This window comes from Clarias gariepinus, chromosome 18 (genome assembly GCF_024256425.1).
Source record: "Clarias gariepinus isolate MV-2021 ecotype Netherlands chromosome 18, CGAR_prim_01v2, whole genome shotgun sequence".
NCBI classification, from domain to species: Eukaryota; Metazoa; Chordata; class Actinopteri; order Siluriformes; family Clariidae; genus Clarias; species Clarias gariepinus.
The window spans coordinates 6,445,752-6,589,930 of NC_071117.1; the positions used below are offsets into that span (position 1 = coordinate 6,445,752).

Sequence of the window (144,179 nt, forward strand, 5' to 3'; positions counted from 1 at the left end):
GTGAAATCAAACCATTAAAATGTACAACTAAAGGCTATGTTAATTGGTGAAATTAAGAGCATTTCCACAATCACAATGTGAAGAAAACTCACAGTAGATTTAAACAGCTGTTTTACTTATCAGTGAGACTAATCTGTAGAAAGGCTTCAGTTTGGCAGGAAGCATAAAGTGGAGCTTTGGCAAAAGGTCATGTGGTCTGATGAATCCAAATTGACCCTGTACCAGAGTTATGGTTACATCAGAGTAAGAATAGAGGTGGATGAAGTGATATACCCATCATGCATAGTGCCTACTATAAAAACCTGTGGCGGCACTGTTATTATCTGAGGTTGCTTTTGTTGCTCAGGTCTAGGTTCAGCAATGTTATGTGCTAAAAAAAATGCGGTCACCCAGTGACCTGAATGAACTGAATGACCAGGTTTTTCCATCAGTTTTTTTCCCTAATGGTCTGGGCAAATTCCAAGATGCCAAAGCTAGGATTCATCTGGCTCAAGTTGTGAAAAAGCTTTTCAGGAAGCATGAGACATAATTTTCACACATGTATTGACCACCACAGATCCAGATCTTAACCCCACTGAGAATCTTCGGGAAGGGCTGGAAGAGCCTTTATGCAGTGATCTGACTGGTATAATAAATACAAGATCCTGGAGAGAAATTTACGCCACTCTGGACACAATTGAATGTTGCAATAACTTACTGAAAGGATTTTTTAATTATTATTATTATAGGACAGGCAGTGTATTATCTAGATAAAATTGCATGCAATATGTATTGTAAACAACAAATGTTTTAGTTTTCTGCATGCATTTAGTAACTAGGCAATTAGCAATAGATGATTAAGCTTGGTATGTTTTTTTTTTAAAGAAAAATAATTTGAGCTTAATAATCTGCTTAATAATGTTTTCTCATAACAATTGCTCTTAACATTTTCTTTTTGTATTTGAAAAATTTTAGCTTCTGTGGTCTTTATGAGCTATTCTAATATGTCGGACATTCTCAAACCTACCTTCTCCAAAACAATAATCAACACAAATAAAATTATGATCTCCACTGTGGTATCAGTCTATTTAAATCAAACTGAAGACAACATGCAACTTACCCCACCAGTCAATGTAACTTTTAAGCACACTGATGTAAGTTATTTATCATTTTGTGGAGCTTCTTTTTAGGACAATTTAAATAATAATTTTCAAGTATCTCCGTTTATCTCTGCATTTTCTAGATAGCACCTATATCCGCTCTTTTGTGTGTGTCCTGGAAGAAGACAGAATGGGTTCAGGATGTCTGTGACATCATAGATACTAACATCAGTCATTCTGTGTGCTCATGTAATCAGCTGGGTGTGTTTGCTCTCTTCAGGGAGAGTGACCTATGCATGGTAAGACACCAGCGGGTGGTACATAGTAAGGCATGCACAGTAAGCATCACAAACCATGAAATTATTTTTTACAGTAAATTACAGGGTAAATATTTGTGATCAAAGTAAAAGCTGGTACTGTGGCAGCTTTAGCTGGGCAGTGGTGTTGAAATAGTTAAACCTTTAATTAAATTAGGGTTTTAACTAAAAGTCCCTCGTAATTTCCTAGTATCCTAAGAAGGGCGTCTATCTGATGCTTGTTGCTAAGTATACTTTTTATAGAAGCATTTGTTTCTGGGCATCTTGAGACATTTGTGGGACTAATGGTGGCCCTGGTGGAGGCAAATAAGGGTGTTCATCTGGATCCATTTTTTTTTTTATTAAATCCAATGTTAATATAAATACCCCATTTTGCATCACATAACTGTTATCCTTCATCTGGGAGTCTTCAATCTTCACTTTTCTTTTCTTTATGATTCTGATATTTATATTGAAAGAGTTGGGCTTTTATTTCTCTCTTGCACGAATAAACAACTGCATAAGACATTCCATTGTAAACCAATAACACATTTCTTTTATGTAAACAAACTTAATAAAACCGTTTTAAAAATGTTTTATTCTGAAATCTAGATTATCATGATATAATGTATAATTATTTATTAATTATTTTTAAACAAATTATTTTTTCCATAGAATACCTCGACAGTCCCTTGCGTGGAGAATTTACTGAAAAAAGATCAGAACAGCACGACTCTATTATTACAGCAGAAGGTGAGACATATGAGGTTCTGTTGTTTCCCTGTTTATAACAAGATTATAATTGGGGCTTTTTGTAACTGGATGGTCATTTTCTTTAAAAAATGTAGTCACTTTGTATCTCTCTGACTGTTGTTTAGGTCGTGAAACGTTATTTGAACATGACAATGAACCTTATGACTTATGTGACGAGCACCACAACTGACCAAAGTAATCTGATATACTATGCAAATGCTGTGTTAAATTTAACAAAGAATCTGGTGTCTACACTCGTCAATAAAACAGACAACAACACCATCAGTTTATCTCTCCCAAATTTAGGTATGGAACCTGTTTATATATGAGGTGTTCAAGTCAAAGCAGGACTTTTGATTATGCAAAATAATAGAACACAGTTATAAACTCAGCTATGAAACTCTCTTAATTTCTCTACAAAATGCACTTATCCCAGCGTTTCACTATATGCCGGAGCCTTCATGTCTGAAACGCTAGCCTCCCAGGAGCTCCTTAAATGGCTTAAACATGTGAAAATGACTTGAAGTGAGGTCAGGACAGTACGGGGTATGAGGCAATAACTCCCAGCCGAGTTCCTGCAATGTGCAAGTGCAGCAATGGCAGAGAAAAAAATGGTGAAATATTGTGTGCACAGTTCTCGCAGACAGATCCGTCTCACCCATTAATGCGAATTTTCAAGGAACAGGCGTTCTACTCACTGAATGTTCACAGGAACAACTGCAGTGGGCTCAGAGCCACCTGTAATGATTATTATTCACACACATACAGCCTTCTTTAAAATGGTTGTCCTATTCAAACGTTTTACTGCAGCTAAGAGTCCCATCACCATACTGTGATTGAAGTCTTCTGGCAATCACTTTTACTCTAGAAATTTAATGACAAGTCCTGGTTTGACTTGAACACCCCACATGCTAAAATTATAACTTCACAAATTTGTTTAATCTAAGAGATATTAATTTATACCCTGATGCCTATAAACTCATTGTCACTTCTTTGTAAAAAGAACTTAAATCAATTCTAAGTAGAATTTTAATTTTATTATTGTTTTTTTATATATACTTTTCTTAGCCTTTCTTGTTCCTAAATGTACTCTACTAAAGGGTTAGTAACTAACTCACACTTATATCTTTGCAGAAGTTTTTGTTTCTGTGGTGGTTAAACCTAATCCTTCTTCAAACAACGCTTCCCAACTTGCAACAACAAACGCTTCCTTAGATATTGATCTTATTGGAATTTCAAAGAATAATAGAGGTATGGTAGTAACACTGGCATAAGTAATATCGTCTACTTAATGTTTCTTCTTCTGAGGTGAAGTAAGTGCATTTTAGTAATTGCTTAATCATAAGTGTGCAAACAGATGCAAAACATATACAGAATGGCATAACAACAAATACAATGTTAATCAAGTATAATCAAACATAAACCAACAAATGCATAACACCCTCAGCACCTACTCCAACAAAAGTAATTATGCAGCTTAGCTTATTGTGTTGCCCTGTTTACAATTTAACTTCTGCTGTTTGTCAAGCGTGGTGGTGGTGGTAAGTAGGCCTGCCTGAGTTTCTTCAGCAATAACCTCTGCTAGGCTCTTTTCACTAGGTGAGAAGTAACTGGCAGGCAGGCAGATGATACTGTAGCTAGCTAGCTAGCTAGCTAGATAGATAGATAGATAGATAGATAGATAGATAGATAGATAGATAGATAGATAGATAGATAGACTGACTATTAATTCTATTCTGACTATTAAAGAGAAATTTTATGGATAAAATTGTGTTTGAGAGATCATGTCAGATCTTGTGTAATGCCAATTATTGTTTCCCATTAGCAAATGTTTTTTTCCAGTTGTGTTGGACTAATGGCAATTAGTTATTACCCTAGTTTTTCCAGTGTAAGTATGTATCCAATGATGTAAACTTTAAAGCACTTTTTGTAAGTCGCTCTGGATAAGAGCGTCTGCCAAATGCCTAAATGTAAATGTAAATGTAAATCACTTCAGGCAATAAATATGAAATTAAAGAAGCCTAATACTATACTTTTTAAGCTAAATGGCTTTTCAACTGATTTTTAAACCTTGATCATCATAACATCACAACATAAATTATACACATAATTAAAACAATAAATCTGCATGACTAATAATATTTAGTCATGAAGCAATTTGGTCAAAGGTACACATGGTTTCTAATCTGTTTTGAAGGTTTTACACAGGGAGTTTAAAAGAAAAACTTAATGCAGGCCATTATATAACCACTGACCAAGAGTCATGAAATTTAAATATCCGGGTAGCTTAAAACTGCAGCTGTATTCAAACTTTAATTCAATATAAATATGTTTTATTTGTATAGTGCTTTTAACAATAAACATTGTCTCAAAGCAGCTTTACAAAACATAAAAAACAAAAAGAACATAGTGCAAAAAGTCCTAGATGGTAAACAAACCCGTCCCTAATGAGCAAGCCTGAAGCAACTGAAGCAAGGAAACCTCCCTTAGACAGTATGAGGAAGAAACCCTGGGAGGAACCAGACTCAAAAGGGAACCCATCCTCATTAGAGTGACACTGGAGAGTGCTATTTTTCTAAACAACTTAATTGTTACTTTAGGATCGGCTGCTGTGGCTTTTATGAACTACGGTAACATGGCAGACATCCTGAAACATAGCGACACAAGGAAAACTATAATATCCAGTGTGGTGTCAGCAACACTTCCTAAAACCCCCAACACATGGTTCACCCAACCAGTCAACATCACCTTTAAACACAGAGTAAGTTTTGCAGTCCCTGGCAGACACAATAATTGCATTTCTTCTATCGCTCCCCTTCAATGTATTTGTGTATTAATTTTTTTACATCAAATAAAAATATTTTTTGTAATCATGTAATATCTTTTTGCATATTCTCTATTGGTTAGGAGTTAGACACTCACGGTCAACTTTCATGTGTGTACTGGAATAAAAATAAATGGGTTGAAATTGGCTCTACTGCTATACGACATAATTCCACCCACACTATATGCTCCTATGATGACCTGTCAGTGTTTGCTCTCATCATAGAGGTTGTTCCATGTATGGTAAGAAACCAGTACCTATGTCTCTGTTTAGTTGGTGAAAATGTTGGCTACATGTAGGTAAAGACATCAGTAATTAAACATCAGGTTTAGAAATTAAGTAAGAAACTGAAACTAATTGTACAATAGGGCACAGGGGGGACCCTGAACCAGTCAGGGGGAGGCCCATGGAAATCAGATTCAATTAGAAATACATAATGGCTTTAAAAACATTAAGTCTTGAGCAATGGTCAGTGCGCTAATATGGGTAGTGTTGTTAAATGTAGCACTGCCACAAGAGCCTGAAAATCATTTACTATTTTCGAGAAAAGATTTTTGACCATTTATTCATAAAACCAACTAATAAAGTAAAATTTACAAATTTTACAAATAAAATTTTAAATATACCTTAAAAAGATGAGAGAAGCATGTAATTTTCATCGTAGGTATACCTCAACTATGATAGACAAAATGAAAAATAAAAATTACATTGCAGGATTTTTAAAGAATTTATTTGCAAATTATGGTGGAAAATAAGTATTTGGTCAATAATAAAATTTCATCTCAATACTTTGTTAATTACCCTTTGTTGACAATGACAGAGGTCAAATGTTTTCTGTAAGTCTTCACAGGTTTTTCACACACTGTTGCTGGTATTTTAGCCCATTCCTTCATGCAGATCTCCTCTAGAGCAGTGATGTTTTAGGGCTGTCGCTGGGCAACACGGACTTTTAACTCCCTCCAAAGATTTTCTATTTACAAGCTGGAATGGAAGTTGCTAATAAAATGAGTTTTTCACTCAAAATCTCATGATACATGGCCTGATACAGGTCATTTACTAGATCCCCCCTGTGGTTGTGGGATTTTTGCTCACAGTTCTTGTGATCTTATTGACCCCACGTGGTGAGATCTTGCATGGAGCCCCAGATCGAGGGAGATTATCCGTGGTCTTGTATGCCTTCCATTTTTTAAATAATTGCTCCTACAGTTGATTTCTTCACACCAAACTGCTTACCTACTGCAGATTCAGTCTTCCTAGCCTGGTGCAGCTCTACAATTTTGTTTCTGGTGTCCTTTGACAGCTCTTTGGTCATGGCCATAGTGGAGTTTGGAGTGTGACTGTTTAAGGTTGTGGACAGGTATCTCTTATACTGATAACAGATGCCATTAATACATGTAATGAGTGGAGGACAGAGGAGCCTCTGAATTTACAGGTCTGTGAAGCCAGAAACCTTGCTTCTTTGTAGGTGACCGAATTCTTATTTTCCAGCATAATGTGCAAATAAATTCTTTAAAAATCATACAATGTTATTTTCTGTATTTTCTTTTTCTTATTTTGTCTCTCATAGTTGAGGTATACCTATGATGAAACTTACAGGTCTCTCTCATCTTTTTAAGTGGAAGAACTTGCTGTCTAAACACTTTTCTGCCCTATTATATCTGTTTACTATTTATGTGGTAGTGAGCACTGCTGCCAAATCATCTCTTTTAAATAGTCTGCCGGTTAGTCCTGATCAGTGATGTAAAAATCATCAAACAAACATGCTATCAGGGTGAAATAAATTGACGGCACTCTGGTTCAATGATGTTGGCATTGTCAGGTTGACAGTACATTTGCCAATTGATATTGGGTGGGCACCAGGGGGGCAATTATGTTTTATGGAGGGCCGGTGCCACCCCGTGCCCCTGCTCTAAAACCGCCCCAGGCTTGCATGCCAGCTGGGACCACCAGACCTATACATGCACACATCCACGTCCTTTGTTTACTTTTTTCCTTCCTCCCTCCTTTTAATCCTTTTCTACCCTATTTTTCCTAAACAAAATTTTACTTTTTTTCCCGTAAGACCTCGCCTTGTGTCCGTGTGTCTGTGGTGCCACCCGTGCACAAGGGTCGACCCGTTACACAGAAATACACTAATCAGCCGTAACATCATGACCACTGTGAGGTGAAGAGAATAATACAGAATCTTGGGCTGACTATGTATCTATGGAATGCACCGGACAAACAAGTCCAATCCACCAAGGCCCCACCCTAAGGCCCACAGCACCCAAAGGATCCGCTGCTAACGTTCTGGTGCAAAACACCACTGAACACCGCAAGAGGTCCTGTTGCCAATTTGGTCATTTTTAAGGATCTGGAGCTGCTCTGGTGGCACCAGGAGACCAACAAAATACTGGGCATAATATTTTGCACTGTAATATTATGGTTAATTGGTGTAGAAACAATACAGTACATGCAGTAGGGGTGTTTGGGATGTAACACTGGGAGCTATGTTAAATTCTATTATGTGACTGGTTGAGAACGTAAGGCAGTTTTTAATGTAAATGCTATTCAAATAATTATTTCTTGCAATTGAAGTGAACAAATTAATAACCAAATTAATTAACTAATTTTTAGCCGAATGCATAATGTAAATACATAATTTGAAAACACCTGTCCTGCAGAAAACATTTCTGACCCTCTCTTGCTCTGCATGTTTTTATTTGTTTGCTTTAGACACTATTTGGAGTCACTGTGTCCCTGCACTGTGATTCAGTCTTAAACATGACCGTTGCTCAGGGATTTGGAGTTGTCTTCCTAGCCTTGTGTCTGTTGACATTTGCTTTTTGCTGTCAGACAAGAAACAACAACAACAACAACACAGCTTTGATAAACCTATGTTTAAACCTCCTGCTCTTTCACCTTCTTGACCTGCTCAAACCTCTTTTCCAGCTTCATCTCCAGTCCCCGGTAAGTGTTGCTGCCCCCTGTACACACCGTTAGCAAAATCGGTGCTTCTTTATTTCCTAACCATTTTGTCCCATCTTTTCAGCAAGCCTGTGCAGTCACGATAGGGGTGCGATGGTTCTTCTTTATTTCTACATTTGTGTGGATGTTCATTGAGACTGTGCAGCTCTTCCTGCTTGTGAAAAATTTATCGAAGGTCAGATCAAACCTACAACATGGGCTAAGCTGGAAATGGTTGAATATGATCGGATACATAGTTCCCGTAGGAGTGCTGATTGTGTGTTCTGTATTTACACCGTTAAAATCTGTTAATGAAGAGTAAGTGTGATGGAAGATTAGTTATTTTAGGTTTTATATCAATGTCAGTTTAAAGTGACCTATATGTCTTTCGTTCGTCAGATGCTGGGACATTCAGAGTATGGACATGAACTTTAACATTCCTATACTTTTTTTTGTCGCAGTACGTACTATAGACGTTAATTAACAAACCAAAACCATTTAAACTATTTGAAATAAATAAATAAATAAATAAATAAATAAGCTTCTTCATGGTTGCTAAGAAAGATCTGATGGAGCTTTTTAATTGATCCAATTTATTTTTGTTTCTTACTATTATGTGCAGTCAAATATTCTTCTTTTCATCACCATCATCATCATGATGATCATTACAATGAAACGACTGAGAAATGAGAATCTGCAGAGGAGTAACACAAATAACTCTACATTCATAATGCGTGTGATGTTTAAAAGCCTGGCCCAGTTTATCATCCTCGGTTGCTACTGGATATTCCCCCTCATCCCCAGTGAAAATGAGGTTTTGTACAACATCTTCCTGTTCCTGAACTCTCAACAGGGCACATTTATCTTTATCGTCCACTGTCTCCTCAACCAAGAGGTCAGCGCTTAAGCTGCTATACACATTTAATGATTTTAAAACTGCCTTCCCTATTTAAATTGCAGACAATTTATTTTTTCTTTTTCAGGTCAGGCAACAGTACAGGAAGTTTCTAGGTGAGATGTTCCACTTTCAAAACCCTGGGACTACTTCGGAATTCAGGGAGACTCAGGAGACACAAAACTGAAATCACAATAATAATGATGAATAAATGTATGTATTTTTCTCTAAAAACTCTAAAAAGCTTTAACTTTATACAGAAATGCAACATGTAAGACCAAGCACACAATAAAGCACTAGCAAATAAACCACAGCTCATTTATAATATTGTGAATATATAATGTACTATACAGGCACATTTTATTCTTCTGTTTTGTGTGAAATTGTTAAGAATAATAAAACCAGTCTAAGCACCCCTATGGTAAAATGGTTTAGTCCTGACTCTTAACTGGGGCTGGGTAAATACGGTCAAAACCATTAGGTGCCCACTTAAGAGAAAGTTAAATTAGAAAAAACTATGTCATCTATTTATGGGTGTAATATTATGTCTGTAATAATATATCGCTGTAATGTTAAGTTGCTTGCTTATATATAATCATTTATACATGTTGTTCTCAATAATAAGATGTAATAATTGCATAATAATAATGTCTGAATAAAATAATAGAGCACAGTAAATGGGGCATTTTTTGTGTGGTGGGGGGGAGGGGGGGTGCTGTGAGTTGTGAGCTTTTGAGGGGGGTTTGCCCAGGAACCACTACTGGACAAGATGTTACTAAAACGATTAGCAAATATAAAGAAAAAATTCCAGACTGTTGGTGCAATGTTGCCTTATTTATTTATTGGTGACTCAGTCAACAAACTTGTTTTTAAATTATGGACTTAACATCATTAACAAAAGTTAAGAAACATTTTTTTTCTTTTTTTAAACAGATCTTAAAATTCTGTAATTAAAAATTATTACAATCTGACAAAATTTGTGAGAGAAATTTGAAATATAAGACAAGGTTTTCTTATGAACTTCAGCACCGTTTTAACAGATAACAAATTCCTAAGATTGTGAAAGATTGTCAAAAGGAATGTAGAATCAAGTTCAAACGTTATCTGCTGTTTTACTAATTTATGAATTGATACTGCACTCTAGAGGTGATTTAGCCAAACTGTCTTAGTCCCTTAGGACAATATTGGTCAAGTCAAACTCCATATGCCATCACTCCTGTTTAAAAGTCTTCTGTTTCAGGCTTCTAATTTTATAGAAAAACCATTTATATTAAATAATTTAAAAATAGATTTTTTTTTCTTTCTCCAGTTGTTTTCTAGACGTTCACTTTCAAATACCATGGTAATTTGGCAAAAAAATTTTAAAAGAAGTGAAAGTTTTTGCTTGAACTGAAAACCATAAATACAATACATTAGGTGTCGAGTTATCTGGGAATTTGCACATCAGCTTCTGCTTCAAACTCGAAAAAAGCCATTAGCCAACTACAGGGGACATGAGGATCAACTCTAGAATCATTTTTTAATTCTTGTGTCTGACAGCTTTGCACATTACACAACAATCATTCAAAGTGGATTCAACTAAGTGGTCAATAGCCTTAAATGAAAAAAAAAGGTACATCACTATTTCTGATAAATAATAGGTAAATCACTACTTCTAATAAATATTAGTTCACTCACTACTTCTAATAAATAATAATTAAATAAAATGTTAAGAATACAACACATTTTTTTAACTAAGCTTAACACATACTATTCCATAAACCGTTTAGCAAAGATGTAATACACATCATAGTACATTCTTTGTGAATACATGGAAACACTTAAATAACAATCATAACATAACATAAGTTACTCTTTCTCTCTTGTATTGAGCACAATAGCAATTAAATAAAATGATGTTATACTCTGATTGTGTCACAGTTGTTCCTTGTCAAATGACTTCAGATCCATCAGTTCACTTATTTTAGCTTTACATTAGGAATACTCCAAGAAATTCCTATAGTAGGGGAATTTGGGAAATTTGTGCATTATAGTGCTAAAGGTAAATTTAGACAAATCCTTATATATTTTTTTTTCTTTTAATTAATCAATACAATTTGATGACCTGAATTTGATACCTACCTTGTATCAAAAACCGTAATTAATTTTACTGTTTTATTTCCTTTTAGTCCTTTCTTTAGTTAAAGGCCTTAGCCAAACTGAAAAAAAATCAATCAATTAATTGCAAATAATAATAAGAAGAAGAAGAAGAAAAAGAAGAAGAAGAACTATCTCTGGGTCACTGATTTGATACTGAGCTTGTGTTTGTGTTTATTTATTTTGACATTTCTGTAAATGTCTACTTCAATACTAGCACAATATCTATCAAACCACTTCCTGGGTGTCAATTTTGAAGAAAGTCTGTTAAGAAGAATGTAGGTAGTTATAGCTGTTCAGGTGTGGGGTTGGCCACTTAGTCACAGATGGTCGGTTGTCTCCCCACAGATGGGTCTAGTTAACCCAGTGTAAGTATGTATTCAATTATGTAAACATTAAAGCACTTTTTGTAAGTCGCTCTGGATAAGAGCGTCTGCCAAATGCCTAAATGTAAATGTAAATGTCTACCACTGAGTCTAGCAGTGCTTAGCATGTGCTCAGTGGAAACCTATTATCAGCAATGGCTCAAGCACTAACTCTTAATTCCTCTGGATGATACAGCTCCTAGTTTATGATTTGCACGTTGGTTTGTCAAATTCAAACTTTAATTAGGTATACTGGTTCACCATAAATTTTGAGACAGGAACTGGCTCAGTTTAGCAGCAGTTTTACTACTTTATGCACGTAGGTTTAAATTTACATTTTTAAATATATATTCTTTGTTGCATTGTAATGCAACTTGGTTTTATTTTTTTCTCTTTGTTATCTTAGCCATTTGCATTAACTAGCATTTTCACTTAAATGTTTTAGCATTAGCTAGCACCTGGTATGAGAGTGAGTCACTCCAGTAATAGGGCACAAATACAAAGTCCAAGCTCGAGACAAAGGCAAGGACAAAGAGTATTAAAAAGAAAAGCTGAAGTTAGCACACTTAAGATAAAGTGTGCCCAGATTCTTGTAAAGAGAGTCTTGTTAAAAAAATTGCTGCAATCATCTAGCGTGCACCTCTTAACACTATGCATTTACCCTTTTATTTTTTTTACCCTTTTAGCAGCACCTTCCAGCATAAATTTAACATAAAACGTAAATAAAACAGCCTTAATATTAGTATACTTTTGTTGTTGTTACATACTTTGAGTTTAATAACCATTCCCAAGCTCATGCTACGTAGTGTATACATGTGGATTTGCCCAGTAAATCCAGCACTGTGGACACAAAAAGCAATATAATTGGGAGAGTAAATAGGTATGTGATGTGAAACACTTGTTTATATTCTTTTTCTTGTGCAGCTCTAATGTAAATACATAAGCAAATGTGTTATTTGTTAACAAAGATGCACACACATTTAGGTGCCACATGCAAATGATCATAGTTCGCACAAAGAAGAACTTTAATATCCAGTTCCATTTGTATAGTCACACTCATATTCACTCTCTCTTTCAACAAGAATATGTTCATGGACTACTAAGCAGACTTCACCTAAATCAATTGCAAAAATGATTGTGCTATTAAAAAGTGAGTATTTTACATGTTGTTACATAATAGTAGGAGGTGGGAATGGGAATGGGAAATAAAATGGGAATTATATTGAAAGTAAAAAAAAGGATATTTTTTAATGGGGCGATGAACCCCGTTTGGCAACTTACAAGTGTATTTCAAGTGAGTTGAACTTTGGTTTAATGTAAGCAGTGGATCTTACATATTCTAACTTATTTCATGATGCCATAGTTTTCTCTCTTATGTTTACTGTAGTATTATGATGCAATAAAAAATAGGGAAACTATGTAAAAAATATTTTTTAAATATTTTCATTTATTATTATTATTATTATATATATTTATTTTATTTTTTTATTATAATGTGCAGTAGTATCACAGTGAATTACTAACACATTAAAAACTTGGAAGCTGAGTGAGAAGTGTACAGTATAGCAGATATACATTATGTCAATAGTGTTAATATGTCATTCGTGTGTCTCTCCTCTAGAAGTTAGTGTTCTGTTACTAACAGCTTTTACAGTTTATGCTGCATCTTCCAGTAAGTAACTTCCAAACTAAAGCTCAAACACTTTTTAATGGGTCAAAAGTATTTGACACACCTGAACAATACATGCACATGTGATTCTTCCCTGAAACTGTGACCTGTATGAAAATTTATGTAGTGTGAAAGATCACTTATTATTCAAAACATGTAAACTTCTGGGTTTTACTTGAAAACGCCAAAAAAATAAATAAATAAAAATGTATATATATATTATTTTGCAGGCAGACAGCTGAGTCACTTTTAACCCAATAGAATGATTTTGTTCATTAATCACACATTTTTGCATTGTGGCCCACAGAGCTACTGCTTTCTTGATGTTTTCATTTTTTCAAATTTTGTGCAAAAATATTATTGCATGTGAAAATCTTAAAAATCGCAGATCAACATTTTTTAAACATCTAAGCAAATTAAAAGACATACTTTGACAAAGTACATGATCAGCCAGTGCAGTAGTTGTTTATAATTCTGATCACTTGACTAAGGTTACAGAACTGCATTAGATCAGATGTTGTGATAACAGTAGCACCACACCACCTTATCACTGGATGTTTTACTGCAACCGCACCACACAATGTTATTTTCTTCCAAGTATTCTCTTTGTTGATTGTGGTTTTAGTATGTAGGATTCCAGACGATGGAGATGAACATGTCCACATGTTAGCTCTCCTCAATATTTTATCAAATCTATCTGCTTGTTCAGTTATGAAGTCAAGTTAAGTCAAGTCAAGTAGGCTTTTACTGTCTTTTCAACCATATACCGTTATTACAAAGTGAAACGAAACAATGTTCCTCCCGGACCAAGGTATTACATACAGCATAAATTAGCAAAAAAAAAAAAAAAAACTAACTAACTAGCTAGCTAAGAAACCTAATTAGCTGACTAGCTGAGACAAGACAGTTTGATATTTACTGTATAAGTTAACAGAAAACTATTTAAGCTCTATAAAAAACAGACAACATAAAATACTAAAGCTCGCCCCTTTACATACCTGGAGAAGGAGAGACTGCATGCCAAGTGAACCTTTGGAGTGAGTGAGGGGCGAAAAAAGATATGGGCACATGCCTATCACTGATCTATCCCTGACAATATACATTAATATATAAAAAAACAGCACAAATTGACTTTAGTTTAGATAAAAGCACAAATATATATATATATATATATGTATGTGTGTGTGTGTGTGTGTGTGTGTGTGTGTGTGTTTGTGTGTGTGTATTATTATTGTAATTTTATTATTATTATTATTATTATTTTATTTTAGGTGACAGTTTGGCATGGCTTGAAAATTGCCCGGTAAGTTTGAGTCCTACAGATAAACTATCTAAGGAAAAATAGCTCAACAGTAATATCAACTAAAAATAATTAAGTTGTTTAGTTAGTTAAATTAACCAATTAATGTGATATCAATTAATCAATCAATCAATAATAATAATAATAATAATAATAATAATAACTTAATTCATATATTAAATAATTCAAAACTTTTTAAAATATTTTTATTATAATTACTGAATTAATAATATTAACTAATCATGTTAGAAATCGTTAATGCAAAAACATTGTAGTAGCTGGAAATTTTTTCCCCCCTACAGTTTAATCTGACAGGACAGTGTGTGTTTGAGTTGCAAAACCAAACCCTGTGTAACACAAGCGGAAACATGCAGGTGAGAAGTGGTTGGACAGAAACATTTTGCACAGACTTTATGACCATTTCATTTAATATACTGAATGGATTCTGAATATATTGAATAAAAAGTCTGAATATATTGATTGAAAAATGACATCATCGAAACACAGCGCCATCTTTAGGAAGGATGAGTGAGTCAGCGAGAAACTTGGTTGCTGCGATTCTGAGAAATAAAGAGATGATCAACACGTTAGTGAGTGTGTGTACGACCCAAAGTGGTGCCGTAAGCCTCACTCAATATCAGATTTCCACATTCAAATACGTTTAAACCCACCACAGGTTGTTATTACTTTTTGCTCCCTAATGTGTCACAGCTGCGTTTGGTTTTCCCAGTTAATTTGCGTTGTATTTAAGCCCAGCGTTTTGTTGTGAACTAGGCTATTACGGTCAGTTTCTTTGTGGCTTGCTCTAATTAATTTCGCCCTCTGTGAATGTTCTTGGCTACGAGCTCGCCTTATGCCTAATTCTGTTGTTTGCACATCAACTGGACTCTTAACAGCTTTGGTTTGATTGCCTTTGTTTTTGGCTTGAATACGAATCAGTGAGTGTAACCGTCTTCACTCTCGCTAACAAACATCACTTATACAACACTAGTGTAAGTACTCGGGCGGGAAAAAGAGGAGGAAATGGACTTTGGACAGTACGCACACCCACTAACGTGTTGACCATCTTTTCATTTCTCAGAATCGCAGCAACCAAGTTTCTCGTGGACTCTTTATTCCTCCTAAAGATGGCGCTGTGTTTCAATGACGTCATGTTTCATTCAATATATTCAGACTTTCATTCAATATATATAGAGTTTTCATTCGATTCTCTCATGAATATTTTCCTAAACGGCTTGCCATAATATATATATATATATATATATATATATATATATATATATATATATATATATATATATTTATTTTTTTTCCCTAGTTTAATCTTCCTGCAGGGTGTGTAACAAACTACCTGGATTACTACCTGAATAAATCCTGCACACCAAGTGTTTTACCTCAGGAAGTGAGATCTGTTTGGCCTTATTATTTCTTTACTGTTAATATCAAAACGATTAATCTAAATACAGTATGATTTGAGTCTGTAATAGAATGTAACTATGTAACTATTATTGTCTCTGTTGCTGTTTGACAGACTGTGGAGAGTTTGCTGAAAATAATAATGAATTTTACAACTTGTGTGATGAATGATGCTTCTGCCCAAAATAATCTAACATCCTTTGGAAAAGCTGTGTTGGATGAGAATAAGAAACTGATGTCTACATTGGCAAATAAAACAAACTCCATTAACTATATCACAGTCTCTGTTCAAAATCTAGGCATGTCATATTTGTAACAATGCATCTGAACTTCTAGAATTTTCAAAGGTTTTGTGTGTGTGTGCGTGTGGTAAAAATGCTTTATTAGTATAGATCTTAAACATCTAACACTGATTCATGTTTTTCCAGATGTTCTAGTTGTAGTGTTTGGGCCTAAACCTGATCAGTACTTTTATGGCTCATCCTTCACTGTATCCATGAATGTATCCGTCAATATCAATCCTGTTGACCTTCCAAAGACAGACAATGGTAAATTATTATTTATCCCTTTATATTTAATCTTTTCTGTTTTAAGTTTTTTTTTTTTTTTTTTTTATCAGAATACTACAGTATTTGTAGTACCGTAGCGATTAATTAATTAATTTATTTATTGTCATGTAAGGGTGTTAGAGGTACAGCAAAATTGCAGATGCAGATGTATAATGAACATGAACAAACCAGTTTACCAAAAACAATTAACTGAATAGATGAGACAGATTTAATATAGATAGACTAATCTAACTAAAGTAGGTGCAAGTGAATGCAAAAATATAGTGCAGCTTTAATAGGCCAAGTGCAACTGATAATTTGAAATGAGCCTGGAAATATAAATCAACATAAGTCCCATAATACAAAAGTTTATAATTAGATAATAATATTATTATTATTATTATTATTATTATTAATAATAATAATAATAATTATAATAATAATATTAATAAGCAAAAACATCAATTAATATGGGAAACAGTATTTCACTGCCTTTTAAGAGATTGCTTCTCACTCACATATACCAAATATATATTTGGTATATATATATATATATATATATTAATACTAAAACATATAAACAGTTTGACAGCAAAATTTGATATCTTCATTATGGCAGTGTTAAGTAAAAGAAAGTGTTTTTAAAAGAAGTAAGAAGTACTACAAACTGTTATATTTTGTACATGGCTTATTTGAGTCACAAAAAGCTTAAATGGCAAAGTTTCACATCATAATTGCCTTGATTGTATCAGAATGAATTTTGTATGATTTTTTCAAAATGCAATAACTCCACCTGAAACATCATGGTATCAATGGATAAATATGCCTGCAGTTGTGTTTGCCAGAATGAGTGAAGTCCAAAATGGCTTTTATCTCATTTTGCTGTCAAATTGGTGATATGTTGTCATTCACTAGTTCTTGCTTCAAGGTCTTAACAAGGCTATTTTTAGAAATGAAAATAGCTAAAGAATATGAAGACAAAAACAAAGACAAGCAACATAATACATTAGCTACTTATCTTTTCTGTGCTAACATAATGAAGAACTCAAAATTTTCTCTTCAAATTAGATTCAAGATCTTCTGCGATGGCGATCATGAGCTACGCCAATGTGGCAGACATCCTGAAACCTAGCTTCTTCAGCTCAGTGACTAATGCAAATAAAACCACTGTCATGTCTTGTGTGGTGTCAGCAACAAGTCCCAACACCAGCAAACCTGACCTCACTAACCCAGCCACCTTCACCCTCACACACATCACAGTTATTATTATTTTAACAATCAATCAATGTTTTTTAATGACAATAAGTAATGTTTTAAAATTATTTTTAAATACTGATATTGTTTTATTTTTTATTTTTTCTACATTGACTAGCCTTTAGACCCTGAGGCCTTCCTCTTCTGTATGGACTGGGAGACAAACAGATGGGATACATGTTTTCTTTCAGACACAGAAGAAACGTCTAGTGTGTGCTCTTGTAATCACCTGACTACATTTGCTCTCATCAGTCAGACCAATCCATGCATGGTAGAGTATATCTATACATATATGAAGCATATACAGTTAACGGATGGCACAGTGGTGTTGAGCAGTGTGGAGTTTCCCATGTTCTACCAGTGTTAATGTGGATATTGTCTGGGTTTTCCAATTTTTTTTCTCATTTCTCAAAAACCATGTTAGTACTGTAGGTGCAAAAAATAACTACTGTTTTCCTTAAGGTTAATTTGACTGGACAGTGTGTAATGGACTTCTTGAACCGAACTCGGTATAACATAGCTAACCACTTACCCAAGAAGGTAAGGAGTGTTTGGTGCTGCTAGTTCCCGATTGTCAAAGGAAATAATTTTGTGGACAGCATGCTTATTTCATTTACTAAACTCATGAAAGACCCTTTGTCTATCGCCTAGACCGTGGAAATATATTTGACCACAATAATGAATTTAACAACCGATGTCATGACCCAATTAAAGCAGAGATCTTATGGAAATCTTTTGATGAATGTCACTGAGAATCTGGCATCAAAACTAGTTTGTGAGGATACCTATTATGAACGATGTACCCATAATTCCATTAACATCACTCTCCCAAGCTTAGGTATGAAATCTGCTAGTAAATGCCATCTTATACTATATGCTCATAGTTATGTAACTTTATACATACCATTTCCTTCTTACTTCCTCTTTTTTACTATTTTTATCCATATTGATGTTTGAATACAGACAAACACTCCTGATTTATTTCTCTCCAGAGATTCAAGTTTTTGAGGTCAGTCAATATGACAACTTAGCCAAAACCCCGACGCTCATCACAAGCAATGCCGCTATGGATATGGATCTCATTGGGATTTCAAAAAATAATTATGGTATAGTAGTAACCTTTGTATTTTTACTATAATGTCTGGAAAAGTGACTATAACCCCTGCAATTTAGGCCAACCACTTAGTACAAAGAGGGATGTACACTTATCTGGCATGCTGTAGAATTTATATGGTTATCATTTTTCCCAGCAAATTAACTCATTCAATTTTGGAATGCATCCAAATATTCAAAGTCACAGTAGGGTCAAATGTTTAAAAATGTCACATAAGAGAGGGTGGTGTTGTGATGAATATCAGCACAATGACAATAGTCAAAGAAACAACATTTATTATTGACACATTATGATTTGTTTATTTATTTATATATTTTTTTCTCTGCCAACATAAATACTCAAGCTCAATGTTTTGAGGTATTTGAGTTAATCTGAGTGATAATGTGTGTGTGTGTGTGTGTGTGTGTGTGTGTGTGTGTGTGTGTGTGTGTGTGTGTGTGTGTTTATCAGTCCAGTCCCTTTTTGTTGAGAAGACCAAAAAAGCTGTTACAGGATTTGGATTCAGCTTTGTGTTAGAAGCCAGTTAGTTTTAAAGCTATAAATAAAAGAACACAAGGTCAAAATGTTTTTAATGAGGTTTATATATATATATATATATATAATGTGTTTTCTTACTGAAAATATTTAGTACTATGGACAGTACAGTCCTACTTTTACCCATTTTGCAGCGGACAGTTAGTGTAATTAATGCATTTGAACCCTGCTGAAAAATCCAGCATAGACCAGCATGATTTATATGCTGGTCTATGCTAGTTAATACTGGTTAGTGCTGGTCTGATGCTGGTTTAGCTGGTGAACCAGCATAACTGATGGAAGACCAGCATATCCATGCTGATGAAACCTTACCACCAGCACTGGTCTTGCTGGTTAAAGCTTGTCTGCTGCTGGTTTTACTGATAAACCAGCATAACTGATGGAAGACCAGGATGCCTGCTGAAAAATCCAGCGTAGACCAAAATGATTTATATGCTGGGCCACCAGCAAGGTTTTGTGGGGTAAATACATTGAGCGTGTAGTGTTATCTTTAAATGCATTTACATAAAAAAGACAAAAATTATTAATTTCCAGCTTGACCAGCAATTATACCAGCATATGTTGTGTTTTGGTGGTGGTATGTGGGTGAAAATATTTTGCTGGTCCCCAGCATACCAGCGCCAAAACACAACATATGCTGGTATAATTGCTGGTCAAGCTGGTGACCAGCTATGATGGTCTATGCTGGTTTTTTTTCTTCTTTTTTTTTAAGTTTTAAGTGATTTCCATTGATTACTTTTTTAAAATATGCATTTATTGCCAGTGCATTTATAGAAAAGGTTTGTGTTGTGTTTTTTCGACAACCCAGCAGATATTTAATAAATGTAAAATAATATATTTACATGTTTTTGGTAAATGGATTATTTTTGCCTTTTTTATGTAAATGCATTTAAAGATAACACTACATGGTCAATGTATTTACCTCACACATTATTTTCAGTACTAGCTATTAAAAATACAAGATAATGAGCTAAAATAGTAACCAATTTAAACTACCAAAACCTTGCTGGTGGCCCAGTACAGTATATAAATCATGTTGGTCTATGCTGGATTTTTCAGCAGGCATGCTGGTCTTTCATTAGTTATGCTGGTTTATCAGCAGGGAAAACACTAGTAATGCAAGTGCTACTTATAATTAAATGTCCCATGTGCAGTTAAAGACTATTATCTCCACTTATGGAATGTCTCTTATCTAATCAGATTGCTCAGTCAGAACTAACTGCTGTATAAAGGGATTTAAATACCAATAAAGACTGGACAGAATTCTACTTGTTTTAAATGAGGAATTTTAGTAATATAGTAATAAATTATAAAATAGCCAAAGAGTTCTTAAATAACCACCACCACCACCAAATCCCCACCCATTTTAAAATTCTACTATCTGCATTGACAAAAAGTTATTTAAAATTTTAATATAATTATCGAACACTATTTTAACTTTGAACCTCAAACCTGTTGTATTGCAGGATCAGCTGCTGTGGGCTTCATAAGCTACAAAAACATAGCAGGCATCCTAGACCTTAGCTTCGACCTTACAAAAACATTTACAGACACAAATAAAACTGTGATGTCCGTAGTGGTGTCAGCCATACTTCCCAATACGCAAAACAAAACCCTAACTGAACCTGTCAACTTCACCCTTAAGCACATCCAAGTAAGTTACTTCTTCTAAGTCTTGATACAAATAATGTGAAAGAATTAGGCCAAAGTAATATTTATTATTCTTTTCTAAATAAATTTAACAACTTTCCTTACAAATTAGAGTGGTGGCCATTGAGACAAAAGTGAAATTCAATGTTTTAATGGCATTCTCAATATTTGCAAATAATGCCAATCAAAATTAATTATTATTATTTGTCATTTAATGTAATGAAATTGCTCTACAACAATCAATATTTATGGTGATGTCCCTTGTATATCAAAACATGCTGGATCTACCTGGGCGAAGAGTCAGAAAGACATCTCCAGTACTCTGGTGTCACTCACTTGATCCATGACAGTTTCATTGTTTCCTAATGATCGTTTACAGAGAATGTTTTTGGACATTTTTGTCCCTGTTTTCTTCACCATTGTTCAACAGTTTGCTGTTGGGTTTAGGTCTGGAGATGATCCAGACCATGGCTCCAGACGCTGAACACCATTGTCACATGAGTTTTTCACTCATTTTTCAGTTAATTTGCACAGCTCTTCAGCCAGATATGCTAGAACTAATTGGCAACATCACCAGGAAGAAAACAGTAGCCCTGATACTTTTGACCACAACTGTATATTATGGACAACAACTTAAGAGAAAAGATACATCATTAAAATGTATACATGAAATTCAGTGTTTATTGATATCTGGAACATCTGCTTTTTGCTTTGCTGATAGTGTACATCCGAGTTGGAGTGGACCCCACATGGCTGTGTAAAAGCCCAACACACATTTCAACATAATTGTTGAAAAGAAATGGAAAATCTGACCTTTTTTCATACAAACCAGTTAACATGGCCAGTGTCACGTATATCTGTAGGGACCTAGAAATACTGCAGAATATTTAATATTTTAAATAATAAACATTTACATTGTTATAAACATTTAAAAAAAAAAATAATTTAGGTGGTTATCCCCTCCAGGGTCAAGGGTTCAAGTCCCACCCTGGGTATGTGTGTGTGGAGTTTGCATGTCCTCCATATGCTTGGTAGGTTTCCTCCAGGTATTCTGGTTTCCTCACACAGTCTAAAGACATGCAGATTTGACTAATTGCCATTTCACCATACTGTCTTAGTTAGGGTATGACTGCTTGCAATGGACTAGCATTCCATTCAGGGTGTCCCTCATTTAGTGGCCCGAGTCCCCTGAAATAGGCTTGGGGCCTTCCATGACTCTGTACAGGATAAATGCTATAGAATAACTACATGTAAATCAAGTGTAATTTACTGTAAATTACTTAGTTAAATTGTTTATTTTTTTATTTAAAATATAAAATAAAATCACAAAATATCTCTGATTGTCTGGTCTTAGAAGTTTAGAAATATGTCTCAATAAGTATTGTTTCAGGGGTATGTTTCTAGCTTCAGGGTCCAGGATTGATTACTCAGGTATTTACAGGCTGTAGAGTGTTTTTCATCCTCTCACTGTGTCCATGTGGATTTTCTCCAGTCTTTCCTAGATAATAATTAAATATCCCAGTTGGTTGTGTCTAGCACCCAGTGTGCCTGCTTCAAGAACCCCATCATCATCATCATCATCATCATTATTATTATTATTATTATTATTATTAAGTGCCCATGAATATCAATGAGTTAATAACTTTACATATTCTTGTTCTTTTTTTCTTTAATTTTGGCCAGCACTTAGCGCCAGAATACATACTCTCCTGTATGTACTTGGAAGGAGACAAATGGAAAGACGATATGTGTAATATCACAGAGACCAACACTAGACACACTGTGTGCTCATGTGATCGTGTGGGTTCCATCATGCTCATCATGCAGACTGATCCATGCATTGTAAGAGATCTGTATACCCACTGTGCATATATACATTAGTCCATGTAACCAGGAAAGTCATATTTTCAATTAAACATTCAGCATAAAAAAAAAAAATAAAATTTAGCTTATTGTAAAAAGCAGTATATATTGAAACCAAAGCTTTGTCTTATTGGAGTAAACTGGTTAAATAAATAAACAAATCATAATTTGATGATAATAAATGGTCTTTGTGGAACTGTTGTATAAGAGCAATACCACATTTGCGGTTGTGCTCTTAGACTTGTCCAGTTTGTCACATGGCAATGTTTCTGTTTGTCACCACTGGTCATTAGTGTCATAACCGGATAAAAACATGAAGACCTTAAATTTTGGGGAATCTTACCATTCCAGTTTGTTAACGAAATACAGTTCTTTTGTTTTCCCCTCGGGCTAGTATAGTAATATGTCATTGTGTTAATTTAATCCTCCTTAATGTTTCCTGACTCAAGACAAACAAAAAGACTTAATTATGTTCAATTATGTATCATTTTATAATCTTAATTTTTTTTTTCATACAATACAGCTTATATGAGATTAAGTGCAATAAATTATATAATACACTGTATTGCAATAATACAATCTAACTAAATTCTAGGATTATTTCATTTATTTATTAACATCTTTAACAGCATGCCACTTTAGGAAGTGGTTCAGGTAAAACGAGCTGGAGCTTTGTAAACGTAAACGATTGCTTCCATGATACAAAATGCACAATTTTTATATAATTTCAGCTTTTTTTTATTCTATAACTCTATCCTAATGGCATACTAGTGTTTACAAATATAACTTTATTTTATGTAGGATTATTTGTCGGGACCATGTGCAAAAAATTTCCTGAATCAAATACTTGTTAACATACCTGAGAAATTACCACAAGAGGTAAGACACATTGATGGTGTTATTTCTCAATTGTAAGTATTGTCTAGTGTTTTAGACAGTAACCATTCTGTCCACTAAATATGAACTTGCATGTGTACTCATGGGAACTTCTCTGGTTGTTGATTAGATTGTGAAAAATTATCTAAAGATCATAATGACTCTAACAACCCGTGTGATAGCCAGCGTTCGTGACAAAAATTATCTAATACAATATGCAAATCTTGTATTAAAAGTAAGTGAAACACTGGTAGCATCACTGGTGATGACTAGTGACAACTCCAGCAAAATCAGCTTGTCTCTCACAAATTTGGGTATGTCGGATATATTACGGAGCATCTCAGCTACAGTTTAAACACTTTTAGGGTAAACTATTTTCTAACATAAGCAAGCTAGAACTTCACTAACGTTATTTTTTTCTAGACGTTGAAATATTGATGGCTGGATCGAATCCCCTCATCACTAAAATTCCTCAATTTGGTACAGAAAATGCTTTTATGGATATTAATCTTGTCCAAATTTCAAACAACAGTAAGGGAGTTAACCTTTCACATTTTAAGATTGCGTTTGAATAAATGTTAACATGATTTTTAATTTTTGGCTTAAATATATACAATAATGTTTTGGAAACCATCATTCATGTTCTAAAAGTTGAAGAACTCAATTCAATAAATTAAATATTTTTCATATGTACCTTTTTTTTTACACTTAATTTGATTTTGTTATGACATCACAATCAGCTGCTGTGGCTTTCCTGAGTTACACCAACTTGGGAAACCTCCTGAAACCCACTTTTCAGACAAATACAAGCACAAATAATACCATGATGTCCACCGTGGTGTTGGTGTCACTTCTCAAAACCACCAACACAAACCTCACCAACGCTGTCAACATCACCTTCAAACACATCAGTGTACGTCACCTTTTCTTGAGCAAGGATTATTATTTTTTTTTTTTTCATTTGTCAGATTTTCATTTTGCTCTCTTTCTTCTATCCAACAAGGAGTTAGACCCTGAAGGCATCCTCTCCTGTGTGGACTGGAATAAAGCTACTCTCCAGGAAGACATTTGTAACATCATACAGACTAACAATACTCACACAGTGTGCTCTTGTAATCAACTGTCTACGTTTGCTCTCATCATGCAGACCGACCCATGTAGAGTAAGATAATTTATATATATATTGAAACCTCAAATTGCGAGTAGCGCGGTTTGCGAGTGTTCCGCAAGACATGCAAAGATTTTTTAAATAAATTTTGACTTGAACAAGTCTTGGTTTACGAGTACAGAGTATCATGTATCACACATATGCTTCTTGTTTTGACGCCAGACGTTACGTGATCACAACTGAGCCAATGGTTTTTCTCTCTCTTGCACTGTGGAATTGGGTTGTTTCTGTAAACACATGGTTGGGTTGTTTATGCTAGGTCAAAATTCTGGGTTATTTTGGGTACATTAAACACATCATTTGGTTGCTCTATGTTGGGTCAGATGAGATGTAGTGGGTCATTTACAAATGAACACCTAGTTGGGTTATTTTGACCCAAAAACTGGTTTATCCTTTATTCTCTGGTTTCTCCAGATGGCAGCGCTCAAAATATTTGAAATATTACTGTTATTGTGTCACGAAATGTAGTTTTAAGAATTGTTTAAGCAAGAATGATGGGAATGATATCTGCAAAATATGGAGATGTCTGGAGCATTGTTCCAGCATTGTTTTGTGCCTTGGGGATGAGACAAAAGGGACCGGACAGACCTTTCCCATTCTTGGAGGCAATGCTATTGAGACAGACTCTTTGGTGGAGGCCATCGATGTTTGTTTTAAAGGATTTTTTTTGTCTTTGATGTTAACTACACAGCTGATGTTTCTCCAGAATACAGATTGATGGACACGAGTACAGAGGTGCATATGCACATTCTTTTCATCCTCCCTCCTTTTCCTATCCCATTTTTTTCCTAAATAAATTACCCCTTTTCCCGTAAGACCTCGCTTCGTGTCCGTGCTTAATGGTGCTGCCCGTGCAAAGAAGGGTCGAAACCCTTTACAGTAAAGTCGTCTATATTTTTGGGTCTTTTTTTAATATATAATAATAAATCAAATGGAATGTGTCAACCCAGGAAGAGTGATTTTTGCCCACTGCTTGGGTCAAATAAAATTACCCAGCTCTTTAACATTTAACCCAGCAAGAGTGTTAGTTTTACCCACTGGTTGGGTCAGATGAACAACCCAGAATTCTGGGTTAAATGGTTAAACCCAGCACTTGGGTCAAAACAATCCAGCGTGTGTTCTGTCCAGTAGTGACCCAGCAGCTGGGTTAAGGTTGGGTTGTTTTTTAACCAGCAGTTTTTGGAGTGTGAGAAATGTAATTAAGAGATGGCAGTTCAGGGAAACTGGTCAGAAAGACAAATCAAAACCCCCATTTCACTGCAAAAAACCTGCAGGAAGATTTAGCAGACTCAGGAGTGGTGGTGCACCGTTTCACTATGCAGCGATGTTTGCACTGACAAAACCTTCATGGAAGAGTCAGCAGAAGAAAACCTTACCTGCGTCCCCATCATAAAATCCAACGTCAAAAGTATGCAACAGAACATCTACAGAAGCCTGACGTGTTTTGGAAACAAGTGCTGTGGACTGATGAAGTTAAAATAGAACTCTTTGGCCACAATCAGCAAAGGCATGTTTGGAGAAAAAAAAGGAGCAGCATTTCATGAACACCTTACCAACTATGCATTGGAGTTTTGTTGCAGCCAGTAGCACAGGAAACACTGCACGGGTGGAGGGAAGAATGGATTCCACTAAATACCAGCAAATATTGGAAGCAAACATCACATCATCTGTAAAAAAGCTGAAGCTGAAAAGAGGGTGGCTTCTACAACAGGACAATAATCCTAAACATACCTCGAAATCCACTATGGAAAACTTCAAGAGACGCAAGCTGAAGGTTTTGGAATGGCCATCACAGTCCCCTGATTTCAACATCACTGAACGTTTGTGAGTAGATCTTAAAAGAGTGCATGTAAGACGACCAAATAATATTACAGAACTAGAGGCCTTTTGCAAGGAAGAATGGGAGAAAATCCAAAGTACAAGAATTCAAAGACTTTTAGCTGGATATACAAAGCATTTGCAAGCTGTGATATCTGCCAGAGGAGGTGTTACTAAGTACTGATTATGTAGGGTGGACAAACATTTTCCACAGTGGCACAATTTTTTTTTTTATCTTTGTTCAATTTATGACATAAAAAGTAACTATGCATCAGTGCTTGCTTAAAAAATCATGCATGTTTTTCCATTTCCAAGAGAGACTGTGTTAACATCTTTTAAATTAAAATCTGTTATTTATCAAGGGGTGTCTAAAGGTTTGCATAAGACTATATAGAATCATATTATAGCACAGAGTAAAATGTGACATGTGGCATGCTCATGACAAAAGTAGGTTCCACAAAAATAAATTAACTAAACAGGACAAATATTTTAACATTGCACAAAGTAGTTCTTCTACTGTACCTTTAACTCATGACAAGCACTGTTTTTTTTTGCAGAGTGACCGGGTCATGATCATGCTCATTGCAGTGGCTCTCATAGTAGGACTCATATTTCTGATCTTGTCCATACTGACTTTCAGCTTTTATTCCCGAAACCCAGTGACCAACGCAGCTCTGATAAACCTGTGTATAAACCTTCTCCTGTTTCACCTTCTCAGCCTGATCAGAACTCTTTTCCTGGCCCATATACACCCCCTGGTAAGTTTTTATCACATGCTTATTCATCAGTATGTTTACCTCATAGTATAGAAAAGATATTTAGCAGCAACACTAATCATCTTCTATAATGGCACATTCAAAGTGTTTTATTTCTCACATCTGTTAAGAATTAACATGTTTGTTTCTTAAGATATTCTCTCTCTCTATCTGTGCGCATCCGCTGGGTGCGAGGGAGCGTGTGGAAGGCTGTTTGGCCTCTTGCCAATTTTTTTTTAAATTTATTATTATTTTTTTTCTTTTAATCAGTGAATGTTAGCACTTAAAAAGATCAAAACTTTATAGTGAGAGAGAGTGAGCAGGGCACCATGGCCTCTAAGGCCGGTAAGGAGACTCTGTCTCTCCGGCATGGTGATAGGTGCGTGCCGGAGGACGAAGTACAGGTGGAAGAGATAGTGTTAATGGTGGGAGAGCAGGTCGGATATGAAAATATCTACTCTGCCTCCCGGATGAACAAGGCGGTGGTAGTCTTCCTCACCCAAGAAAAACTTGTAAGCACTCTATTTAAAAATGGCATACAGGTGACAGGTGGCCCGGTCTAGATTACCCATCTGTTTGGTCCAGCAACGTGAGTGGTGATCTCTAACGTCCCCCCATTTATCAAAGATACATATGGGGTACATATGTTAATACATTAGTGTGTGTGTTTGTGTGTGTGTAAAGGTATGTGTGTGCATATGTGTATACATAGTGTGTGTATATATATATATATATATATATATATATATAATATGCACAAAACCGAAAAAATAGTCTCACAATTGTCATGCACACTTAAGCCGCGACCGGCACTAGGACCCGGAAGTAAGGCGGTCGCAAACCAGGAAGTATAAAAGGAGTAAACAAACCACAGTACAACGCTCAGTCATTAAGTTGCCCGATGTTGCCTCGTTTGCGGTCATCTAACTGTGAGTACTCACCTTTTGGTTTCGCTTTCTCGCTGAGTGTGTATTTATAGGACGCGGGTTAGATTGTGTCTTTCCCTTGCTCCCCAATCGTGAGAGTCCTTAGACTAACTGCGTGATTATCCTGCCTATTCGTGTCACTCCGCGTTTGGGTTTACCAGTCACGCTACACAGGGCTAACCGCTAAAGCTACGTCTTCTGGTCATCTCAGGTTAGTTCTTGACAGAATGACTGAGCCTTCCGCGGTGAACCCAGCAGAGCATGCGCGTCTCTGCGGTGTGGTGGATCAGCATGCCGCGCTCATCAATCAGCTAACCGGAGAGCTCGCTACTCTGCGTCAGAGCGTCCAAGACGTCGCGGCCTTGCGCCGCGAGGTGGCGGAGCTCCGGCGGGAGAACGCGGATCTCCGCGAGGCTGTTGCTGACGCGACGAGCAGGCCACCCGTCGCGGCGGCCGCAGCGACGCCTCCCCCGCCTCCCCCCCTTCAGATGTCTTTCTAGCTCTACCAGATAAATGGGACGGCACGGACGGAAGATGTAATGTGTTCTTGACAGCATTAGATCTGGTGTTTGAGTTCAACGCCACCAAGTACTCCACCGATCGGCTCCACATTGCTCTTCTCGTATCGTTGTCTTCCGGGCAGGCAGCTGAGTGGGCCACGGCAGTGCTTCGAGCAGACACAGATACCGCCCATTCTTACAACGAATTCACCAGCCAGCTCAGACTCACCTTTGAACATCCTGCGGGCGAGGTGGAGACCGACACAAAGCTCTACCACCTGCGGCAGGGAGGATTGTCCGTGAGTCGCTATACTGCCAAATTCCGCACCCTCGCAGTACAGACAGCCTGGGGAGATGCCGCGCTCCGGACATCCTACTACGAGGGACTGGCTTCACGCATCAAAGATGAACTGGCCTGACGAGAACTCCCCGCCACACTGGAGGGGCTAATCCAGCTCGCCCTCCGCATCGACCAGCGCCTCCTCTCTCGTCCGAAGCCAGCCCCGAGGACCCTGCCGCCTGCTCCAATCCACGCCTACACGTCACCTCGACCATCCACCACCTTCACTCCCGCCATCACTGAACCTGTCGGATCTCCACCTCCTGCCGTGGTTAACACCGGAGCCGGGGAACCCATGCAATTAGGACGCGCCTCCCTAACCGTGACAGAACGAGAACGCCGGTTCCGAGAAGGATCTGTGTGCCTATTGTGGGTCAGCGGCCCATCACCGGGCGATCTGCCCGCTACGCCCGGGAAACGCGCAGCCCCGGTGAACAAGGGGAGAGTCTCACCGGGCGCCATCCACCTCTCCACCACCACCCACACCACCACTTCGCGTCTCACGGTTCAGGTAACCCTCCAATTTGGCCACAAATGGGTCCGAAGTACCGCGTTCATCGATTCCGGTGCCGCGGGAAACTTCATTGACTCCACGTATGCCAAAGAAATGGGGGTAAAGATCGAGGTGTTATCCCAGCCGCTTCACATCACCTCCGTCGACGGTCGGCCCCTGTCATCCAGCCCCATCACTCACCAGACCCAACTTCTCTCTTTCATCATCGATCAGCATCACGAACAGCTACAGTTTTTCCTCACACCTATCTCATCACCTCCGGTCATCCTCGGTTATCCCTGGTTACTGCAGCACGACCCTCTCATCTCATGGGCACAGAACCGGATCCTTCAGTGGGGGCCGACCTGCACCGAGCTCTGCCTCCGGGCACCGGCTGGGACGTGTTCCAAGGAGTCCGAGGTCCCCGACGTCGACACCGACGCCATTCCACCTGAGTATCGAGACCTGGCTGAAGTATTCTGCAAAAAAAGAGCCACTCACCTACCACCTCATCGCCCATACGACCTGGCGATTGAACTTCAGCCAGGCTCCGCCCCCCCCCGCGGCCATCTCTACTCTCTATTGACCACCGAGACACAAGCTATGGAGGAGTATGTCGCCAACGCCCTGCGCCACGGTACTATCCGGGCCTCCTCCTCACCAGCCGCCGCGGGGTTTTTCTTCGTGAAGAAGAAAGGGGGCGAACTTCACCCATGTGTCGTCTATCGGGGGCTAAACAAGATCACAATAAAGAACCGACATCCGCTGCCACTCAACAACTCTGCCCTGGACGCCCTCTCTGGTGCCACCATTTTCACGAAGTTGGACCTCCGGAGCGCCTACAACTTAGTGCGTATCAGAGAGGGCGATGAGTGGAAGACGGCGTTCATCACCCCCACTGGACACTACGAGAGCCTGGTCATACCCTTTGGACTCTGCAACGCACCCTCGGCCTTCCAACAATTTATTAATGACGTCCTCAGAGACATGCTGGGCCGATGGGTGTTCGTCTACCTGGACGATATCCTCATTTATTCCCATAACCTCCAGGAGCACATCCAACATGTTCGGGCGGTTCTAAAGAGATTGCTCGCTCACCAACTGTACTGCAAGCTGGAAAAATGTGCTTTCCACAAGCACTCCACCACGTTCCTGGGTTTTGTCATCTCGCCCCAGGGTGTGGCCATGGATCCTCAGAAGCTCGAAGCTGTGCGTCACTGGCCCCTACCCAGGACCCTCAAACAGCTTCAACGTTTTCTGGGGTTTGCGAACTTCTATCGTCGCTTCATCCGGGGCTACAGTACAGTTGCAGCACCATTAACTGCTTTGACCAGGCCCTCGCTTCACCCGTTTCGGATTACACCTGCTGCCATCTCCGCCTTCCAAGATCTGTGTCATCGTTTCACCACCGCTCCCATCCTTCTCCACCCAGACGCCAACCAACCTTTCGTTGTGGAGGTGGACGCGTCGGATGTGGGCGCCGGCGCCGTTCTCTCTCAACGAGGTCCAGACCAGAAACTGCACCCGTGTGGTTTCTTCTCCAAAAAATTCAACCCCACTCAGCAGCGATACGGGGTAGGGGACCGCGAACTGCTGGGCATAAAGTGGGCCTTGGAGGAATGGCGTCACTGGCTCCAGGGCGCCAGTGAGCCGTTCATCGTCTGGACCGACCATCAGAACCTCATCACCATCAGGAACTTAAGACAACTGAATCCACGACAGGCACGGTGGGCTCTATTTTTCGAACAGTACGATTTCCACCTATCGTACCGCCCGGGGTCCAAAAACACCAAGGCCGACGCACTTTCAAGACAACATGACGAAGACCTTCCCCGGGCGGATCCCATGCCTGTCATCCCCGCTTCCCGGATCATCGCACCTCTTCAGTGGAACTTGGAGACAAGGGTCCGTGAGGCACAGGCCGCAGAGGCCGGGCTGGCAGGCGTGCTGCCTGGACGACTCTACGTACCCCAGAACGTGAGATCAGACGTCCTCCAATGGGGCCACTCCTCCGCGGTCGCCGGACACCAAGCGACGAGAAGGACCCTCTCGTTCATCCAACGGGCGTTCTGGTGGCCGTCCATGAGAAGGGACATCATCGAGTTCATCCAGGCGTGCCCGGTGTGCGTCAGGGCCAAGGACACCAATCAGCCACCCCCGGGAGAGCTTCAACCACTTTCTGTTCCTCGGCGGCCCTGGACGCACATCGCCCTGGACTTCATCACGGGCCTGCTGGTTTCCGAAGGGAAGAACACCATCCTCACCATTGTTGACCGGTTCTCCAAGGCTGTGCACCTGGTGGCCCTCACCGGACTCCCATCAGCCAAATCCACCGCTGAGCTAATACTGGAACACGTAGTCCGCCTGCATGGGTTCCCCAAAGACATCGTCTCGGGCAGGGGGCCCCAGTTCACCGACCGGTTCTGGAAGGCCTTCTGCCGTCTGATCAACTCCACCAGTAGTCTGTCATCTGGATACCATCCTCAGACTAATGGTCAGACGGAACGGACCAACCAACAACTGGAGCGCTACCTAAGATGTTTTTGGCTGACCGCCAGCGCTCCTGGGCCCACTACCTCACATGGGCAGAACTTTCCCACAACCTACACGTCTCCTCAGCCACCAATCTAAGCCCATTTGAGGTATGCTATGGTTTCCAACCTCCGATGTTTGCCCATCAAGAACCGGAGGTCGACGTACCATCAGCCCAACAGTTGGTCCGTAGGTGTCGACGGCTCTGGAACCAAGCCAACCTCGCTATCCAGAAGGCCAATCAACAATATACCACTCAACACCGCCGTTGACACCCTCCGGGACGTTTGTACAGAGTAGGTGACAAGGTATGGTTATCCACAAAGAACCTCCACCTTTCATACCGAATCCAGGAAACTCTCACCTCGCTTCATAGGACCATACCGCATCACCCTAAGGATAAACCCTGTCCCCTACCGGCTCCAGCTGCCTGCGGCGCTCCGGATCCACCCGGTTTTCCACACATCTCAACTCAAACCCCTTATCACCTCTCCTATGATTCCACCCACCCCCCCTGCTCCTCCTCCCCGCATCATTGACGGTGGTCCCGCCTACACCGTGCGTCGGATCCTCGATTCACGCCCTCGAGGCAGAGGCACCCAGTACCTGGTCGATTGGGAAGGCTACGGCCCCGAGGAACGATCGTGGATTCCGGCCCGGTTCATCCTCGACCCCGAACTCATTCGAGACTACCGTCGTCGGGTATTCTCCACCCCAGGACCGTCAGGAGCCAGTCCTGGACAGGGGGGTACTGTCATGCACACTCAAGCCGCGACCGGCACTAGGACCCGGAAGTAAGGCGGTCGCAAACCAGGAAGTATAAAAGGAGTAAACAAACCACAGTACAACGCTCAGTCATTGAGTTGCCCGATGTTGCCTCGTTTGCGGTCATCTAACTGTGAGTACTCACCTTTTGGTTTCGCTTTCTCGCTGAGTGTGTATTTATAGGACGCGGGTTAGATTGTGTCTTTCCCTTGCTCCCCAATCGTGAGAGTCCTTAGACTAACTGCGTGATTATCCTGCCTATTTGTGTCACTCCGCGTTTGGGTTTACCAGTCACGCTACACAGGGCTAACTGCTAAAGCTACGTCTTCTGGTCATCTCAGGTTAGTTCTTGACAACAATAAAGGGTGTATAAAACTCAACTCTCTCTCTCTCTCCTCAGGAACTGCGTGCAGCACTGGCTGGTCTCCAGTGGTTTTTCTTAATGTCCATTTTCGTGTGGATGTTCATTGAAGCTGTTCTGCTCTACATATTTATGAAGAACCTGTTAGAGACCAGATCAAACCCAGGGGAGGTGCTTAGCTGGCCATGGTTAACTGTGATTGGATACCTAATTCCTCTGGGAGTACTGGGCATGTCTGGTGTTCGCTTTCCTAAAGATTATGTCGATGAAGAGTGAGTGTAATTATAGCTCTGACTGTAGTGTACTTGAAACTCACAGGTGAATAAACCATATGACCAAGGTCTACCAATACCTGATTATTACATCTGTCTGTCTATGGGTCTTGCCCAAACTGCTCCCACAAAGGTGGAAGCGCACAGTTGTCTAGAATGACTCTGTATGCTGTAGGCCAAAAGGTCCAAACCATTGTCCAACATCACGATGCACGTGTGAGATCCCCAAAGCCAGATTCATGGCAACATGGTGTGTTAAGGTTTGAGTGGAAGAGCTCAAGCATCCTGCAAAAGCTGTAATGGGGGGGAGTCCATATTAAACCTCACGGTTTTGAAAGGAGATTAAGACTTAGTTATTTGTCACATATACAGTACACTTACAGCACAGTGAAATTCTTTATTCATTTTTTATTCAATTTTATTTGTATAGCGCTATTGACAATTGTCATTGCCGCAAAGCAGCTTTACACAATCAAAAGAATTATTGAAGTTTCTATGGAATGTGAATGTGTATGAATTAAAATGATTGGATGGTGAGCAAGCCGAGGGTGACAGTGGCAAGGAAAAACTCCCTGAGATGGCAATAGGAAGAAACCTTGAGAGGAACCAGACTCAACAGGGAACCCATCCTCATTTGGGTGAAACAGAGAGCAGGAATTGATCTGCATTCACACTGTTAGTTAGGTGGCAGGCAGTTAAGTATAACAGTTGATGTTAATATGGAGTCCAGTTATTGGAGACTCAGGTAGACTTGTAGGAAATTCCAGTCCTGAACTATCGAGCGATTGCAGCCAAGCCAAGTCCTCAGACAAACAGCTGTCAACATCAGTCGAGAACAGTCCCCAGACACCAGACGCATGGCAAAGAGACACACAGGGCATTAATGGACATGATCTCCAACCATTCATATATCCCAGGAAGGAATCTGGGGACAGAGCACAGGATCAGTCAGGATACAGTCCCTTTGGAGTAGACAAGGTTAAGGGCCTTGGTCAAGGGCTAAACATGGCAACTTGGCAGTGCTTAACTTGAATTCATAAGGAGCTGTGCGACACAAACTTGTACACTTTTATAAACATTGAAAAAAAAAGATGTTTATTTAATATTTATGGACAAAGTCTCCAGTGCATAACAGAAATAAAGCACATATTATTATTATTATTATTATTATTAGTAGTAGTAGTAGTAGTAGTATTACTGTAGGAATTGATTTAATCTTAAAGTGAAAATAGTGACTCCACTTCATCACTTGTGACTAACTATTTTACTGTAACAGCAGTTCTATGTTCCTTATAGCATTTTTATGCATTGTGTATTTTTCTTTATGTAGATGCTGGCTGACTCCAGACGGATTATCAATCTTTACTTTTGCAGGTCCTCTTCTTTTCACAATTACAGTAAGTAGTTTTAAAACCACATGAATGATTACTACTAGTAATTAAATCTAGAGGTGTTAAACTTTTTCCCACAGCTTAATTACCACCTGTACTGTATATTTGATTTTTAATTTCTTTCTGCAGGTAAACTTTATGCCTTATCTCATTATCAACATCATCATGATATTCATTTACAAACACATAAATAATGAAGTCATTAGAATGAGTAACACCTCTGAGAAGAATCTCATAAGGTGTCTGATGTTGAGAAGCCTGAGCCAGTTTGTTATACTGGTTTGTTACTGGATCCTCCTGTATATCCCCAGCAGGAATGGAGTTTTATATAACACCTTCCAGTTGCTTAACTCCCAGCAGGGCACCTTCATCTTTCTTGTCCACTGCCTTCTCAACCAAGAGGTCAGTGCTCACCTGTCTCATTTAATATCTCACCTACCCTGATACTTACATATGTTTGGGGGGGGTTAATGTCTTAAAGACAAAATTAATGTTAAAATTGAATACAACTTTGTTGTTAACATCCATGTTTGAGACAATGTTAAAGATGTAAAAAGTGAGTTCAGAAGTTTGAATCAAAATTGAATCAAATTTATTTTGGCAAACATGAGTAAAAGCAAAGAAAGGGGAAATTTCATGTGGGAGAGTGACACACACTAAATAATTATACAGTGCCTTGGTAAATTTACTTCATTACTGTACTTCATTTCATGTATCAGTTATTTACTTGAGTAGTTTTTTTTGAGGATTCTTTTTTTTTTACTCCACTACATCCTATAGCAAATATCACTACTTTTCCTTTACAAAATTTTGGCATTGTGCGTAGTACTTGGAAAAGTAGCAAAAACAACAAAAAGAAAAAAAAAAGGTACAGAGTGACTTATACAAGCTCATTACCTTTGATACTTTGTACTTTTACTCAAATAGAAGTGTAAACTGAGGAATGTTACTTATACTTGAGTTTTATTTTACATAGGGTATCTCTACTTTTACTCAAATACAGGATTTGTGTACCTTGACAAGGAAGGACAGGATTAGGAATGCGTATATTAAAGGGATGCGTATATTAAATATTAAAGGGTATATGTGCCAGTTTGGGGACAAAGACAGAGAGGTCAGATCAAGATGTTTTGGACATCTTCAGAGGAAAGATGAGGGGGATATCGGGAGGACACACATATGGTCACAGTGGGGGAGACGATTACCCACAATTCCTCAGCACAAGAGAAAGAAAAACCGTTGGCTCAGTTGTGATCACGTGACACTCGGCGTCAAAACAAGAAGCGCATGCGTGATACATGATACTCGATACTCTTGTGGAACACTTGCAGACTCGCAATCCGAGGTTTCTGTACCCTTACCCACTACTACAAAATAAATATTTTTAGCTAAAACCACTGGTCACCCCTTTTGATATAGATGTCATCATAGGTAAAGCGATTAAAATATTTATTCTATTGAACTTTTTTGGTATTAGAATAGACTCAAACTTTTATTTCAGGAAACATGGCAAAAACAAAAAAAGACAAATACATTACAGTGTATTTTCACACAAATTTAAAATGGTTTGTCCTTGGATGTTGCTAACATACCCATGGACAAATGGACAAATTTCTTACAAAATGTATATGTCAAATTAATAATTAAGTTCCACTGTATGCAAATAAACTGGAATTCAAAAAAGATGATGTTGTCTTGGTGTCCTTCCAAGAATCTGTTCCATAGCCTAGCAACTCCAAACCATCTTAATGCATCAAGTTGAAGCATTCAGATAGCCCTCTCTCTACTAGCACTGTCTAAACAGGGCATACACAATTATTTTTTCCTTACTTTTGACACTAAGTCGGATCAGCTGAAAATAATCACATGGCAAATTTTATGCACTGCGTCTTTTAACCTTCCTCTTGTGTTAGGGTCAGCACCGACCCGTTTTACTTTTTAAATGCATAAAACTACTACATGTTCAGACATGTAAGGCTTGCGTAAGACAAATTTAGTTTAGCGTTGGCGACTTGCAGAGTCACATCTCCTGTTTGCAGCAGTCAAAAATAAGAAGAAGATTTACAGTAAGCCAAGCTCTGGATTATATCTTTTCTGAAAATGAGGCAGAGGACACAGAACAGCATAGTAATACAGATGATACAGCAGGTTTCTGAGGAGGAAAAAAATTGTAGAGTATCTACCAGAAGGCACAGACACATCTGATGAGTCTGATGAGGAGATCACCGATGCTGAAGCTGCACTCACTCCTGCTGAAACGTTCAAATCCAAAAGTGGTAACATCTGTTGGAGCTCAGTACCTCCTGACTTACATGCCAGGGCAGCTACTGCAAATGTCATTAAGATGACCCCTGGAATCACAAGGATTGCTGTGACGAGAGTAAGTGACATCAAGACATGTTTTGATCTGTTTATGCCATTGTCACTAAAGAAAGTCATGATTGCTATGACAAACCTTGAATAAAAAAAAATGTTCATGGCGACATGTGAAATGACATTGCCACTGCCCAGCCGCTGCAGCCTTGGTCAGACAGCTGCAGAGCTCACGTAGCACTCCTTCCACACCATCAGCAACACAAAGAGCATCAGTGCCAGCATCCTCTTCGGCCAGCACTGCCTTAACAACAACCTACATAGCCACAGCCACAACCCCACTGAGGCCACCTGATTCTAAAAGAAAGCGGTGTCAGGTCTGCCCTAGCAATAAAGACAGAAAGACAAACGTACTCTGCTTCTACTGCAAAAAATAGATTTGCAAAGAACACACCAAAAGTGTCACTTTTTGCCACACATGCATGTTCTTGCACACAAAGATGTTTTTTGAAACTAGTGCCTAATTTCTATTGGTTTGATTTGCTTAATTGTTCGTTGTTTGTTTGACCTTGCAAATCCACATTGAGATTTACTTGTTTAGTTTTCCATTTATATTAAAGTTATTTTTGAAAATATTTTTTTGCCTTTTTCTTTGAAATAAATATATATGGGTCAAATTTGACCCGTAACACCATAGATGTTACTATAGTAATTAATATTATAATAAAAAAAATATATAAATAAAAAAAAAATATATATATATATATATATATATATATATATATATATATATATATATATATATATATATATATATAACAAATTTATTTAAGAGATGCGTTCTAATACCCCTCAGCAATAGTCAGGTAACATAACAACCTTTAAATGTATTTAAATAATTCTTTTGAGGTTCATTTAATTTAATTAGAAATTGAACAGGTGTTCCTAATAATCCTTTAGGTGAGTGTATGAAACGGCAACATTTATGTTTAATATTGCATGTGGTCCTTTACAACTAAACTAAAATGCAATCAGGCATGATCATTTTAACAATCATGATACACTGAATTAAACACTTTTATTTTTAACAATAATATTTATGTTTATATTTATATATAACATTTACTGAAAATAGTTGAGGGTTTGGTCACCGCCGCAGGTCTGTGTGCATGGAGTTTGCATGTAGGATTAGAGTAACTGGCATTCCCAAATTGCCCATGATGTGTGAATCTGTGTTTGTGTGTAAATGTGTGTGTGCCCTGTGATATATTGTCACCCTGCCTAATACCCTAAGTGTCCTTGGATAGGCTTTAGACACCCCCGAAACGCCGCCCCGCCCCCCCCCCAAATCAATTATATTTGACTACTTTGATCTTTCTTTATCTATTTCCAGGTCAGGCAGAAGTACAAGAAAGTGATGTGTGCTTTGTACTTTTCCCACAATCCAGTAGCAACCTCCAGTAGTGTCAGGAGTCAATCCGAAGGGCCCCAGGACAACTAATTATGGTTGAGTCTGACTTTGTTTTTTTGTTTTTTTGTTTTAATTTCTCAGTAATTCTTAATTATGATTTTAACTTAAAAACTTTATTTTCTACATTGTGCATAGAATTTAACTTTAAAAACAAATATTATATAATGCAATAAAAAATTGCAATGCAATGTATTTGTAATACTGTTTCAATATTTGAGTTAAACTAGGAATTTGTGAATAAAAGTGATTGACATTTACAGAAGACTTAAAGCACATGTGATGAAAATCTTAGTAACTATAAAACATTTCAATGGTGCAAACATTTTAAAGGTTGTAGATCTGTAAATGACGATCTTGGCCATGAAGCCCACAGAAGTCACGAGAACATTCAGAGGACCACCAGATCCTGGAAAAACAGTTGATAATTTGTCACCAACTTACAGAAGAGACGATTCTGTCTCTGGGAACCGTACAAACAATCATTCACCAACACTACTTGCACATTACAGAAACTCGGCTGGGAGTTATTTACACATTCCCGTATAGTGTTAAAAAAAAATTATTAAGTGGGGAAAAAAAAATACAGGGATATGAGACACGTGGGAGGAAACTGGAGAGAGAGAGAAAAAACGGGACATATGAGGAAAAGAAATTGAGACCATGTGACTCCAAAATACGAAAAGGGCGGCAAACTTTCCATGCTGTTTCCCTACCCCCGTATACCTTGTCCGATATTACACGGACAAGGATCAAGCTTTTAAGAGTATTGCTGCCACCTGCTGGACCAAATCGGCAACGCTAAGAGTCAAGTTTTGAGAGATCTCGCGAACTTTTCTTAAAATTTTTATCCATATCATGTTTGTTGTGATAGAATGTATTTGAGTTGCCAGTACTAATCTGACCACTAGGTGTCAGTAGTCACACTGAGAGGGTGCGTGGAATTACCTGGAAAAAAAGCCTGAAGTTGCTGCTGCTTGTGTTCCTGTCCTGAAAATATAATAAAATTCCATTTTGCAGTTTTCTTTTATTTAATAAGAAACATTACATGGTACCAGGAGTGGTGATGATCACTGACACCCATCGTCATGGAAAGTGTTAAAACCGCCTGATGCTGTGAACAGGGAATATCGATTGCGAATGGAGAATGTTTAAACAGAGATTTACCCTCTACTTGTAGGCACCCTCGACTTTTGACAGTTTCTTAATGGATTTAAAGTTGAAAGCAAAAACATGCAATTTTGGACAGCTGCAGGACTCTATGTTTCGTGATCAAATTGTATTTGGCATCACTGATAAAAAAGTCAGAGAGACTGAGCTTACCCTAAATGATGCTGTGCGTATATGTCATGCCAGTGAAATAGCACTTCAGCATGCTAAAACATTTTATGAAACTGCAAAGACAAGTGGAATTGACAGTTCAGCTGTAGCTGCAGTAACAGAGAAGATGCGGAATGAGTAAAATGAGGCAACAAAAGGAGAAAGAACTGTTTATTGCAAGAGATGTGGTAGAAGACACCCCCCAAAGCAGTGTCCAGTGTACGGCACAGCGTAAGTCTGTGCTAAATGTAAAGGACAGAATCATTTTGCCAAACAGTGCTTTTCCTAAGCCAAACAGAGTCAGATGGAGCGTGTCCATGCAGTGGAGGAAACCGATCTCAGTGACACATTTTTTATTGGCATGGTGGAGCAGGCTGATTCTAGTCAGGAAATACCAGAACAGACTGATGTTAATACTGTTGCACAGGACAAGTGGATGACAGCTCTGGGAATTAATGGAGTTATCGTGTCACTTAAGCTAGGCACTGGCGCAAAAGTCAATCTGATCTCAGAGCCTGATGCCAGAGCAATGAAACTTATGCCACGAATAAGCCTGAAAGCAGTGCGACTCAAAGCCTATAATGGACAGCACATCCCAACAAAAGGAACATGCAGACTACAGGTAAAAATGAAAAACAAAATACATCACCTCATGTTTGTGGTTGTTCCAAGTGGACATGATTTGGTGTTGGGAGACAAGGCATGTGAAGACCTAGGTCTGGTAAAAAGGGTATACATCATAAATAGTGGAGAGACAAAGGACACTGTGAAAAATATAGTGGCACAGTTTCCAGACATCTTTGAAGGATTTGGAATATTACCCTTCACCTACAAAATACAGTTAAAAAAAGATGCACAGCCAGTAGTCCATGCCCCAAGACGGGTTCCTGCACCTCTTCGTGAGTAACTGAGACAAGAGTTGGAGAGAATGACATCGATGGGAGTCATCGAAAAAGTGGAGGAGCCTACTGAGTGGGTCAATTCAATGGTGTCTGTGGAAAAAAGCCAGTGGTGAGCTACGCGTGTGTATGGATCCAAAGGATTTAAATTCCAACATTCAAAGAGAACATTATCAAATTCCGACACGAGAAGAGATCATAAGCGAGATGGCAGGAGCCAAGCTCTTTACAAAGCTGGCTGCATCTCAAGGCTTTTGGCAGCTGAAACTACATAAGGACAGCACAAGGTATTGCACATTTAACACACCCTTTGGTCGATACTCCTTTTTAAAGATGCCGTTTGGAATTTCCTCCGCTCCTGAAGTGTTTCACAGAGCTATGGAACACATAATTGAGGGCATTAAATGAGGTCCAATGCCAGTTTGGAGCCAAGGAAATAACGCTTCTAGGAGACAAGCTGTCAGAAAAAGGTGTAAACCAGATAAAAGTAAAGTTCAGGCAATTCTCCAAATGCCCAGACCCAAGGACAAAAAAGCTGTATTAAGAGTGATGGGGATGATCAATTTTGTTGAAAAGTTTATACCGAACTTGTCTTTAAAAACGGTGCACTTGAGAGAACTGTTATGTGGGAAAAGCGAGTTCAAGTGGACAGACGATCATGAACAAGAATGAGGAAGGCTAAAAACTCTCCTCACCTCAGAGCCATTTCTGACATTTTTGACCCATCAAAAAGAACAAAGATATTGACAGATGCATCCAAAGATGGTCTGGGTGCTGTGCTTTTGCAGGCAGAAGGAGAAAATTGGAGGCCAGTTGCATATGCCTCAAGAACGATGACTCCCACAGAGTGTCGGTATGCACAGATAGAAAAAGAATGCTTGGGCTTGGTTTATGGAGTGGAACAGTTTCATAGCTATGTGTATGGGTTACCGACATTTGTGGCAGAGACTGATCACAAACCATTAATAGCTATCATCAAGAAGAACCTGAATCAGATGTCTCCAAGAATTCAGAATTTGATGATGCAACTGCAGAGCTATGAAATTGAGCTAGTCTACACTCAAGGAAAGTACATTGTTCTGGCAGATGCTCTGTCCAGGGCTGCGATACTGAGTGAAAAACATACTGAAAGCTCCATAAACGCTGATGTGATCCAGCATGTGAGTATGGTTGTTGAAACTCTTCCAGTCACAGACGCAAAGCTCCAGCAAATTGTAATGGAGACTAAGAAAGACAGTTGCTTGCAACAGGTCATTACGCATCTGAATGTTGCTGGTCCAGAGGTGAATGTGCCCAGTACTGTAACATCAGAACAGAGCTGAGTGTGGTCAACGGACTTCTGCTGAGACAGAACAGGATTGTTATCCCACAGTCACTGCGTCAATTTAAGTAAAAAAAAAAAAAAAAGAAGAAAACAAAAGAAAAAAAGCGGTTTGTTGATTGTGACTGCTCAATGTAAATAATTCTACATTGTCATTTTCTGTATTAAGTCTTATAATTTATACAGTGTTTGTTCAAGGGTTATTTCATCTATACGTTTACATAACTCATTGGAATAACTTGTTCTTTACGTCTAAAGGAAAGGGGATGTTGTGATAGAATGTATTTGAGTTGCCAGTACTAATCTGACCACTAGTAGTTACACTGAGAGGGTGCGTGGAAGTACCTGGAGAAAAAGACTGAAGTTGCTGCTGCTTGTGTTCCTGTCCTGAAAATATAATAAAACTCTGTTTTGCTACAAAGCAGTTTTTTGCCTGGCATTTTTTTTTTTTTTCTTTTTGCCTGGCTTTTTCTTTTCAAGGTGGAAATGTTTTTTCCTCCAAAGTATTTTTTTTCTATCCATGTCCCTTTAGGGACTCCATACTAGTGAAACTCTGGGATGAGTGCATTAGTGTTGCAGGGGATTATATAGGACTTTGTACTCTAGAACTGTGTTCTGTTATTTTGCACAATCAAAAACCCCACTTTGACTTAAACACCTATTGTAGAATTCTTGTGTGTATTATTTGTTACAGATGGTGCTGTTTTTTTCAGAATATAATGAATGTTTTTTTCTCCTTTTCTTCTTTGACAGAGTGAATGTGCACCATGTCTTTTGTGGTATGAAAGGCCACCACATCAACTATTTCTTCTCTCCATGATTCATCCTGTCATATGGAACAATGATAGAAAATATTTCTGTTAATGCTGCATTTGATTTAATAGGTTTCTAGCCTCCATCCAGTAAAAGGCAAACAAAAGACCCCTCAGAAATTCCTACTCATTATACAGACACACAAATATATGCTTATAGATAGATAGATAGATAGATAGATAGATAGATAGATAGATAGATAGATATGGTCACTATTATTGTCACGCCTGGTTAAGATGTGTTCTTAGGCTTCTAATAAATACAATTTTATTGCAGAAACCTAATCTCACATTGCAAATTGTAGAAAAATCTAATCTTTAACTTAAGTTAATTGGTTTCTTTTTTTTTTTTTTTAATCCATGACTAAAAAATTATTGGTTTTATAAAATCATCTGTGACACAATTTTCGGCACCCCTAACAATTCCGATAAACTAAATGTAAATGAAGCATTTTTGTAATTTTTACTGTAGTTTATAAAGTTGATCAGAATATCTAGAAACTTTTAATTCATGACTTCCTGTTTCCCCGAGGTATAAAAATGACATCCAGGTACAAATAGACAGAGGCCTATTTCTCTTATCTACTCCTCAACATGAGAAAGAGAAGAGAACACTCCATTTAAGTAAGGCAGATGTGTCTCGACCTTTGTCAGGCAGTGGACACAAGAAAACAGCCACTCACCTAAACTCGTCCATATCTACAGTCAGAGTGATCATTAAGAAGTTTAAAACAACTGGAACAGTGATAAACAAGGCTGGTTAAGGACCCAAGTTTATCATGCCACCACGCACAGTGAGGAGGACGGAAAGAGAAGTAAAAAAAAAAAAAAAAAAAATCTCCAAACCTTACCGTTAGAGAACTGCATCAAAAAGTGGCAGCTTGGGGTCGCAAAGTCTCCATAACAACCATCGGACACAATCTACAGTACATGCCAACAAGCTGTTTGGGAGGCATGCAAGGAAAATTCTTACCCACACATTTATCACAAACATAAATGTCTGCAGTTGCTGGGACTTCACCTGGGACCATGTGCTGTAGTCAGATTAGACTAAGATAGAGTTTTTCGGGGGAAAAAAAAAACATTGTCTGGGTCTGGTGTAAAACAAAAGATGAGTATGAGGAAAAGCAGCTCATGCCCACTGTGAAGTATGGTGGAGCTGTTTCTCTTCCAAAGGTCCTGGGAACCTTGTTAGGCTGCATGGCATCATGAACTCTTTGAAATACCAAGACATTTTCAATCAAAACCCGATGGCCTCTGTCTGAAAGCTGAAGATGGGTCGTCATTGGTTTTTTAAACAGTATAATGACCCAAAATGTTTGGCAAAATCTACACAAAATTGGCTCGACAGACACAAAATCAAGCTCCTCTCATGGCCATCTCAGTCCCCAGACCTAAAACCAATTGAAAACCTGTGGGGTGAGCTGAAGAGGAGAGTGGATGAGAGAGGACCCAGGACTCTGGATGATCTAGAATCTATGATCAAAGGAATGGTCAAAGAACCCTCTATCTGTTTTCTTCAATCTTGTAAAATGTTATAGAAGGAGATTAAATTCTGTCTTGGGGTTGTACGAAGTATTAACATCTGCCATGACAATAATTGTGGCACACATGATTTCATTAAAAAATCCTAATCTGGGTCCCCCCCCCCCACTGAATGATTGTACTTAAAAAAGTTAAAAGTTGGATTGCATTGTGGTTTGATTATGTTTAAATAAAAAAATCATTTATTACAAGCCTAAGAACACATCTTAACCAGCGGTGCCAGTAATAGTGACCAGAAATATTGTATGCAATATACTGTACATCACTCATCAGAATAAAAAAAAAATAATTTTTTTTGGTGGTGGAATATTTTCTTTAATTTTGTCTGTGGAAAGATTGCAAAAGATAATGTAATTCTGGTTGTTGATTCATCTGACTTTTTATAAAAAAAAATTTACGTGATATTTCTACCTTCTATTCCTATGAGCACATTCCTCACTCAGTATGTTTGAATGACGTAGTGTTAGTTCAAGTCGGACTAACACACCCAGATAATGCAGTTTGGAGTCAAGCTACTCCCACACATATACCTCAATCAAAGACAGAAATTGATCACGCCACTAACAACACGGCATGTGACATTAGTCACCATAACCTTAAAAGTTGCATCTTATTTACGCAAAAAGTAAAACGTGAAGCACATATGAAGTGTACACCACTGTAAAGTTGTCTGTTGTCACCACTCAACATGCTACCAGTTAGCTGCTAACTAACTTGTTTGTCTAATGTTTGGATCTGTGATGTTCTAGGTCACCAAGAGGGACATTAATCCAGTTAAACAGCCTAGTCGAGCTTTAACTATATCTCCTCTTAACTGTGCATGTACTGTAAACGTACTGAGTGAAGTGTTCATATTGCTTCATATGCATTAAAAAATAATAAAAAATAACCATTCATATGTACTGGTAGTGCCCGACTTATGAACATTCGAGCTGCGGATTTTCACAGATACGAATGGACCGTGGTTGTAATAGAATAGGAATATTCATAGATGTGAATAAATCACGGAAGTAGCTCATGTGTATTGTAAAAATAAATAAATAAATAAATAAATAAATAGACACTGCAGTGCACCAGATACCAATATTTGCAATTATATACAATATTTTCAGTGTGTAAGTGAATGTATAAAATGATGAATGTATAAAATGTCTGTCCTGTAAAGCTGTCTTGTAAAGCTTTGTGGGAAAAGGGGACAGATTTAGTCAAATGGATTGGTATGCTTTACATTGTAAATTCATGTCAAAGGCATATAAGACTCACTTTGTCGGACTTACAGTAAGAACAAATCTGATTTATACACATGCTCCCAGAACGGAACTGGTTTGTAAGTCGGGGACTACCTGTATACATTTACAATCTCGATTAGACAATTTTTAAAATGGTTTTAAAACATGAAAAAGATTAACCATAAAAATGCCCAGCATGACAACGAATCAAACGTACTAATGGGAAAAGATACTACATTTGTTTTTTTAATAAACATGGAAGGACATATTGATTTTTATGAATTTAATGAACGTGTACAGTATCTTATGTAAAGAATTAAATAGTTGTGGTGAAGGGATGGTGTGATTAAGAGGAGTTATTGTTAATAAGCCAAAGTTTATAATTTACCCATAATAACAAATGTTGTATTCCTCTTGTACCAAAGTAAGTTGCCAACAATGTCATTTTATCTATATGTTTAATAAAACTGTGGGTTTAATAATAAGTGGGCGTGTCTGTACATTGAAGATGTTTTGAAATATTAATTTCATGTACTTCATTGTAACATAAAAATTGTAGTTAATTCCAAAAATCAGCAGACGCATTTTAAAATGTGCTAATGAGTGTAGAATTAAATTCCACACAAACAAAGTTGCGGGCACAGCTAGTTACAGATCTTTTTTTTTTTTTTTTTACATCTTCGTATAGATAAAATGTATTTTAATTAAATCACATTTCAACGTATCATCTAAGAACCCAATTCCCCTTGTCTTATTGTAAAAATGATACATTTTAAACCCTTGGCCAATCGCATTACCAGTAAGAGTGATTTGAGAAAAGAGAGCGTTTAGCAAAATAAAACTCATTAAATAAAACATAAAAAAATGTTTGCTCTTAACCATATACTAGGAAAAGCTCAAAGGACTCACTAAGAGAAAACTAGGTTCAAATGCAAATGAGCTCACACCACATTAATGAAAAAGTCTGACAATGGGTTGCATGTCCATGAATATGAGCATGTAGGAAGTCTTGACAATTTATAGGGGGTTTGAACATGATTCCTACATGATTCCTTTCCTACATGATTTCATGTAGAAAAGACTCCTTAAAGAACTTTTTTTACCCAACACTTAAGGAGGACAAGTCATAGAATACAACTGCAAAGATTATGATAAAAATGATTACACATTACACATGTGGCTAAGATCTTGTTAATTTTATCATTATTATAAGTTTAGTAGACAGTCATGTATACATTCTACTGTATGTAGACATCTCAAACTTTGAATTGATAAACTACATTGTATAAACAATATCTTCAAACTTTTAAAAAAATCTATTTCAAAACAATAGAAACTATTTTAGAGACTATTTGGAGTCATGGTGTCCCTGCAATGTAACGCAGTCTTAAACAAGACCATTGCTCATGGAGTTGGAGTTGTCTTCCTAACATTGTGTCTACTAACATTTACATTTTTCTTACGAAACACAACTGATACCACAACTGCTCTAATAAACCTATGTTTGAACCTCCTGCTCTTTCACCTTCTTGACCTGCTCAAACCTCTTTTCCGCCTCCATCTACAACCACCAGTGAGTGCTGTTTTCACCTCTATACACCTCATCACATCTTAAAATGATACTTGAATGATCCCAAATTTCTTAAAACCTGAGTTTAACTTAGTTTTTCTTTTCTTTCTTTTTTTTTTCTCAGCAAGCCTGTGCAGTTATGACAGGCATCCGACGATACTTCTTTTTTTCTACTTTTGTGTGGATGTTCATTGAGAGTGTGTTGCTCTTGCTACGTGCTGTAAACCTTTCAAGTCAGATCAAACCAAAAAAAATTTGTTGGAAACGGTTACATTTGATCGGGTACCTCACTCTGCTGGCAGCAGTGATCATGTGTGCTGTTGTGTTTCTGCAAAATTCATATAATGATGAGTAAGCATGGGGAAAAAGTGGAAGAATATTTTTTTATATATTTCTTGAATAACATTATATATATATATATATATATATATATATATATATATATATATATATATATATATAAACTGGGCCAGACTAAATTTATTGCTACTAAATTTATTGCTATAAGTAATTTATAAGTAATTTATATATATATATATATATATATATATATATATATATATATATATATATATATATATAAATTACTTATAGCAATACATTTAGTATTCAAATATTTAGACGAAAAATTAATGTCTGAGAATGTCTGAGATTCATTACCTTAGGTGCGGTTATGGTCTTTGGCCACATGATTGCAGTGTGGGGAAAGGGGACAGATTTAGTCAAGTGGATTAGTATGCTGTACATTGTATATTCGTACCAACGGCATATAAGATTCACCTTGTCTGACTTACTGTAATAACAAATAAGACTGATGGAACAGAGCTCGTTCGTAAGTCAGGGACTACCTGTATATATACAGTATCATTGAAAACACAGAGGTTGGAATTAATTTTCTACATTCTAGAACAATACTCTAGAACAATATTTTCAAAACTATGAAATGACACATACAGCATTAGGTAATTAAGTAATAACAGCAACAACAGTCAATTGTTATTTTAGAAAATGAAGGTCAACTGTTTTGTAGCTATATTGTCAAGGGCCAACCCATGAAAACGGATCAATCACCATGATGAAACTGTCTCTCATTAAGAATGTCCCAGGAAAGCGAGACCAAAACTTTACTCCTGCTGCAGAGGAGAAGTTTATTTAAATTTACCAGCTTCAGAAATCACCAATTAACAAACAGCACCTCAGATTAGAGCTGTTATAAAGACTTTAAAAAGCAGAAGTAGAAGACAAATTTTATTGTTAAAAGGAGATATAGTGTTATAATTTTTTTCTTTATAGGTGCTGGGGAACTAGAGAGACAGACATGATCTTGGACATTCCAGTACTTGTTGTTGTTGCAGTAAGTATTACTACAGTCCACATCTGTATTATTGTATGTGATATTTACAACAGCTGTTTAATATATTTTTTTCCTTTGCCCTGTCTAGTCAAACATGATTCTTTACATCTACACAATCATCGTCATGATATTCACTCTTAAACACTTGAAAAACAAAAACTTGCAGAAGACTAACACCAGCTATAACCGCATGATAATCAAAATATAAACAAACATACCGTGTGCCTTCTAATCAGGATTCAGGAGACATTAACAGATACATTTTAAACACCACTTTAATTTATCTTGCATGCTCGACACACTCGCAACCTCATGTCTTTTGTGTACACACAGCTAATAAAAACACATGGCTGGTTAGTGTAGCGCTACTGGTTTTCTCCTGTAGGTGGCACTTTTTTCATATTATCATATAAATCAAATGAACGATTCAAAATACAAAGTTAAATATTACACACCATTTATAACAAACAAAAAATAGGTGACAGCTACACCAGCGATACAAGTCTCATAACGCGGGTGATGTTTATAAGTCTGGCCCAGTTTTGCATTCTCTGCAGTTACTGGATATTCCTGTATGTCGCAGATGTTAATGGGGTTTTATACAATGTCTTCCTGTTCCTCAACTCCCAGCAGGGCACCTTCATCTTCCTCGTCCACTGTCTCCTCATTCAAGTGGTCAGTGCTTATCTGAAAACCAATCATGTAACTCATTTAGGTCTTGAATAATATATTAAAAAACGAAATTTAAGAAAATTATTGTTTAGGAAAGTAATTAAGAACATATATGTAGTAAACGTGACTAATTGAAGCAGTTGGCAGCTTCGATTGAAGGTTTTCTAGGGATCTTCTGCAAAATCGCCCGAAATATTCAAAAATTCTAAGGTCACCCCACTGGTAATAATAAATGATGGCCTAGAGGGTGCTCCTACTAATTTAACTTGTCAATACCAGCAGGGTCTAAACTGCTATACTTCTTTATCCTCTAGATCAGACAGAACTACAGGAAGTGCCTGTGTGAATTGTGCAGCTTCTGACACCCAGCCACTACAAAAGATTTTGACGACATTAAGCTTTTAGATGTCAGAAGTCAAAACAAATCAAACAACTCTTAACACGTGTTAAGCAAACCTCCTAACACAAATTAATACTGTAATGAAGTAGAACAGAAACATGCCATGTTTGTTAATGAACATCACATTGTACTTCTACTGTATATAAATCATTTTAATGTTGTGGAAAGTCTGTAAGTTGAGGGAAGACAAATAAACAAACAAATAATAAGTAAGTGCTTCTGTGGCCCATGATGGATTGGCACCCTATCCATGGTGTACATTGCTTTGTGTCCGAGTCCCCAGGTCTACCACGACCCTTTACAGGATAAGCAGTACAGCGAATGAGTGAGTGAGATGTTGCTGAGTTTACCAGTGCATTTATTTATTTATTTATTTATATATATATTTTTTATAATGTACTACATAGTTTATTTGGACACTATTATTTATGTACTATTATTAGCATTATAATCTAGGATGACATAATATTAAAAGTACACCAAAAATTACATTTTAATTTAATCAAGAAATGTGGTTGTGAATTTAAGACTGAATAAAAGCTGCTCACACTGGTTGCACTTTCTAAAATTGATATGAAAGGCTTTATTACACTCATAAAGAGTGGCAACCTTTGCAAAGCGGACTGAAATGTAAAATTAATAATTATATGCAGAAAAAAAAACAGGTCCAGGCCACTTTTTTTTCTGTTTGGCCTTTTTAGTTTCACTAAACTTAAATACATACTCGCTAAATTAATGCTGCCTTTTGCAAAGTGCAAGTGCATGCTACGTGAGCAGCTTTATTCCAGTCATAATAAACTCAAATCACAAAAAACAACAACAAATACAAAAAAAAACATAGCATAGCATAATGAGGTCATTATCATATTGTTAGCACCTCTGTTCATAATAGTCAGCAGCGTCATTTTAATTTCCCTTTATAATCGTACTGTCATTACTGGTTTTATTATGATTTATTTAGGCCTCAGTAGAATATTGTTAAATTCCTTAACAACCAGTTATTGAGATGTTATGTCGATATGTCCATATTGCTCATATTGGTTTTGTCAAAATGTGTTGCAGCTGTTTTCATGTCGCTACGAATTTTTTTCCATTGTTAACAGCTCAATTGGGTTGGTCACTACACTTGGACTTGAACTGGTAAAGACTACAATTTTAAATGGGAAAACATCGGGAAAGGTCGGTAGCTAATTCAGCTAAATGGAATGGGGATCTCGAGGAGCTTAAAGGAAATTACTGTAATTGGATTAAAAACTGTCTAACAGATTTTTAAAACCTGGAAGAACTGAGTTTTTCCTCAATGACCACCAACATTATCACACACAGCAAGTGTTGCAATTTATTTTACATATGCATTTATTATTATTAATTTATTATATATTTCCTGCCAAGCATATTGAGCTCCACTGTCCTTTTCTTCAATTTCATGTTCTGGTGGCATATTTTGCATTTAATTTTTCTTTTTAGCAGTTTCATTTTTTGAAGCCATTTGATCAGCTTCAGTGTGTTTTTGATGGAACTGCACTCATTAATAAGCTTCTTAAGCAGTTTAATCTGCTCATTTTTAACAAAATAAACTTAAATAATTGCTGTAGAAGGTGGTGAATTTATACTGACGTCCAGGTAGTTTGTGAGCTGGTGGGCGGGAGAAATCGCGCTCCCGCTTTTATACGTAATCATGGTTGGACAAAGTTTAACTCCTGCTTTTAAACGTCATCAGCGGACGGAAGGAATATCAAAGTCGTGCATTTATGCCATGGAGAACTCCGAGCAAAGTCGAAAAGGTGTGCGGACCCGGGCCAAGAGGAATGCCAACTTGAACACGGAAACACTAGATGACACGGCCGTCATGTGGCACTAGCGGTGAGTATATTGTTTATGTGGCGCGAATTATGGGTGATGGGTAGCATAAGGTCATAAGTTCGCACCTGCCTGTTAACAGGTGATGTGTGTAATGATGATTTTAATTCTCTTAATGTACAGGGAAGGACGGTATGAAAGTTTGTTAGACAACATTAGAGATAATAAAACCATCTTCATTTATTGAATGATGTACAATTATTTTTAATTAGGTATGTCCATGGCCCCCACTGCACAGCTGGCAGACAAAAGAAAATTCCACAAGTTGGAGATGTGTAAGCTGAGATTGGAGTGTCAAAAGGAGAAGATTGATGAGCTGACCAAGGAGCGAGACTATCTAAAATAGCAAATGGCATCAGGTTAGTCTCCCATCACACAACATCTATTCAAATGATAGTACAGTTGTCTCATTATGTGATTTTATCTTTGTGGTCCTGTGTGCTATTGCTGCTAGCTCTGAGCCTTATGTATGTATATGTATTTATTTGAACAGATCTTAAAAGAGAGGCCACAGGTTCCATCCAGGCAATACCCTTGTCTTCAAATTCCTCTAGTGACAGCTCATCTGAATCTTCCTCTACTATTATGTCTCCCTCCTCCTCTAAGACATCCTCATCAGATGGGGACAGAAAAAAGAAAAGAAAGAAAAGGAAAGAGATGAGAATCAAAAGGAAAAAGTATGGAAAGAAGTCAAAGAAAATAAAAGCAAAGACATGTCAGTGAGGTTAGAATGTTATTTTCACCCTTTTCCACTAACGGTGTTTTAAGTATGCCACTGCATATGACTGCTGTACAAGTGTTTCTATATTGGCAGTTTTTTTCTGCATGATTACTTAATTCTGGAAGAAGTTACAGCAAACTACATCAACTACCCTTAAGAGAAATATTATTTGATAGCTGAAGTACTTTAAAGAAAAAACTAATAAATCTGCTCTGAACTTTGTAGAATGTATCATACTGTAGATAAAAACAATGTTTCAGTTGAAGAATAAGCAAGCATATTAAAACCAAATGCTAATATTTTCTCTAAATTACAGCTCAAAACCCACATCAAGTGGTGGCCGATACAAGAAAATTCTTCGGCACTTTAGTAAAGAAGGGACCATGTCAGCTGCTTTCAAACATGTTGGGGTGGACCAGAACACAGTGGTGGTCACTGCTCCAATAGCAGAGCTGTATACATCGCCGCACCTGAAAAATTTTAGGAACTCCTTAAAAACCACAACAGTCAAGTTAAACTTGGTGTGTTTGCCACACAGTGTGGTGCTGCCATTCCGGAGGATCCAGCTATAGAGGATACCATCAAAACCTTTAAGGCTTCTGGGAAGCTGCTACCTTAAAAAAAAAAAGTGAACTGAGTTTACATTAAACTGGTACAATGAGTGAAAACTCATCCACTATATGATGTTCTCTAATGTTTTAAAGTTGGTATGCAGGTAGTTAAATTTAATTTTACTATATTATTGTTGTATTTGTACAGATTCTATTTGTAGTATTTTGGCACTTCTGTGTTTGGACTGGACTATTTTAATTAAGCAATATTTACATTTTACAGAATTATATTTTTAAAATCAGATTGCTAACCCCTATTTTATTTTTTGAGTTTTTTGGAAGTTTACAATTTTGCATTCTTTTAGACTCTGCATTGAATTCTTGCTCAGCCAAGTTAACTGTTGCAAGAAACCTTTTTTCAAAGTTAAACATATATATATATATATATATATATATATATATATATATATATATATATATATATATATATATATAAACACAAACATATATATTTTTAATCATCTGTTGAGTATACTGTATTTGTTTTTAATTTAATTCTTGAGTTTGAAATGTAGAATTGATTTGGATTTTCCCAAACTGTTTTTATGTGGAATTTTTTTGCACTTTTTTACGACCATGTTTACCTTTGCAAGAAACCTTTTCACTATGGTAACATTTTTTTATATTTTTCATTTGGTAGTTTTCATTTTGGTAATTTTTTTATTTCATATCAAGTATTGAGTTAAAGTTACATACTTTGTAATAAATATTTGTTTGTTCTTTATGTTTCCTTTTTTCTGCTGAGACCATAACTGAGCCTTTAAATCTCCCTTGTAAATGCTTTACAAAACATAAGTAGTCCTCACTTTAGATTAGCTCACAACAATAGTTACCTAGCAAGTACTAAATGATTTTTAACTATCTAAGTAATTCATGATGTATATCAGGGATGTGTGATATCAGCATTTGTTAACACAGAATCAGTGTGTCTAAACAACTAGATGCACATTTAAATAGTTTATTAGTTATGTACCTACACTTTTTAAATGATCTTATGAACCACTCACAACCTCTCCATAACTGGTTTATATGTAATTTAATACTTCTTCGAAAAATATTAATTGATCATTAATAAAGCATTGTGAATGCAGTTATCAAAGACATTATAAATATGCTTTGTGATCAATACTAAAGCATTTATAATGGCATTTATAAAGTGGTTGCTAATGACAATTAATATGGAAGCGATGCTTTCTAAATGATGAACAAGGTATTTAGTCATGCTTAACAAATGCTTCATAGTGTGCAGTTATTATAAAGTGTTACCAGTGCATAAAGTGATGTAGCTATCATGCATAGTGTCCACTCTACAAGCCTCTGGAGACAGTGTTATGATCTGTTATGATCTGCTCAGGTCTAGACTCAGCAACGTTATGAAGATGGCTGACAACCTGAATATACTGAATGCTGAATGACCAGGTTATCACATATGTGAAGTTTTTCTTTGTTTCCAGACAAACCATTTGCAACTGACTCCACCGCTTTGGCTTGAATGCCAGACGACTGTTGCAGATGACTCCACTGACATCAAGACACCGCCACCGTGAACGTTTGCAGTGGGCACACGACCAAGTGACCTGGACAATGCAGCAGTGGTCTACCGTCCTGCAGACAGCATGAGACACTGCATTAGTCTTTTATGTTCAGGGCTTTTGTTTGCTTTAAAATACTTATTGTGATATTTTTTTGTTGTTGTTCCAAATTTTGCAGTTTCTGTCTCTCATGCTGTCTGTCTGTCTTGGGTTTCATTCCTGTTTCTATTTTGTTATTTTCCAGTTTGCTAAGCTTTTTTGTTTGCCGATATTCTATGACACAATAAGAACATAATGTTATTAATAAAGTCAAAATGAAGCTCTCTGGGTTTCTACAATTACAGGGCTAGGCTCACACATTCTCATGCACAGAAAATTTAGTAAATGTAATAAGTAAAATAAATATATATATATATATATATATATATATATATATATATATATATATATATATATATAGTGGTATGAAAAACTATTTGCCCCCTTCCTGATTTCTTATTCTTTTGCATGTTTGTCACACAAAATGTTTCTGATCATTAAACACATTTAACTATTAGTCAAAGATAACACAAGTAAACACAAAATGCAGTTTTTAAATGATGGTTTTTATTATTTAGGGAGAAAAAAATCCAAACCTACATGGCCCTGTGTGAAAAAGTAATTGCCCCCTGAACCTAATAATTGGTTGGGCCACCCTTAGCAGCAATAACTGCAATCAAGCGTTTGCGATAACTTGCAACAAGTCTTTTACAGCGCTCTGGAGGAATTTTGGCCCACTCATCTTTGCAGAATTGTTGTAATTCAGCTTTATTTGAGGGTTTTCTAGCATGAACCGGCTTTTTAAGGTCATGTCACAACATCTCAATAGGATTCAGGTCAGAACTTTTAGATGTTGTCCTAGGTCTTTTGTGGCCTCTCGGATGAGTTGTCTCTGCGCTCTTGGGGTAATTTTGGTCGGCCGGCCACTCCTGGGAAGGTTCAACACTGTTCCATGTTTTTGCCATTTGTGGACAATGGCTCTCACTGTGGTTCGCTGGAGTCCCAAAGCTTTAGAAATGGCTTTATAACCTTCACCAGACTGATAGGTCTCAATTACTTTTGTTCTCATTTGTTCCTGAATTTCTTTGAATCTTGGCATGATGTCTAACTTTTGAGGTGTCTTTGGTCTACTTCTCTGTGTCAGGTAGATCCTATTTAAGTGATTTCTTGATTGAAACAGGGGTGGCAGTAATCAGGCCTGGGGGTGACTACAGAAATTGAACTCAGGTGTGATAAACCACAGTTAAGTTATTTTTTAACAAGAGGGGCAATCTCTTTTTCACACAGGGCCATGTAGATTTGGAGTTTTTTTTCTCCCTTAATAACGTAAACCTTAATTTAAAAACTGCATTTTGTGTTCAACTATGTTATCTCTGACTAATAGTTAAAGGTTTTTGATGAGCAGAAACATTTAAGTGTGACAAACATGCAAAAGAATAAGAAATCAGGAAGGGGGCAAATAGTTTTTCACAACACTGTGTATATATATATATATATATATATATATATATATATATATTGTATATGGGTCAGCATTTTCATCTCCTCATATTAAAGGCATGCTGTGCATTTTTTTATTTACATTTTTCCCACCCAACCCTAATCTTGAATTTCTTTCATCTCTAGATTTTTGCATATGCAAACTTGCTTCGCTTCCTCTTTAACAGAGATGTATCATATTTTTAAATACTAAATGCAAATAATATACATATAAACAGACATATGAATCATCCTGTTTCATTTGGGCCAAACTCATTCCCTAACCTTCTCTGTAAACAAGAGCCTCCACTACCACTACACATAAATATTCCACCTAAAATACGTAACAGCATGATTCCTCTGCTGAAAGGTGAGTATCTTGCTGATACACTGACTGATTGATGAAAGTTTATGTTTTATATGCTGTTAAAAAAAGAAACAGAAAACAAAATAGCTCAAGTAAGTTATTTTAAAGATGGATAACATTTGATCATAGAGACTTTCCTCTACCAAATCTGTTTATATTTTGTAAAACATTTTATGTAACATTAATTAATTATTTAGTAGTGTAAAAAATAGCTTTTTTAAAAAGAAAAGCTAGTTTTATACTTTGTATATATAAATTGGTCATGAGCTTCTCTACATATCAACACAAATGATGGATGAGTTGGTGGAACCGTCTTTAAAGAAGCCCTAGGCATGAATCTACACATAGCGCGTCTGTTTCAAATAATAATTCAACGCTGAACCCAAACAGCAAAAGAATAATAATCATTGTGCTTTTTGCTGTTTATGTACACCATTGAATAATTATTTAATTACTGTATTTATAATTAAAACTGCTCACATTGCGCGCGGTTTCACTTTTATAAAATGCAGCGTATAATAAGCAATTATATATTTGTGCTCTGTTGTTTTTCTGGGGTACTGATTTAACATTTAGTCTGCCTTGCAAATGTTGCCTTTCTTTATGATAGATGAATATTAAGACTGAAACAAAGCTGCTCGTGTCGGCTCATATCGGGAGCATTTTGACTGAAGGGCAAATGAAAAAATGCAAAGTGAAAGTGTGTACCAACAACATAGCACAATGCATGCGTGTGAATGGCTGAAATGTGGTTATGAATAAATCTTTTAGTGAATGTAAAATGCTCGCATGAACCCGCGGCGCGCGCGTGCGCTCTTTCACTTCACCGAGTTTTGATCTAAAGTCAGATGAACGCGCGCGCTGATATGAGAGATTTATAAGAGATTTTTCTTTATCAGAAATACAACAAACACAAATTTATACTCGTTAAATAGCGCTGTCTTCGCGAGGCTGTGCGAAACGCACGCCGATGTGAGCCGCTTTATTTCACTCATGATATACTAACATAAAAAATGGGTGAGGATAAGAAACACCGCACCGGCAGAAGTAGACTAATGATTATAAATGCATCGTGGAAAACAGCAAGGAAACTGACTGGCCATTTTAATAATTAATTGATAAGTAGATGTCCTTGGTTTTGGCTTTGATGAAGGTGATCATGTCATCACGTCATCTCCGCAGCAGTGGATGCGCTGTACTAATTCACGTTTTACAGGAATTACATAAGCTGTTTTTTTCCATTAATTTATATAAAAGCAGACATTTTGCTTTCTGTAAGTATATATTTTTCACGTCTGTGAGGCGAGTATACACGGAGTTTCTTTTCTGACGCGCTCAAGTTCACAGAAACCGATACAGAAAAGCGCTGTATCCCTGTTTGCTTTCATTATTTTACAACATCATAACGTTTTGTCTTCATTGTGCGTACACTTAAATAAAAGTAAAGTGTTATAAAGGCTATGTAGCTTATATAGCTTTATTATATAGTTTTTGCCCATTAATCTGACATCACCTGTGACTCACCCATTTTTTTCTGATGCGTTTTCTGGCTATGCAAGTGTTACACAAGATAAAATATAAATGCTCACTTTGTTAACATTTACTTTGCTTAAATTTGATTGAACTAAAAAACCTATATTTAACTTAAGTTCTAAATTTGTACTGTAAATTTACTACTGTGATTGTAAATCCATTTAATGTTTCACTTGCGGCGGTGGTACAGCGCAACGGGGGTGCTGGGATGTGAAAATGTAATTTGTTAAAATGTTTTAATTATTTATTAAAGAACAATATGATAATCATAACAGCCTACTGCATTTAATTCTTATAATAACGCAAAAACACATCAACATCTGCTGACGCAGTAGCACAACCTTACAATGTTTTAATTTTTATGGTAATAATTTTCGTTTTTTTCAGTAAATAAATCTACTACAAATTTAAAGAACACAAAATATAAGATGACGAAAAACATACATGCATAGCTTTTCTAATTATACATGATAAAATCTAAATGCTCACTGTGTTAAGGTTTACTTAGCTTAAATTCGATCCTAATAAGATTTAATTTAATTTAAATTCTACATTTGTACTGTAATTTTAATACTATGATTATGAATTCGTTTAACTACAATGTTTCACTTGCTTTTATCCGCTACTACGTGCAGCTCTAAAGGAGTGTGGCTCATTAATCCTTGAGAGAATGAACTGATGCCGAGGTGTCAGTCTATAGTTATATAGCGCCACTCAGCGGTAAACGCCAGCAAACGCATAAACCCAAATGCTGCCACCGTGAGGTGTGGTGGTAAAACCAGAATACTGCATGACTAGCATCTGTATATGTCTCGAAATTGTATAAAACTTATCTTACTATGAGTATGTAAGTCTGGTAGATATGTGTAACAGATATCAATAATGAATTATTTTCCATGTCTCCCCTCCAGGAGTAGCTGTTCTGTTACTGACACTATGTACAGCATGTGAAACTTCACTTTACCGTAAGTAAGCCATTACAGAATCAACAGAACTGCGGAGAAACATTTTTTTAAAAAGGTTATTGTATAATGTACATAAATAAAAAAAATTATAAATAAATAAATAAATAAATAAAAGCGCTTTTACATAAGTTTGCAAGAAACTGGACTCTGGACTGTTTTTTTTTTTTTTTTATACTTGTTTGTCTTCCTAGTCTTAATTATTTTTATGCATCATTTACCTGAATTACATCCTAATTAAACACTTTATAAGCATTTTCATAAAGACATGAAGTGAAAACAAAGAGCAGTATAAGAAGTTTGAATGCGATGTGTTTGAAGTTTGTTTTTCACACAATTGTGCTGTTTTTGCTTTTTTGTAGTTGATTCATGTGTTCTGGTTGTATTTACACTCATGTGAAATTGATAGCTGAATTAAAATTCTCACATACTGCACTTCTTTTTTTCTTTCTCTCTCAGATGATGATTTCCAGCTGCTTAAAAGTTGCCAGGTATATTTAACAGGATAAATAATTGTTTTATAGTTCATTGGTTCATTGTGCATTTATCACTTTATTGCATTCCTAGTACTTAATAATTGATATTTCACCAGATTTCTCATAACGCTTCTTTACAACACATAACCCTAGGCATCTCTCTGGTTGTTGTGTAGGATGAGGAAAGTTATTTGAACTCAATGATGAACCTTACAGCTTGTTTGGAAACATTTGCTCTTGACCAAACTTATCTAAGAGATTTTCTAAATGGTTTATTGTCTTTAAATGAGAAGCTGGTGTATACTCTGGTGAATAAAAAACAACCCTCTAGAAACATCCATTTCTCTCTTCCAAACCTTGGTAAGACATCTTCTTCTAAAGTGTAGAACAGATACATTTCTAATCATTTACCATTTGATTTGGAAAAAGAGAAAACACCCTGATCTCACTTGGTCTTCTTTACTATCTTTACAGAAGTTCAGGCTTTCATTGTTGGACCTTATTCTCCTACTGGATTCTCCACATTCAGCACAAGATCCGACTCACTGGTCATCTATCTCTATGGGTATACATGGGCTACCATTGGTAGGGGAATAAATTAATTAATGCTATTCTAGCTAATTGGGCAGAGTTGCATAGAACAATCGCCAGATGATAGGTTGAGTACTTTACCACTGCTCCACTCAGAGGTTTTCTGTCTATCTTTTATCCATAATTTTCTTCCATTCTTCCTTCCTTTCTTCCTTCTTACTTTCTTTCTTTCTTTCAATTTTATCCCTTTTTCTCTGCTTTTTTTCCTATTTTTCATTCTATCTACTGTTATTTATAACAGCAATCACCTAAATAGAACAAGCAGTCATTATCACTTGTCTGTTAATTATTTTCCATGTTTTCTCTTATTGAATGACGATTTTTAATCAAATGAGCTCTCTAAAAGTAACATCAAGACCAGTTTTTGCTTGCTTGTTTGTTTCTTGTTCATTTTTTGTTCATTTTATTATTGGTTATAGATGAAATATTTTTAACATGATGTAAAATATGAGATCATAGTTCAGAATTTTAGCTATAACTTATTGATATTTAAATATTGATCGCAATTTTTAAGTGTGAAAAATTACACAAAAAGAGTTCTAAAGAAAACTTTGGGGTTTTTTTGTATATATTTTGCACTGGCCATAAAAAAGTAATTGCCAGGTAAGTTTGGACAACATGTTTTCCTTAATAAATGAAATCATCGATTAAAAACTCCATTTTGTATTAACCTGCATTATAAAAAAAAAAAAAAAAAACAGGACAGGGCAAATACTTTTCATGCCACTGTAAATGTCACTTGCTTTTAATAACTGCAAAAAGCTAGTGACTGACTGACATCACCAAACTCTTGTGTTTCTTCTTTTGTGATGCTTTTTCAGGCTCATAGTGCAGCAAGGGGGTAAAAAAAAAATACTTCACTCTCGATCAAATTTCAGGACCCTCCTTCATGACTTTTCCTAGTTCTGTGAGCTTGATCACCCTGTATGCTTACATTTTCCAAATCGCACTAGTAAAAGCCAGTATAAAGCTATTTTGCTCTTATTCACGTAAAATCGCTGACAGCTGTGCGCCGGTTATGCCGTTTCCTGCCTTTTCCAACCTGCAATTCTCATTTCTCTCAGCAGATGGCGCAAGGGATCATGTGTATAAGTAACTCAGGTTTCATTCCATACTGTATATGCAGTTTATATATATATATATGGTTCCATGAAATGAAATATGGATAATTTGCCATTCATTCTGGCGCTGATAATTAGCGATATTTTATAAGAACATTTTGGGGATTTCGCTGTACTTAATTTTATAACGTTTTGCGAAAATTCATTAGTTTGTTCATACTGTTAGAAGCTTCCGTGAAATTATCTCTAAAACAATGTAATGACCCCTCCTAAGGATATAAAGACTCATTATTGTGTTTTAAAAAATCAGATCTACCACAGCAAATAATAAACTATGCTATGTCATAATCGAAGCAAACACCACGAATATGCCTCGTTTCGTTCAGTGTTGCTAGGCAACGGACCATGCGCCTAATCGGCGGGAACGTGGTTTACTTTGCCGCGGTGTATTATAAACCTGCGGAATGTTTCACTGTTTATGCTCATGTAATAAAAGCGAGGGAAATGTGGAAGTGATGTGTCGCCACTGAATGAGAACTAAATCAAAGATTTCGGTAACTACACTGAGTGTAACATTTGCATAGTGACAAAACAACTTCACTTTTCCGTTTACGTCTGAGAAAAAAAAGCTGTAATTTGTTTATATTTAGAATGTTTATAAAGTACAAGAAGTAGGCGCGCACACACACAGACACAGACACACACACCTCCCCTGAGCCCTCAGTCAACATCCAATCACCGTCGGTATGCAAATGAGTCAAGACGTGACCTTACGTGGTGTGTCGGATTTCAGCGGTCACGGAGAGGAAAGACTTTAAAGCAGTTGCAGCATTTTTTTCAGTTACAACAAGCACAGCGATGAGTCCACGTTGTTTCACTGTTTATGACATAGTGACACTAAACAGCTGAACAACTTCACTTTCCCGTTTACCTCTGAGAAAAAAAGCTGCATTTTGTTTGTTTATATTCAGAGTAACACCTTCCAACCACCTCTCATAGTCTATTGTTAGTTTTAGTGATTTGGCAGAAACTAATTATCACTATATAAGTACTCCAACACCATTGATCATGAGTTTCAGCTAATACTAATTCTATACATGCAACAGAAAATGTAAATGCAGATTCCAAATGTATAAAGATGCATGCTATATATGTGTGTGTGTGTGTGTATAATCGAGGCTGGCTCTATTCAGGGGCATGAACTAAATGTCTGCACATGTTAATATATTCCTAAAATTTATTTATTACAAGTTAATAAACTGATCTGCGGTAGCAAAAAAATCCGCTGAAAAAGGGACACTACACAATACCGTATTAGATGTCCCTCATGTCTCTGTCCCTCTGCTATGCGTATTCATTCACAGGCTGCAGCGCACGCACACGCGCACACACACACAACTCCCCTAAAGCAGTTGCAGCGTTTTTTCAGTTTTTTTTAACAAGCACAGCGATGAGTCCACGTCCGCTAAATTTGACAGAAAAAAAGCTGTATTTTGTTTGTTTATATTTAGAATTTTTATAAGAGTACAAGAAGGTAACAGTTTGGTCTGTGTAATTAGTGCCTATTAAGTCCCCAAGTCTAGGGTCCCAGGGCGTAATAAATTAATAAAATCTTAAACGACAACAGACCAACTTTGTCTTTTTCTTCTTTTATTTTTTTACACACACACACACACACACACACACACACACAGGAAGCTCTTGGCTTCAGGGTTGGGCCAAGGCCAAAACAATAAACAAAAACCCTGCCCTATCTCCTCCCAGAAACTAACCAAACTACAAAGAAAACTAAACCAAAACCACAGGGCTAAACTATCTCCCTAACTAAACATTCAAAAACAAAAGAAAACGGGTCTAACTAAAAATGGCACCCAACCCCTACTGCTTCCTTAAAAGAAATGTATATACTAACAAAAAGGACTATTTACAATATTTACAACACATAACAATTAACATAAACAAAAGGGAACAAAAACTCACACCACATTTGCTCACGAACACAGGCGCGACCCAACAGTTCTATTTTTGTAACACAACAAACACAAGCAAACATCTCCCAACAACATCACACCGCGCGCGCTTCCGGCTTTCGTCTGCGACCTTAAAAAGACGCGCAGGTCCAAAGACGGCCAATCCTGGCGCACGTCACAGCACGTCCAATCAGGGCGGGGCCACCTGCAAGAAAAGGGAGAGAGAGAGAGAGAGAGAGAAAAAGAGCGCGCGTGCACGCCGCCACAAGCATCCGCGCTTCTACACCTACATGCCACACACATGGGCATGTAACAGTGCCCTTGTAGAGAATAAATAAATGAATAACACATTTCAACCACCTCTCAATAGAGTGCCATAGTTTTGCAAAAATACTTGCAAAACATCGGCATACATTGGAGGGAACTTCTGAGGTCAGTGATTGATGGCACAGTCGTTCGGAGGGGGTTGTGATCACACCTACAGTTCTTTTGTTCTAGGCTGTTGGTCAAATATCTCTCCACTTGAAATGGAAGCACAAAATTGAGGGGCAACATGCAAGGGATTTCAGCATCTCGACGCACAGTATACTAAAAACTACTGAAAAGTATTTTTTACATATATATGAGAAAAGATTAAGAAACACACTGAAGCGGAATCTGAACAAAACAATGTTGATAAGTTCAAGCTTAGATTAATATATTGTGGCGTGCACATCCGGTTAGCTGCACTGGCTTCCCTGTCTGAGGCGCTGCGCGAGGCTGAGCGCGCTGAGCCCATAATGGCAGAACACCACGGCGAAAGAGCAGAGCGATCCCCCGTGGCTCGGGGCCGCTTGGTAGGTGAACCTAGCCGGGGACAAGGCTACCCGTTGCGGCTAAGCCTCGAACAAGCCTCAGAGTTTTTGCGACAACGCCAAGGCCAAGGACCGCAACGTTCTCAGGCCTGAGGACAGCGTACCCCAGCAGCCGTTAAACTAGCTCTGGCGGGCGCCGAGGGAAAGCCGCCGCCCACAGCCCTCCAGCAGTTTGTTTCCCCAACTGCTGAATTTAACTTCCAGGCGGGACGTGAAGGAAATCGCGCGGGGGTCTATGTGAACTGTGGCCTGGACGACGTTTCACTCCGGCCCCTCGTAGACACCGGCTCTACAGTTTCGCTGTTGCGCTGGGGATTTTTGGGACAAGGCGAGCGCGGTTGTACACTGCCGGACCCAGCCTTAAACATTCGCACCGTGTTGGGGAGCTATCTGGAGATACGGGCCTGCCGCACAGTGTGAATACAAATAGGTGCAATCATTCTTTCTCATCCATTCTTTGTGGCAGACATCGAGGATGATTGTATCTCGGGGTTGGACATTTTGGAAAGGTGGGGTGCGGTACTGAATTTCGCTGACGGAACTCTGCGTGGTAACTTCGGGTTAGCCAGGTTGCTAGTGCCCAAAGCGCAGCCGGACGTGTTAGTAGCACGCACCAGGGGAGCAGAACTTCTGGTGGTCGCACCATGTAAACATCTGGTAGCAGACCAAGCAAAATAATGGCAGAGCTTATGCAGCGTAGCAGTGTGGGGTTGAGTCAGACACAGACCAACACCGTGAAGTCCCTTTTACATGAGTTTGTGGATATTTTCGCGGTAGATGAGCGCGAGTGCACTCATACCAATTTGGTGCAGCACACGATCGATACGGGAAACGCAGCTCCTGTTCAGCTACATCCGAGACGCCTCCCATTAGCTAAACAAGCTATCGCCGAACAGAAGCTGCGTGAGAAGGCCGACTTGGGCGTCATAGAGCCAGCATCCGGACCGTGGCTTTACCGGTTGTGCTTGTGCGTAAAAAGAATGAGTCGTGGCGGTTTTGTCTTGACTATCGGCGGTTATACGAGGTGACGCACAAGGATTCTTATTTGTTACCGCGAATGATGCTCTGGAACACGTTGCGGGCTCTGCTTGGTTTAGCTCGTTGGATCTGCGTAGCAGGTATGGCAAGTAGAGCTTGCCCCGGAAGCACGACCTAAAACCATGTTTTAGTTTTGGCAAGGGCTATGGCAATTTCGGCGCATGCCGTTTGGCCTCTGTAACGCTCCAGCTACTTTTGAACGGCTGGTGGAGAAAATGCTGTGCTTGAGCGGTTGCAGGACCACAATTTTACCGTTCAGCACCGAGCGGGAAAATTTGCATGCTAACGCCGATGCTTTATCCCGCCTGCTGTGCAGCAAAGAGCGTTGCCGGTACTGCGCGTGGGTGGTTGCGACGTTAAACACTCTCCGAACCCATTCAGAACATTCTCCCTGCGCAGTCCTCCGGAGCCCCTGTCGGTAATCAATGGGGGCCAGGGGTAGCTCAGTGGTTAAGGCATTGGACTACGGTTCGGAAGATCCCAGGTTCAAACCCCACAACCACCAAGTTGCCACTGTGGGGCCCTTGAGCAAGGCCCTTAACCCTCAACTGCTCAGATGTGTAATAAAAATAAATAAATAAATAATAAAAAAAAAAAAAATGTAAGTCGCTCTGGATAAGAGCGTCTGCCAAATGCCTAAATGTAAATGTAAATGTAATCAGCCATCCGAGCCGGCGTGCAGCCGAGTTACTGCGTTCTTTAAACCACCGCCTGTAGTCGTTTCGCCTGTTCCACAGCTGGACTGTGATAAGCTAATTGCCAAGCAGGAGAAGGATCCGGGGCTGCAGCAGGTACTAGGTTGGGTTAAAGCGGGCCTGGGACTAGCGGTAAAAGCTCTCCACTCGCAGTTTAACCGACTAACGTTGCGAGAAGGTTTACTCTACCGCCACTGGGAATGGCTGTGCGGCGCTGGCGAATATTTTCAGCTGCTGACTGCCATGTGTCTTAGGGATGGTTCATGGGCATGCGGGTGCGGGACACTTCAGAGTAACGTAAACTCTGCGGCAGTTGTGTGCTCGCTTCTACTGGCCGGGCTGTCATACTGATAGCGAACTCCTAGTTCACAGATTTGACGTCTGCACGGCAAAGAAGGGCCCTACCCAGCACTCTCGAGCACCCCTGCAAGACTTTCGTGTGAGGGCACCTATGGAGCGTATGGGCGTGGACATTCTCGGGCCGTTTCCATTTCCGATTGCTGGAACAATTGGATTTACCCACGAAGCCTGGGTTGGATAATTTTTTTCTCTAAAAGACAAACTGTTCCGTGTCCATGAGTTGGCGCGTAAACAGGGGAGCAGGTTTGGGTGTATTCCCCTGGAAGGAAAAGGGGGCTCTTGCCTAAGCTTATGTCTCACTGGGTGGGCCTCTGCACGGTAATTGCCCAGCTCTTCGATGTAGTCTACCGGGTGAGGTTGACGGGGCGGTCGCGAGTGGTCGTGCTCCGCCGGGACCGTCTCCCTCCCTATCAGCCCTATGCCAGCGAAACATCGAACTCTGTGGAGGCCGGTCCGCTTCAGGGAAAGGGTTGCGCCCCCCCTCCCCCCTCAAAAAGACTCCGGTGTTTACAAGGCCAGCGCCGACCACCATCACGCCTCCAAGACTGAGTTCGCCATGGTGACCGGGGACGGTCACAGCTCGGGTGGGGGCAGTGTGGCGTGGGCGGGGTTTCGATTGGCAACCATCATGCTTTGCGGAAGGGGTTGTTGTGTGTTTAACCTGTTGGGGAAACGTGTTTGGGTTAGTGGCTTCGGCCAGGTTGTGTGTGTGTGACGTGTGGAATGTGCTCAGGTTCATGCTTAGGCTAAATTGGAGGTAGGTTCTCGTGTGAATGTGCTGCTCATGCTATACATGGTGTGTGCATAATAAAGTACTCCCAGCCATTGCACTGGCCAGCAATTAAGCTCACTCGTCTCTCCAACATCCTTTCCGGCAGTAAAATGCTACAATATAAACTGCTTCAAAGTCTTTTTACTCCGTGACAGCTGAGTGTGGATATAGACCAGACCAAATATATATATATATATATATATATATATATATATATATATATAAACAAACAAAATACAGCTTTTTTTCTCAAAGGTAAACGGAAAAGTGAAATTGTTCAGCTGTTTAGGGTCACTAAGCAGATGTTACACTCAGTGTAGTTACCAAAAATCTTTGATTTAGTTCTCATTCAGTGGCCACACATCACTTCCACATTTCCCTTGCTTTTATTACATGAGCATAAGCAGTGAAACAATTAGAAGGTTTATAATACACCGCGGCCAAGTGAACCACGTTCCCGCTGATTAGGCGCGTGGTGAGTTGCCCAGCAACACTGAATGAAATAAGGCATAATCGTGGTGTTTGCTTCTGTTATAACATGGCATAGTTTATTGTCTGCTGTGGTAAATCTGATTTATTCAAATTTAATATTGTTTTAGCGATAATTTCACGGAAGCGAGTTCAGAACTAAATCGCTGCTCCTGCACCACCCGAGACGTTCAGAAGCTTCAAATAGTATGAACAAACTAATAAATTTTCTCCATTCGATATAAAATTAAGTAGAGCTTTCCCTTTTGTTATAGTACGAAGCCCTAGATGGACCAAGGAGGAGAAAAAACGACAGAAAAAAGGCATGCCAAAAATTTTGGGTTATAATGCAAAACATGACTTGTTTTTTTTTCTACTGTTTTTTTCCTCTTCCTTTGTCCCTTTAGAGACTCTGTAGTAGGTTTTCTCAGTTGAATATGAAAAAAAAGATACCACTGATTATCAACGCGGGAATGAATGGCGCATTGTCCAAGTGCAAGTTGATCTTGGAGCTAAACTATTTGCTTTGGGTGAAAGCGCCATCTAGCGATTATTGTGTGCCAGCAGCAGCTTCCTATTCAAAACAATAGGCCAGAGGTCGGCAACCGCGAGATGCGTCCATCCGGACCACGAAGCCTTTTGACTTAGTATATATATATAGATATATATATATATATAAATATATATATATTATATTTATATATATATATATATATATATATATATATATATATATAATATATATATATATACATACATACATTTGGGTCCTACGGCGCCACGGGTTGCTATGCCAACCGATACGTTTAGATGTGCAGTCATGCGTGCATTGAAGAGAGCAGAAAGCGAGAGCAGCGCACAGACAGACAGCAAAAAAAAAAAAAAAATCAGGGCCAAAAATTTGAAAAGTTGATTCGGAAAACCGAGTTTTCCGAGATAAATGGGTGGGAAAATGTGCACTCATTCTTCCTGCATCAATCTCTACGAGGCCTGTGTGTGTTATTTGCTCGAACTCTCTTGCGGTTGTCAAAAGTGGAAACATTAAACGCCATTACGAAGCTAAACATTGACACTTACCCCCAACAGTCTGAGGTAAGGGCGTAAAAAATAAATAAGGTTAAAGTGCAGTATGAGCGATCTACACAGGTCCTCTCTCACTCACTCACCACCCAGCAATGAGCTTATGAATGTTCACTAAGAATACAGGGGATTTTAGGAAAACATAACAAGCCCTTTACAGATGGGGAAATAGTAAAGGAGTTGTTAGTTTTTAAGTTGTTGGCAACTTTTAAGTTGTTAATGTTAAAATTCATTTATGTTCTGTTCAGATTTACAGATGAAGGCATTTCCTTCATCATATTTTTGTCAGACATTGTTACTAGTTTAATTAAATTATTTTGTACCAAAGCAACATAAAGGACAGAACAGAACAGCATTAAAATAAGATCCAATTTGTGAAGGATGTAAATTGGTCTGTTTATACATACGAAAAGACATGTTTATCCATATAAAAACATATATTGGATACACCTAAAGCATCCGTGTCTGTTTTGGGTTGTCCGGACCTTAGCTGGTGAGGAGTGTTTATTTACTCAGGCAATTTAAATAAATTTAGTTGAAGACCCCTGCAATAGGCAGTGAAATGACCGCTGAACCGCGTTATAAGTAGGTGACACTGGCGCGGCGCTTCTGGTGTTAATGTCTAGTTGTCAGTACACCTGCGGTTTCTTTCTCATTTTTTTTTTTTCACAATGATCAGTTTTCCCTCTTTTTCTCAGCTTCAAAATGGTTTGTTTTTTGCCCATGAACAGCTCTCTGGCCTTCATATTGGTTTACTCTCTTTTGGCAGAATAAACCCAAGGCTCAAACAAGATTTAGAAATTTAAAGTAATTGTTATTGTTTATTGTTTAAATGATCAATCTAACAGAGCCCATGTAATCAATAAGAAAAATGCTATTCATGTTTTTAGATATTGTTCATCAGTGATAATGTGTGGGAAATATGAGAATATGAACACTGAACTTGACTTCAGTTGGTACCAAAAACGAACAACTATTGCAATATTTATACATGCGACTATATATAAGCACTTTATATGTATGAAATTTGAATTACTTTTATATTTTTTTTCAGGATTACCTGTTGTCTTCATGAACTATAGTAACATGGCAGACATCTTCGCACCCAGTTTCTTTGGCACAAATATCATCTCAGATAAAACACTAATGTCAGATGTGATCTCTGTCTTTCGTCCCAAAACCAACTTTGTATGGTTTGAATTTGTAATTACACTAAAACACACCAAAGTAAGTTACCATTTGTATTTTAGTTTGTTAGCTTTTTTTTTCAAGTAGAGTTAATATTAATTTACGTTTTTTTTCTGCTCTACTGGCTAGGCGTTAGACCCCAGTGCCATTCTGTCCTGCATGAACTGGGACACAGTAGAATGGCCTTGTTATATCTCACGGACCACCAGTAAATACACTGTGTGCTCTTGCTATTCTGGAGCTACTGATTCATACCGACTTGCTGTCATCAGTGAGACTAACCCATGCATAGTAAGACATGTTTATATGTCTCCTGCAAAATTATTACTTAATGAAAATTATATAATTTTATAATATAAATAAAAAAAAATAAATATACTATTTTATGCAATATTTTATTTTAATATTAATACAAATAATATAAATGTAGAAAATTATACTATATATCCTTCAAAATCATTACTTAATGAAAATAAGAAACAAACTATACAGAACCTTGATTGCGTACTGTATGCTAAATGATTATGTGGTAGTTTGACATTTGGGCTTCCTATTAACTTCCACAGTCTCATTTTTACTTAATTGCAACACCCCAACACATATAAACACACAGACACAGGTTTCAGTCCCAGACTCTGAGTGCGGAAACACTTCAGGGTAGCTACAGCAGCCCAGAGTGCCTCCCTGACTCAATAATTTTAGGTACTTTTTAAGTACTTGGTGAAGTTGTATCATAATTTTTTTTAAATAAATAACAATAATAATAATAAATCTACAGTAGTAATCAGAGCTATGTTTAATAGGTAAAGTAAGAGAATCTCCACACATACACACAATGTAATGAGTGAGACTGAATAAGAAAACCAGAAGCAAAAAAATATATTTGTTAGCGAGCGGGCTAATTAAAAAAAGAAATTTGGTATGGAGCATAAAGATTGGTCTTTACTGGAAAATGGTCATGTGGTCTGATGAGTCTAGATTCTATTGCAAGGGAAGCACATGAAGCATGGCTCCCAAATACAGCAAAGCCACTGTTAGTTATAGCAGGATAAAGAGGACAAAAAAAAAACATGTTTTGATTTGGAAATAAAAAAAGGTTACACTACAGTATCATTATTGCCTCCATGACAAAGAAGGATCTACTCAATATTAGCATGCGTTAGCATGTGTTCAACTAACATCCAGACTGTAATAATTTGTTATTAAATTACGAAGTTATTGCATTAATATTGATTTCTAACATCAGAATTTTTTTAAATTAAGTCTCTTGATGTTTACTATTTTTTCTAGAATAACTGGACAGAAGACTGTATAAAAAGTTACCTGTTTCGTATGTTGGACTACATATATTCTATAGATCAATTATCATACGAGGTAAGACTTATTATTCTGTTATTCTTTAAATGATAGTAAAATTGATTAAATCTTTTAATTTTAATATGTATTTGCTGTGTAGACTGCGATGAATTATTTGAATATTACACTGAACCTTATTTTAAATGGTAAAAAACATTCTGGGGTGAATGGATCTACTATGGACTATGGAGATATATTACTTTATGTACATGAAGTACTGCTGAGGACAGCATTATATCACTACCATATCACCAGTATCACTTTCCCAACTTTAGGTATGGAACCTGCTATAAATAGGAATAATATACGTATACTGTGCATCCTGTGTGTGTATAATTCAAATCCAATAACACATTCAATATGGAAGAGAACTTTAAACTTTAAAACTACAAGTCAGCTGAATCTTGACTAATATCTTTCCAGAAATTCAAGGTTTTGTGGGTGGATCTAACTTGATCACAGTCATCACGAGCAGCGCCTCTATGAATATCGATTTCACTAGGATTTCGGTGGAAGACTATGGTATATTAGTATACTGTTTCTGGTTAATCACAGAGTGTTGTTAGCCTTGACAATCTTGATTTATGTGTTTTTTGGTATGTCTTTAGAATGAAGACTGAATAGAGAGGCTGCATTGTTAATATCATGGGTTTCAAAAGCCTTGGCTTTACTAATAGTTATGCATAATTGTATTTATTTAAACAAAAAATAATAATATATTTTTTACATTATCTGACCAACATTGACTCATTCTAAAAGTGTCAATTATAGTCTTTTCACAAAATTCACCAAATATCTCAGAGGTCACAAGTGTAATTTAAACTTATATTTCAATGTTAGGATTCATTCCTGTGGGCTTCCTGAGCTACACCACCTTGAATGATGTCCTGGAACAGACCTTTCTCGATCCATTTATGGACTCTAATAAAATTATCTTGTCTACAGTAGTGTCTGCTGTAGCACCTTATTATTATTTTTACTTCCAAATTTCAGTCAACTTCACCCTCAAACACATCAATGTAAGCTTTTTGCATTTTTATTCTTTTTTATAAGAATTAAGGATATTTTTTAAGGATTCATAATTTTTAATAATTACTTTTTTCCTTCTGTCATTGACTAGGAGTTAGACCCTGACGGCATTCTCTTATGTGCAGAGAGGGAATGGTATCAGTGGTATACAGGTGACTGTCGTGTCACACAGACCAACAGCACACACACTGTGTGTTCTTGTAATCAGCTGAAAACCCTGGCTTTATTCATGCTGACTATTCCATGCAAGGTAAGAGATCAGCGGGACACATCATTAAGCCAATTAGCCTAATTAAAGGAGATAAAAAAAAATAGTTGACACTATGTGTTATTGAACAACTCATAGGTAACTAGCAGGAATAAAGGAATAGTTTCTCATGAACACTTATTCCTATTACCTACTAAGAACCACTAGTTATTTATTCTGTAAGGTTTATAGTTCTTCTTCTTTTTCTTTGTTTTTTGGGCTGTTCCCTTTCAGGGGTGCCACAGCGAATCATCTGCCTCCATATAATCCTATTCTCTGCATCCTCTTCTCTTACACAAACTAACTCCATGTCCTCTTACTACATCTATAAATCTCCTTTTTGGTGTTCCTCTAGACCGCCTGCCTGGCAGTTCCAACCTCAGCATCCTTCTGCCGATATACTGTATTCACCATCTCTCCTCTGAACATGTCCAAACCACCTCAATCTGGCCTCTCTGACTTTATCTCCAAAACATCTAACATGGGTTGTCCCTCTAATGAACTTATTCTTGATCCTATCTATCCTTGTCACTCCCAAAGAGAACCTTAACATCTTCAGCTCTGCTACCCTCAGCTCTATCTCCTGTCTTTTTTTAATTGCCACTGTCTCTAAGCCGTAGAGCATCGCTGGTCTCACCACTGTCCTGTACACCTTTACTTTCATTCTTGCCGATACTCTTTTATCGCACAACACACCTGACACTTTTCTCGTTCCAACCTGCCTGTACCTGCCTCTTCACCTGACCCTAAGTACTTAAAGTACTTAAAGCACCTTCTTTACTTCTGCTCCCTGTAGCCTCACTGTTCCACTTGGGTAACTCTCATTTACACACATGTATTCTGTCTTGCTGCGGCTAACCTTCATTCCTCTGCTTTCCAGAGCATACCTCCAACTTTTCAAATTTTCCTCCACCTGTTCCCTGTTCTCGCTACAAAGCACAATGTCATCTGCAAACATCAAAGTCCATAGAGACTCCTGTCTAACCTCATCTGTCATCCTGTCCATCACCAGAGCAAACAAAAAGAGGCTTAGAGCTGATCCTTGATGCAGACCCACCTACACCTTAAACTCTTCTGTCACACCTACAGCACATCTCACCACTGTCGTACAGTTCTCATACATGTCCTGCACCACTCTAACATACTTCTCTGCCACTCCTGACTTCCTCATACAACACCACAGCTCTCCTCTCTCGGCACCCTGTCGTACGCTTTCTCTAAATCTACATAGACAAAATGCAACTCTCTATTACCTTCTCTGTACTTCTCCATCTGCATCCTCAAAGCAAATAATGAATCTGATGTACTCTTTCTGGGTATGAAACCATTTTGCTGCGCACAAAAGCAATTTAAGATTTTTTGTTAGTTTTTACCATTAACTACACAGTAAGAAAATAAACATTAAGCAGTATTTAATGAGTACCTAGCTACTTTTTAAGTTTATTACTCGCTAGCAGGAGTGTTTTTTTTTTTTTAAGCCACCGCTTTGATAGCTGCTTAGACATTCACATGGAATCTGGGTTTTTTTTGTTTTATCTGTTTGCTTTGCAAGTTATTTAATTAATTATCCTTTGTGATTTAATTTTGTGTCAGGATAGGGTGGTAAATATGATCAAAGTGTGGTGTAAAATTAATTAATAAGAACAATGCTTGTGCAGGTTGCATGAATACCAGAGAATTGACAACATCAGAAATTTGAAAGTGGTAGTTGGAATTTGTTGCATTATTTAGCATATGATGTGGTATCAACCAATGTATGCCACATTAATAAACCGACGAGAAATAATAAATAAAACAATTACAGCAAAAGGTGGATTATTGTATCTTACATTAGAAATATGGATCTATGCATCATTATTGGACAATTGTATATAATACAACAAAGTATAACCATTTTTACAATTATCGAACTTGATATGTATCCTAAATGTATCAAATTGGCTGCACTGTGTTATTATATCCTCCATGAATCCATGAATATGCATTTGAACACGTGAAACTATTTAGTGAAAGCAATCCAAAAGGTTTTGTCACCTGATACTGTATACAGTTTATGCTGTACACTGTTTACCGTATCAGATGTATACAGTTCATGAATATAAACTGCAATTTATGTTTATATACAGTTTGTTTTGTTTATTTGTTTGTTTGTTTGTTTATGTTTTGCTGCTGTTTCAAGGTCTAACCTTTAGAAATACTAATATTCAGAATTGTAGGCATTTTTTTCCCTCCTAAACGTGCATTGGCTGCTGAAATAATTCTTGGTTCAGCTGGGGAGAACAGTTACATCACAGTGGCAAGGCAAACAAACAGAAAGTAAAAAAAGGACTAATGCTCTTGTCTCAGTGAAGCATAAAACTGAGACACATTAAACACATTAAATTGCTTTTGTTATACTGTAGCTACAAATTCACAGAATTCACAGTGTCAGCTAACATCAGTTAATAACTTCACAGTTAGCTACCTGTCATTTTGTTTTTGGGGAAAAACCCTCAGCTAAAGACTTTGTATATATTTTGCATCCAAACATACAATGTTAATGACATCTTAGTGTTTCCAAAAATGACTTTGATATGTATTCATCTAGAATAATATAACAGCACTCTGTGCAAAGAACTTCCTGGATCTAATTGTGCACAACATAAATCAAGATTTACCAGAGGAGGTGAGATATTTGACTTGGTTCTTCTTTATAACAAGCTGATAAATGTCTTTTGATATGTGCTCATGTTAATCTCTTATGCCTTTGAACAGCTTGTGAAACGTTATTTAAACATAACGCTTAATCTCATGAATGATGTGAAAAAAAATGTTTCGGATGGAAATGATCTCATGTCTTTTGGAGATAAAGTTTTGAATGTTACTAGACAACTGGTGTCTACCCTGATGGGGAAAGGCGATACCAATTTTACTCTTCAAGATTTAGGTACAGAATCTGTTTGCTAATTATTATTAATTAATCTAGTGTTTTGATCTGGTGTTTTCTTTCTGTTATAGTTCTTAGATTAAGTTTTAAACATTTTGCTGTATATCATTTAACACAAATGACAGATGAATATTAAAGAGTAAGGGTAGAAAACGTACTCTTAAACTGACTCATAAGTTATACCATTTCAGAGGTTCAAGTGGCTGTGGGTCGATCTAATATCATGATGTTCACAGACAGTGCCTCTCTGGATATCAATTTCAGTGGGATTTCAGGGAATAACTTAGGTAAAGTAGTTTTATATTGTGTTCCTTTAAAAGGATTTGTCTATGAATTCTCAATCCAATATTTTTCTTGCAACATTTAAGCATATAATGATGTATTTAGGATAATTAAATGTTTGTGGATGAGAATCAGCCGTGTTATGTTTGTTTTTATTATTATTATTATTATTAATATTATTATTAATATTATTATTGACAATCAGTGTGAGATGACTGTAATCGCCATCTTTAAGGTGAACACTCATAGGACTTATCCCACTAAGATTGGGTCATAAAACAACTTGGGATGCATATTTTTAAAATTTCTTACATTAGATGACCTTTAATTAGTTTTTTTTTTCTGCCAGCAATTTAATATTATGTTAGATATGGCCTACTAGCTATATGTTTAATATATAAAAAAAGTCCCTACCTGAAATTAATAGGCAAATAGTTAAAAGCCTAGATAATTACTGCAGTGATTAATATGGTTCAGTTGCAACAAGTTAGTTAACCCTAATTGATGCTCATTTCGTGAAAAACCATGTCGGAAGACATGTCCTCTGGTCCTGGCAAAGATGTTACTCTGTTTCAGAAGTGTTAAATCATTGCCTTGCATGGAGCAAAGAAAACAAATAACAACTAAATTTTAAAGGGCATTATTAAAACAAGGAAGGATAGTGCTGACCCATCAGCTTTAAAAAATTAATTTGATCAAGAAATACATTTAAATTCTCTGTTTGATATGTGAAATCAAACCATTAAAAAGTAGAAATAAAGGCTATGTTTAATGGTGAAAATAAAACATTTTCACAGTCACAACATGAAGAAAACTCACTTAGATTTAAACAGCTGTTTTACTCATCAGTGAGACTAATCTGTGAAAGCTTCAATTTGCCAGGAAGCATAAAGTGGAGCATTGACAAAAAGTCATGTGGTCTGATAAGTCCAAATTGACCCTGTACCAGAGTTATGGTTGCATCAGAGTAAGAATAGAGGTGGATGAAGTGATGTACCCATCATGCCTAGTGCCTACTATCAAAGTCTGTGGCGGCACTGTTATTATCTGAGGTTGCTTTTGTTTCTCAGGTCTAGGTTCAGCAATTTTATGTGCTCAAAAAATTAGTTCATCCAATGACCTGAATGTAGTGAATGACCAGGTTTTTCCATCAGCTTTTTTCCCTTATGGTCTGGGCAAATTCCAAGATGCCAAAGGTAGGATTCATCTGACTCAAGTTGCGAAAGAGCAGTTAAGAGAGCATGAGACATCATTTTCACACATGGATTGGCCACCACAGAGTCCAGATATAAACCCCATTGAGAATCTTCAGGATGGGCTGGAAAAGGCTTTATGCAGTGATCTGACTGTTAAAATAAATACAAGATCCTGGAAAGAAATTTATATGACTCAGGAACAAATTTGAACATTGCAAAAGCTTACTGAAATGATTTTTTAAATTATTATTATTATAGGACAGGCAGTGTATTATCTAGATGAAATTGCATGTATTGTAAACAGCAACAAATATTTAATTTTTCTGGATGTGTTTAGTAACTAGGCAATTAGCAATTAGATGATTAAGCTTGGTATGTTTTTTTTAAGGAAAAATATTTTGAGCTTATTAATCTGCTTAATAATGTTTGCTCATAACAATTGCTCTTAACATTTTCTTTTTTTTATTTTCATATGAATTTTAGCTTCTGTGGTCTTTATGAGCTATCCTAATATGTCGGACATTCTCAAACCTACCTTCTCCAACACAATAATCAACACAAATAAAAATATGATCTCCACTGTGGTATCAGTCGATTTACATGCAACTGAAGACAACATGCAACTTACCATACCAGTCAATTTAACTTTTAAGCACACTGATGTAAGTTATTTATCATTTCGTGGAGCTTTTTTTAGGACAATTTTAATAATAACTTTCAAATATTTCTGTTCTGCATTTTCTAGATGTTAGCACCTATATCCACTCTCTTGTGTGTGTCCTGGAAGAAGACAGGATGGGTTCAGGATGTCTGTGACATCATAGATACTAACATCAGTCATTCTGTGTGCTCATGTAATCAGCTGGGTGTGTTTGCTCTCTTCAGGGAGAGTGACCTATGCATGGTAAGACACCAGCAGGTGGTACATAGTGAAGAATGCACAGTAAACATCACAAACCATGCAATTATTATTTACAGTAAATTACAGGGTAAATATTTGTGATCAAAGTAAAAGCTGGTACTGTGGCAGCTCTAGCTGGGCAGTGGTGTTGAAATAGTTAAACCTCTAATTAAATTAGGGTTTTAACTAAAAGTCCCTCGTAATTTCCCAGTATCCTAAGAAGGGCGTCTATCTGATGCTTGGTGCTAAGTATACTTTTTATGGAAGCATTTGTTTCTGGGCATCTTGAGACATTTGTGGGACTTATGGTGGCCCTGGTGGAGGCAAATAGGGGTGTTCATCTGGATCCATTTTTTTTCTTTTTATCAAACCCAATGTTAATATAAATACCCCATTTTGCATCACATAACTGTTATTCTTCATCTGGGAGTCTTCAATCTTCATTTTTCTTTTCTTTGAGATTCTGATATTTGTATTGAAAAGGTTGGGCTTTTATTTCTCTCTTGCACGAATAAACAATAAGACATTCCATTGTAAACCAATAACACATTTCTTTTATGTAAACAAACTTAATAAAACGATTTAAAAATGTTTTATTCTGAAATCTAGATTATCATGATATAATGTATAATTATTTATTTATTATTTTTAAACAAATTATTTTTTCCATAGAATAACTTGACAGTCCCTTGCGTAGAGAATTTACTGAAAAAAGATCAGTACAGGACAACTCCATTATTACAGCCGAAGGTGAGACATATGAGGTTCTGTTGTTTTCCTGTTTATAACAAGATTATAATTAGGGCTTTTTGTAACTGGATGGTCATTTTCTTTAAAAATGTAATGTAGTCACTTTGCATCTCTCTGACTGTTGTTTAGGTCGTGAAACGTTATTTGAACATGACAATGAACCTTATGACTTATGTGACGAGCACCACAACTGACCAAAGTAATCTGACATACTATGCGAATGCTGTGTTAAATTTAACAAAGAATCTGGTGTCTACACTCGTCAATAAAACAGACAACAACACCATCAGTTTATCTCTCCCAAATTTAGGTATGGAACCTGTTTATATATGAGGTGTTTAAGTCAAAGCAGGACTTTTGATTATGCAAAATAATAGAACACAGTTAAACACTCAGCTATGAAACTCTCTTAATTTCTCTACAAAATGCACTTATCCCAGCGTTTCGCTATATGCCGGAGCCTTCATGTCTGAAATGACAGCCTCCCAGGAGCTCCTTAAATGGCTCAAACATGTGAAAACGACTTGAAGTGAGGTCAGGACAGTACGGGGAGTTCCTGCAATGTGCAAGTGCAGCAATGACAGAGAAAAATGGTGAAATATTGTGTGCATAGTTCTCGCAGACAGATCCGTCTCACCCATTAATGCGAATTTTCAAGGAACAGGCGTTCTACTTACTGAATGTTCACAGGAACAACTGCAGTGGGCTCAGAGCCACCTGTAATGATTATTATTCACACACATACAGCCTTCTTTAAAATGGTTGTCCTATTCAAACGTTTTACTGCGGCTAAGAGTCCCATCACCATACTGTGATTGAAGTCTTCTGGCAATCACTTTTACACCATAAATTTAATGACAAGTCCTGGTTTGACTTGAACACCCCACATAGATCATATGTCATCACAATTAACTTACTAAAATTATAACTTCACAAATTTGTTTAATCTAAGAGATATTAATTTATACCCTGATGCCTATAAACTCATTGTCACTTCTTTGTAAAAAGAACTTAAATCGATTCTAAGTAGAATTTTAATTTTATTATTGTTTTTTTTTATATATATACTTTTCTTAGCCTTTCTTGTTCCTAAATGTACTCTACTAAAGGGTTAGTAACTAACTCACACTTATATCTTTGCAGAAGTTTTTGTTTCTGTGGTGGTTAAACCTAATCCTTCTTCAAACAACGTCTCCCAACTTGCAACAACAAACGCTTCCATAGATATTGATCTTATTGGAATTTCAAAGAATAATAGAGGTATGGTACTAACACTGGCATAAGTAATATCGTCTACTTAATGTTTCTTCTTCTGAGGTGAAGTAAGTGCATTTTAGTAATTGCTTAATCATAAGTGTGCAAACAGATGGAAAACATACACAGAATGGCATAACAACAAATACAATGTTAATCAAGTATAATCAAACATAAACCAACAAATGCATAACCCCCTCAGCATCTACTCCAACAAAAGTAATTATGCAGCTTAGCTTATTGTGTTGCCCTGTTTACAATTTAACTTCTGCTGTTTGTCAAGCGTGGTGGTGGTAAGTAGGCCTGCCTGAGTTTTTCAGCAATAACCTCTGCTAGGCTCTTTTCACTAGGTGAGAAGTAACTGGCAGGCAGGCAGATGATACTGTAGCTAGCTAGCTAGATAGATAGATAGATAGATAGATAGATAGACTGACTATTAATTCTATTCTGACTATTAAAGAAAAATTTTATGGATAAAATTGTGTTTGAGAGATCATGTCAGATCTTGTGTAATGCCAATGATTGTTTCCCATTAGCATAAAAAAGCAGATTTTTTCCAGTTGTGTTGGACTAATGGCACTTAGTTATTAACCTAGTTATTCCAGTGTAAGTATGTATCCAATGATGTAAACTTTAAAGCACTTTTTGTAAGTCACTCTGGATAAGAGCGTCTGCCAAATGCCTAAATGTAAATGTAAATGTAAATCACTTCAGGCAATTAATATGAAATTAAAGAAACCTAATAGTTTTGCAGGCTCATTACACCCCTACCCCATCTTACTATACTTTTTAAGCTAAATGGCTTTTCAACTGATTTTTAAACCTTGATCATCATAACATCACAACATAAATTATACACATAATTAAAACAATAAATCTGCATGACTAATACTATTTAGTTTACAAGCAATTTGGTCAAAGGTACACATGGTTTCTAATCAGTTTTGAAGGTTAACTTAATGCAGGCCATTATATAACCACTGACCAAGAGTCATGAAATTTAAATATCTGGGTAGCTTAAAACTGCAGCTGTATTCAAACTTTAATTCAATATAAATACGTTTTATTTGTATAGTGCTTTTAACAATAAACATTGTCTCAAAGCAGCTTTACAAAACATAAAAAACAAAAAGAACATAGTGCAAAAAGTCCTAGATGGTAAACAAACCCGTCCCTAATGAGCAAGCCTGAAGCAACTGAAGCAAGGAAACCTCCCCTAGACAGTATGAGGAAGAAACCCTGGGAGGCACCAGACTCAAAAGGGAACCCATCCTCATTAGAGTGACACTGGAGAGCTATTTTTCTAAACAACTTAATTGTTACTTTAGGATCGGCTGCTGTGGCTTTTATGAACTACGGTAACATGGCAGACATCCTGAAACATAGCGACACAAGGAAAACTATAATATCCAGTGTGGTGTCAGCAACACTTCCTAAAACGCGCAGCACATGGTTCACCCAACCAGTCAACATCACCTTTAAACACAGAGTAAGTTTTGCAGTCCCTGGCAGACACAATAATTGCATTTCTTCTATCGCTCCCCTTCAATGTATTTGTGTATTAATTTTCTTACATCAAATAAAAAAATATTTTTTGTAATCATGTAATATCTTTTTGCATATTCTCTATTGGTTAGGAGTTAGACACTCACGGTCAACTTTCATGTGTGTACTGGAATAAAAATAAATGGGTTGAAATTGGCTCTACTGCTATACGACATAATTCCACCCACACTATATGCTCCTATGATGACCTGTCAGTGTTTGCTCTCATCATAGAGGTTGAACCATGCATGGTAAGAAAACAGTACCTATGTATCTGTTTAGTTGGTGAAAATGTTGGCTACATGTAGGTAAAGACATCAGTAATTAAACATCAGGTTTAGAAATTAAGTAAGAAACTGAAACTAATTGTACAATAGGGCACAGGGGGGACCCTGAACCAGTCAGGGGGAGGCCCATGGAAATCAGATTCAATTAGAAATACATAATGGTTTTGAAAACATTAAGTCTTGAGCAATGGTCAGTGCGCTAATATGGGTAGTGTTGTTAAATGTAGCACTGCCACAAGAGCCTGAAAATCATTTACTATTTTCGAGAAAAGATTTTTGACCATTTATTCATAAAACCAACTAATAAAGTAAAATTTACAAATTTTACAAATAAAATTTAAAATTTACCTTAAAAAGATGAGAGAAGCATGTAATTTTCATCATAGGTATACTTCAACTATGATAGATAAAATAAAAAATAAAAATTACATTGCAGGATTTTTATAGAATTTATTTGCAAATTATAGTGGAAAATAAGTATTTGGTCAATAATAAAATTTCATCTCAATACTTTGTTAATTACCCTTTGTTGACAATGACAGAGGTTAAATGTTTTCTGTAAGTCTTCACAGGTTTTTCACACACTGTTGCTGGTATTTTAGCCCATTTCTTCATGCAGATCTCCTCTAGAGCAGTGATGTTTTGGGGCTGTCACTGGGCAACACGGACTTTTAACTCTCTCCAAAGATTTTCTATTTACAAGCTGGAATGGAAGTTGCTAATGAAATGAGTTTTTCACTCAAAATCTCATGATACATGGCCTGATACAGGTCATTTACTAGATCCCCCCTGTGGTTCTGGGATTTTTGCTCACAGTTCTTGTGATCTTATTGACCCCATGTGGTGAGATCTTGCATGAAGCCCCAGATCGAGGGAGATTATCCGTGGTCTTGTATGCCTTCCATTTTTTAAATAATTGTTCCTACAGTTGATTTCTTCACACCAAGCTGCTTACCTAGTCAAGGCAAAGCAAGTTTATTTGTATAGCACATTTCATACACAGTGGTAATTCAAAGTGCTTTACATAAAAGAAAAGAAAATAAACATGAAATGAAATATAAGATAATAGCAATAAGACATTTTAACAAAAACTTTTACATTTCATTTAAAATAAAAAAAAATCTTTAAACTAATTAAAATAAAAAAAAACTAATTAAAACTAATAAAAACATAATTTAAAATAAAAATAAAACAGTTAAATTTTTATTTTTTTTTTAAACATAAAATAGTACAGTCAGTTCGGACGTAGCACAGTGCTCATTGAATAAATGCACAGCTGAACAGATGAGTTTTGAGTCTAGATTTAAATGTGACTAATGTTTTAGCACATCTGATCTCTTCTGGAAGCTGGTTCCAGCTGCGGGCAGCATAATGGCTAAAAGCGGACTCCCCTTGTTTTGTGTGAACCCTTGGTATTTCTAACTGACTCGATCCTAACGATCTGAGCGGTCTGTTAGGGTTATATTTAGTGAACATATCTGTAATGTATTTAGGTCCTAGGCCATTAAGTGACTTATAAACAAGTAAAAGTACTTTAAAGTCTATCCTAAATGTTACAGGAAGCCAGTGTAAGGACCTGAGGACTGGTGTGATGTGCTCAGATTTTCTGGTTCTAGTCAGAATCCTGGCAGCAGCATTCTGGATGAGCTGCAGCTGTCTAATGGTCTTCTTGGGAAGGCCGGTGAGGAGACCATTACAATAATCCACCCTGCTGGTGATAAAGGCATGGACTAGTTTCTCCAAGTCTTGATTTGAGACAAAACATCTAATTCTTGCAATGTTTTTGAGATGGTAGTATGCTGATTTAGTTACTGCTTTGACATGACTACTGAAACTAAGGTCTGTCTCCAGAATCACCCCAAGATTCTTGACTTGATCTTTTGTTATCTGACCCCTAGAGTGAAGGTATGCATTCACCTTTAGAGCTTCATCTTTGTTTCCAAATGCAATGACTTCAGTTTTCTCCTTGTTTAATTGAAGGAAATTCTGGCACATCCAACTGTTAATTTCATCAATGCATTTGCAGAGGGAGTCTATGGGGCTAAAATCATTTGGAGATAAGGCTAGGTAAAACTGGGTATCATCAGCATAGCTGTGATAGGCAATTTGGTTCTTTCTCATTATCTGACTAAGAGGGAGCATATATAGGCTAAACAGGAGCGGTGCAAGAATTGAGCCTTGTGGGACTCCGCATGTCATGGACGTCCACTTGGACTTGTGCTCTCTCATACTTACATAATAACCTCTCCCTTCTAAGTATGACCTGAACCATTTGAGTATCATCCCAGAAAGCCCGACCCAGTTTTTCAGTCTTTCTATTAGTATGTTATGATCGACAGTGTCAAACGCAGCGCTGAGATCTAGCAGTACCAACACTGATATTTTGCCGGAGTCAGAATTTAAACGAATATCATTTATTATCTTTAGGAGCGCTGTCTCTGTACTGTGATGCGCTCGGAAACCAGATTGAAAACTGTCTAGGTATTCATTTGAGTTTAAATGGTTGTTCACCTGATGAAAGACAACCTTTTCAATAATCTTACCTGTAAAAGGAAGATTTGATATTGGTCTGTAGTTATTTAATACGGAGTTATCAAGATTATTCTTTTTTAGAAGTGGCTTAACAACTGCAGTTTTCAGAGAGTTTGGAAAAGTCCCAGAAAGGAGTGAGGTGTTCACCACTTCTAATAAATCTGTTTCCAAACAGTTTAACACACTTTTAAAAAAAGATGTAGGAAGTGTGTCAAGGTCGCAGGTTGACGATTTGAGGTGCTGTACTGTTTCTTTCAAGATTTTGCTATCAATTGCTTGAAAGACAGACATAGTAACTGTTTTGTGAGGTTGTGTTTCAGTTTTTCTAATCCCTGCACAACTTGATGTGTTAATAGCCCTCCTAATATTACTGATTTTCTCAGAGAAAAAGAAAGCAAACTCATTGCATTTGCTGTCAGAGAGCATTTCAATAGGAATCTGACTTGGTGGGTTTGTCAGTCTCTCAACAGTAGCAAAAAGAGTGCGTGTGTTGTTTATATTACTGTTTATAATGTTTGAGAAGAAGGTCTGTCTAGCTTTGGCTAGTTCCACACTAAAAGCACGAAGGCTGTCTTTATAGATGCTATAGTGGATTTCAAGTTTCGTCTTCCGCCACATCCGCTCAGCTTTTCGACATTGTCTTTTCATATTCTGAACTGCTGTTGATTTTCTTCGTGGTGATTTCTGTCTGCCCGCCTTTCGGACCTTTTCTGGAGCAATATCGTCAATAACATTCTTAACTTTTGAGTTAAAGGAATCAAGGAGAAGATCAACAGAGTCTGCAGAAATGCTTGGTGTTAAAGATATAGCCTTCATAAATAGTGCACTTGTGTTCTCATTAATGCATCTTTTTCTGATAGACACAGATCTAGATTCGGTGGTAACAGAGATCAATATATCAAAGAAAATACAGAAATGATCAGATAGTGCTACGTCCTTTATAATAATGGATGAGATATTTAGACCCTTACTGATGAGTAAGTCTAGAGTGTGTCCACGATTATGTGTGGCCCGTGCACATGCTGAATCAGGTCAAAAGTGTTTAAAACACTTATCATTTCTTTTGTAATATTGATTTCTACATTATCAATGTGAATATTAAAGTCCCCTGCTATGGCAAAACAGTCAAACTCTGAGGAAATCATTGATAGCAGTTCTGTAAACTCTTCAATAAAGTCTGGAGAATATTTTGGAGGTCTGTAAATAATGATAAACAGAATGCGTAGGGGAACCTTTCAGCAATATACCTAGATATTCAAAAGACAAATACTGACCAAATGACATTTGCTTGCATTGATAGACATCTTTAAATAGAGCAGCTACACCTCCGCCTCTCCTAGCAGTTCTGCAGACACTCATGAAAGTAAAGTTAGGAGGCGCTGTTTCATTTAGGACTGTTGCACTGCAGCTATCATCTAACCAAGTTTCATTAAAAAACATAAAATCCAATTTGTTCGTGGTGATCAAATCATTGATTAGAAATGATTTATTTTTTAGCGAGCGAATATTTAAAAATGCTACCTTGATGGCATTACTTTTTGGCATTACTCATTACCCACAGTAATCTTAGTTTGATGTATAACAGGTCGGAGATTAAATGGATCAGCTGTACGGCTTAAGAAGGCCTTGGGCTTTCTATCACGTGATAGAACAGAGATAGAGAAAGCTACAGGCACACTGGGTTCCCGCTTGTTCTGTAAACATTTGTAAATGTTTCTGCTATCATAGCGGGGACCCGACACACATCACTGAGAGCTGCTATCTGTTTGTTTCATTTCACCTAGACCAGATGGAGGAGGGGGGTTCGAGCCTTGGCGCTGCGGCAGTGGTCGAAGAGCTCGCTGTTTTTTAGTTGGCATCTGGGGGCTTGCAGCAAAAGAGTGGGAGAGTTTGGTCCCAGTGTACACCAGTTCCTCCATTTTCTGTGAGAAGCTTAGAAGTGGAGAAGCTGGAGAGAGGGATACTGTGTCTGGTGAGATGGGCTCTGGTTCTGGTGTTTCCCGTGGCTGTAGTATATTGTTTTGAATTTCCTGGCTGTTTTCCAGAAGGTTATCTTGAAGCTGGTGTATGTCACAGTCTGTCCATGATGAGCTCTGTGGGCAGGACTGAGCCGGGGTGTCCATGAGCAGTGGTTGTTTTGGCTGCGTGGTGTTATCAATGTCCTTGTGGGATTCTTTAACCCCTTGATGACTCGATAACTGTCTGTGGTCACTCATACTTCTCCCAGGCGTACATGTGCCTTTCTCTGCTGAAGGATGATAGAGGGAGAAATAGATATTTTCCTTTAGCACCCTTGCACCGAGTTTGTTTGGGTGGAGACCATCCAGTTTAAACAGTTGTCTATGGCCCCAGAAAAGATTAAAGTTGTCAATGAAGTTGACTTCTTTTGAATTGCAGGTTCTTTGTAGCCATGTGTTCAGCCCAAGTAACCGTGAGAACATGTTAGTTCCCCTTGCTGGGAGTGGTCCACTGATAAGAGACTGAACTTTAAGTCTTTGAAGTGTTTCAAAGAGTTCACTGAAATCCTTCTTTAGGAGTTCCGACTGCTCTTTCCGAATATCATTTTTCCCCACGTGGATAATGATTCTGTTTGCAGTCTTGTGCTCCGTCAGAATGTTCTGAAGTTCCCTGTTCACATCAGAGACGGTTGCTTGAGGAAAGCAGCATGATGTTGTTGTTCTGCTGCTAATGTTTCTGATAGTTGAGTCCTCGATTATCAGAGTCTTAACCTCGGTTTCGCTCTGAGCTAAATGCCGCTGTCTGCTCGACTTTGAGCGCCTGTTGGTAGCGACATTAATTGCTGGCTGATCCAATCCATACTCAGTCACATTTTCCTAACCCACATTCATTAACACTTTAAATCTGTTTTCAAGATGAATAGGGGGTGGCAAAATACCAGTGTTTGCAAGTCTTTTTATAGCCATATCTGGGGAAGAGGATGCTATTGCAGCAATGTGAGATACTCGTGACAATCTGATGTCTCGAGTGCCTTTGGGTCTCGCTCCCTGTTTGTGCCACCGATGAATCTGTCGATCAGTTTCGACATGTTCCTTTACACTTGGTATAAACTGTTGATACCTGCTAGATTTACGAGACTCACCAGCCGTATGCTGAGGTGGTCCATGATGATGATCTGCTGATTGTTCTGCCTGTTTTGGAAGTCCAGCAAGTAACTTTGTTTCAAGAACTGCAATCCTTTGTAAAAGTGTTTGGCAGGTCCTGCAGCAGGTAGATTCCACAAAAGGCATTTTCTTTCTCGTCTGTTTGAAGTAGGCAGCTGTGTTTTCTCGTCTCTGGAATGTAAGCTGCTGGCAGTGGGAGAAAGAAGTCCCCTTTCCGTCCAATCACAAAAAGTTTTTAATTTTAGTGTTTGTGCCAAAAATGTTTTGTTTGAGCAAAATTGAGCACTGTGCTGATCTGCTGAAGTAGAAATCAAAGAAAAGTACAGATATAGGGAGCAAAGCAAGCAAAGCGCAGAGCAGTAAGCAGGAACGTCCGAACGGTAGCAAAGCTGGAGCATAGTCATACCTACTGCAGATTCAGTCTTCCTACCCTGGTGCAGGTCTACAATTTTGTTTCTGGTGTCCTTTGACAGCTCTTTGGTCTTGGCCATAGTGGAGTTTGGAGTGTGACTGTGTGAGGTTGTGGACAGGTGTCTCTTATACTGATAACAGAAGCCATTAATACAGGTAACGAGTGGAGGACAGAGGAGCCTCTGAATTTACAGGTCTGTGAGAGCCAGAAACCTTGCTTCTTTGTAGGTGACCGAATTCTTATTTTCCAGCATAATGTGCAAATAAATTCTTTAAAAATCAACAATACAATGTGATTTTCTGTATTTTCTTTTTCTTATTTTGTCTCTCATAGTTGAGGTATACCTATAATGAAACTTACAGGTCTCTCTCATGGTTTTAAGTGGAAGAACTTGCACAATTGGTGGCTGACTAAAGACTTTTCTGTCCCATTATATCTGTTTACTATTTATGTGGTAGTGAGCACTGCTGCCAAATCATCTCTTTTAAATAATCTGCCGGTTAGTCCTGATCAGTGATGTGAAAATCATCAAACAAACATGCTATCAGGGTGAAATAAATTGACGGCACTCTGGTTCAATAACGCTTGGCATTGTCAGGTTGACAGTACATTTGCCAATTGATATTGGGTGGGCACCAGGGGGGCAATCATGTTTTATGGAGGGCCGGTGCCACCCCGTGCCCCTGCTCTAGAACTGCCCCTGGCTTGCATGCCAGCTGGGACCACCGGACCTATACATGCACACATCCACGTCCTTTGTTTACTTTTTTCCTTCCTCCCTCCTTTTAATCCTTTTCTACCCTATTTCTCCTAAACAAAATTTTACTTTTTTTCCCGTAAGACCTCGCCTTGTGTCCGTATGTCTGTGGTGCCACCCGTGCACAAGGGTCGACCCGTTACACAGAAATACACTAATCAGCCGTAACATCATGACCACTGTGAGGTGAAGAGAATAATACAGAATCTTGGGCTGACTATGTATCTATGGAATGCACCGGACAAACAAGTCCAATCCACCAAGGCCCCACCCTAAGGCCCACAGCACCCAAAGGATCCGCTGCTAACATTCGGGTGCAAGACACCACTGAACACCGCAAGAGGTCCTGTTGCCAATTTGGTCATTTTTGAGGGGCTGGAGCTGCTCTGGTGGCACCAGGAGACCAACAGAATACTGGGCATAATATTTTGCACTGTAATATTATGGTTAACAAGAAACAATACAGTATATGCAGTAGGGGTGTTTGGGATGTAATACTGGGAGCTATGTTAAATTCTAATTTGTGACTGGTTGAGAACGTAAGGCAGTTTTTAATGTAAATGCTATTCAAATAATTATTTCTTGCAATTAAAGTGAACAAATTGATAACCAAATTAATTAACTAATTTTTAGCCGAATGCATAATGTAAATACATAATTTGAAAACACCTGTCCTGCAGAAAACATTTCTGACCCTCTCTTGCTCTGCATGTTTTTATTTGTTTGTTTTAGACACTATTTGGAGTCACTGTGTCCCTGCACTGTGATTCAGTCTTAAACATGTCCGTTGCACAGGGATTTGGAGTTGTCTTCCTAGCCTTGTGTCTGTTGACATTTGCTTTTTGCTGTCAGACAAGAAACAACAACACAGCTTTAATAAACCTATGTTTAAACCTCCTGCTCTTTCACCTTCTTGACCTGCTTAAACCTCTTTTCCAGCTTCATCTCCAGTCCCCGGTGAGTGTTGATGCCCCCTGTACACACCATTAGCAAAATCGGTGCTTCTTTATTTCCTAACCTTTTTGTCCCATCTTTCCAGGAAGCCTGTGCAGTTACGATAGGGGTGCGATGGTTCTTCTTTATCTCTACATTAGTGTGGATGTTCATTGAAACTGTGCTGCTCTTCCTGCTTGTGAAAAAATTATGGAAGGTCAGATCAAACCTACAATATGGGCTAAGCTGGAAATGGTTGAATATGATTGGATACATAGTTCCCGTAGGAGTGCTGATTGTGTGTTCTGTATTTACACCGTTAAAATCTGTTAATGAAGAGTAAGTGTGATGGAAGATTAGTTTTTTTAGGTTTTATATTAATGTCAGTTTAAAGTGACCTATATGTCTTTCGTTCGGCAGATGCTGGGACATTCAGAGTATGGACATGAACTTTAACATTCCTATACTTTTTTTCGTCGCAGTACGTACTATAGACGTTAATTAACAAACCAAAACCATTTAAACCATTTGAAATAAATAAATAAATAAGCTTCTTCATGGTTGCTAAGGAGGATCTGATGGAGCTTTTTAATTGATCCAATTTATTTTTGTTTTTTTACTATTATGTGCAGTCAAATATTCTTCTTTTCATTACCATCATCATCACGTTGATCATTACAATGAAACATCTGAAAAATGAGAATCTGCAGAGGAGTAACACAAATAACTCTACATTCATAATGCGTGTGATGTTTAAAAGCCTGGCCCAGTTTATCATCCTCGGTTGCTACTGGATATTCCCCCTCATCCCCAGTGAAAATGAGGTTTTGTACAACATCTTCCTGTTCCTGAACTCCCAACAGGGCACATTTATCTTTATCGTCCACTGTCTCCTCAACCAAGAGGTCAGCGCTCAAGCTACTGTACACATTTAATGATTTTTAAACTGCCTCCCCTACTTAAATTGCAGACTTTTTATTTTTCTCTTCCAGGTCAGGCAGCAGTACAGGAAGTTTCTGGGAAAGATTTTCCACTTTCAAAACCCTGGGACTACTTCGGAATTCAGGGAGACTCAGGAGACACAAAACTGAAATCACAATAATAATGATGAATAAATGTATGTATTTTTCTCTAAAAACTCTAAAAAGCTTTAACTTTATACAGAAATGCAACATGTAAGACCAAGCACACAATAAAGCACTAGCAAATAAACCACAGCTCATTTATAATATTGTGAATATATACTGTACTTTACAGGCACATTTTATTCTTCTGTTTTGTGTGAAATTGTTAAGAATAATATTACCAGTCTAAGCACCCAATGGTGAAATGGTTTAGTCCTGACTCTTAACTGGGGCTGGGTAAATAAGGTCAAAGCCATTAGGTGCCCACTTAAGAGAAAATTTAATTAGGAAAAACTATGTCATCTATTTATGGGTGTAATATTATGTCTGTAATAATATCTCGCTGTAATGTTAAGTTGCTTGCTTATATAGAATCATTTATACATGTTGTTCTCAATAATAAGATGTAATAATTGCATAATAATAATGTCTGAATAAAATAATAGAGCACAGTAAATGGGGCATTTTTTGTGTGGGTGGGGGGGGGGGTGCTGTGAGTTGTGAGCTTTTGAGGGGGGTTTGCCCAGGAACCACTACTGGACAAGATGTTACTAAAACGATTAGCAAATTTAAAGAAAAAATTCCAGACTGTTGGTGCAATGTTGCCTTATTTATTTATTGGTGACTCAGTCAACAAACTTGTTTTTAAATTATGGACTAAACATCATTAACAAAAGTTAAGAAACATTTTTTTTTCTTTTTTTTTAACAGATCGTAAGATTCTGTAATTAAAACTTATTACAATCTGACAAAATTTGTGAGAGAAAATTAAAATTAAAAACAGATAAAAAATCCCTAAGATTGTGAAAGATTGTCAAAAAGAATGTAGGATCAAGTTCAAATGTTATCTGCTGTTTTACTAATTTATGAATTATACTGCACTCTAGAGATGATTTAGCCAAATTATCTTAGTCCTTTAGGACAATATCCTTTACTCATTCATGGTGTTTGGTCAAGTCAAACTCTATATGCCATCACTCCTGTTTAAAAGTGTTCTATTTCAGGCTTCTAATTTTATAGAAAAACCATTCATATTAAATAATTTTAAAATAGATTTTTTTTTTTCTTTCTCCAGTTGTTCTCTAAACGTTAACTTTCAAATGCCATGGTAATTTGGCAAAAAAAAAAAATGTAAAAGAAGTGAAAGTTTTTGCTTGAACTGAAAACCATAAATACAATACATTAGGTGTCGAGTTATCTGGGAATTTGCACATCAGCTTCTGCTTTAAACTCGAAAAAAGCCATTAGCCAACTACAGGGGACATGAGGATCAACTCTAGAATCATTTTTTAATTCTTGTGTCTGACAGCTTTGCACATTACACAACAATCATTCAAAGTGGATTCAACTAAGTGGTCAATAGCCTTAAATGAAAAAAAAGGTACATCACTATTTCTGATAAATAATAGAAATCATTACTTCTAATAAATATTAGTTCACTTACTACTTCTAATAAATAATAATTAAATAAAATGTTAAGAATACAACACATTTTTTTAACTAAGCTTAACACATACTATTCCATAAACCGTTTAGCAAAGATGTAATACACATCATAGTACATTCTTTGTGAATACATGGAAACGCTTAAATAACAATCATAACATAACATAAGTTACTCTATCTCTCTTGTGTTAAGCACAATAGCAATTAAATAAAATGATGTCATACTCTGATTGTGTCACAGTTGTTTCTTGTCAAATGACTTCAGATCCATCAGTTCACTTATTTTAGCTTTACATTAGGAATACTCCAAGAAATTCCTATAGTAGGGGAATTTGGGAAATTTGTGCATTATAGTGCCACCTAAAGGTACATTTAGACAAATCCTTATATATAGGCCTATATATATATATATATATATATATATATATATATATATATATATATATATATATATATATATATATTTTTTTTTTTTTATTAATCAATATAATTTTACTATGACTATGCTCTACATTGGTTTGTCAGAATATATCCTACCTTGTATCAAAAACCGTAATTAATTTTAGTGTTTTATTTCCTTTTAGTCCTTTCTTCAGTTAAAGGCCATTAGCCAAACTAAAAAAAAATCAATCAATTAATTACAAATAATAATAATAAGAAGAAGAAGAAGAAAAAGAAGAAGAAGAAGAACTATCTCTGGGTCACTGATTTGATACTGAGCTTGTGTTTGTGTCTATTTTTTTGAAATTGAAATTTCTGTCAATGTCTACTTCAATAAAATTTCTGTCAATGTCTACTTCAATACTAGCACAATATCTATCAAACCACTTCCTGGGTGTCAATTTTAAAGAAAGTCTGTCAAGAAGAATGTAGGTAGTTATAGCTGTTCCGGGGTGGGGTTGGCCACTTAGTCGCAGATGGTCGGTTGTCTCCCCACAGATGGGTCTACCACTGAGTCTAGCAGTGCTTACAGTAGCATGTGCTCAGTGGAAACCTATTATCAGCAATGGCTCAAGCACTAACTCTTAATTCCTCTGGATGATACAGCTCCTAGTTTATGATTTGCACGTTGTTTTGTCAAATTCAAACTTTAATTAGGTATACTGGTTCACCATCAATTTTCAGACAGGAACTGGCTCAGTTTAGCAGCAGTTTTACTACTTTATGCACGTAGGTTTAAATTTACATTTTTAAATATTCATTCTTTGTTGCATTGTAATGCAACTTGGTTTTATTTTTTTATTTTTGTTATCTTAGCCATTTGTATTAACTAGCATTTTCTCTTAAATGTTTTAGCATTAGCTAGCACCTGGTATGAGAGTGAGTCACTCCAGTAATAGGGCACAAATACAAAGTCCAAGCTCGAGACAAAGGCAAGGACAAAGAGTATTAAAAAGAAAAGCTGAAGTTAGCACACTTAAGATAAAGTGTGCCCAGATTCTTGTAAAGAGAGTCATGTTAAAAAATTTGCTGCAATCATCTAGCGTGCACCTCTTAACACTATGCATTTACCCTTTTATTTTTTTACCCTTTTAGCAGCACCTTCCAGCATAAATTCAACATAAAACATAAATAAAACAGCCTTAATATTAGTATATTTTTGTTGTTGTTACATACTTTGAGTTTAACAACCATTCCCAAGCTCATGCTACATAGTGTATACATGTGGATTTGCCCAGTAAATCCAGCACTGTGGACACAAAAAGCAATATAATTGGGAGAGTAAATAGGGATGTGATGTGAAACACTTGTTTGTACAAAATAAATTGGATGAATTCATATTCCAAAGGTTTATCTCAGTACTGTGTTTTCTTTAAATGTCTCATATATATATATATATATATATATATATATATATATATATATATATATACAGTGGTGTGAAAAACTATTTGCCCCCTTCCTGATTTCTTATTCTTTTGTCACACAAAATGTTTCTGATCATCAAACACATTTAACTATTAGTCAAAGATAACACAAGTAAACACAAAATGCAGTTTTTAAATGATGGTTTTTATTATTTAGGGAGAAAAAAAAATCCAAACCTACATGGCCCTGTGTGAAAAAGTAATTGCCCCCTGAACCTAATAACTGGTTGGGCCACCCTTAGCAGCAATAACTGCAATCAAGCGTTTGCGATAACTTGCAACGAGTCTTTTACAGCGCTCTGGAGGAATTTTGGCCCACTCATCTTTGCAGAATTGTTGTAATTCAGCTTTATTTGAGGGTTTTCTAGCATGAACCGCCTTTTTAAGGTCATGCCACAACATCTCAATAGGATTCAGGTCAGGACTTTGACTAGGCCACTCCAAAGTCTTCATTTTGTTTTTCTTCAGCCATTCAGAGGTGGATTTGCTGGTGTGTTTTGTGTCATTGTCCTGCTGCAGCACCCAAGATCGCTTCAGCTTCAGTTGACGAACAGGTGGCCGGACATTCTCCTTCAGGATTTTTTGGTAGACAGTAGAATTCATGGTTCCATCTATCACAGCAAGCCTTCCAGGTCCTGAAGCAGCAAAACAACCCCAGACCATCACACTACCACCACCATATTTTACTGTTGGTATGATGTTCTTTTTCTGAAATGCTGTGTTACTTTCATGCCAGATGTAAAAAAAAAAGTGGTTTGCGCCTTGGAAATCTGCCATGCAGGCCGTTTTTGCCCAGTCTCTTTCTTATGGTGGAGTCGTGAACACTGACCCTAATTGAGGCAAGTGAGGCCTGCAGTTCTTTAGATGTTGTTCTGGGGTCTTTTGTGGCCTCTCGGATGAGTTGTCTCTGCGCTCTTGGGGTAATTTTGGTCGGCCGGCCACTCCTGGGAAGGTTCACCACTGTTCCATGTTTTTGCCATTTGTGGATAATGGCTTTCACTGTGGTTCGCTGGAGTCCCAAGGCTTTAGAAATGGCTTTATAACCTTTACCAGACTGATAGATCTCAATTACTTTTGTTCTCATTTGTTCCTTAAATTTTTCGGATCTTAGCATGATGTCTAGCTTTTGAGGTGCTTTTGGTCTACTTCTAGGTAGCTCCTATTTAAGTGATTTCTTGATTGAAACAGGTGTGGCAGTAATCAGGCCTGGGGGTGACTACAGAAATTGAACTCAGGTGTGATAAACCACAGTTAAGTTATTTTTTAACAAGGGGGGTAATCACTTTTTCACACAAGGCCATGTAGGTTTGGATTTTTTTTCTCCCTAAATAATAAAAACCATCATTTAAAAACTTCATTTTGTGTTTACTTGTGTTATCTTTGACTAATAGTTAAATTTGTTTGATGATCAGAAACATTTAAGTGTGACAAACATGCAAAAGAATAAGAAATCAGGAAGGGGGCAAATAGTTTTTCACACCACTGTGTGTGTGTATGTATATATATATATATATATATATATATATATATATATATTCTTCCTCTTGCGCAGTTCTAATGTAAATACATAAGCAAATGTGTTATTCATTAACAATGATGCACACACATTTATATGCCACATGCAAATGATCATAGTTCGCACAAAGAAGAACTTTAATATCCAGTTCCATTTGTATAGTCACACTCATATTCACTCTCTCTTTCAACAAGAATATGTCCATGGACTACTAAGCAGACTTCACCTAAATCAATTGCAAAAATGATTGTGCTATTAAAAAGTAAGTATTTTACATGTTGTTACATAATAGTATGAGGTGGGAATGGGAATAGGAAATAAAATGGGATATTGAAAGTAAAGGATATTTTTAAATGGGGCGATGAACCCCGTTTGGCAACTTACAAGTGTATTTCAAGTGAGTTGAACTTTGGTTTGATTTAAGCAGTGGATCTTACATATTCTAACTAATATTTCATGCCTAGGTTTCTCTCTTATGTTTACTGTAGTATTATGATACAATAAAAAATAGGGAAACTATGTAAAAAATATTTTTTTAAATTTGTGGAAAATCTTTTGCCTACCACATTCATTCATTTATTATTATTATTATTATTATTATTATTATGTGCAGTAGTATCCCAGTGAATTACTAACACATTAAAAACTTAGAGCATGGAAGCTGAGTGAGAAGTGTATAGCAGACATACACCTTGTCAATAGTGTTAATATGCCATTTGTGTGTCTCTCCTCTAGAAGTTAGTGTTCTGTTACTAACAGCTCTTACAGTTTATGCTGCATCTTCCAGTAAGTAACTTCCAAACTAAAGTTCAAACATTCTTTAATGGGTCAAAAGTATCTGACACACCTGAAGAATACATGCACATGTGATTATTTCCTGAAACTGTGACCTGTATGAAAAAAAAAAAGTTACATGAAAATTTATGTAGTGTGAAAGATCACTTATTATTTAAAACATGAAAACTTCTGGGTTTTACTTGAAAATGACAAAAAACTGGCCAAAAAAAAAAAAAAAAAAAACATTTAACAACCGTTGTACTTTGATGTTAAAAATAAACAAGAGACAAGGAAAACAACGAAACGTCTGGAGTCGTCAGTGACACTGTGTAACAAAAGACACGCGTCAGAACTTGTGAACAACATGCACGTACAATATATATATATATATATATATATATATTTTTTATATATATATTATGTTGCAGTCAAACTGTTATTTTTTTATATAAAGTTACATGGATATAATAATAATAATTATTATAATTATAGTTATAATTATGATTATAATAGTTGACAGTTGAGTCACTTTTAGCCCAATAGAATGATTTTGTTCATTAATCACACATTTTTGCATTGTGGCTCACAGAGCTACTGCTTCCTTGATGATATTATTGCATGTGAAAATCTTAAAAATCTCAGATCAACATTTTTTAAACATCTAAGCAAATTAAAAGACATACTTTGACAAAGTACATGATCAGCCAGTGCAGTAGTTGTTTATAATTCCAATCACTTGACTAAGGTTACAGAACTGCATTAGATCAGATGTTGTGATAACAGTAGCGCCACACCACCTCATCACTGGATGTTTTACTGCAACAGCACCACACAATGTTATTTTCTTCCAAGTATTCTTTTAGTTGATTATGGTTTTAGTATGTAGGATTCCAGATGATGGCAATGAACCTGTCCTCATGTTACCTCTCCTCAGTATTTTGTCAAATCTATCTGGCTTGTTCAGATATAAAGTCAAGTTGTCAAGTAGGCTTTTATTGTCATTTCAACCATATACAGTTTAGTAAAAAGTGAAATGAAACAATGTTGCTCCAGGACCAAGGTGCTACATACAGCATAAATTAACAACATAATTAAACAAAAAACTAACTAGCTAACTAAGAAACGTAATTAGCTGACTAGCTGAGACAATTCCTGTATTTACTATATAAGTTAACAGAAAACTATTTAAGCTCTATAAAAAACAGACAACATAAAGTACTAAAGCCTGCCCCTTTACATACCTGGAGAAGAAGAGGCCGCATGCCAAGTGAACCTTTGGAGTGAGCGAGGGGCGAAAAAAGATATGGGCACATGCCTGTCACTGATTCATCCCTGACAATATACATTAATATATAAAAAAACAGCACAAATTAAATTTAGTTTAGATAGTTTACAAAATGATAAATGATAAAAGCACAAATATTCATATATAAAAAATACATGTATGTGTGTGTGTGTGTGTGTGTGTGTGTGTATTTTTATTATTTTTTATTTTAGGTGACAGTTTGGCATGGCTTAAAAATTGCCCGGTAAGTTTGAGTCCTACAGATAAGATGGAGAAATAAATCCACAGTAATATTAACTAAAAATAATTAAGTTGTTTAGTTAGTTAAATGAACCAATCAATGTGATATCAATAATAATAATAATAATAATAATAATAATAATAATAATAATAATAAATTATTTTATTTAATAATAATTTATTTATTTAAAACTTTTAAAATATTTTTTATTATAATTAATGAATTAATAATATTAACTAATCATGTTAGAAACCGTTAATGCAAAAACATTCTAGTAGCTGGCAATTTTTTTCCCCCCTAGTTTAATCTGGCAGGACAGTGTGTGTTTGAGTTGCAAAACCAAAGCCCATGTAACACAAATGGAAACGTGCAGGTGAGAAGTGGACAGAAACATTTTGCACAGACTTTATGACCATTTCATTTAATATTCTCATCAGAAAATGTATCAATATTACATTTATCTGCTTTGTGCCTTATATTTTTTTTTTTTTTTTCCCTAGTTTAATCTTCCTGCAGGGTGTGTAACAAACTACCTGGATTACTACCTGAATAAATCCTGCACACCAAGCGTTTTACCTAAGGAAGTGAGATCTGTTCGGCCTTATTATTTCTTTACTGTTAATATCAAAACGATCAATCTAAATACAGTATGATATGAGTCTGAAATAAAATGTAACTATGTAACTATTATTGTCTCTGTTGCTGTTGACAGACTGTGGAAAGTTTGCTGATAATAATAATGGATTTTACAACTTGTGTGATGAACGATGCTTCTGCCCAAAATAATCCTATAATAACATCCTTTGGAAAAGCTGTGTTGGATGAGAATAAGAAACTGATGTCTACATTGGCAAATAAAACAAACTCCATTAACTATATCACAGTCTCTGTTCAAAATCTAGGCATGTCATATTTGTAACAATGCATCTGAATTTTCAAAGGGTTGGTGTGTGTGTGTGTGTGTGTGTGTGTGTGTGTGTGTGTGCGTGCGTGCGTGCGTGTGTGTGTGTGGGTGTGTGTGTGTGTGTGTGTGTGTGTGTGTGTGTGTGTGTGTGTGTGTGTGCGAGAGTGCGTGTGTGCGCGCGCGCGCGTGTGTGTGTGTGTGTGTGTGTGTGTGTGTGTGTGTGTGTGTGTGTGTGTGTGTGTGTGTGTGTGTGGTAAAAATGCTTTATTAGTATAGATCTTAAACATCTAACACTGATTCATGTTTTTCCAGATGTTCTAGTTGTTGTGTTTGGGCCTAAACCTGATCAGTACTTTTATGGCTCATCCTTCACTGTATCCATGAATGTATCCGTCAATATCAATCCTGTTGACCTTCCAAAGACAGACAATGGTAAATTATTATTTATCCCTTTATATTTAATCTTTTCTGTTTTAAGTTTAGTTTTTGTTTTTTTTATCAGAGTACTACAGTATTTGTAGTACCTTAGCGATTAATTAATTAATTTATTTATTGTCATGTAAGGGTGTTAGAGGTACAGCACAAATTCAGATGCATAATGAACATGTACAAACCAGCTTACCAAAAACAATTAACTGAATAGATGAGACACAGATTTTAAATAGATAGACTAATCTAAGTAGTTGCAAGTGAATGCAAAAATATAATGTATCTTTAATAGGCCAAGTGCAACTGATAATTTGAAATGAGCCTGGAAATATAAATCAACATAAAAGTCCCATAATACAAAAGTTTGTAATTAGATAATAATATTAATAATAATAATAATAATAATAATGCGCAAAAACACCAATTAATACAGGAAACAGTCTTTCACTGCCTTTTAAGAGATTGCTTCTCACTCACATATACCAAAAAAAAAAAAATATATATATATATATATATTTATTTTATTTTTGTATTTTTTTATTATATTATTTATATTATTAATACTAAAACATATAAACAGTTTGACAGCAAAATTAGATATCTCCATTGTGGCAGTGTTAAGTAAAAGAAAGTGTTTTTAAAAGAAGCAAGAAGTACAACAAACTGTTATATTTTGTACATGGCTTATTTAAGTCACAAAAAGCTTAAATGGCAAAGTTTCACATCATAATTGCTTTGATTGTATCAGAATGAATTTTGCATGATTTTTTCAAAATGCAATAACTCCACCTGAAACATCATGGTATCAATGGATAAATATGCCTGCAGTTGTGTTTGCCAGAATGAGTGAAGTCCAAAATGGCTTTTATCTCATTTTGCTGTCAAATTGGTGATACAGTTCTGATATAGATCCTGATTTCTTATTCTTTTGTATGTTTGTCACACTTAAATGTTTCCGCTCATCAAAAACCATTAACTATTAGTCAAAGATAACATAATTGAACACAAAATGCAGATTTTAAATAAAGTTTACTTTATTAAGGGAGAAAAAAAAATCCAAATCTACATGGCCCTGTGTGAAAAAGTGATTGCCCCCCTTGTTAAAAAATAACTTAACTGTGGTTTATCACACGTGAGTTTAATTTCTGTAGTCACCCCCAGGCCTGATTACTGCCACACCTGTTTTAATCAAGAAATCACTTAAATAGGAGCTACCTGACACAGAGAAGTAGACCAAAAGCACCTCAAAAGCTAGACATTATGCCAAGATCCAAAGAAATTCAGGAACAAATGAGAACAAAAGTAATTGAGATCTATCAGTCTGGTAAAGGTTATAAAGCCATTTCTAAAGCTTTGGGACTCCAGCGAACCACAGTGAGAGCCATTATCCACAAATGGCAAAAACATGGAACAGTGGTGAACCTTCCCAGGAGTGGCCGGCCGACCAAAATTACCCCAAGAGCGCAGAGACAACTCATCTGAGAGGCCACAAAAGACCCCAGGACAACATCTAAAAAACTGCAGGCCTCACTTGCCTCAATTAAGGTCAGTGTTCACGACTCCACCATAAGAAAGAGACTGGGCAAAAACAGCCTGCATGGCAGATTTCCAAGGCGCAAACCACTTTTAAGCAAAAAGAACATTAAGGCTCGTCTCAATTTTGCTAAAAAACATCTCAATGATTGCCAAGACTTTTGGAAAAATACCTTGTGGACCGACGAGACAAAAGTTGAACTTTTTGGAAGGTGCGTGTCCCGTTACATCTGGCGTAAAAGTTACACAGCATTTCAGAAAAAGAACATCATACCAACAGTAAAATATGGTGGTGGTAGTGTGATGGTCTGGGGTTGTTTTGCTGCTTCAGGACCTGAAATGCTTGCTGTGATAGATGGAACCATGAATTCTACTGTCTACCAAAAAATCCTGAAGGAGAATGTCCGGCCATCTGTTCGTCAACTCAAGCTGAAGCGATCTTGGGTGCTGCAGCAGGACAATGACCCAAAACACACCAGCAAATCCACCTCTGAATGGCTGAAGAAAAACTAAATGAAGACTTTGGAGTGGCCTAGTCAAAGTCCTGACCTGAATCCTATTGAGATGTTGTGGCATGACCCTAAAAAGGCGGTTCATGCTAGAAAACCCTCAAATAAAGCTAAATTACAACAATTCTGCAAAGATGAGTGGGCCAAAATTCCTCCAGAGCACTGTAAAAGACTCGTTGCAAGGTATCGCAAACGCTTGATTGCAGTTATTGCTGCTAAGGGTGGCCCAACCAGTTATTAGGTTGAGGGGGCAATTACTTTTTCACACAGAGCCAGGTAGGTTTGGATTTTTTTTCTCCCTAAATAATAAAAACCATCATTTAATTATTTGTGTTTACTTGTGTTATCTTTGACTAATAGTTAAAGTGTTTGATGATCAGAAACATTTTGTGTGACAAACAGGCAAAATAATAAGAAATCAGGAAGGGGGCAAATAGTTTTTCACACCACTGTATGTTGTCATTCACTAGTTCTTGCTTCAAGGTCTTAACAAGGTAATTTTTAGAAATTAAAATAGGATATAAAGACAAAAACAAAGACAAGCAACATAATACATAGCTACTTATCTTTTTTGTGCTAACATGTTAAAGAACACAATGACACATTTTCAGACATAATTTTAAGAACTTAAAATTTTCTCTTTAAATTAGATTCAAGATCATCTGCGATGGCGATCATGAGCTACGCCAATGTGGCAGACATCCTGAAACCTAGCTTCTTCAGCTCAGTGACTAATGCAAATAAAACCACTGTCATGTCTTGTGTGGTGTCAGCAACAAGTCCCAACACCACCAAAACTGACCTCACTAACCCAGCCAACTTCATCCTCACACACATTACAGTTATTATTATTTTAGCATTTAACAATCAATCAATGTTTTTTAATGACAATAAGTAATGTTTTAAAATTATTTTTAAATACTGATATTGTTTTATTTTTTATTTTTTTTCTAAACTGGCTAGCCATTAGACCCTGAGGCCTTCCTCTTCTGTATGGACTGGGAGACAAACACATGGGACACATGTTTTCTTGTAAACACCTGGAAAACGTCTAGTGTGTGCTCTTGTAATCACCTGACTACATTTGCCAATCAGTCAGACCAATCCATGCATGGTAGAGTATATCTATACATATATGAAGCATATACAGTTAACGGATGGCACAGTGGTGTTGAGCAGTGTGGAGTTTCCCATGTTCTACCAGTGTTAATGTGGATATTGTCTGGGTTTACCTTTTTTTTTTTTTTTTTGCATCTCTCAAAAACCATGTTAGTAGGTGCAAAAAATGACTATTTTCCTTCAGATTTATTTGACAGAACTGTGCGTAATGGACTTCTTGAACCGAACTCAGTATAACATAGCTCACTACTTACAACAGAAGGTAAAGAGCGTTTGGTGATGTTAGTTCCCGATTGTGGACAGCATGCTCATTTCATTTAATAAACTCATGAAAGTCTCTCTGTCTATCGCCTAGACCGTGGAAAGATATTTGACCACAATAATGCATCTAACAACTGATGTTATGACCCAATTAAAGCGGAGATCTTATGGAAATCTTTTGATGAATGTAATTGAGAAACTGGCATCAAAACTAGTTAAGGATACCTATGATGTACGACGTACCCATAAACCCACTAACATCACTCTCCCAAGCTTAGGTATGGAATCTGCTAGTAAATGCCATCTTATACTATATGTTCATAGTTATGTAACTTTATACATAACATTTCCTTCTTACTTCATCTTTTTGGCTATTTTTATCCTTATTGATGTTTGAACACGGACAAACACTCCTGATTTATTTCTCTCCAGAGATTCAAGTTTTTGCGGTCAGACAATATGACAACTTAGCCAAAACCCCGACGCTCATCACAAGCAATGCCGCTATGGATATGGATCTCATTGGGATTTCAAAAAATAATGATGGTATAGTAGTAACCTTTGTCTTTTTACTATAATGTCTGGAAAAGTGACTATAACCCCTGCAATTCAGTGCAACCACTTAGTACAAGGAGGGATGTACACTTATCTGGCATGCTGTAGAATTTATATGGGGGTTATCATTTTTCCCAGTAAATTAACTCATTCAATTTTAGAACGCACCCAAACAGTCAAGGTCACAGCAAGGTCAAATGTTTGAAAACATTTCTTTCATCCTGCCTGAGGTATATTTAAAAAAAAAAAAAAAAGCAATATCACATAAGAGGAAGTGGTGTTGTGATGAATATCAGCATAATGACAATAGTCCCAGAAACAACATTTATTATTGACACATTATGATTTGTTTATTTATTTAACCAATTATTTTGTTCTGCCAACATATATCCTATTGCATCTGGCAGAACTAACTAACTGCAACAGTTAGCAACCGACAGTCAGTGTAATTAAAAGTTGTGAAAGTTGTTTTAAATTCTTACCAGTACTTTGTAGCAATCCTGGTGGTGGGCAGTCCTGTACATCTTATAAGTTTCTCTTTATATTTCCTTATTCTGCTGTAGAATATCTGGGATCCGGTGTTGAATCCTAAATACCAGTAAATAAACCAGTAGTGAGCAATGTTGGTGGAACAATCCCTTGTCCTACACACCAAGTAGCGTCCTTGATCAGGGTTAGATAGGGATTTGAGATTCAGCCTTGTGTTAGAAGCCAGTTAGCTTTGTAGCCATAAATAAAAGAACACAAAGTCAAAATGTTTTTTTAATGATTTATTTATTTTTTTAATCAGATGTGTTTTCTGTACTATGGACAGTACAGACCTACTTTTACCTATTTCCGATAAACAGTTAGTGTAATTAATGCATATGAATGCATTAATTACACTAATTAATTACACTGCATAACTGCACAAAAAGTAGGTCTGTGATGCAAGTGATCCTTTTAATTAAATGTCCCATGTGCAGTTACTGACTATTATCTCCACTTATGTAATGCCTCTCATCTAATCAGATTGCTCGGTCAGAACCAACTGCTGTATATACCAATAAGGACTGGACAGAGTTTTACTTGTTTTAAATGAGGAATTTTAGTAATATAGTAATAAATGATATATTAGCCAAAGCGTTCCTAAAATAACCACCACCACCAAATCCTCCCATTTACAATTCTACTATCTGCATTGACAAAATGCTATTTAAAATTTTAATATAATTAAAGAACACTATTTAAACCTCAAACCTGTTGTATTGCAGAATCAGCTGCTGTGGTCTTCATAAGCTACAAAAACATAGCAGGCATCCTAGACCCTAACTTCGAAACATTTACAGACACAAATAAAACTGTGATGTCCGTAGTGGTGTCAGCCATACTTCCCAAAACGCAAAACAAAACCCTAACTGAACCTGTCAACTTCACCCTTAAGCACATCCAAGTAAGTTACTTCTTCATTAAAGTCTTGATACAAATAATGTGAAAGCATTAGGCCAAAGTAATCTATTTATTATTCTTTTCTAAATAAATATAACAACTTTCAATACAAATTATGTAGAGTGGTGGCCAAACACATTAAGACAAAAGTGAGATTCAATGTTTTAATGGCATTCTCAATATTTGCAAATAATGCCAATCAAGATTAATTAATTAAAATAATTAATTCAAATTATTTGTTATTTTATGTAATGAAATTGCTCTACAACAATCAATATCTTATGTGATTCCCCTTATTCATCAAAACATGCTGGATCTACCTGGGCGAAGTGTCAGAAAGTCATCTTCAGTACTCTGGTGTCACTTGATCCATAACTACTTCACTGTTTCCTAATGATAATTTACAGAAGATAGATTTTGACCCTTTTGTCCCTATTTTATTCACCATTATTCAACAGTTGGGTTTAGGTCTGGAGATGATCAGGCCATGGCTCCAGATGCTGTACACAATTGTCACATAAACAGTTTTTCATTCATTTTTCAGTTAATTTGCACAGCTCTTCAGCCAAATATGCTAGAACTAATTGGCAACATCACTAGGAAGAAAACATGGAATATATAGCTTTAATATTCTTGACCACAACTGTATATTATGGACAACAACTTACTTGTTTCTTGATATCTGGAACATCCACTTTTTGCTTTATTGATAGTGTGCATCAGAACTAGTGTGGACCCCACATGGTTGTGTACAAGCCCAACACACATTTCAACATAACTGTTGAAAAGAAATAAAAAATCTGACCTTTTTATACAAAGCAGTTAACATGGCCAATGTAATGTATATAAGTAGGTGCCTAGAAATACTGCAAAATATTAAATATTGTAAATAATAAACATTTACATTGTTATAAACATTTAAAAATTTTAAATCATTTAAAAATTTTAAATCATTAAGGTGGTTAGCCCCTCCAGGGTCAAGGGTTCAAGTCCCACCCTGCGTATGTGTGTGTGGAGTTTGCATGTCCTCCCTATGCTTGGTAGGTTTCCTCCAGGTATTCTGGTTTCCTCACACAGTCTAAAGACATGGAGATTTAACTAATTGCCATTTTACCATAGTGTTTTAGTTAGGGTATGACTGCTTGCAATGGACTGGCATTCCATTCAGGGTGTCCCTCACTTAGTGGTCCGAGTCCCCTGAAATAGGCTTGAGGCCTTCCATGACTCTGTACAGGATAAATGCTATAGAATAACTAAGTGTAAATCAAGTGTAATTTACTGAGTGTAAATCATTCTGTTTATTTCTTATTTAAAATATAAAGAAAAATCACAAAATATCTCTGATTGTCTGGTCTTAGAAGTTTAGAAATATGTCTCAATGAGTATTGTTTCAGGGATATGTTTCTAGCTTCAGGGTCCAGGATTGATTACTCAGGTATTTACAGGCTGTAGAGTGTTTTTCATCCTCTCACTGTGTCCATGTGGATTTTCTCCAGTTTTTCCTAGATAATAATTAAATATCCCAGTTGGTTGTGTCTAGCACCTAGTGTGCCTGCTTCAAGAACCCTATCATCATCATCATCATCATCATCATTATTATTATTAAGTGCCCATGAAGATCAATGAGTTAATAACTTTACATATTCTTGTTCTTTTTTTCTTTAATTTTGGCCAGGACTTAGCCCCAGAATACATACTCTCCTGTATGTACTTGGAAGGAGACACATGGAAAGGCGATATGTGTAATATCACAGAGACCAACACTAGTCACACTGTGTGCTCATGTGATCGTGTGGGTTCCATCATGCTCATCATGCAGACTGATCCATGCATTGTAAGAGATTTGTATACCCATTGTGCATATATACATTAGTCCATGTAACCAGGAAAGTCATGTTTTCAATTAAAATATTCAGCATAAAAAAAAAATTATTAATAAAAAAAAAAAAAAAAAATTTTTGCTTATTATAAAAAGCAGTATATATTAAAACCAAAGCTTTGTCTTATTGGAGTAAACTGGTTAAATAAACAAACAAATCATAATTTGATGATAATAAATGGTCTTTGTGGAAATGTTGTATAAGACCAATACCACATTTGCGGTTGTGCTCTTAGACTTGTCCAGTTTGTCACATGGCAATGTTTCTGTTTGTTACCACTGGTCATTAGTGTCATAACTAATAAGAACATGAAGACCTTAAATTTTGGGGAATCTTACCATTCCAGTTTGTTACCGAAATACAGTTCTTTTGTTTTCCCCTCGGGCTAGTATAGTAATATGTCATTGTGTTGTTAATTTAATCCTCCTTAATGTTTCCTGACTTAAGACAAACAAAAATACTTAATTATGTTTAATTATGTATCAATATTTAATCTTGATTTGTTTTTTCATACAATACAGCTTATATGACATTAAGTGTAATAAATAATATAATACACTGGTTTGTGATAATACAATCTAACTCCAAGACTTTCTCTAAAAAAGAAAATGAAGTATTTCATTTATTTATTAACATCTTTAACAGCATGCCACTTTAGGAAGTGGTTCATGTAAAATGAGCTGGAGCTTTGTAAACGTAAACAATTGCTTTCATGATACAAAAACTAATACAAAATTTTTACATAATTTCAGCTTTTTTTATTCTATAACTTTATCCTAATGGCATACTAGTGTTTACAGATATGACTTTATTTTATGTAGGGTTATTTGACAGGACCATGTGCAAAAAATTTCCTGCATCAAATACCTGTTAACATACCTGAGAAATTATCACAAGAGGTAAGACACATTGATGGTGTTATTTCCCAATTGTAAGTATTGTCTGGTGTTTTAGACAGTAACCATTCTGTCCACTACATATGAACTTGCATGTGTACTCATGGGAACTTCTCTGGTTGTTGATTAGATTGTGGAAAATTATCTAAAGATCATAATGACTCTAACAACCCGTGTAATAGCCAGCGTTCTTGACCAAAATTATTTAATACAATATGCAAATCTTGTATTAAAAGTAAGTGAAACACTGGTAGCAACACTGGTGACGACAAGTAACAACTCCAGCAACATCAGCTTGTCTCTCCCAAATTTGGGTATGTCAACTGTCAACTTTGCAAATTCCGGAGTATCTCAGCTACAGTTTAAACACTTTTAGTGTAAACTATTTTCTAACATAAGCAAGCTAGAACTTCACTAACTTTATTTTTTTCTAGACGTTGAAATATTGATGGCTGGATCGAATCCCCTCATCACTGAAATTCCTCAATTTGGTACTGGAAATGCTTTTATGGATATTGATCTTGTCCATATTTCAAAGAACAACAACAGTAAGGGAGTAAACCTTTCACATTTTAAGATTGCGTTTGAATAAATGTTAACATGATTTGGCTTAAATATATATAACAAATTTTTGGAAACCATCATTCATGTTCTAAAAGTTGAAGAACTCTTATTATAAATTAAATATTTTTCATATGTACCTTTTTTTTTTTTACACTCAATTCGATTTTGTTATGACATCACAATCAGCTGCTGTGGCTTTCCTGAGTTACACCAACTTGGGAAACCTCCTGAAACCCACTTTTCAGACAAGTACAAACACAAATAATACCATGATGTCTACCGTGGTGTCTGTGTCACTTCTCAAAACCACCAACACAAATCTCACCAACGCTGTCAACATCACCTTCAAACATATCAGTGTATGTCACCTTTTCTTAAGCAAGGATTATTTTTTTAATTTTTGCTTTTCAGATTTTCATTTTGCTCTCTTTCTTCTATCCAACTAGAAGTTAGACCCTGAAGGCATCCTCTCCTGTGTGAATTGGGATGAAGACACAGCTACTCTCCAGGAAAACATTTGTAACATCATACAGACTAACAATACTCACACAGTGTGCTCTTGTGATCAGCTGTCTACTTTTGCTCTCATCATGCGGACCGACCAATGCAGGGTAAGATAATTGTGCAAAATTCTTAGGCACCCTGTTTTTTTTTTATTGTTTATGTATATATCAATATACAGTGAAACCTTGGATTGTGAGTAACGCGGTTTGCGAGTGTTCAGCAAGACGAGCAAAGATTTTTTAATAAATTAAACAAGTCTTAGTTTACGAGTACCAAGTATCATGTATCACGCATGATACTTCACGCATCAACGTCTTGTTTTGACACCAAGCATCACGTGATCACCTGTAGTGATACTCGATTGACTTCTACACTGGCGTTCGTTTGGCTCTATCTAATGCCAGCCTTCAGCCCAAATTGTAGTTTGTGTGTTAACCTGTGGAGGCAGTGTCGGGAACTGGATATGAAAGCCCTTGTCGTTTTATTTGAGGTGCCTCTTTTTAGTATGGACCATTTTGCTATATTAGACATCAATCTTCCTGTTGGAAGGGGAAAAAATTGAAATGTAAAAATGTAGAAAACCCTCGGCGCTTGATCTGCGCTCACCGGACGCTACGAACGCCAGAAAAACACTAGATTTTAACTGCCTTGTAAACAAGGCCTTAGTGCGCATCTCTTACTGGTATAATCAACATCGGTGTATGTGTGTACTGTTTACTATAACACTGTGACCGTGTGTGTGCGCTTAAAACATATTTTATTTTGTTTGTATGTGTGTGTACAGCGTGCGTGTACTGTTTATCATAAGTACTTATAAATTTTCTCTCCCTCTCTGTGTCAACCTGTACTTTGTCTGCGCATGTGTCATTGGACACCGCGCCCCTACACACACACACACACACACACACACACACACACACACAATCTCCTCCTTTTGCCTTCACACACACACACACACATACACACACACACACACACAATCTCCTCCTTTTGCCTTCACACACACACACACACACACACATACACACACACACTCTCTATCTCTCTATCTCTCTCTCTCTCTCTTTCTCTCTTATGGAAACATTGCTCTGTCGCGATTCTTTTCAAAGGGAAAGTGCAGGTTCATTGTTTTATTTGTACTTTACAGCAGTGATTCTGTTAGTTTGCGCTCTCGCGAGAGTTATTAGCGATGTTCCTTGCTGATTTATTTGATAAAACAGTCTTTCTGTTAATGTGTGTGTTTGTGTGTGTGTGTGTGTAAAAAACTCAAATAAAAGAAGAAGAACAGTTACTGTGTAAGACGAGAAGAGGGAGAGGGAGGGGCTAATTTCTTTTCCTCTTATTTTAGCTTCACACACAACCACAAACACACACACACGTACACACACAACGCCTGCATGCATAAACGAAAACACTTATCTGTCTGGATTTATTTTTACTTTTATTATGTATTTATTTTTATTTTTTTTTTTGGCTGTGGAACGAATAATTTTAGTTTCCATTATTTCTTATAGGAAAATTTGATTTACGAGTATTTTAAAACATGAGCCCACTTCCGGAATGAATTATGTTCATAATCCAAGGTACCACAAGTATATATATATATATATATATATATATATATATATATATATATATATATATATATCTTATGCATGTCTTATGCAAAAGTTTAGACACCCCTTGATAAATAACTGAATTTGTTTTTTTTATTATTGAAAAGATGTTCACAGTCTCTCCTAAAAATGGAAAAAAATACAATATTTCGTTATTTCTTATGCCATAAATTGAACAAAAAAAAAAATAAATAAAAACATTATTATGGCACTGTGCAAAGGTTTGGGCATTCTAAGAGTTCCAGAGTCTCGGATTCTTTTTACAAGGTTTACGACATTAATCGCTAGTTAGATCTGAATGATGGCAACGGCTGTCATCAGGAAATGCCAATTTTAAAGCTTTACAAATACTTTGACTATTCAAACCCTGTACACACACTTGCAGACACTCAACAACTATGGGCTCCTCTAAGCAGCTGTGTAAGACTCCTAGGCTACAAGAAGATAGCAAAGCATTGTCAGCTTGCGGTTTCCACAGTACACTCTACAAAATTCTGGGTTGTTTCTGTAAACACATTGTTGGGTTGTTTATGCTCGGTCAAAATTTTGGGTTATTTTAGGTACTTTAAACACATTTTTGGGTTGCTCTATGTTGGGTCAAATGAAATGTAGTGAGTCATTTACAAATGAACACCTAGTTGGGTTATTTTGACCCAACAACTGGTTTATTCTTTATTATCTGGTTTCTCCAAACAACAGCCTGCAAAATATTTGAAATATTACTGTTGTTGTGTCACAAAGTGTAGTTTTAAGAGTTGTTTAAGTGAGAATGATGGAAATGATATTTGCAAAATATAGAGATATCTAGAGCATTGTTCCATGGTTTATGCCTTGAGGATGAGACAAGAGGGACCTGACTGACCTTTCCCATTCTTGGAGGCAATGCTATTGATGCAGACTCTTTGGTGAAGGCCATCAATGTTTGATTTAAAGGATTTTTTTGTCTTTGATGTTAACTACAGAAAGCAGTGTCTTTCCACTTGGGAGTTTCTCCAGCATACAGATTGGTGGACACGAGTACTCATCTGTTAATTTTTGAGGACAACAATTTTTTTCACCCCACATTAAATCAATAATATTTAAAAAAGTAATTTTGAAGGAAATGAAATAGTAATAGTTAAAATATTAAGATGGGGAATGTTTGATGTCATGTGGGCATTATAATATTTGTATTGAAAACTTCTATATAAAAAGTGTTTAAACATTGTATTAAATGCGCATTTCAAATTAAACAATACATTTACATTATGTGAGTGTCACGGCGTGCGCCTGTGATGGGCCTGCACCCAAATCAATGTCGCTCTAAAGCTCACTATGAAGCTCACTAGATAGGTGGTCGTCCCCTATCTGCAGGTGTGCGAAGGAGTGAGGCTGCGGGATTATGCACTGCTGGTGAGCTATTTTCTTTAATGATCCCAGGCTTCTCCCCGTGCTATAACACACAGCGGGGAGTGTAGCTCGGGGTCTGTCTGTTGGGATACTGAGCGGAGAATGTGATGCGCATGCAAAACGCGGAAAAGCGGCAAGCTAGGAGGTCTCTTCTCTTTCTCTTTATTATCCCTCATTTAGCCCTTTCCTAACCCATTTTTTTCCCTAGATAAATAACCCTTTTCTCGTAAGACCTCACCTTGTGTCTGTGCTTTCTTTCGGTGCCATCTGTGCAAAAAAGGGTCAAACCCGTTACAGTGAAGTTGTGTACTTTTTTTTTTAAATAAATTAAATGGAATGTAATTTTACCCACTGATTGGGTCAAATAAAATGACCCAGCACTTTAACATTAAAACCAGCAAGAGTGTCAATTTAACCCACTGGTTGGGTCAGATGAACAACCCAGAATTCTGCTCCTATGCTGGTCAGCAAGACAAATCTAAACCCCCATTTGACTGCAAAAAACCTGCAGGAAGATTTAGCAGACTCAGGAGTGGTGGTGCACCGTTCCACAAGACCTTCATGGAAGAGTCAGCAGAAGAAAACCTTACCTGCGTCCCCATCAAAAAATCCAACATCAGAAGTATGCAACAGAACATCTCGGGTTACTTTGCTGTAACCCTGTTTCCTGAAAAAGCGGGAACGAGATGCTGCGCGAAAGCGCTATGGGAAACGATTCCTCGTGACCGGTTGCGAAGCACGTGTGTCAAACATGCCAAATATTTTGGCATCTATAACCTCAGGCAGGTGACGTCAACCGATGAGGTGCACCTGGAGGTTATAAATAGGCATGAACCGGAAACACCCTCAGGTCAATTTTGTCTGAAGGATGTCCAGTCACGCATGCAGTGCGGCATTGGAGCGCAGCATCTCGTTCGAGCTTTTTCAGGGAACAGGGTTACAGCAAAGTAACCCGAGACGTTCCCTTTCAAAAGCTACACTAGATGCTGCGCGAAAGCGCTATGGGAACGAGAATACCCACTCCGCTGCACTGCAAGTGTCTGGACCCCCAGGGTTGTGTAGTGTGCACAGTACCCGCAAGGAGTCTTAGACATAATTCTGGGATTCTGACTCGAGGCCCAATGAGCCTGGCATCCCAACCATGAAGCCTGACAGATGTCTTGCGGAAAGGCAACCTGCCGCATAACGTACTGGAAGCCCCTCTTGCCAGAGCAGTTGATGAGGCAAGCTTCCTGGTCGAATGGGCCCTAATCACTAGAGGCGAGGTGTGCAACGCGCCTCATAGGCTTAGGCACTTGTATCTCTAGCCCGACTCGTCTAATAGCAGCTGCCCTTCGGCCGCGGCCCCATGACGTATGAAACTAAATTCTAAATTCTGCTCTAATTTACGGCCCTGGCTTAATGCGGAGGTGCGCTGTAAATTGAAGAGCATGAGCTGGACACAGCGAATGAAGTCTTTACTGCTCCGGAGCTAACGGTGGAGGACAGAAGGCTTCGACTGTGGAAGACAGTTGGGCTAGAATGTAAAGGATCCCGAAGGAAAGAATTTCTCTTGTCCTCCTAGGCTAGGAGGACCCACTGATTGGGTCAAATAAAATGACCCAGCACTTTAACATTTAACCCAGCAAGAGTGTCAATTTTACCCACTGGTTGGGTCAGATGAACAACCCAGAATTCTGGGTTAAATGGTTAAACCCAGCACTTGGGTCAAAACAACCCAGCGTGTGTTCTGTCCCAATAGTGTCCCAGCGGCTGGGTTAAACTTGGGTTGTCATTTAACCCAGCAGTTTTTAGAGCATGAGAAATGTAGTTAAGAGATGCCAGTTCAGGAGAACTGTGAAGGACAAGATGAGATCTGGAAGACCAAGAAAATTCTCAGAGAGAACTGCTTCTATGCTGGTCAGAAAGACAAATCTAAACACAGCGAATGAAGTCTTTACTGCTCCGGAGCTAACGGCGGAGGACAGAAGGCTTCGACTGTGGAAGACAGTTGGGCTAGAATGTAAAGGATCCCGAAGGAAAGAATTTCTCTTGTCCTCCTAGGCTAGGGCACTAGCATCTCTAACCCGACTCATCTAATGGCGGCTGCCCTTCGGCTGCGGCCCCAAGACATATGAAATCTGCTCTGATTTACGCCACTGGCTAGTGCGGTGGTGTACTAGACACAGTTAATGAAGTCTTACTGCTCCGTAGTTGTAACGGCGGAGAACAGAAGCTTCAAAGACAACTGCGGAAGATAGTCAGGTAAGGATGCAGAATAGCTCTAGCTAGCCAATGGCAAAGCCTAAGCACAATAGAAAGGCTGATGAGGCCCGTGAATAAGCCTGCAACTAAGGGGTGCTTTCCACCAGCCCCATCAGTCAGGACGTAGGCGAGAAGCGGCTACGTATGTTCTGAGTGTACTAGGGCAAAAGCCTGAGGTCAACTTTCTTGCAGAAGCTCCAGCACTGAAGCGGTTCGGCAGTGGACTGGGTCTGCATGTTTCGCCATGTCCTAGAATGTAAATGATCCTGAGGGACAGAATTTGTCCTGTCCTCAAAGCAGAACCTAGTGCGCTAGTCTTCTTAGCGGCGCAAGCTTAGTCTGCCCAGGCAATATTTACAAGACTGCTGTAGTTTTCCACGCTCGGACATGATAACCTCCTGACTGTTGGAGGGAGTATTTCAGGGCCAGAAATAGAGTCATCGTTTCGGGGCAATTGATGTGCCACACGAGCAGATGACCTCTCCAGATCCCTTGGGCCGGGCGACCATCTAAGGCCGCGCTCCGGCCCCTAAGGTAAAAACGTCTGCCGTTAGCCGCTTGCGACGACAGCACGGACCTAGAGTGGGACCCAGAATCAAGGACGAGGGTCTGAACCACATAAAAAGGGTACGAAGCTTCCGGCGTGTAACCCTTGTTGCCTCTGGGGATTGGCCCTTAGATGAAATCCCCCGGCACTTAGCCACCACTGAAACCACTCTGGGAGCGGTAATGTTACCACCTGGCCTAGCTTATACTCCTTTAGAGTGCTATAATGAATTCGGCGCACGCAGGAAACAGCTGTGCCCGCATTGCGCTCGGATTCCGCATGACACTCAACTTCATACCTCGTCTAGGAAGGAAAACGCTTTTGTGGCGTTAGAACTCCACTCTAAAGAAAAAGATAGGTGAGCTAGGGCGACATGTTGGTGCCGGACGGCTTCGTCTGGGAGGGGAACATGCGCTATGGCCCCCTTTGCCAGCCAGCCTGTGATTTGAATTAACAGAGGTGCTCACCGTGGTTTCACGGAGGTGGAAACCCACGCCGTAGAAACACAATGACTGATTTCTGTAGCCCAGGAGACATGCTTGGCAGTAGCTTTCACGCTGCCAGCTTCTCTAAAGGAGCAGTAGCTTTTCGCTCAGCTAGGCAGAGGAGTGGTGGTGATGGTGGTGGCTGTTAGGTGTTCGGTGTCCTGAAAACACGACAGGAGGGAACCGAGCACCTAACACTTTGTCGGAAACCGCTGTCTCCCGATACACCAGTGGCGGCGGGAATTAAACACTGGTTCCTTTGAGGGTGGTGGTCTTCCATAGTGCCTCGTGCTTAAAGAGACATAGCTGGCAGTAGGTTCCCCGCTGCCAGCCTCTCTAAAAGGTGCACGAACTTCGACACTCCGTCACGGTCCTGAGGCCTTTCTCCTCTCATTTAACATGGTCCTCAGGTCCGTTCTCCTCGTGACGGCTTGTAAAGCGCGGCGAGCTCCACCCCGATCTCCACGCGGGGACGCTCGGCCCGCCACACTCTCCCTTTGAACCTCTGGGAGGCCAGAGCTGGGCGGATCTGGGTGGCCAACAACTCCGCCTGTTGAGCACGGCGGGGAAGGAACCTCATAAAGGCTTCCTCATGGAGTTTTGCGTCCCGAAACGTGTTCATGACGGTCGTGACAGCGTCACCGAACAGTCCGGAAGGCGAGATAGGGGCGTCAAGAAGGAAAGCACGGTCCCTGTCTTTGATGCCCGTAAGATTAAGCCACAGATGTCTCTCTGTAGCCACCAAGGCAGCCATGGAGTGGCCAATAGCACGGGCCGTCTGCTAGGTTGCCCTAAGAGACAGGTCTGTGGCTCGGCGTAACTCCAAAAACGCGTTTCGTTAGCAACCCCGCCGGTGCTCAAGTCATTTAGCAAGTTCGCCTGTTATGCCTGTAGGACCGCCATGGTGTGCAAAGCAGAACCAGCCTGACCTGCTGCCTGAAAAGCCTTCCCCACCAGAGAAGATGTCAATCTGCATGGCTTGGAGGGGAGCGTGGGCTTTTCCAGGGAGGATGACGTCCCAGGAGAGAGATAGCCCGCAAGTGTCTTTTCTATCTGGGGCATCATCGTATAACCATGTGTATTTGCACCCACGACATTAGAATACATCGATGTCGTTGGCACAAACACACGGGATGAATATGGCCTTGCCCATTAACTCGTCATTAATTCGTCATGGGGATCACCAAAAAAGGGGAGGGAGCGCCGATGAGGCTCCTCCCTCCGGCCACCCGACAGAAACCTGTCATCTAGTTTCAACCGCTTGGGGGAGTCTTGCTCCCGCGGCCATTCGAGGTGTAAGTGCTCGACAGCGCATGTCACTACCTCTAATAGCTCCTGAAACGCCTGCTTCTCTCTGGAGGGGCGTTCCGAAGCAATAGTTTCCAGGTCTGCGGAAGCGAGAGAGGAAATTTCTTCCACTACTTCACAAGAGGAGCCGGTGCGCGCTTGAGAAGGAAGCAGCAACGGCACATGATTCGGCGAAAAAGCAAGAGAAAACTTGCTCTGCTGTACTTCCACCAAATCAACACGCGAGCCCCAGGAATGCGCTGCGGCTCATAGTTCCGTTTTAAAGAAGGCGAGCCGAGCACGAAGGACTTTAATAGGGAGGAGATCGCAATGCTCACATCCTCCCTCAAACACGAGGACGGCGTGGAAATCGCCGTCCGGGAGACTCCTCTCACACGGATAAATGCATTTCCTGCAAGAATCAGCCATGGTAAGTAAATAAATAAATGTATTATTTCCCTGAAAGTCTGCTTACACACCGCACACACCACAAGACGGATCCTGAAGAGAAAATGATCTGAGGGTGTTTCCGGTTCATGCCTATTTATAACCTCCAGGTGCACCTCATCGGTTGACGTCACCTGCCTGAGGTTATACATGTCAAAATATTGGCATATATAATATACACGTGCTACCGGTCACGAGGAATCATTTCCCATAGTGCTTTCGCGCAGGCTACTCATGACAGAAGCCTGATGTGTTTTGGAAACAAGTGCTGTGGACTGATGAAGTTAAAATAAAACTCTTTGGCAACAATCAGCAAAGGCATGTTTGGAGAAAAAAAGGAGCAGCATTTCATGAAAAGAACATGCTGCCAACTATTAAGCATGGGGGTGGATCTATAATGCTTTGGGGTTTTGTTGCAGCCAGTGGCAAAAAAAAACTTTGCATGGGTGGAAAGAAGAAGGGATTCCACTTAATACCAGCAAATTCTGGAAGCAAACATCACACCATCTGTAAAAAAGCTGAAGCTGAAAAGAGGATGGCTTCTACAACAGGACAATGATCCTAAACACCTCGAAGTCCAATATGGAATACCTCAAGAGACGCAAGCTGAAGGTTTTGGAATGGCCATGACAGTCCCCTGATTTAAACATCATTGGAAATTTGTGGGTAGATCTTAAAAGAGCTGTGCATTTAAGACGACCAAAGAATATTACAGAACTGGACGCCTTTTGCAAGGAAAAATGGGAGAAAAAGTACGAGAATTAAAAGACTTTTAGCTGACTATAAAAAGCATCTGTTACTTCGTACAAGAATAATGATATTTTGCCAGGCCACCAACATGTAATGTTTTTGGTTTTTATCTTTGTTCAATGCATGACATAAAAAGTAACTATGCATCAACGTTTGCTGAAAATATTGTGCATTTTTTCCATTTCCAAGAGAGACTGCGTTAACATCTTTTCAATTAAAATCTGTTATTTATCAAGGGGTGTCTAAACATTTGCATAAGACTATATATATATATATATATATATATATATATATATATATATATATATAGTCTAATATAAATAAATCATATAGCACAGAGTAAAATGTGACATGTGGCATGTTTATGACAAAAATAAGTTTCACAAAAATAAAATAACAAAAGTGGACAAATATTTTAACATTGCACAAAGTAGTTATTTTACTGTACCTTTAACTCATGACAAGCACTGTTTTTTTGCAGAGTGACCGGGTCATGATCATGCTCATTGCAGTGGCTCTCATAGTAGGACTCATATTTCTGATCTTGTCCATACTGACTTTCAGCTTTTATTCCCGAAACCCAGTGACCAACGCAGCTCTGATAAACCTGTGTATAAACCTTCTCCTGTTTCACCTTTTCAGCCTGATCAGAACTCTTTTCCTGGCCGATATAGACCCCCTGGTGAGTTTTTATCACATGCTTATTCATCAGTATGTTTACCTCATAGTATAGAAAAGATATTTAGAAGCAACACTAATCATCTTCTATAATGGCACATTGAAAGTGTTTTATTTCTCACAGCGAATGTTTGCACCAAAAACATAAAAACTTTATAGGGAGAGAGAGTGAGCAGGGCACCATGGCCTCTAAGGCCGGTAAGGAGACTCTGTCTCTCCAGCATGGTGTTGGGTGCGTGCCAGAGGACGAAGTACAGGTGGAAGAGATAGTGTTAATGGTAGGAGAGCAGGTCAGATACGAAAATATCTACTCTGCTTCCCAGATGAACAAGGCAGTGGTAGTCTTCCTCACCAAAGAAAAACTAGTAAGCACTCTATTAAAAAAAAAGAACTGCATACAGGTGACAGGTGTCTACAGGTGACAGGTGACCAGTGTCTTCTTGTGCCAGTCCCAAGTCTGGATAAATGCAGAGGGTTGTGTCAGAAAGGGCATCTGACGTAAAAACATTGGCCAAATCAATGATGCGAATCACTATATATAATTCCCATACCGGATCGATCGCGGCCCGGGTTAACAACGACCGCCACCAGTGCTGTTGACCTACAGGGTGTCGGTGGAAATTGGGCTACTGTTGGTCGAAAAAGGAGAGGAGGAAGGCGTGTTCGAGAGCAGAGAGAGAAAAGGAAAAGCAAGAGTTTAGGAGTGATAGTAGGGACTTTGAATGTTGGGACTATGACAGGAAAGGCAAGAGAGTTGGTTGATATGATGCAGAGAAGGGAGGTGGATATCCTGTGCATCCAGGAGACCAGGTGGAAAGGTAGCAAGGTTAGAAGCTTAGGATCAGGGTTCAAATTGTTTTACCATGGTGTGGATAGGAAAAGAAATGGAGTAGGAGTTATCCTGAATGAGGAGTTTGTTAGGAATGTTCTAGAGGTGAAATATCAAGGTGAGTATCAGACAGGTTGATGAGTATCAAGCTGGATATTAAAGGGGTGATGTTAAATGTTGTTAGTGGCTATGCCCCACAGGTAGGATGTGAGTTAGAAGAGAAGGAGACATTCTGGAGTGAGTTAGATGAAGTGATGCAGAGCATCCCCAGAGGTGAGAGAGTGGTTATTGGTGCAGACTTCAATGGACATGTTGGGGAAGGGAACAGAAGTGATGAAAATGTGATGGGCAGGTTTGGTCTTCAGGACAGGAATTTAGAAGGACAGATGGTGGTGGACTTTGCAAAGAGGATGGAAATGGCAGTAGTAAATATGTTCTTCCAGAAGAGGCAGCAACATAGGGTGACATATAAGAGTGGAGGCAGAAGCACTCAAGTAGACTACATCTTGTGTTGACATTGTAATCTGAAAGAGATTAGAGACTGCAAAGTGTTGGTAGGGGAGAGTGTACAACACAGAATGGTGGTGTGTAAAATAACCCTGGTGGTGAGGAAGGTAAAGAGGACAAAGTGGTGGAAGCTGAGAAAGGAAGATTGTTGTGTGGTCTTACATTTAGGCATTTGGCAGACGCTCTTATCCAGAGCGACTTACATTTTTATCTCATTATACATCTAAGCAGTTGAGGGTTAAGGGCCTTGCTCAAGGGTTGTGGGGTTTGAACCTGGGATCTTCAGAACCATAGTCCAATGCCTTAACCACTGAGCTACCCCTGCCCCTGGTCTTCAGGGAAGAGTTGAGACAGGAGGTGCTTTCAGTTGACTGGACAACTACAGCCAATGTGATCAGGGAGACAGGAAGGAGGGTACTTGGTGTATCATCAGGTAAGGCAAAAGTGGACAAGGAGACTTGGTGGTGGAACGAGGAGGTCCAGGAGTGTATACAGGAAAAGAGGCTAGCTAAGAAGAAGTGGGACTCTGAGAGGACTGAAGAGAGTAGACAGGAGTACAGGGAGATGCAGCATAAGGTGAAGATATAGGTGGCAAAGGCCAAACAAAGCGCATATGAGGACTTGTATGCTAGACAGTGGTGTCAAAAGTATTCAAATTCATTACTTGAGTAGAAGTATAGATACTAGGGTTTAAAAAGACTTCTTTAGAAGTTGAGGTATCAACTCAAGCTTTTTACTCTAGTAAAAGTGTAAAAGTACTGGTTTCAAAACTACTTAAAGTATAAAAGTAAAAGTAACGTGAGGGGGAAAAAAGCATTAAGGATAAAAGCTTAGGCTGTGCCACAGGCCTATATACTGCACAAACACCTCATAAAAAAAAAAGAAAAATATGTTTTTTTTTTGTTGTATTTTTTAACGACCATAGTGATTTGGGATACTGTATATGGCAATTGAAAAAGAATGCATTTTAGTACAATGAAAATACATTAAAGAACCATATATGTGTACTACTGAGCATTAACATGTTTTATGGAAAAGAAGATATGATAACTAGTTGCCTATAAGTATTTTAATGGTGCAAAAAGTCTAACTTCAGAGGCATGTAGTAACCTTTATTGGAATGTAAATGTACATCCAAGCTTAGCTGCAGGAATCTGTAAGGGCAACATACAAGAAAATGAGTGTACCCAGGGCAGGCTTAGTAACAATTACCCTTGTATGGTTGTCTACAATAAACATTAGTGCTGTCAGAATGAATGATTAATCCAAGTGATAGATTTCGCTCGAATCTTAAGTCTCTACCACGGACATCTTCATCTACTTATCACAACCTTATCAACTGAAAATGCTATTTTATTTAAACGTCCTTGCTGGCGTGTGTGATGTGACGTCATGTGCAGGTGCGATGGATCGCGTACCAACCAATAGGGTGTCGGAATAGTATGTTTATACTTCTCATCCAACCACAATCAAATTCGCTCCATCCGGATGGCGCGATTTATCCGGATGTTTTTTTGTTTGTTTTTTAAATGACAAGCTGAAATAAAATAGGAGTAACGAGGCTATTTTTAAAATGTAAGGAGAGAGAAAGTACAGATAATTGCGTGAAAATGTAAAAAGGGGAAGTAAAAAGTCGGCTGAAAAATAATTACTCCAGTAAAGTATAGATACCCAAAATTTCTACTTAAGTAAGGTAACAAAGTATTTGTACTTCGTTACTTGACACCTCTGATGCTAGATTGGATAGTAAGGAGGGTGAGGTGGATCTGTACAGGTTGGCGAGGCAGAAAGATAGAGATGGGAAGGATGTGGAGCAGGTTAGAGTGATTAAAGATAGAGATGGAAATGTACTGACAGATTCCAGGAGGGTAATGGGAAGATGGAAGGAGTAGTTTAAAGAGATGATGAATGAGGAAAACGAAAGAGAACAAAGAGTAGAAAGAGGGTGTTGTGGAACAGGAAGTAGCAAATATTAGTAAAAGTGAGGTGAGAAGGGCATTGAAGAGGATGAAGAGTGGAAAGGCTGTTGGTCCTGATGACATACCTGTGGAGGTATGGAAGTGCTTAGGAGAGGTGGCAGTAGAGTTTCTAACTAGTTCGTTTAACAAGATCTTGGAGAGTGAGAGGATTCCAGAAGAATGGAGGAGAAGTGTATTGGGGCCAATTTTTAAGAACAAGGGAGATGTGCAAAGCTGTGGCAATTACAGAGGCATAAAGCTAATGAGCCATACAATGAAGCTGTGGGAAAGAGTAGTGGAAGATAGGTTAAGGGCAGAGGTGAACATTTGTAAGCAGCAATATGGTTTCATGCCTAGAAAGAGTACATCAGATGAATGCATTTTAGTACAATTTGCTTTGAGGATGCTGGTGGAGAAGTACAGAGAAGGTAATAAAGAGTTGCATTGTGTCTTTGTAGATTTAGAGAAAGCGTACGACAGGGTGCTGAGAGAGGAGCTGTGGTGTTGTATGAGGAAGTCTGGAGTGGCAGAGAAGTATGTTAGAGTGGTGCAGGACATGTATGAGAGCTGTAAGTCAGTGGTTAGATGTGCTGTAGGTGTGACAGAAGAGTTCAAGGTGGAGGTGGGTCTGCATCAAGGATCGGCTCTAAGCCCCTTTTTGTTTGCTCTGGTGATGGGCAGGATGACAGATGAGGTTAGACAGGAGTCTCCATGGACTATGATGTTTGCAGATGACATTGTGCTTTGTAGCGAGAGCAGGGCACAGGTGGAAGAGAATTTGGAGAGGTGGAGGTATGCTCTGGAAAGCAGAGGAATGAAAGTTAGACGGAATACATGTGTGTGAATGGAACCCAAGAGGAACGAAGAGGATACAGGGAGCAGAGGGAAAGAAGGTGCAGGACTTTATGTCCTTAGGGTCAACGGTCCAGATCAACAGAGAGTGTGGAAAGCAGGTGAAGAGGCGGGTACAGGCAGGTTGGAATGGGTGGAGAAAAGTTTCAGGTGTGTTGAGCAGAGCTGAAGATGTTGAGGCTCTCCTTGGGAGTGACAAGGATGGATAGGATCAAGAATGAGTTCATCAGAGGAACAACCCATGTAAGATGTTTTGGAGATAAAGTCAGACAGGCCAGATTGAGGTGGTTTGGACATGTTCAGAGGAGAGATGGTGAATATATCGGTAGAAGGATGCTGAGGTTTGAACTGCCAGGCAGGAGGTCTAGAGGAAGACCAAAGAGGAGATTTATGGATGCAGATGAAGTTAGTTGGTGTGAGAGAAGAGGATGCAGAGGATAGGGTTAGATGGAGGCAGATGATTCGCTGAGCGACCCCTGAAAGGGAACAGCTGAAAGACAAAGAAGAAGACAGATTAACCCTCTGTCTGTTCCAGCAACGTGAGTGGTGATCTCTAACGTCCCCCTGTTCATCAAAGATGAGCAAATAATGAGAGACCTGGCCCGCTTCAGGAAATTCACAGGCCTGATAAAACCCATTCCACACGGGTGTAAGAGCAACAGTGTAAAAGACGTCCTGTCCTTCCACCGAAAAGTTCTAATGATTTTAAACGATCAGGAGGGACCATTAAGTGAGAATTTTAAATGTATGGATAGTGACATATGCTATACTGTCTTTGCTACAACGGGGTGGGGTGAGGTGTTTTGAGTGCGGTGATGTCAGACACAAAATGCTGAGCTGTCTGCATGCAGCTGTGATTGCGACTCGGCTGGAAAACAGCAGCAGCGTGGGTAAAGCCAGCCGGAAAACACAGAGAAGTCCGAGCCCACAGCGGGCTGGAGCGACACACCGCAGCTACGACTCAAGCAGTTCAGCCCTGAACACACCATCAATACAGTGACACCCACCGCACCTGGCACTAACAACACTGACACTACTGTAAACAGTGTGTGTACAGTATTCACCGCTGACAGTGACCCCACCCCTAATTCTGACTCCGCCCCCAATGTCTGCAATGAAGAAGTACAGGAGCAACAGACCAGCACACCAACACCGAAAGACAAAACCACAGTTAAATCCTGGAAAAAAAGAGATGAGACACCGACTACAGAACCCATCACCCCGCAGAAAACATGCAGTCAAACTCTAAGTGCAGCAGCACAGGACAGTGAGGGAGCAGGGTGCAGCACAGCACACACACAGAGACACACATACAGATATTGAAGAACAAGTGAACCACTTTCTAGAGCATCTAAACCATCTACAGATACCAGATGCCAGACCCCCCAAAAAAAACGTTTCTGCAAAGGGCCAAAATGGTAAGAAAAAAAACAAAGGCCACTGTCACTGGAGAAAGACAGTAACTGAACAAACTATAAACAGGGCTGTCAGTCGTCAACAGTGGGGAAGGGGGTGGGAAGCCTAGTGGGAGGACTTTTGTACATATGTTAATACAGTAGTGTGTATTTGTGTGTGTGTAAAGGTATGTGTGTGCATATGTGTATATATATATATATATATATATATATATATATATATATATATATACACAGTATATATATATATGGGTATAATATGCACAAAAACGAAAAAAAACGAAAAAATAGCCTCACAATAAAGGGTGTATAAATCTCAACTCTCAACTCTCAACTCTCTCTCTCTCTCCTCAGGAACTGCGTGCAGCACTGGCTGGTCTCCAGTGGTTTTTCTTAATGTCCATTTTCGTGTGGATGTTCATTGAAGCTGTTCTGCTCTACCTATTTATGAAGAACCTGTTAGAGACCAGATCAAACCCGGGGGAGGTGCTTAGCTGGCCATGGTTAACTGTGATTGGATACCTAATTCCTCTGGGAGTACTGGGCATGTCTGGTGTTCGCTTTCCTAAAGATTATGTCGATGAAGAGTGAGTGTAATTATAGATCTGACTGTAGTGTACTTGCAACTTACAGGTGAATAAACCATATCACCATGTTTTACCAACACCTGATTATTACATCTGTCGGTCTATGGTTCTTGCCCAAACTGCTCCCATAAAGCTGCAAGCACACAGTTGTCTAGAATGGCTCTGTATGCTGTAGGCCAAAATTGTCCAGCATGACGATGCACCTGTGAGATCCCCAAAGCCAGATTCATGGCAACATGGTGTGTTAAGGTTTGCGTGAAAGAACTCAAACATTCTGAACAAGCTGTAATGGCGGGGGGGGGGGGGGGGGTAATCGAGCGATTGCAGCCAAGTCAAGTCCTCAGAGAAACAGCTGTCAACATCAGTTGAGGCCAGAACCGTCTTCATGGTAGTGTGAAACCGTCCCCAGACACCAGACGCATCGCAAAGAGACACACGGGGCATCCATGTGATGAGATCCCCAACCATTCATATATCCCAGGAAGGAATCTGGGGACAGAGCACAGGATGAGTCAGGATACAGTACCCATGGAGTAGACAAGGTTAGGGGCCTTGGTCAAGGGCTAAACAGTGGCAACTTGGCAGTGCTTAACTTGAACCCCCTACCTCCTGATCACTAACCCATAGCATTAACCATTTGAGCCACCACTGTCCCTGAGATGTTAAGCAAACACTGGTTATGGTGATGTTCAGATGTTCACATACTTTTGGGCCTATAGGGTATGAGGGGGTATCAAAAAGCTCAGTTTACAAGCTCTGTCTTTTAGCCATATCACTTCCCTCAGACACCTTAAAACCTGAGAGTAAAATTTCAGTAATGATGGTCTGATCCCTGGACAATGTCGCAGATGTTTAAAAAGTGTGTCCATGATAAAATAGCAGACGTGGTAATGCATGTGGTCAGAATAGCACCAGTTACACAGCTGCCGATGTACACAGGACAATGTTTTTGGCACACTTACGTATGAAGGTCGGTGCTCCCTGTGAATGTTCATACGGCCTTGTGCTTCCATTTGTTGGTGTGTTATCAAAAAGTTTCAAGACTAGTTTTTTAACACCTTGTATTAATTCACTCATTCTTTGAATGGTATTATTTCTGTGGTTTGGGTATTTATAAGGAGCTATATGACACACACTTTAAACATTTATAAACATTGAAAAAAAAGATGTTAATTTAAAATTTATGGACAAAGTCTCCAGTGCATAATAGAAATAAAGCACATATTATTATTAGTAGTAGTAGTAGCAGTAATAATAGTAGTATTACTGTAGAAATTGATTTAATCTTAAAATGAAAATAATTACTCTACTTTATCACACCACCCTGTGACTTACTATTTTATTATAACAGCATACCATGTTCCTTATAGCATTTTTATGCATTGTGTATTTTTCTTTATGTAGATGCTGGCTGACTGCAGATGGATTTTCAATCTTTACTTTTGCAGGTCCTCTTCTTTTCACAATTACAGTAAGTAGTTTTAAAACCACATGAATGATTACTACTAGTAATTAAATCTAAAAGTGTTAAACCTTTTCCCACAGCTTAATTACCACTTTCTTTCTGCAGGTAAACGTTATGCCTTATCTCATTATCAACATCATCATGATATTCATTTGCAAACACATAAATAATGAAGTCATTAGAATGAGTAACACCTCTGAGAAGAATCTCATAAGGTGTCTGATGTTAAGAAGCCTGAGCCAGTTTTTTATACTGGTTTGTTACTGGATTCTCCTGTATATCCCCAGCAGGAATGGAGTTTTATATAACACCTTCCAGTTGCTTAACTCCCAGCAGGGCACCTTCATCTTTCTTGTCCACTGCCTTCTCAACCAAGAGGTCAGTGGTCACCTGTCTCATTTAATATCTCACCTACCCTGATACAATGGTATTACATACAGTGGTGTGAAAAACTATTTGCCCCCTTCCTGATTTCTTATTCTTTTGCATGTTTGTCACACAAAATGTTTCTGATCATCATACACATTCAACTGTTAGTCAAAGATAACACAAGTAAACACAAAATGCAGTTTTTAAATGATGGTTTTTATTATTTAGGGAGAAAAAAAATCCAAACCTACATGGCCCTGTGTGAAAAAGTAATTGCCCCCAGAACCTAATAACTGGTTGGGCCACCCTTAGCAGCAATAACTGCAATCAAGCGTTTGCGATAACTTACAACGAGTCTTTTACAGCGTTCTGGAGGAATTATGGCCCACTCATCTTTGCAGAATTGTTGTAATTCAGCTTTATTTGAGGGTTTTCTAGCATGAACCGCCTTTTTAAGGTCATGCCACAACATCTCAATAGAATTCGGGTCAGGACTTTTACTAGGCCACTCCAAAGTCTTCATTTTGTTTTTCTTTAGCCATTCCAAGGTGGATTTGCTGGTGTGTTTTGTGTCATTGTCCTGCTGCAACACCCAAGGTCGCTATAGCTTTAGTTGACGAACAGATGGCCGGACATTCTCCTCTGGGATTTTTTGGTAGACGGAAAGGATAGGAAAATAGTAATTAAGCCCTAGAGGTTTTTTTTTTTTTTTTAGAATTTTATGTTACTTTTAAATTTGGGTATTATGTATACAATTTTTAATGGTTTGGGTCCCCACTTCCATGGGTGGCTCTGCTAACTTTCACTTTAAAAACTCTATAACACTGTTGAGAATGTCTTCAAATAATGACTGTATTGTAACCTTTTTTTTTTTTATTTTGCATAATTTTCTGTCAAAGGAATAACAAAGGTATGCTAGTTTGTTAGTTAATAGCATTTTTAAAACTTCAATGTTGATTATGTATATGCATTATGTGAGTATATTTTCGTTGTTCAGTCCTGCTCGTTATGTATACTTTTAATTGTGACTTGCAGAGGGACTGCAGATGAAAATTAGCTTAATGCTAACTCTGGCACAATACATGAAATGGCAACATTTATGTTTAATATTGCATGTGGTCCTTTACAACTAAACTAAAATGCAATCAGGCATAATCATTTTAACAATCATGATACACTGAATTTAACACTTGATATTTATTTTTAACTATAATATTTATGTTTATATTTATATATAACATTTACTGAAAATAGTTGAGGGTTTCGGTCACCGCCGCGGGCCTGTATGCATAGAGTTTGCATGTAGGATTAGAGTAACTGGCATTGCCAAATTGCCAAACACACAAACACACACCCCTGTACACAAGATAAAGTGGTACTAAAAATCCTAAATCTGTATAGAAAATCCTAAATCTGTTAATTGACATAAATAACTATCTTAAAGTATGAGAATGCCCTTAAAAAGAGGGTCAGATAGAAAGGGGATCTAAACTTTTACAATTATATTTGACTACTTTGATCTTTCTTCATCTATTTCCAGGTCAGGCAAAAGTACAGGAAAGTCATGTGTGCTTTGTACTTTTCCCACAATCCACTAGCAACCTCCAGTAGTGTCAGGAATCAATCCGAAGGGCCCCAGGACAGCTAATTATGGTTGAGTCTAACTTTGTTTTTTTTGTTTGGTTGTTGTTGTTTGGAATTTCTCAGTAATTCTTAATTATGATTTTAACCTTAAAACTTTATATTCAGTATTGTGCATAGAATTTAACTTTAAAAACAAATATTATATAATGCAATTAAAAATTGCAATGCAATGTATTTGTAATACTGTTTTTTTATACTGATGGGCAAAAACACTACTAGTGCATAAAATTTTCTTTTAAGTAGAGGATAGTTTAATGTAGCCTAATTTTTAATTAAGAATACTTAATACAAGGGGTATTTAAGTTAAACTGGGAATTTGGAGAGAGAAAAAAAAAAAAAACGGGACACAAGAGGAAAAAAAATCGAGACCATGTGACTCATATTTCCAGCGCCAAAATATGGAAAGGGCGGCAAGCTCCAAGTACATACTGAATGTCTTTATATTTTAGCCCAAGCTGAAAGTAAAACTCAGCTACTCAGAATGTCTACTCAGTAATTCTCTCCATGTCTGTTTAACAATATCCGAGAATATCTTTTCCCTAGTGATGGGTCGTTCATGAACGATTCGTTCTTTTTGAACGAATCTTTAACATGACTCAAATAAACGAGTAGTCTCGGAGAGTGATTCGTTCATTTTCTATTGGGCGAGCATGCGCAAAGCAGCGCAAAAACTCTGTATGTTATATACAGGAAACAGTATTGAAAGATTCCCAGCAATGAGTCTTCAAGTCTCGAGTCGTTCGTTCCTTTGACACGTGACTCCAATAGACGCTATGAGTGCAGTACACAGGGAACAGTATTGAATGATTCTGCTAGTGAATCTTCACCTGGGGCCAGGGGTAGCTCAGTGGTTAAGGCATTGGACTACGGTTCGGAAGATCCCAGGTTCAAACCCCACAACCACTAAGTCGCCACTGTTGGGCCCTTGAGCAAGGCCCTTCCCTCAACTGCTCAGATGTGTAATGAGATAAAAATGTAAGTCGCTCTGGATAAGAGCGTCTGCCAAATGACTAAATGTAAATGTAAATGTCTTCAAGTCCAGAGTCGTTAGTTCCTTTGTCATGTGACTCCCATAGACGCTATGCGGTGCAATAAATTAAAAAAACGAACGACTCAGACTGGAAGATGTGATGGTGAGCTTCTCATTCTGTTTATTATAATATGTCCTTAGTTGCATTGTAATTGTACAGGCATGTTATTCACAAGTTCGCATAGCGTATCTTTCTTGTTACACTTAGTTACTCACGACTCAAGACTTCCGTTTAATTCTTTGTCTCTTATTTTCAACATCAAAGTTCAACAGTTCTTGCAGTCGCTTGCATAAATCCACTGTGGTTACAACAAGTCGTTTGCTGTGTCCTGCAGCTTACGGTCTTAAATTACGGTTACATCAACTTGTTTGCTGCATCCTTTAGATTACGGTCAAAAGCTTGTGTTCTCCCCACTTTTGTATCTTAACTAACAACTAACGTGCGTGATAGACATGCAGCTACACAACTATGGAATGATGTCACAGAAAGACAACAAAATTATAAAAATGAAACATGGCCCTTACAGTTACATTATTTTCATAACTTGAACTATAGCCAAAATTTGTGTATGTAGACGTATTGGGGGTCTTTTTATTGTAAACTAAACTAAATCGGCAACGCTGAAGTTTTGAAAGATCTCGCGAACTTTTTGAGAGATCTCGTGAACTTTTTAGAAAAAAAATTCCAAGCTTAATTTTTTTTTCATCCATATCATGTTAGCCTAATTTTTTTTTTTTTTTTGCCCAGCATTTTTTTTCCCGCGCATTTTTTTTTTTTTTTGCCTGCCATTTTTTTTCCCAAGGTGGAATTTTTTTCCTCCAAAGTTTATTTTTTTCCACCCATGTCCCTTTAGGGACTCCATACTAGTGAAACTCTGAGATGAGTGCATTAGTGTTGCAGGGGATTATATAGGACTTTGTACTCTAGAACTGTGTTCTGTTATTTTGCACAATCAAAAACCCCACTTTGACCTAAACACCTATGGTAAAATTCTTGTGTGTATTATTTGTTACAGATGGGGCTGTTAAGTTTTTTTGCAGAATATAATGAATGTTTTTTTTCTCCTTTTCTCCTTGACAGAGTAAATGTCCACCATGTCTTTTGTGGTATGACAGGCCACCACATCAACAATTTCTTCTCTCCATGATTCATCCTGTCATATGGAACAGCGATAGAAAATATTTTTGTTAATGCTGCATTTGATTCAATAGGTTTCTAGCCTCCATCCAGTAAAAGGCAAACAAAAGACCCCTCAGAAATTTCTACTCATTATACAGACACACAAATATATGCTTATAGATAGATAGATAGATAGATAGATAGATAGATAGATAGATAGATATGGTCACTATTATTGTCACGCCTGGTTAAGATGTGTTCTTAGGCTTCTAATAAATACATTTTTATTGCAGAAACCTAATCTCACATTGCAAATTGTAAAAAAATCTAATCTTTAACTTAAGTTAATTGAATTTTTTTTTTTTTTTTTTAAATCCATGACTAAAAAAATTTTGGTTTTAAAAAAAACATCTGTGACACAATTTTCTGCACCCCTAACAATTCCGATAAACTAAATGTAATTGAAGCATTTTTGTAATTTTTACTGTAGTTTATAAAGTTGATCAGAATATCTAGAAACTTTTAATTCATGACTTCCTGTTTCTCCGAGGTATAAAAATGACATCCAGGTACAAATAGACAGAGGCCTATTTCTCTTATCTACTCTTCAACATGAGAAAGAGAAGAGAACACTCCATTTAAGTAAGGCAGATGTGTCTCGACCTTTGTCAGGCAGTGGATACAAGAAAACAGCCACTCACCTAAACTTATCCATATCTACAGTCAGAGTGATCATTAAGAAGTTTAAAACAACTGGAACAGTGACAAACAAGGCTGGTTAAGGACCCAAGTTTATCATGCCACCACGCACAGTGAGGAGGACTGAAAGAGAAGTAAAAAAAATAAAAATAAAATCTCCAAACCTTACCGTTAGAGAACTGCATCAAAAAGTGGCAGCTTGGGGTCGCAAAGTCTCCATAACAACCATCGGACACAATCTACAGTACATGCCAACAAGCTCTTTGGGAGGCATGCAAGGAAAATTCTCACCCACACATTTATCACAAACATAAATGTCTGCAGTTGCTGGGACTTCACCTGGGACCTTGTGCTGTAGTCAGATTAGACTAAGATAGAGTTTTTCGGGGGGAAAAAAAACATTGTCTGGGTCTGGTGTAAAACAAAAGATGAGTATGAGAAAAAGCAGCTCATGCCCACTGTGAAGTATGGTGAAGCTGTTTCTCTTCCAAAGGTCCTGGGAACCTTGTTAGGCTGCATGGCATCATGAACTCTTTGAAATACCAAGACATTTCCATCAAAACCTGATGGCCTCTGTCTGAAAGCTGAAGATGGGTCGTCATTGGTTTTTTAAACAATATATTGACCCAAAATGTTTGGCAAAATCTACACAAAATTGGCTCGACAGACACAAAATCAAGCTCCTCTCATGGCCATCTCAGTCCCCAGACCTCAAACCAATTGAAAACCTGTGGGGTGAGCTGAAGAAGAGAGTGGATGAGAGAGGACCCAGGACTCTGGATGATCTAGAATCTATGATCAAAGGAATGGTCAAAGAACCCTCTATCTGTTTTCTTCAATCTTGTAAAATGTTATAGAAGTAGATTAAATTCTGTCGTGGGGTTGTACGAAGTATTAACATCTGCCGTGACAATAATTGTGGCACACATGATTTCTTAAAAAAATCCTAATCTGGGTTTTTTTTTTTTTCCCCCACTGAATGATTGTCCTTAAAAAAGTTAAAAGTTGGATTGCATTGTGGTTTGATTTTGTTTAAATAAAAAAATCATTTATTACAAGCCTAAGAACACATCTTAACCAGCGGTGCCAGTAATAGTGACCAGAAATATTGTATGCAATATACTGTACATCACTCATCAGAATAAAAAAAAAAAAAACAATTTTTTTTTGGTGGTGGAATATTTTCTTTAATTTTGTCTGTGGAAAGATTGCAAAAGATAATGTAATTCTGGTTGTTGATTCATCTTGATTCATAAATTTTTTTTTTACGTGATATTTCTACCTTCTATTCCTATGAGCACATTCCTCACTCAGTATGTTTGAATGACGTAGTGTTAGTTCAACTAAGTCGGACTAACACACCCAGATAATGCAGTTTGGAGTCAAGCTACTCCCACACATATACCTCAATCAATGACAATTGATCACGCCACTAACAACACGGCATGTGACATTAGTCACCATAACCTTAAAAGTTGCATCTTATTTACGCAAAAAGTAAAACGTGAAGCACATATGAAGTGTACACCACTGTAAAGTTGTCTGTTGTCACCACTCAACATGCTACCAGTTAGCTGCTAACTAACTTGTTTGTCTAATGTTTGGATCTGTGATGTTCTAGGTCACCAAGAGGGACATTCATCTTTAGTCGAGCTTTAACTATATCTCCTCTTAACTGTGCATGTACTGTTAACATACTGAGTGAAGTGTTCATATTGCTTCATATGCATTTCAGATTTTTCTTGAAAAAAAATTATAAAAAATAACCATTCATATGTACTGGTAGTGCCCGACTTATGAACATTCGAGCTGCGGATTTTCACAGATACGAATGGACCGTGGTTGTAATGGAATAGGAATATTCATAGATGTGAATAAATCACGGAAGTAGCTCATGTGTATTGTAAAAATAAATAAATAGACACTGCAGTGCACCAGATACCAATATTTACAATTATATACAATATTTTCAGTGTGTAAGTGAATGTATAAAATGATGAATGTATAAAATGTCTGTCCTGTAAAGCTGTCCTGTAAAGGGGACAGATTTAGTTAAATGGATTGGTATGCTTTACATTGTAAATTCATGTCAAAGGCATATAAGACTCACTTTGTCGGACTTACAGTAAGAACAAATCTGATTTATACACATGCTCCCAGAACGGAACTGGTTTGTAAGTCGGGGACTAACTGTATACATTTACAATCTCGATTAGACAATTTTGAAAATGGTTTTAAAACATGAAAAAGATTAACCATAAAAATGCCCAGCATGACAACTAATCAAACTTAGTAATGGGAAAATATACTACATTTGTGTTTTTAATAAACATGGAAGGACATATTGATTTTTATAAATTTAATGAACGTGTACAGTATCTTATGTAAAGAATTAAATAGTTGTGGTGAAGGGATGGTGTGATTAAGAGGAGTTATTGTTACTAAGCCAAAGTTTATAATTTACCCAACAAATGTTGTATTCCTCTTGTACCAAAGTAAGTTGCCAACAATGACATTTTATCTATATATTTAATAAAACTGTGGGTTTAATAAAAAGTGGGCGTGTCTGTACATTGAAGATGTTTTGAAATATTAATTTGGGGGATGTGAGATGAGTAATAGAATACATCAAGATGGTTTTGGGAATTTTTGTCTGTCTGTTTGTGCACGCATCCTGTAAAAACCACTCAATTAATTTTAATGGGGCTTTTAGCTTCTGAGTGTGCAATAAAAATCTACTTAATAAACATGATCTCACACCTTTATTTCATGTATTTTATTGTAACATAAAAATTGTAGTTAATTCCAAAAATCAGCAGACGCATTTTAAAATGTGCTAATGAGTGTAGAATTAAATTCCACACAAACAAAGTTGCGGGCACAGCTAGTTACAGATCTTTTTTTTATTATTATTATTTACATCTTCGTATAGATAAAATGTATTTTAATTAAATCACATTTCAACTTATCATCCAAGAACCCAATTCCCCTTGTCTTATTGTAAAAATGATACATTTCAAACCCTTGGCCAATCGCATTACCAGTAACAGTGATTTGAGAAAAGAGAGCGTTTAGCAAAATAAAACTCATTAAAAAAATGTTTGCTCTTAACCATATACCAGGAAAAGCTCAAAGGACTCACTAAGAGAAAACTAGGTTCAAATGCAAATGAGCTCACACCACATTAATGAAAAAGTCTGACAATGGGTTGCATGTCCATGAATATGAGCATGTAGGAAGTCTTGACAATTTATAGGGGGTTTGAAAAAAAAGTGATTTGACTTTTTTTTATGTAGAAAAGACTCCTTAAAGAACTTTTTTTACCCAACACTTAAGGAGGACAAGTCATAGAATACAACTGCAAAGATTATGATAAAAATGATTACACATTACACATGTGGCTAAGATCTTGTTAATTTTATCATTATTATAGGTTTAGTAGACAGTCATGTATACATTCTATACAGTATTTTAATTGTTCAAACAGTCTGATCAATACAAATTAATAAAATGAAGCTCTCAAGATTGAACTGATAGATGATGAGATAATTTATTTGCCTACTTATGATCTGTCCTCATGATTTAATAATTTAAAGTAGTTTCTTGAATTATTGTTTCCTTTTTCTGTTTAATTTATTCTGAATGAAAACCAATATGCAAAGCAATTTGGCTTAATATAGTGGCATCATATTTATTTTTAATACTTTCTAAACTTTAAAGTCAGCCCAGTCAGTAGTTAGGAGTCTTTGGTACATCCTAAAATTTGATCTCAAACTGGTGTGACCTCTTAATCATAGAAAAAACAAAGGCCATTTGTAGTTTGTCAGAGTTCAGTACAGCTCACCATATTGCTGGAGAAATCGTATATTCCACAGACATAAAAACATAAGCATGCTTGAAATTTTACATTCTACTTGTAAAAATTGTAGTGTGTTTAAAAAAAAAAAAGATTTGACAATTCCAACATAACCAATATAGGTGACAGCAATTAACAGGGATGGCCTTTGTCAATATTGGGGTCCCGGATGTTAGATTTTCAATCGGCCTAGAAACTCTAAGGATGCCCCTGACAGGGGGATCTACTGTGGGTCATCGTTAACAAGTGAGCTCACACCACATTAATGGAAAACTCTGAAAATGGGATGCTTTTTATACAGTCAATGACTATGAACATGTAGCAAGTCTTGACAAGTTATAGGGGGTTTGAGAAAAATAAGTTAGGGTTCTTAAAAATTATTGACAAGTCTTAGCAAATCATAAAGTGTTGTAGGTAATCTGTAGGAAAAATGTAAGTTCATAGATGCTTGTGACACTTCAGAATTAGTTTTGCCCAGTGTACGTGCATGTTATTCACAAGTTCTGACGCGTGTTGCTTTTGTTACACAGTGTTACTCACGACTCCAGACGTTTCGTTGATTTCTTTGTCTCTTGTTTTATTTTTAACATCAAAGTACAACGGTTGTTACAGTTTCTTGCATAAATCCACTGTAGTGACGACGAGTCGTTTGCTGTGTTCTGTAACTTTGATAGATTACAGTTACAACAACTCATTTTACTGTATTTTTTAGCTTGCAGTCTCACGGTTAAAAGCTTGTGTTCTCCACACCTTTCTGTATCCTTCCGTGTCTTAACAACAACTGAACAACTGACGTACATGATAGACATGCAGCTACATAACTGTGAGATGATGTCACAGAACAACTCATGAAATGATGTCACAATACAAATTATGAGTATGATACTTAATGCTTAATGCTTAACTAATAGAATGAAATGAAATAAACTCAACAACAAATTACAAGAATGAAATATGGCCCTTACATTTCCAGCCCCTAATTGACAGGCAGGAATACTGACAATTACACACTTTTTTTTTTTTTTTACAATAGGGCCACAACATTTACTACTAAATCAAAATTTTAATTAACTTTCTTAACACTTTAAACATTTGTTAAGGGTTTAACTTAAGGTATTCATATCGCTGCGTACCAAATGAAAAGGAGCATAACTACTTTATAAGATAATTAACATTCCATTTCACATATGAGGCACAGCTTACCGATGGTTCTTTCCAGGGTACTGGTTTTAGTTTTAACCAGCACACGTCTTAATACTTATCAATTATTAGAACTACATCTCCGATCGAGAAGTTTTTTCTCACTTAAGACCATTTTTGACGCTCCTGAAGCAAAGGCAAGTATTCACTAGGGATGGGAATTGATACGATTTTTACGATTCCAATTCCATTTTCGATACTGCTTAACGATTCGATTCTTTATCGATTCCCTTATCGATTCTCATTTGAAAGAAAAGGGACAACAAATTGTTGATTTGAGAACTGTTAGTACGGAGCGGATCGAAAACGCGACATTCTTTTATAGTTATTGCATGCTGTGTGTGCAAATGTTTTAGCATGTTAGTGGTATTTCCTCCCTTTGATATCTACAATGCAAGTATTGCAAGTTGCCCTATTTTCATGTTTTTTGTTGAAATACAACCAGACTTTTGAGCGTTTGTTCCGCTTAGGCGCCATGCTTACTATTGACTGAGCGTAAGCTACGCAACGTGCGTAAGTTACGCAATGCGCGTGATGACGTCATTCGTGCCCACTGGAATCGTTAAGGGAATCGTTTGCAAATTTTGCAAACAATTCCGAGGAATTGAAACACTGGGAACCGGTTCTCAACAAGAACCGGTTTTTGATTCCCATCCCTAGTATTCACGCACCCATCGCTTCCAGAATAAGACGGCAAGGTATTGAATTTGCTTCCACTTGCAACGTGCATAAATGTCCTCTTTTTTAAAAAGTCTAGGAGGCAAGTTTGGCTGTTTTTTCATCAGTAGCAGGTGATTAGGTGTCAGGGGCTCCAGGTCTGTGGGATCGTCCGTAGCAGTGGTAAGGGGACGGTCATTCATTATAGCTTCCACCTCACACAGGAATGTATGCAAGCTCTCATCGTTTAGTGTTTGTTCTTTTAGTACGGACCTCAAAATCTTTCTGACTGATCTTATCTGCCTTTCCCATATTCCACCGAAATGAGACCCAGCAGGAGGATTAAATATCCATTGTATCCCCTTTTGCATGAGGTCGCCTTAAATTTTTGACTAATTCCACTGTTGGAGAGCTTTACGCAATTCAGTCTCAGCACCTATAAAGTTTGTTCTATTATCACTTCTCATAACTAAAACTTGGCCTCTTCTGCACATAAAGCGTTGAATAGCATTTAAGCAGGAGTCTGTATCTAATGACTGCGCAACTTCAATGTGCACGGCTCTTGTTGTCAGACAAGTAAACAATACGCCATATCTTTTAACATTACTTCTACCCCGTTTGACCTCGAAGGGTCCAAAATAGTCTACTCCTACGTTAGTGAACGGTGGGTGATCTGGTGTTATTCTATCACGTGGCAGTTCTGACATTTTTTGTTCACTTGTCTTTGCTATGATCTTTCTACATGTCGCACAACTGGACAGAAACTTTCTCACAAGGGAATTTGCCGTCGGAATCCAGTATTTCTGCCGCAATTTTAAAAGCATATAATTCCTTCCACAATGTCCGACCTGTTCGCGAATGTCTCTTAAGATTAAAGTTGTAATGTGTGAGTCTTTGGGTATAATGACTGGGTGTTTTACATGCTCACGCATTGCAGACCTGCCAAGACGTCCTCCGACTCTTAGCACTCCATCCTGCAGTACTGGATCTAGTTTGGAGAGACAACTGTTTCCTTTTACAGATGCACTACCCTTTTGTAACATGGAAATTTCGTCTTTGAATTTTTGGTTTGAACAAACTTAATAACTTTGTTTTCTGCCCTTGTTAGGTCCTTAATTGTTAGAGACTTAGGGTTTTCTGCTACTGGGTTATTTACCTGTCCCTTAATCTTTTTTGTTCTCTGTTTAAGCATGTCCTTAACGCAAAGAATCCAGGCAACGGATCTTTTCAACTTGTACCAGTCAGAGTGATAGTTAATCAAGTTACTCACGGCATCTGTGCTCTCTGTAGTCTTTACGAGATTCACTGAGGCTGAATGTTTAATCTTAATGTCGTCCTCTTTCATTGACAGATCATAAATGTTCTCAGGCCATTTACTCTCTGGTTCTTTGAGAAAGGAGGGACCATGGATCTAATTGTTGTTTTTCATGAATTTTCACAGGAAACTCCCGTGGATGCTGCGTCAGCTGGGTTTTTCGAAGTGTTGACATACCTTCACTGCTGTGGCTTGGTTGACTCTCGTATGATGGAAATTCTGTTAGCGACGAAGGTTTTAAAGCGAAGTTTTTCATTGAGACTGTCGTACTGTCGTACTGAGTTGTACTGTCGGTCCAAGACACAGAGTCTAGCAGTTCTATTTCCAGTTGACCTTTCAACATCTTGTCATTGTTCACAGCAACCACTGCTGCTGTCAATTCCATTCGGGGGATAGTAGTTTGTTTCGAGGGGCGCTACGCGAGAATTCCTCATCATGAATGCACAGTGTGTGAGTCCATCAGCATTTACTAACTTAATGTATGAGACAACTCCATATCCCATTTCACTTGCATCTGAAAAGTGGTGAAGTTGTGCTGTAGTTGTAACTCCAAAGTCAACTGGTTCTAAGCATCTTGCTACACTAAACTCAGACAATTGATGCAACACTTGTAGCCAGGCTTTCCATCTTTTTGTAAATTGTTCGAGAATGTCATCATCCCAAGCAAGTTTTTCTTTACATAGCTGCTGCATTAAGATCTTAGCTGGCAGTATGACTGGTGCGAGGAAGCCTAAGGGGTCATAAATTGAACTAGTGACTGACAAGATTCCTCTTCTAGTCACAGGCCGCTCTTTTAAACTAATCTTGAACTTGAGCGTGTCTGAATTGATACACCACAGCACCACTAGAGCTCTCTCAACAGGGAGTGCGTCTTATATTAAATCTAAGTCCCTCATGTCTTTGATTCTTTCACCCTCAGGAATGGAAGTTAGTAATGTACGACTATTACTTGCCCACTTGGTGAGGTGAAAACAAAGTTTGGTGAGATTGCTTTATAGCGCAACTGCTTGATTATGACTAGAAACAGACTTCAAGCAGTCGTCTACATAAAAGTTTTTAAGTACTGTATTGACTGCCTAGGCAGATGCATTGCTGCGGTTTTCTTCTGCTGTTTTCCTAAGGGCGAAGTAAGCTACACTTGGAGATGATTTTGCACCAAACAAATGAACGACCATTTTATACTTGACTAAGTCCTGACTCACATCTCCATTTGGCCACCATAGGAAATGCAACAAATCTGTGTCCTTTTCCAGAACTCTAACCTGATAGTACATGGCTTCCACATCTGTCATTATAGCAACTTCCTCTTGTCTAAAACATGTAAGCACTCCAATGAGTGAGTTGAATAGCTGATAGCTAGCAGCACAGTCGAAGACCCTTAGCTTTTTCTTTTCAGGATGGTATACACCATGGTGAGGTATATGCCACACTTGCCCATCTTGTCGACTTAGGTGAGGTGTAGGGACCTTGACTGCATGACCCTTTTCAAACATGTGCTAATGACTTGCTAATAACTCTGTAAAAAAGGTAGCAGAGCTACCTGGGTCCATAAAGGCGTACACTTCTACTGTCTTACTAACCTTTCATGGACTTTATTTTAACAGGTACTATGGAGAGAATACAGTCATCTCCAGCCCCAGTACACGCGCTTGTTTCATGACTCACTGTAACAGGCAGTGTTTTAACTGGCTCAGTTTCGTCAGCTTTTACGATTGCTTAAGCTGTGTCTTGTGCTGCAATATGTAGCATGCGAGGATGTCTCTTTGAGCACAACTGACAGGTAATTTTCTTCGTGCAGTCTTTGCTTAAGTGTCCTTTTACTAAACATCCAAAGCAAAATCCATTTCTTTTCAAAAAGTCCAATTTGTCCTTATATGTCTCATCGTTAAACTGGTAGCATTCATCTAGGGTATGATTTTTCGCACAGAATGCACAAGGTTTAGTAAAGTAAAGGTTTTAGCACTGACAACTGATGCACAGCTACTCTTTACTGATGCACCACTACTCTTTACTGTAATCGAGTCTTTATGATTTTTACCAACCTGTTTTAAAGCTGCTACCTCTTTTCCCTTCTATTTTTTGCTTGAGCCCTGGAGGAGGTTTGTTGCAGTGTTTTTTATCACTAGTTGAAGCGTTCAGGTTGCCGAAAAGTGGGTTGGACATTACAGTTGCTTCTTGCTCTACAAATTCCATCAGCTGCACAAACTTGGCTCTTTTCTGGGTGCGCCTTTCGTGCATGTATGCATGATTCCTCCATCTTTCACGCAATTTGTAGGGCAGTTTTAAGACTATAATCCTCAGATTGGTAGCATTGTCTAGCTCATCCATATAATCGATGCTTGACATGGTATTGTAACAGTTTACCAGGAACAGGGAGAAAGTTGTCAGCGACTTTCCGTCCTCTGACTTTATTTCCAGCCAGTTAAGTGCCTTTTGCATCAGCGTTGTAGCGATTATTTGTTTTTTTCCAAACTTATCATGTAACAATCTCATGGCTTCTGCGTAACCGCGATGTTCTGGCATGATCTGGCAGCTTCTCACGAGGTCATTAGGCTGTCCTATGGTATACTGCTCAAGATAGTACAGCCTATCCGCATTGCTATCAGTTCTGGTTAGACATGTTTAAAGGCTTTTACAAAGGACGTGAACTTAAGAGGGTCACCATCGAACGAAGAAACGTTGCGCGGAGGTAAGGAAAATTGCCTTTGACTCTTCGCAAACATTTCTGGAATATCTGCCTGAAGTGGCATCCTACCCTGAGACTCTACTGCATCAGTATTGTAAAGTGAGTGTTCGTTACCTTGGGTAGACTGTTCCATTAAGGTGCTTGACATTATGGGTTTGGCACGTACGGGCACGCGTAAGTGTGTTGCCTGGAGACGTGATGGCAGTCTGAGATAGTCCGTTGACGTACTGTGGTCGTGGTGTTCATTGTGTTCCTGTTCGGGAGCGCATGCACCACTCATTTTGATGGTCATGTCCTGTCTTGCAGGACTTTGTCGTTCTTCACAACCCTGATACACTTTTATTTTTGCATTAACCTTTGCAAGCTTCGCTTCGAATTTCAGCCTCTCTTTTTTAACCTTTAATCGTGCTTGGAATTGTGCTTTCTCCATTTCTATGTCACTCTTTATATTACTAATAATTGGATTATAATTGGCACAATACAATTTTTTTAAGTCTTTAGTCAAATTTACACCTAAGTATTTTAAGCAGTTTGCATCCCAATTAATATCATAGTTTTGTTTGAGTTACATATTTGGTTTACAATTAAACATAAGAATTTGGGTTTTTGTTACATTTATTATTTGTATCCAGCATATTCATTAAATTGCTCTAATACTTGCATAAGGTTTGTGAAGTGCTTCTTGGGTTCAGCTAAATAAATCATAACCGCAAAAAAATAAATTTCCGCAAAAAAATTAATTTTATGTTCTATTCCATTGATTTCCACCCCTGGTATCAACAGATGCTGTCTAATTAATTGAGCCAATGGTTCTATATAAATGGCGAACAGCAAAGGACTAAGACAGCAACCCTGTCTAGTTCCTCTTTCCAGGCAGAATCTTTCTGATAAAGACCCGTTTACTCTCACTCTTGCTGTCGGGTTTTGATATATTGACTTTATGCACTATTTATAGATTTGCTGTTAAAACCCAATTTTTCTAGTGATAAGTACAGAAAATCCCAGTCGACCCTGTCAAAGGCCTTTTCAGCGTCAAGACTGATTAGAGCAACAGGTAATTTATTTCGATAAGCCCTATCTATTATATGGAGAGTTCTTCTAATATTTTCATATGTTTGCCGGCCTTTAACAAAACCTGTTTGGTCCTCGTCTATCAAATCAGGTAGAAACATTTGTATTCTAGATGCTAATATAGAACTATACATTTTATAATCTGTATTAAAGAGTGATATAGGTCTATAATTTTGACAGTGATCCTGGTCTTTTTTATCCTTTGGGATTACAGTGATTATAGCCTCTTTCCATGACGGAGGAATTTTACCTTCTTTTATAACCCAATTAAAAGTGTCTCTTATCAGTGGCATCAGTTCTTTACTTAAAATTCTATACCACTCTGAGGGGAATCCATCACTCCCTGGTGCTTTGCCTGACTTCAGTTTGCCCATGGCACAATGTAATTCCTCAGCCGTTATTTCAGCAGTTAAAATTTTATTTTGTAAATTACCGATAGAGGGTAAATCTAATTTATTTAGAAATTCTTGTACTTTTGTTCTTTCCACAATGGAGGTCTGTTTGTATAATTCTTCATAATAATTCTTAAAAATATGTTTAATTTTATTTGTTTTGGGATCATATAGTTTTGAGATTAAGTTATTAGTTTGTTGTTTACACATTCGTCTTGCCAATAGTTTAATTGCTCTTGGTCCTGCTTCATAATAGTTTTGCTTTAAAAATTTTGCCTTTTTCTCTACTTCTAACTGTAATAAACTGTTAATTTCCTTTCTCAATTTTCCAATTTGAGCCATCACCTCTTTATTAGCATTGCATTTATGTTTACGCTCCAATTGTTTCAATTCTGAAGTAAGTTTTTCATAATTAGCTACAGATCTGGCCTTTAAAAACGCACGTTTTCGGAAAAGGGATCCCACGACTTGCCGTGGTTGCGCGCGGCAAGCTGTGAAAATGCCCTTCAATACCTGTAGGGTGCAGTCGTGTTTCAGTCTAAAGTATTGTGTGTCTACTGAAGCCGAAAAATTTTATGTCTCTTAGGCGCCCATTGACAGCAAGCGACAGAGCTCATAAACGTGTCAAGCTCAAACTGTTATGTATTTATTCATCATTCAGAATTATTATTATTATTGTAACGTACCCGCGCGTGGGCAAAAGGACTACAAAGATGTATGACGTCAGCCTATAACAGTATTTATGCGCTTTAAACGCAGACGGGTACTGGTGGTTCAGTGGTAGGTGATTTGCCCGCCATGCGGAAGACCTGGGTTATTCCCAGCCAGTGCTCAATATGCTGGTGCTATTCGCTAAAATGCCATAGATATAGCCATTACATTATCAACTTATGCTTCAGTACTAAATGCATGTTTGCAATTGAGAATTTTTTTTTGCTTAAGCTATGAAACACATTAGCACTCACCTCACAGTTGCTATAAGCATTGGGAACAATATTGTTTTAGACTAAGTAATTATACACAATTCTTCGTTGTACAGTACTTGGTCCGGCGTTTAAATGAAGTCCTTCCATGCGCCGTCTGGCGGAAATTCAGTGAAGCACAACACATTTATTTAAATTCCCGAATGTTGCTTACGGCAAGTCGCGGCGCGCCACGCGCTAAATTGAGGCATGCCGTGGGAAAACACGCGCAGTCTTAATGACCACATCTGTAGCCTTTCTTTTTTAAGGGTGCTTGTAATAGCTATTAATTTTCCTCGAATCACTGCCTTAAGTGCATCCCATAGTATGGAGGGGTCCACCGCCATTATTATTTTCCTCTACATATCTTTTTATTTCTGTGCGAATTTGTTAAATTTTTTTCGCTCCCCCCCCCCCAGGGAAATCCTCACATAGATCGCACAGTGATCTGATACATCAGCTACTCCAATTCTACATTGCTGTATCCTGTGTCTGTTTTCTTCTTGTAATAGAAAGTAATCTATTCTAGAATATACCGCATGGGTGGCAGAATAGTGGCTATAGTCCTTTTCCATTAGATGTAGTTCCCTCCAGGCATCAATTAGTCCCATTTCTATACACATGTGATTCATGAATTTTGTTATATGCTTTTTGTTTCTTTTATGACTCGTTGTATCCATCTCGTGGTTTAGCACTGTATTTAGATCCCCTCCACATATACAAACCCCCTCCATTTCCTTAGCCACAATATCGAATAACGATTTGAAATGTTGTTTATTGCTTTCCAGTGGAGCATAAACATTCACAAGGGTTACTATGTTACCATTAATTGTTCCTTTAACAATAACATATCTTCCTTCTTTATCCTTTATTTCTTTCTGACACTCAAAATTTAGACTTTGTGGGATTAAAATAATAACCCCTCTCCTACGATGATTTGGACATGAACTATAAAAAATATTTTTAAAACCAAATTTTTTTAATTTTTCATGTTCCTTATTTGACATGTGTGTTTCTTGCAAGAAGAAGATATGTGTTTTTTCCTTTTTCAATTTGGCTATTACCCTAGACCTTTTGGCCGGATTCCCCAGACCATTAACATTCAAAGACATTATATCAATGTCCCGCTCCTGCATATGCCTTTCTCTACAACAATCCTCATAAAATGATAACCCCACTGGCTAACATTTGAACAAGTAAGGACAACTGAACAACATTTACATAAATCAAAACCATCTGAATGAACGAACAGAATATCAACTGACCTCCATTTGGGAATGGTCAGACATAGCTTAGGGTTTTGACTCACTCTCTCCATTAGGGGGAAAAACCTCAGCTGAACGGAGGGCCCCCTTCTAGATATGAGGTGCTGCCTACTATAGGTTTTTGCACCCATACCAGATAAGTTTTCTTAGATGTCCATGTCTCCCGTCTATCAAGCTTATATACGAAAACCCCTTACTATATTATTTGAATTATAGTACAATAGCTTTCGGCTGTCACTCACGTTCTTTGTTCCCTCTTGACTTGATGTATTAGTCCCTTGTTCACATCGCATATAGAAGGTCTCTTACTAATTCACCGTGTTCTTTCGCCGAAAGTCCTCAAGCCACTTCTGTGCCCTTCTGCTTGCCTCATCTATGCGCTCTTTGGTTACCCGCTGCAAAGCCGAACTTTTCCTTGCCTCGAGTCGTTCCAAAGGCGTTGTAGTGCCCTCTGCCTCTTCGGAATCAGCTACTTTATACCCTCTATCGCGCTGATCTTTCTCGACTTCTTTCGCGTCGTTGTACGTTTTTACTCCATTATTCCAATGTACTCGCATCTTAGTGAATGGGGTCTGAAAGCGGATCCCGGCTTCTTTCAGGATTTTCTTGGCTTTAATGTATGACTTGCGTTGCTGCACCACCGCCGAGGGGTAATCGTGATCGAAGAAAATCCTCCTCTCTCCGATTGTGATTATTCTCTTGCTCCAGGCTTTACTCAGGACCATTTATTTCGTACTATATTGTAAAAATTTCACGACGATAGCCCTCGGTGGCTGATTTGCTTTAGGCTTCGATGCCAGAGCTCTGTGCGCCCGCTGGATTTGACAATCTGCGTCAATGCCGAGTTCCCTCCTCATAAGTTCTTTAACAAACTGAGTGACCGACCCCTTATCTGCATCCTCTGGAACTCCGAAAATGCGCAGGTTATTTCGTCTGGACTGTGACTCGAGGTCGGTCAATTTGTCTATCATCTTGTTATGCTCCTGTAAAAATTCCTGTAGTAGGCCGTCTCTGAGCTCCAGCACTCCATTTCTTCAACACGCGACAAAGTGGTCTCAACCTTTGCGTTTTGTTCCTTTATTCCTTGTGT

General features: G+C 37.9%; 4 protein-coding genes and 1 long non-coding RNA gene across 5 annotated transcripts; all 5 read left to right on the forward strand.

Moving 5' to 3' along the window:
• Positions 1 to 984: 984 nt before the first annotated feature.
• LOC128506868 (uncharacterized) lies at positions 985 to 2,120 on the forward strand. Its single transcript, XR_008355756.1, has 3 exons — positions 985 to 1,133; positions 1,223 to 1,378; positions 2,051 to 2,120. It is a non-coding gene; the product is annotated as an uncharacterized LOC128506868 (long non-coding RNA).
• Positions 2,121 to 2,274: 154 nt separating this feature from the next.
• Positions 2,275 to 43,079, forward strand: LOC128507007 (adhesion G protein-coupled receptor E3-like). The gene is made up of 17 exons (XM_053477622.1): positions 2,275 to 2,434; positions 3,263 to 3,379; positions 4,729 to 4,772; positions 17,346 to 17,372; positions 19,115 to 19,121; positions 20,680 to 20,783; positions 22,463 to 22,621; positions 23,444 to 23,521; positions 23,649 to 23,832; positions 24,259 to 24,431; positions 24,522 to 24,680; positions 27,062 to 27,262; positions 33,216 to 33,448; positions 34,779 to 34,845; positions 34,969 to 35,241; positions 38,546 to 38,658; positions 42,914 to 43,079. Exons 1-16 carry the CDS (start codon positions 2,275 to 2,277, stop codon positions 38,651 to 38,653), a joined length of 2,094 nt encoding a protein of 697 aa, XP_053333597.1. The 3' UTR covers positions 38,654 to 38,658; positions 42,914 to 43,079.
• A 20,644-nt stretch (positions 43,080 to 63,723) lies between these two features.
• LOC128507008 (uncharacterized) lies at positions 63,724 to 75,349 on the forward strand. Its single transcript, XM_053477623.1, has 7 exons — positions 63,724 to 63,780; positions 64,003 to 64,212; positions 71,876 to 72,034; positions 74,619 to 74,696; positions 74,786 to 74,957; positions 75,149 to 75,244; positions 75,345 to 75,349. The coding sequence occupies exons 1-7, from the start codon at positions 63,724 to 63,726 to the stop codon at positions 75,347 to 75,349; spliced, it is 777 nt and encodes a 258-aa protein (XP_053333598.1).
• Positions 75,350 to 78,236: 2,887 nt separating this feature from the next.
• Positions 78,237 to 90,019, forward strand: LOC128507010 (adhesion G protein-coupled receptor L3-like). Its single transcript, XM_053477624.1, has 9 exons — positions 78,237 to 78,285; positions 79,230 to 79,346; positions 80,669 to 80,829; positions 80,978 to 81,136; positions 88,728 to 88,952; positions 89,035 to 89,145; positions 89,349 to 89,365; positions 89,689 to 89,833; positions 89,921 to 90,019. Exons 1-9 carry the CDS (start codon positions 78,237 to 78,239, stop codon positions 90,017 to 90,019), a joined length of 1,083 nt encoding a protein of 360 aa, XP_053333599.1.
• A 16,837-nt stretch (positions 90,020 to 106,856) lies between these two features.
• On the forward strand, positions 106,857 to 107,883 carry LOC128507011 (adhesion G protein-coupled receptor E3-like). Its single transcript, XM_053477625.1, has 4 exons — positions 106,857 to 107,013; positions 107,134 to 107,247; positions 107,450 to 107,622; positions 107,710 to 107,883. The coding sequence occupies exons 1-4, from the start codon at positions 106,857 to 106,859 to the stop codon at positions 107,881 to 107,883; spliced, it is 618 nt and encodes a 205-aa protein (XP_053333600.1).
• Positions 107,884 to 144,179: the final 36,296 nt, after the last annotated feature.

What these genes read in the sequence shown, in the direction of transcription:
- LOC128507010 (XM_053477624.1), top strand. Translation starts at nt 78,237, where the DNA reads ATGACAATGAACCTTATGACTTATGTGACGAGCACCACAACTGACCAA. An exon ending in GAGCACCACAACTGACCAAA is followed by an intron (nt 78,286 to 79,229) that starts GTAATCTGACAT and finishes ATATCTTTGCAG; the next exon opens with AAGTTTTTGTTTCTGTGGTG. An exon ending in AGCTTCATCTCCAGTCCCCG is followed by an intron (nt 88,953 to 89,034) that starts GTGAGTGTTGAT and finishes CCATCTTTCCAG; the next exon opens with GAAGCCTGTGCAGTTACGAT.
- LOC128507008 (XM_053477623.1), top strand. Translation starts at nt 63,724, where the DNA reads ATGGCAGAACACCACGGCGAAAGAGCAGAGCGATCCCCCGTGGCTCGG. An exon ending in AGATACGGGCCTGCCGCACA is followed by an intron (nt 64,213 to 71,875) that starts GTGTGAATACAA and finishes GTCATTGACTAG; the next exon opens with GAGTTAGACCCTGACGGCAT. An exon ending in TTTTACTCTTCAAGATTTAG is followed by an intron (nt 74,958 to 75,148) that starts GTACAGAATCTG and finishes ATACCATTTCAG; the next exon opens with AGGTTCAAGTGGCTGTGGGT.
- LOC128507007 (XM_053477622.1), top strand. Translation starts at nt 2,275, where the DNA reads ATGACAATGAACCTTATGACTTATGTGACGAGCACCACAACTGACCAA. An exon ending in TCACCCTTAAGCACATCCAA is followed by an intron (nt 20,784 to 22,462) that starts GTAAGTTACTTC and finishes AATTTTGGCCAG; the next exon opens with CACTTAGCGCCAGAATACAT. An exon ending in CTTGTCTCTCACAAATTTGG is followed by an intron (nt 23,833 to 24,258) that starts GTATGTCGGATA and finishes CATCACAATCAG; the next exon opens with CTGCTGTGGCTTTCCTGAGT.
- LOC128507011 (XM_053477625.1), top strand. Translation starts at nt 106,857, where the DNA reads ATGACTCTAACAACCCGTGTAATAGCCAGCGTTCTTGACCAAAATTAT. An exon ending in TATTTCAAAGAACAACAACA is followed by an intron (nt 107,248 to 107,449) that starts GTAAGGGAGTAA and finishes CATCACAATCAG; the next exon opens with CTGCTGTGGCTTTCCTGAGT. An exon ending in TCACCTTCAAACATATCAGT is followed by an intron (nt 107,623 to 107,709) that starts GTATGTCACCTT and finishes CTATCCAACTAG; the next exon opens with AAGTTAGACCCTGAAGGCAT.